A 144,179-nucleotide genomic window follows, 5' to 3' on the forward strand; every position below is an offset into this window, starting at 1 on the left:
AGTATAATAGTAAGAAGTAGAATACTGATTCAGGATTTACTGATAGATGAGATTAAATTAGAAAAGAAATATAAATAGAGGCCGAATAGTTATGGATATATGAGACATATTTGGCCACATGAGCTATTACGTGAAAGGTATTGCTTTGGACAAAGAACCGTGTGAACTCCTTTGAGTCCAAGTTTATTGTTTTAGTTGTTCGTTGATGAGTGCTTGCGGGCACTGCCCTCTACTTACCTTGTCTTAGTCAGAGCATGGTGACCTGAGTGATTACTTCATATCAAGCTCTCATTCATGGAATGTTCTGCAGCATAATCACGTTTGCAATCTCAATAGCATGGTACAGTGTGACTTTATTTCCTGGTACATGGTTTTGCTGCAGCCCCAAAATCAGGGTCATTATTTCAAGGACAACATGTTTGCTGAGTTAGGAGGCGATGGTTTCCACTAGGATGCTATCATCTCTGAACAAGGACATATTTATTCCAACATCAGAGATGCCTGTCACACACTGAGTCTAAGGATGATTTTAACTGATGGGCATCTGTAACCTTTGCTCGTTTTTGCATTGCACTGGCTAAAAGCTTTAACGACTGCAGCTCTTAACATTTGGAGGTTAAGTGTTCTAATTAACTTTCTTCAGAGTGTTACCATTCAGAAGCTTATCATTGTTGAGGCCTTCATTTTTCTTCCTGTGACTTTTGTAGAGAGAAAAATAAAGGGAAATGGTTTGACTCACAAATACTTATTGGTTACAGGGACTTGATGTCAAGTAACAATTACATTCTTGCCAAGTGTACATGTAGGGAATTTAGATGCCGTCCCTACTAAGCCTATATTTCCTGCCTTGTGTTTCTAGATGACTAAGAATGGCACAGTGGAATCTGAGGAAGCTAGCACTCTTACAGTGGATGACATTTCAGATGATGATATTGATTTAGATAACACAGAGGTAGACGAGTACTTCTTCCTACAACCCCTGCCAACAAAAAAACGGAGAGCACTGCTGCGAGCCTCTGGAGTGAAAAAGATTGATGTGGAAGAAAAGCACGAGCTGCGAGCCATCCGCCTGTCGCGGGAGGACTGTGGCTGTGACTGCAGAGTGTTCTGTGATCCAGAAACATGTACCTGCAGCCTCGCAGGCATCAAGTGTCAGGTAAGGATTTGGTTTATAGGGAACCCAAAGACAAGACATTATATGCCACCCCCTAAAGAGACAGTCGTGTTACATAGAACGAAGCTTCCAAGAGTAGAAGAAAACTTTTGGGTAAGGCAAGATGCTTAATTCAGGAAGACAGATATGCTAGTTATGGGTATATGTGACATGCTTATACATATTAGATATAATGTGAAAGGCAACCCAAGTTGCTTCTGAATTCATTGAAATTATTTCCTCTGGGATTCATTTATTATCAAGCTTATTTTGTCATTTTACAAACATGCAGGAAAATTATGACATCCCTAATACTTGAGCTTGTATTTTCTGACCCATCCATGGGATGTATGATGATGATCGATTAGAGGGTATGGGCTTGTGGAAAGATTACTAGACTAAGATTTTAGTAAATTCAGTTTTCCTCCTGACGTTGATATAAAATGGTTGACGTTGACTAGTTACGTAAACATTCGAGTCAGTTTCCTCATCTCTAAAATGAAGGGCTTTTTCATTTTCATTAGGTCCTACAAAGCTTCTTGAGAGAAGAGAACATTCATGTCATCAATGTCTCAGAATATTCAAGTGATTGGGCTCTGTAGATACAGTGATTTGGGTGCAGCAGGTGCTGGTGGACTGATCTCTCCACTGAGGTGATAAGCAGAATTCTGGTGTCAACTCTGAATCTAGTTCAGAGTTGACACACTATAACCCATGGGCCAAATCCGGCCTGTCACCTGTTTTTGTATATAAAGTTTTGTTGGAGAACAGCCATGCTCTTTTTTTTACACAGTGTCTATGGCTGCTTTCGCACTTCACAGCAGAGTTGAGTACTTGCCACAGAGAATGTATGGCCCACAAAGCCTAAAATGTCTACTAGCTACTCCTTTACAGAAAAAGTCTACAAACCCCTGAACTAACTGATTCTAAGGTTCCCATCAATCTATAATATTGGTAGTCCTCCATGATTATTTAAATGTTATTATTTTATGGCACTACTTGACTTTCACAACAGTGAGATCCATTTCAAGCAGGCAAAGGGGAGAAGACAATTATCATCTGCTGAAGAGTTGCTGGAGGTCGATTCACAGAAAATGATTCATGATTAACAAAATAACTGCGGGTTCTGGCTCTGGCATCTGTTGCTACATTTTAGGATGACCAAGATGACTGTATTAGAGTCTGCTTTTTCCTTTGTAGCATAGAAAATTCTTCATGCTTGGGTAAGGTGGCAAGCAGGGCAAGTTCTTACTCAGGTGTGCATTCAGGTTAATTTGTAGAGTCTGAGACAATTGGCAGTAGGACCCCCAGATGGCCCAGAATTCTGCTTATCACTTCAGTGGAGAGATCAGTCCACCAGCACTTGCTGCACCCAAATCACTGTATCTGCAGAGCCCAATCACTTGAATATTCTGAGACATTGATGACATGAATGTTCTCTTCTCTCAAGAAGCTTCATCATGAATGTGAATGCCCAGTGCTGTTTTGTGGTCCACACACAGGCACTCATGTACCAATGATCCAAAAGAATGAAGAGGAAAAGCAACAAGAGAGAATTTTCTGGGTACGTGATGTTAAGTGGTGTCACCCTGGAAATCTTAGGCAGAGAAGTTAATTTTACAATAGCACAGCAAAGAAAATGAAAAAGGTGTGGCTAGCCTGGACAATGTCATATAATTTAGATTAAACATAGCTGGTGGGGATGAGTTCAGTAAGTCTGCCTCCTTAAAATGGGGCAGCTTCTTTCTGATGTAAGGAAAATGTTCAGAAATAGATTGTGGTGATGAATGCATAACTATATGATTGTACTGTGAACAACTGATTGTATACCATGGATGACTGTATGGTATGTGAATATATTTCAATAAAACTGAATTTAAAAAAAATGGGGCAGCATGTGAGCTGGGATGCAGCAGAAGGAAAGTGAGATTGGGGAAAGAAAAGCATTGAAAAAAATTGGAACAAAATAAGTAGGATGAGGAGAAGAGAACAAAGGGGAATGGAGAAAGAAGTAAAGAAAGCGCTGGAGGAGTCAATGAACTAAAACACACACACACACACTGATAACTATAACCCTTTTTTAAATATAGGTTTTAAAAATTAGGTTAACTCATGTTTTAAGCCTTTACTTCCCCTTTTCTTTTCCATTTGCTGTTTGATTATTATTTGTTCTGACTTCAGTGGAATTCAGCAATGCCAGATTCAAAGAGGTTGCTGAAAGGCTTTGGATTGTTATTTGGATTGTAATAGTTCCGTGGGGCTAATCTATGTTCTTCCTTCCAAGGTGGATCGGATGTCTTTCCCATGTGGCTGCACTAAAGAAGGATGTAGTAACACAGCAGGTAGAATTGAATTTAATCCTATCCGTGTCCGGACTCACTTTTTGCACACAATAATGAAACTTGAGCTGGAGAAAAACCGTGAGCAGCAAATCCCCACGCTGAATGGCTGCCACGGTGAGATAACTGCTCACAGCAGCTCCATGGGCCCCGTCTCTCACTCCGTAGAATATTCTATCGCTGACAATTTTGAGATTGAAGCTGAACCCCAGGCTGCAGTGCTGCACCTGCAGTCTGCTGAAGAATTAGATTGCCAAGGAGAGGAAGAAGAGGAGGAGGAGGATGGGAGCAGCTTCTGCAGCGGGGTCACCGATTCCAGCACGCAGAGCTTGGCACCTAGTGAATCCGACGAGGAGGAGGATGAGGAAGAGGAGGAGGACGAGGACGAGGACGAGGACGATGAGAAAGGGGACAGCTTTGTGGAAGGACTGGGCACCCATGCCGAAGTTGTCCCACTTCCTTCGGTCCTTTGTTATTCTGATGGCACTGCCATTCACGAAAGCCACACAAAAAATGCTTCTTTTTATGCCAACTCTTCAACTCTGTATTACCAAATAGATAGCCACATTCCAGGAACCCCTAACCAGATCTCTGAGAACTATTCTGAAAGAGATACTGTCAAAAACGGTACCCTTTCGCTGGTGCCTTACACCATGACCCCGGAGCAATTCGTTGACTATGCCCGGCAAGCGGAGGAGGCCTACGGCGCCTCCCACTACCCAGCTGCCAACCCCTCCGTAATCGTTTGCTGCTCCTCTTCAGAAAGCGACAGCGGTGGGCCCTGCAATAGCTTATATCCCGAACACAGGTCCAGTCATCCTCAAATGGAATTTCACTCATACTTGAAAGGCCCCTCCCAGGAAGGGTTTGTCTCCACATTGAATGGTGACAGTCACATTTCAGAGCATCCTGCTGAAAATTCTTTGAGCCTTGCAGAAAAGAACAGATTGCACGAAGAGTGCATCAAATCACCCGTGGTTGAAACCGTTCCTGTTTAGTGGCTTAAGTTATTCTGGGACCAACTTCCCCTTATTTAAAGCACTGTATTTAATTGGATTTCCTGGGCTCATCTTTGTTTAAACTGTGGACCAAGAAAATTTTGACTGTGATTAATGTTCCAGACCATATTTTGTTTTCTCCTTTCTAGCTACATGACTGTGGCATTGCACAAATACAGTCTATATGCGGATTTTAAAAAGATTTCAGACTGTTTTGATAGAAAAATACTAATTTTAAAAAATGCGTATCTCACAGTTGCCTACCTGTCAAACTGTGTGAAACCTGCCAAGCTGTGTAGATCAGAGCTTCAAGTTTTGGATTATCGGGCCTGTGCAAGATTGTTAGCTAAGACTGGGAAATAAGATTTAGAGTCCTACTTTTCGATATATCTGAAGATCATGGTGACTTTTTAATGTAAAAGTAATTATTGTAAGAAAAAAGATTTAACTGTTCCATGTGTATTTTATTTATGGTAGTTTAGAAGCCATGTATTGATGAAAATGAACAGCAGCATGTTCATTGAAGCTGAAGATGCGTAGTTAGTATCACAGAGCATGCCCACATGGATTGCATCTGGAATCCATTCACATTTTTATGATCATGACTGATCCGATTTGCAAAGACTTTCTTAAGGGTGAAATAGGCCTATTTTTGCTATTTGGGACAAATGAGTCTATATGTGCAGGTCCTTACACAGTTTTCTCTAGAGTTAGGTGTTAGGACAATCCTCCCATGAGGGTCTAGTTCACAGCCCTCCCTCAGTTGACTCCAGAAATGGAGGTAGAAGAAATTGCCTTTCTTTATTAAGCAGCAGCATCTTGGTTCTTTGCTTGGACAGCACCTTTAAACTCTACCCCCTATATCAAAATGCACTTTAGTGCCCCTTCACAGTACTTCTTGAGGGGTGGGGACTGAGAACTCTTTCAGATGAAAATCAGAAATTGAAAGGAAGAAAAAAAAAAAAAACAGATCTGTAACTCTCATAAGGGTCATATGATCAATATAGAGGAATCATCCAGTGATACTTTTTGAAGGAAAAATGATGTATTTTCCTTTGCCACCCTGAAGACCTAACTTGGTAAAAAGCAAAGGAGGTTGAGGAAACATGGAAGAAATCCAACCTCAGCAACCAGCCTTTTCTACAGTGTGATCAATGCATCTCTACAAAATGAGTATATAATGCAATTTCCATTTAGTGACTAGCCAATTGAAGGGGGGCCTCTACCCAAGTACTCAACTAGGCCTTACTTTTCTGAAACATTTTGATTTCTCTTGTCTGGGACAATTAGCAGAACAGTCCAAAATGCATTGAATATTTTCTGATTACCTCATGTTCTCTTATTAAAGGGGACAGATAGAAACAAAACATGCACTCCCCACCTTTAGATTACCTGCATTTGGTTCATCGGAGGACTCCTAGGATCCTGTTTTTCTGTAAATTGATTTAGGCAACTAAATAGTGTGCGCTACCTTTTTTTTTTCTTGCAATGCAATAGGATTATGCTAAATCTGTTTCTCATTTTTGACCTATGTTATACCATATGTTTTATGACTATTTGAAATGTGGACATACCTTGCTATTTGGTGACTGCATTGCTAGTTATTTTTCATGTCTTTTAGATTTGAGTATTTAGAAATATGGATATAAACATACTGTGGCTCTTAATTCCTTTTTTTTTTTTTTTAAAAAAAAAAAAACCTCTCTTTTATTTCATTGAACTTAAAAATGCTTGATCTAGAGAAAGTCCTCCAATGGAAAAAGTTCTACTATAACTTGATTTGGGGAAAACAGGTTTACTGGGCAGCTCTTCCACTGTGAAGGTCCCAGCCCCTTCTCTAGCCCACCACTTATGTAGGGAGCAGCCATGAGGGCAGAGACTCTTCCTTTTGAATGAACAGCTGTTTGGGCTAATAATCAACTTGGAGTTTTGCTCAAATCTCTATAGTGTATGCTGTCTCATCTACAAAGTTACAGTTTTCAGTGCTTGGTCTCCAATTTCTTTCCCCTATGGACACAATCTAAAGAGCGCAGGCCCAAAGAGAAAATAGCATGAGGCTATTGCTCCTTCATTCAAACGCTTGAAAGAATTATGTGTACCATATTTGCTAGACCCTTACAAGGCTTTGAAGAGTTGACATGTGAGGCACTCTGAGGTTATTCTTGGAAAACAGAGTAGGGGGGAGTTGGGAAGAGACAGCCCTGGCGGAGCAGAGTTGAAGGGTAGAATGAGAATCTGATTTCTGAAAGAATAGATATTTGATTTAGTTCAACTTTATTTTCACAAGAAGATTTGAAGCCAACTTATTTATATTTGGCTGGGTCTCTGTTTTGTAGCTTTGTTTCCCAAAGGACCCTTCACCTAGAAATAGGCAAATAATAAACCAGAACTTCTTTCCCTATTTTGTCCAAGTTTGGGGTAGAAAGTTATCCTATTTAGAAGAATTAACCTTCCAACCATGAAATTTGAAGAATTAACCTTCAAATTTTCATATACATAAACTTACCCCTAAACATTTCCCACAAATTATATACACAGGCTACCTATTAAAACACCCCATATACTTCACCCATACGCACACTCACACACACACATAAAATAATGCATACCACAAACAAGAATGACAGATTTAGGTAATGGCAGTAATGGGTATTGAATTTTTCCTACCCTAGAATTCAGTTGGATTTTTATGGCCTAAAAATGTAGTCTAAGAAAGATGATACTTTTTTTTAAAGCTATAGTTTTAAAATATTGAGTCTAAGTTGCAAATAACACTAACAGTGGAATTGTTTCATTTTTATTTCCTTTCCAGAAAACCTGAGAGAGCACAGTGTTCCGTCTTTTTTTTCCATTAATAGCCCTTCTATTTAACAAAAACTGCCCACATGCCAGGAAAGCGCTACAGTTATTCTGAGCTTTTGAAAATGGGGATGCAGCCAGTCAGAATATTTAAAATCTTTATATCAAGGTACAATAACCTGACGAGCAGCTGTTGTATCGCCCCCATAGTATATACCTAACAAAATTATAGTCTTTATAAACATACAGCTTTTCAGTCATTCACTGCCAAATGCAAAGCTTCGTGCTCTAATCCCTGTTGTTTTTTAGCACGAGCCCTATACCTTTTAATGGGGCTTAATTCTCAGTTATAATCCAGGCCAAACTGATTTGCAAGTCAAGTGCCTGGAGCAGCTTGCATCTCCTTTGTCATCCTTGGTTTCCTTTGGGAGAAAGAAGTCAGTGAAAGAGATTTACTTCAGTTTTTCCCCACCCCCATCTCTTGATCATTGATTATTAAGACATAACTAAAATCAATTTCATTAATGTCTTTTAGTTATTTCAATGATATACTTTTTGACAGCCAGACTTCGCTTTGTGGTGAAACTATATTTTTTCCAAGTGTTCCAATCACACATGTGAAATTAGTATTTCTTAAAGTGATAGAATCTTTACAATCATATATCGCGCCCCCCCCAAAAAAAAAACAAAAAACAAAAAAATGCTGTAAGTATTACGAGAAAACTGGCCACAAATTAATCAAGAGGCAAAGAGATTATGTTAAGTGATTATGTTCTTTAAATTTTTACACTCAGTAACAGATGACTGTTAGGCAAAATTTTGGTTTGGATATTAAACAGGAAAATATAGCATGATTTATGTCCTTTATATTGGTATATATCATTGATTCTTTTGATTTATATTTCTGATATTACTGAATAAGTTTAAAAACCTTTGGTCTTTGTATTCAGAATGTATTAAGTATCAATTCCTTCTTTCAATGAGTATTTATTGAATGTCTGCTATGTTAGAGGAACTTAGGTGATAAAAAGAGAGGGACAAAATCTCCTACATATTCTGAGGGATGATGATGATGATGAAAGTGGCATAAAGTAATAAATCAAGCCTCATTAAAATCATTTTAATATGTGATTTTATAAAGTGATAGAAAAATTGGCAACAATTCTTGTCTAATTAAATGCAAACTGCAACTAAAAGTATGCTTCTTTTTCCCAAATTAATGGAACTCACTGGATTCTCCTTCCTCTCCTCCTATCTGAAATTTATGAATTAAATCTGGACTCAGCTGGAAAGACTGGGTCAAATGAAAAAGAGATTTTCACATAATTGCTTCTTCAGTAGTAGACCTATATAAGTGATGCTAAAGTTATTCCAGCAAACTAGAGACAAGTTTGACTCATGCACAACCGAGGAAACATTTCAGAAAACTTTTGGAACAACAATGTGGAACACAATCACTCTTACTTCTTTTTATAAACAGTCTATCAAAACAGTGAAGCCCTTGTTTCAAATTCCAAAGGCATAGGCTTGCAGCAGGTAGAAAACAGAGAAGTCATTCTACACCCACACATTTAGCTGTGGTTACAAACCATCAAATTAGCAATGAAAAACTGACATCCTTAGAGATTAACAGGAGACTGCTTTTTAAAAAGGGGCCAAGAAGCTTTCCATTTCTTCAAATATAACTTAATTTTTGTCTTTAAAATGGTGCCTGCTCCTTATTCTCTCTCACAGAACCTGCAGACCTGGTTTTCCTTGTCATTGTAATAGTCAGTAAATAAAATCCTAACCTTGAATGCAATACTGGACTGTAAATTGAAATTGGGGCAGTTGACTCCTTACAACAACCAACACCAAAAGTTTAAAGCCTGGATCACTATCGGCTCTGATATAAATTTGCAACTTCTGATTGCATTGCTTTTTCTGAGATCTGCTGCTTGTGCTGGAGCAACTTAAATGTCTAAGATAAAATGCCAGAGATTTTTACACAAACAGCACAGCTCATCAGATGTTTTCTGTAGCATTAAAGAATTGAATTGGTTTCCTGTAACCGAATACCAGCAATTTGAAAATTCAGTGGGATTATGGAAGTGACAGAGTAAGGGTAACAATGGAATATAGGCTGAATAAATAGGGTCTCCTAGGAAGGGAGTTCAGGAGAGCTGGGCTAGGTCTTGTTAAACTAGAACAACTAGCATCACAAACAAAACCTAAAAAGGGCAGTTATGGTGTGGACAATCACAGCACAATTGGTGCTCACATCTGCTGCCCAGTATCCACATCAATTACATTTTTACTATCTATAAATCATTTGATGCTTTAAAAAATAAAAATGCAGCTCTACAACATACTAAGGAAATGATCTTAAGGAAACCTTAAACATTTCATATTAAAATGACTGATAGATGACTAATATAATTGTTCAAAGTAAGGAAATAAAGGAGCGTTTCTTTAAAATATGACCTGCCAAATCTGAAATTCAATAGGACTCTTCAAAGCAGTAACTTCCTAAGTTTTACTTTAACAATTCTCATGGCTTTTCAGGCTAGTTTTGTGGAGTGCTCATTAGACCCTGAGGCCTCCCTTCCTAGCCATTTCAGGTGTATTGTTTTGTTTTGTTCTTACTTATCAGGAATTCAAACTCAAAAGCTTGATGTGACCTGGGTTTTACTAACTTGGTGCTGCCTGGATGGTAAATGACATGTCGTTGGTTTCATTTCCTGAGAGCAGTGATTCAGACAGAACAATGGGGAGCAGGACGTGCATGCAACCAGACTCAAAGCTTAAACCAACATGTCTTTTCATTTTCTTTCTTATATGCAGGGTTTTATAATCTTACTAATATATAGCCTGGACTTCTAGTAAATACCTTGGGAAATTAAGTAATTTAAAAGTCTTAAGTCACTTTGGTGACTATGTTTTCTACTTGTGATACATGTATCCACATATAGTGTAATTTGAGTGACATTTGTGAGGGCATTTAAATATTTTAAGATAATAAATGGTGATTAGAAAGAGCTAAGAGAAGACAATTTATAGTAGAAATTAGCCTCACCTTTGTCTGAGTTAATTTATGTGAAGTTACTGAATGGTTTTAGTTGAATTTTTGGAATAACTTCCTTATTTAAGTATCCCTTTCCTTTTTTTTTTTCCCTCCCAATTTTTTTCTGTCTGGCTTAGGGTTATCTTGAAAGTTAGTTATTAACGAACATTTGGAAGGAAATTGATATAGAAAATGTCTCTTTAAAAAATATCTAGGACACGCTAGATAATTTATCAAATCCTGCTGCCTCACTGGGTAAGACCACAACCCCTTTCTCAGAGACAAGGCCTCCTAATATTGTTTTGCCGCTGACTCACAAAGAACATATAAGAAATGAGTTTGAAGTTTCTAATTTTGTAGCACATTTTGTCAAACTTTATTTGGCTTCTCTTTTTCATGCCAGTCACCAATCTGTTGCCGTAGGCATTAAGAAGGCCACCCATCTTCAAAAACAAACAAATTCAAAGATCTATATGCCATTTTGCAATTTTGTTTAAATACGAAACAGAAGGAATAAAATAAAATCCAAATCTGAATTCTCCTAAAGAGGAAAAACCTAAGTCTTTAAGCCAAGGAAATAGATTGCCTGTTTTTGTTTTTTGTTGTTTTGTTTTGTTTTGTTTTGTTTTTAATATAGCGTTGCTCCTTATGTGATTTAATAGTACTCAAATGATATCTGAACTTTGTCATTGACAGTCTTTCCCTTTGTACTACAATTAAATAGGGTCTACTGTCAAAGATTATTGTCTCAATCTTGATTCATTAGACCCTCCTCATGCCAAAAGGGTGTCTCAGAATGTTTCAATCTTTTCAGAGATACTCATAATGACCAACTATGTGTGAATGATGGAAACTTGGAGATTCTTCTGTATTCTTCAAATTTTATAGTCCTGAAACTAGAAGAGATCTCCAGAGGTCATCTGGCTCATCCATCTACCTCCAGGGAGAGCTGTCACTCAGGCATGCCCAAGAGGTTTAGAGACCTATCTATTCTTAACATCTCTAGGGAAGGTGGTTTCCTTGGCAACCCAATCCAGTTCTCTTAGGTTTTTTCTCACAAGAAGAAAATATCTTCCCCATCTTTGTGGGCTAGGAACCTGGCAACATTTCTGGTGATTTGGGCCATTGTACTAGGAGACTCAAGGGAAGCTAAGTTTCCCCCTACATTTGATGATTATTACATTTGATCACTCCATGAGCCTCCCAAGAAATCAGATCTTTTAATAAAGATGTGGGTATTGATACAATGCTCAGTACCTGCTTTCAACAAATATGGTTGTGGTTCTTTTTTATTTTTACTTTTTTTTCTTTCTCACGCCTGTTGTTTTGAATGAAGGTAATATCAGGAAAAACAACTATTTCAGATCCCCAGTGACAAGTATAACATCAGAACTGGGATCAAGTGACTCGACATTCAAACTGTTCAATTCTCTGAGAAGTTACAATGACAACCTTCTTGCTTCTAAATAAGTACCTTCTCATTAATCTTTCTTTTGCCTAAAATGACAAATAAAAATCTAAAGATTTTTCTACTCCTTCTGGGGAAGATGTGACTAGTTGTGGAGAGTCTGACTTGGAATAAAAATGACTCCAGAGAATTATTCAGCCACCGTTTGATCCCAGCCTTTGTCCCGATGTTAGTTAAACAATGGCTGCTTGCCTTCTCAGGGATCAGAAAAATGATTTGAAAATTTGTCATCTTGACAAGGCCTGAAAACAAAGGGAGGAGTTCTGGAGGGTGGTGATTTTTTTCTGATTATGTCACTAGACGCAGTCCCCTCCCACCCCCGCCCCCTGCGGTTTCAGAACCTTTTCCAGTCACTCAGAGTTGACTCCAACCCAGAGTCAGAATTAACCAGAAGATGAGGAAACCCCCAAAATCAACATTTCCTTTCTCCGTGGTATTTTTTTCAATCTGGGTGCAGCTACTTATCCTCCCAACTCAAATGCTCTTGTGAAAAAAACAGCCACATAAATGTGGTTGCCCCCACAAATAACATTAGGGGAAAATGACCCTTCTAGCTTTAAAAAAAATGCTATAGAATGTCATGTAAAGAATGTTGAATAATTTGGCCCATGTTTTGATTGACTCTAGACACTTCTACAGAAATAAGTCTGAGGTGTAGTTTGTGAAACATGTTTCAAAAGTGGTTTATGTAAAATAAATTCTAGACATTTACAATGCAGAAATAGTGAAAAAAAGATTTTTTTAAATCTGTAGATTACAACTCTGTTCCTAAGAACCTCAGCCTTTATTGTGTCTTAGTAAAGTTGATCTGCTTTTTCTTTTTTCTTTTTTTTTTTCCAGTTTATTGCATTTCTGGTGTAATAGCCTCTTAAGATAGAACTATTAATACATATGTACTGGTTAATGCCTGTTAATGCAGAAAATGGCACTTTGTTATTTCAGTGTGTTTCTCTCAGTGTCACAGGGTATATCGATTTGATAGGAAAAGGTCATTTGACATTGGTCAAAACTGCATATCTCCCATTTAAAATATATATGTATAATTCATTGCTTAGACAATGTCACGTATCCTCATGATAGTTTTAGATGTCAACAGAGTCTCCACTTTCCAGCTGCTGTAGAAATTTGTTACATTTGCAAATTCTGAGGAAATCTAATGAGCTGAATGTAATGGTAGCTCCAATGATCCAAAGGACTTGTAGGTTATCCTTCAGTCTATTTTGAACCATTTGGACATTGGGAATGGTCTTTATACAAAAGAAGTGTTCTAAGAGTTGTTTTTGTTTTTGCTGGCAAAAGAAAAAAGAGTAACTTAAAAACTCAGAAAACGCTTTGTACTCTAACATTGTTTGACTTTAGGATTGGTTTTGTCATTCAGTTGACATTTATTATTTTACTCGATTTTGACAGTACTTAAATAGATATTTTATTACTGTTAAGTCTAATCTAATCACTTACAAAGGGTGAAAGGGAAGAAATTTAAACTATTTAACTACAATCCATACATACAGTCATTTTACACTAAGACGTCATATTGTATGTCATGCAGTTTCTAGACTAATTTTCTCTTGTGTATAAGTTGTAACATCAAAGATGCCAAAGGGTATATAAAATAAGCTACAATAATATTGAACAGAATTTAACCTGGATCTTCTGTTGTAATAATTTATTCATATTAGCTGTGTGTTTTCTGTATTTATATTTTCAGTATTTATTATGAATGACATGGAAATTCGTGTATTTATTGTGGCTTTTTATTGCAATGTGTATATATATATTACAAATAAGCATTTTTAAGTCTTATCCTTAAGTTTCTTTTGTTAGTGGCACTTGTATTATGCTGTAATTTTTATTATATATTGTACAATATCTTGTCCATTTGTTTGCAGCAGAGTAAAACCGGTTTCTAAGTTGTATCTGCTGTTGCGTTTCTGTTAATGTAAAATCCTTTGTTCTTTACATTCTGAACTATCATCTCTTAAACTATCACAGCATATGCAAGAATACCTCCTTCTATCTGTGTAACAGCTGCATTCTTGACAAGTTGTGTGAAGCCAAGTTCCTGTGAAATGGCTCATGGCATTGTCATTTCAAAGGTGTGTTAACTTTATTATGTTTGATTGCTAAGTGGAGATGCTTATAACAGCTGTTCGGCTCCTTCATCAAATAATGTTATGTAAACAAACATGAGGACCAAAGAAGAACTCCCTATTTAAATGAAATTTGGGAGGATACTTTTACAACGACAAATCCAACCCAATCTGTCAAGTAGTATCCTCTAAATTACCTGCTTAGTAGTATGTTTGTTTTCCTTTGCTTAAAGCAGAATCTGTGTGATTTGATGTTTAGAATATATGTGTACATGTGTACATGTATATGCCTATCTATTAAGTGATGCTGGCTCAGCACAGCCATTACTTAGTTTTACTGACAGTAGAATGACAAGAAAAGAAAACTCATCCTTCCAAAGCTCTTATTATAGAGATGATGATTTACTCTTGGGAACAAGGGAGAAATCAGATGAGTAACCTAGATTCAGATATTTCAAAACTTTGAAGACCAGTCCAAAGAATTTGAATAATATCCTTAGAGAAATAGGGAACTCCTGAGGATATTAGAAAAGGAAGTCCAACCAAATGAGAGTGACATTTTAGGATTGTCAGTGTAGTTGGAGAACACAGAAGGTTTGAGAAGATGGAAATGTCAGAATAAGAAAAATCTTCCCGATAGCTATTGCAATCATTATTTATTCAAAATTTAATTATTGAGGACCCACTCTGGGACAGTGGGCCAGAGAACGAAGAGAAAGAGAGAACAAGACAGGCAGCTCCCTCCAGACGAGCAAGGGTAGGGCTCTAGGTAATGCTGGCAAAGAAAAGGTCAGTTATTTGAGTACTTATTTAGATGAGAGAGATTAAAGGTAACAGTAAAAGCATGAGTTTAAGACACTGGAGGTGGATTATGGGGAAGAACTTAAGAGCATAGATGTATCATTAACAGAAATTAGGAAGTTACAAGGGCAGGTTGAATTGATTCTTGGGTATTTATTGAAAATAACAAATGGACAGAGGAAAGTATGAGTCTAGAGCTTAGATAAAAATTAAAATTTTGAGTGAATGAGTATTTTAAGCATAGAATATATAGAGAGAAGAGTGTAATAAAGAAGGCTGAAACTTTGGAATGGTGTTGCAGACTGAGTTCTCTGGAAGCAGATGCTGGGATGGCATTTGGTGTGCAGGATACTTATTACAGAGCAGTGACTGTGGAAGCTGGGGGGAAGAAGCAGATTAGGAAGAGGGAGAAATCAAACTGTGATGCAGGGCTGACAAATCCCCAGCCAGGCCACACCCACTAGGAAACTCTGGAGCACAAAGGGCTCATCTAAGTTGTCCCTGGTAGACGGAAATAGCTGGGTCGTTACAGCCACACCACAATTAGGCATTAGTTGCGGTCCACCCCGGGAAGAGCATACTCTTGGGCAAGTTGGCTCTCTGTAGCCGAGGAAAAGCCTGAAAAGAACTGAAAGCTGAAGGCTGTCTGCTGACAGGGGACAGAAGCTGGGACAAGTCATTCCTCAGAGGGAAATCCCTGATGGTGGTGCAGTTCTGCATCTTTCACAGTCTATTCTTTGTGTCACTCAGGTGCACGTCTCCATTTACAATTCAGGGAGCAGTCACTCCAGGATTCTGGTGGCGTCTCTTCCTGGGGAAAACTTATAAGAGGAAGGTTAGTAGAATAAATGAGAGCCTCTGCCACTCCAGCTGTTCTAAGGGCAGTAACTGATACTCATCTTCCTCTTCCACTATTAATCCTAGATTCTCCTCAGCTGCAGCAACCACCTCTGCTAGTCCTGATGACTTACTTGGTGGTGTGATCCAGACTCAAGAGGTGCCTAAGTGGGTACTTCTTCCTGCCGCCTTGCATAACAGCAGCCCCATCTTCTCCTTACTATCATCAGGGGCAATTATTCAGCCAGATGGTGACTCTTTTCCTTGTCCAAAGTGCCCAGGCATCAACCATAACTTAGAGTTCATTGAGACTCTTAAGCCCTCTGGTAAAAGTGTGCTGCCTTTAGGGACTAGGACCTTTAACCTTGGTGAGCCTATAGAGTTATGGGAACAGGAAGCACAGTTTTCCCCAGTGGGTCATGATAAGTAGAGCCACTCCGACTTCTACTCCATGATTCCTGGACCCATGTGTTTTTCCTATTGGGGACATATCACTATATAAAGATCTTTGATACAATGTATATACTGCATCCTGAAGGATGTCACTGCATGTTTGTCAAGTATCACCTCCAAACTTGCACTTCAACTGTGCCGTCTGCAGTTTCTGGGTGATGCATTCTGTGATATAATTAATGGATCCCGTGATCATGGGCCCAATCCCACACCTCCCTTGCTATAAAGTGGTTCACCTGCTCTGACATAATGTTATGTGAGATCCCATGTGGGTAGATCAGATATACTGTAAGCCCTTGAATAATGGCTGTGGATAAGAAAGGCAAACTCAAGACTCAGAATACATGTCTATTTTTATTAAAACAAATCTCTGGTCCTCCCAGTATGGAAGGAGCCCATAATATAATCAATCTTCCAACAAGTATCTGGTTAGACTCCAGAAGAATGGTGCCATATTAAGGGCTCATCATTGGTCTCTGTTGCTGGCAAGTTGTACATTTGTCAGCAGCACTGGCTTATCAGCCTTGTTAAGTAGTAAGCCATGCTCATGGGCCTATGCATAGCCTTTGTCTCTCCCACGGGGCCACCCAATTCATATACCTATCATGCCAGCACTGGGGTAGACAATGGCAGACGCTGGTTGTTATCAATTGGCCAAGTTATTCTGTCTATATTAACACTATCCAAAACAAACAAACAAAAAAGATGTGAGCCACAAATGTGAGCCACATGTATCATTTTAAAATTTTCTAGTAGTCACATTAAAAATGAAAAAAGAAACAGATAAAATTATACTATATTTTATTCAAAGCTGTTACATAATTTGTAATAAATATAAAAATCACTATTAAAATTTTACATTCTTTTTTTCACTACTAAGTCTGAAATTCAGTGTGCATTTTACTCAGCCAGAATGATGACTCTTCTCCTTGTCCAAAGTGCCCAGGCATTTCAATTTGGACTAGCCTTATTTTAATGCCACATTTTAATGTGGCTAGTGGAGACACTATTGAAAGTGCAGGGCCATATTATTGTTTAGTGCCTCTTCTGTGGTAGAAGCTCTCTGGTGAGTGTCAATGTGTGATACAAAGATCTGCACGCTTTGTGCCCACTCTTGTATGTCCATCCATATGCTTCTACCCCAGATCTCCTTGTACCCAATCTTCTCATCTCTCTTCAGACCCCTGACCAGCCAATCAGGCTAGTCACCACTGCCCCTGAGGCCATACATATTTTAACGGAGTCACTTCTCCTTCCAAACAAAGTAAATGACCAGTGAAGCTCTGCCCATTTTAAGGATTCTCTTTAGCCACTATCTTTCAAGACTACTCCGAGTGAGCCTGCAGTGTAGGTGCCACATATTTTCAGCTTGCATCCACATGCCAGAGCAGCCCATCCATAATCCAAATTCGAGTTTTTTTCTCCTCCATCATTTGGCCATAATGAATCCTCCACGTGGAGGAGGAAGGAACTGAGGGAAAGGTTCTGATTCAATATTGGTGGATGACATGGAGAATGGCACCTCCTGCTCATGCAGTGGCCTCTTGCCTTCCAGGCCTGCTCATGCTTGATACCAGTTTTTCTATTTCCATCTCACAGTGGATTGTTGTGAGGCCTGCCTGATCCCTTGACTTACCAGCTTTGTTAGAACTCAGTTCACGATATGTAGTTCTAGAGCATGGTCACTTGGTGCCCCGTAGTTGGTCACTCAGTCTCTACCAGTCCTCGGTAATATGTCAGGAATTACGTTTAAAAGGCATATAAATTACTGGTATGAATGGCAATGACTTGATCCAGAGCCCCAGCGGCCTATGTTGTGGTTCTACCGCTTGTGTTTGTCAAAAGCTACACAAAGCAGCTTTTCCCACCTATTATATCTCACTCAAAGCTACAGCCTTTCACATTTCTAAGAATACAGATCACAGCAATGTGCCCAGAGGTGACATATGCTACTTCTAGAACTTGAAGAGGCTTACCAGGCATTGTACTTCCATCTTCAAGGTGGGAGATACAATATGCAATAATTATTCTTTTATTGTGAAGCACATGTCCTGGAACTCCCCAAACTATAGGATTCCTAAAAATTATACTGATGTAGCAGGCCCCCAAATCTTCAAAGGGTTTATCTCCTTCCATCTTGAGTGCCTGTGTCTTACCAAGGCCTCCAGCACGCTGGCCACTTACTGCTCACCTGGCCTGATTAGCATTATATCAAAAATGGGATGGTATCCTGGGGGATGTGCAGATAGTACAGATTGCTTTGTACTATATTATGACAGAGTGAAAAACTAAAAATATATTCTTGCCCACTCCATATAAATGCAAACAATTTCTGATCCTCTTTTCCAATTGCAATAAAATGGAACACATTTGGCAAACCAGTGGCCTCATACCATGCACCTAAGGTTGGTTAACCTGCTCTAGCAAACATGCTGCTTTTTGCACAACTTCAACTAGGGTTTTTACTAGTTCAGTTTGCAAAAATTTACTCTCATTTTCCAGAGGGCACCTCTGTTCTGAAGGGGCTATCTACTGCATTATGGTGCCATAAGTGAAGATATGATGTGGACCACCACTCCTGCATTGTTTAGATCCTTAAGGGTAGCACTAATTTCCACTGTCCCCCTTGGGATGCAAATTTACCTTTTTTTTTTTTTTTTTTTTACTATTTTGATACAGAAGGCCAGGCAGGAACAGTTTTAGAGACTTCCACTTGGCCTTCCCTACTACTGTAGCCTTTCCCCATAAATCAAAGGTCTGAGGGGATTGAATTGCATACAAAATATGTCATCCCAGTTATGCATGGGGGACTGGGAAAATGACCACTGAATGGATTCACAGACCCAATGGACTTCCTGTAAACCAGACCTTGGCCAAGACTCCCTTTATTACCTGGTTCTTACATGCCCCCACTCTAACAGGAGGGCCATGGTGAGCCTTCAGGTCTCCAGGTATAAATGTCAGCTCAGACTCAGTGTCAAAAAGTCCTTTAAACATTAGGGTATTCCTTTCTACCCTGGTGCACAAGAGGAATCATTACAATGTATACCTACATGGTGCGTGTGGCTGGGTCCTTCCTACTAGGGATTTGGCCTCCTCTTCGGTTAGTGGGTCCTGGGTCTGAAAATCAAGTTCAGTTTGGAAAATGGACAAAGGATTTTGACATTTTGTTTGAGTGACTACCCTCAGGTTCCTGATCATTCATCCTAATTTCTTGTAATGGTACCAACTGAAAAGTACCCTTATTGGCTTTCCATCAATTTTGTCCCTACCACCAAGTTTTATTATTTATCTCCATAACGCTCTGTGAGTTTTGCCTCCTTGGCTGCCACTCTGACGCTGATGCTTATTTTGATAATTGCATCCACCTGGCCATTAGCCATTAAATACCACCACCTGCATTCAATTGGATTCATCCCTATTGGGCTTCCACCTTGTGCCAGGGGAGATGGGTGTTCCACATACCAATATGGATGGGGTCCACATCCAGCTCCAGAATTCCATCTTGGAACCAAATGCCACAGATTGGAGTTTCTAGAAGCAGGCTCTGAAATGTAGTTTGACTGACAGGATATTTATTAGGTATCAACATGTGAAAGCCAGAAGGAGGAAGCAAATGAACAGAGTGAGAAGTCAAACTTGATGCAGACCAGATAAAGCCTCAGCCTACCCCAGGGGGAGCTCTCGAGCCTCTATGACCCATTGCATTTGTACCCTATGGGCCAAAAATGTCAGGCCTTTGTAGCTCCCCAACATGATCAGTCACTGGATGTGGGTACCCCAAGTAGGCTGTGCAAGGCATCTCTCTGCAGCTAAGGCCATCCCTTAAAGAGGGATAACAAGTCAGCCTTGAAAGGAATCTGGTGGTGCATCTCCATGTCCATTAAAGCCAGGTTAGGATTCAAATGAAGGATGTGAAGATGTGATTCTATATCCAAGAGAATTCAGTGTAACAGTTAAATGTAAAGTCTTGAACTTAGGTTTAACAAATGAGTATACCTATTTAGCAGTACAAGATTTGTCCTTCTAATAGTCAGACCCCACACAGAGTACTGGGTTCAATTATGGCTACTGAAGTTTATGAGGAATATTCACTTAATAGAATGTGTTCAGAGGACAATGATCAGAATAGTCAAAGGACTAAGAACCACAACAAAAAGGGACTAGTTAAAAGAAACGAAGTTTACCTCGAATAATAATTTTCTTCAGATACCAAAAGGGATTTGAAATTATTCTCTGTGTAATCAATAGATAAAAGTCTAGGAAGGCAGATTTTTCAAAATACAAAGGGGAGAATTTCAATAATTGACAACAAGTGAAAAAGCAGGGCAGGTAGCAGTTACTCAAATAAAGAGGTAAAACACATTTCTGGGCAAATGCCTCTCTCAGGCAACTGAGCCAAATTTGGATTGCCCAAATATAAGACCCCAAGAGAGTTGCAAAAAAGGAGAGTGAACGTGAAGTCAGTGCCAGATCATATAGGTCCTTGTATGTCACCCTTAGATATTGAGTATTAAGCAACTAAGAGGCAACCTGTTTGACATTTTAAAAGGGTAAGTCTGAGAGCAAGGTAGAGAATGGATTAGAGCTGAGGTAGAAGACAGGAAGCAGATAAACTAATTAAAAGTATCCATAATCAGTGGAACCATGCCTGTCTCGTTCATCATTGTATTTATAGTACCGTCCATTGTACTGCACATGACAGACCCTCAGTAGGGAGCTATCAAATGAGTGAACGCTCAAGGAAGGTACCAGTGGTGATCTGAACTAAGGTGGCAGTGGCAATATAGAAAGGGCTGAGTGGAGTTTAGGGAGAGGAAGGAATTGAGGATAATAGATTTCTAGATTTGCACTTAGAAGTATACTTGTTCTAGACTAGAAACACTAAAGAAGGTGCAAACAGTGGGTGGGTGAAGGGAGGGAAAAACAGGGAAATCTAAGATTCATAGAAATCTAAGAATCTATGATTAAGAGCCAGATGTTGTTGAAATTGCTCCACAAAGTTTCTACTAATGTGCTTTCTGAAAGACATTTCCTATGCACAAGTTCCCCATCATTGCCATCACCCTGTCAGTAAAGAACAGTCTCTGCTTCTTTGTCAAGTTTTCACTGGTAAAGCAAAGCAGCAAGCCAATTACTGAGATCATTCAGATGAAAATTTTACTTTTGCCTGAATTAGGCAGAGAATTGAAGCATAAATGGACCTTTTCACTTGAGTGATTGAGATAATTGCCTCAGTTTTCCAGGGGAGACCTATAGCTGGGAGGCTGTATTTGGTCACCAAAACATGTTTGTAATATGCATTTTTGACTTTTCTGGAAACAGCTATGCTTGGACAGGTGCCTCCCTCAAACACTTCCCCTTATCTCCTTAGGTATCTGAAACAATGCAGAGAAATGCTATACCTCGGAAGATTCCATACTTGAATCCTTTCATTTCTGGTCAGGCCCAAACATGTCTGCTTAGGCCTCCGGAAGAGGTAAAATGGCACCTGGGGGAGTCGGGGAGGAGGCTGCAGGGCCAGAGTCTGATGCAGTGAATGAGATGCCAGGAGTGAGAATTAGCTCCAGGTGCATGGAAACAAATGGCTTTTCTTGAGAGAAGGGGTAGGTGGACTTGAAAGAAACATGTAATTTACATTTATTATGGGAAGCTTGAAGGGAGTTAATAAGGGAACTTGAGGAGGGGCAGACAATTAAAGCAGCAGCAGGACTCAGAACAGAGCCTTTGGCCCAGAACCTCCGTAATAGAAGCTTTTTCTAACAGCATGGGACAAAGGCTATCAAAAGATACCAAAGAATCGGCACAGCATCTGAGCTTTTCTGCAGCATTTACTACATGGTGGCCTGCCGCTGTTACGGCCTGGGAGGGTATAAACGAAGAATGGCCAACAGTGACCCTAAAAGTCACTGAACAGCAGGATGTACATTAGAAAAGTCCTCCCAAACTTGATTTCTATGAGGACAAGTTGTCATGTAAATGTATCTATAATCACTTTGTAATGGCTCCCCTTACTGGCCAACAGGTAGAACGACCTAGAGCCTGCCGAGAAGTGAAGACAACATTGAGGAGTCCTGCTTAATTCCTAAGTTTCCTATGTTTTAAATATATATATATATTTGTTGCAAAAGTAGATCTTATTTTCTGAATATTAGGTTAAATCTCAGCTATGGCAGTTAGAAAATCCATTAAAATTACTCTTTTATGTTTGTAATTATTTATTCTCAGTGAATGTTTTAAGGATTTTAAAGAATTAAAGGATTTTAAGGATATTAGGATTTGTTAGCATAAAATAAAATTACTGCTTTAATCTTTAATTTTTTAAAAAAATTATATCACATTTAATTAAAAACTGTTTGAGGTGATGAATGTGATACAAACACACACACACACACACACACACACACACACACACAGATCTCTGGATGGATATATCCAAATAAGCTTCATTTCTTTGGGAGACTATATGGGCTTAAGAGTAATGAGGTTGTCATTGTTCAAAGCAGTCTTGAATTTTTTTATTGTTTGTAATATCTTCAATTGTGGAAAATACTGGTACTTTAAAACTATATTTAACTTTTTGTAATATCCATAAGTCAATCAGAATCAATTATGTCAAAACATGGGTAAACTAGTGAAGTTAAACCTTTGTATCCAAAATAATGAATAAAGATAAAAGTGTATATCTGTCAAACTGTTACCCAGGATTTCCAAAAATAATCTTAAAAATGTCAAGTAATGCACACACCCCTCTCATGGGCTATGCATGCTGCTATTTATTTAACTACAAGGACTGGAAAATTTTATTTTGAGACATGTTTTTCATTGTATCTATCTATAGGCATCATCAAAAGTTTTTAATTTTTTGTCATCAAGAAGTCTAAGGAAACCAATTTTGTTGCCTGTACCGGGTTAATTCTTTTTTGCTTTAACTTAAACCATGGTTAATAAGTCTTGCTTGCAAGATGAATCATACTGGCATGGGAAAAAAATCATACCGTTTTTAATTTATGCTGATCATGCAATAGATAGAATATTCTTAAAATTAGCTATTTACATTGATATTTTTCATTTTCATCAGATTCTTCCCTCTTTTTGTTTTGTTTTTATTTTAGTACATGTATGGTATTAGGAGATTCTAAGTTATACATAGTTACAAACAACCCCCAAAATCTCAGTTGCTTAAAACGTGTTTCACTTAGGTCCATGTTACATGGGTGAGGAGCTCTGCTGCAAGTCGTTCTCACTGAGGGAGCCTCCAGCAGCTGCAACATTGCAGGCCCTGGGAGGGAACTTGGCTAACCATGCACTGATTCTGAAGTAACTCGTGCCACTTGTGCTTACATTGTGCAGGCCAACATAAGTCACATAGACAAAAATGGAATTGCATTTTACGTCCTATTGTCTTGATTTCCAGCAAGGGTGCTTTTCTTCCATGGAATAAAAGGAGGTTGGGTAATTTTATCCTCCCATGTGCCTAGAAGGAGAAGAACAGAAATATTGGTGAACAACACCAATAACTACCACATTTACAGTAAATGAGGAACTTTAACTTAATCCAGGTATAGGAGGCATTGCTTCTTAGTTGGGAATCAAATACAGCAACAGGATACAGTGAAATGCGATTTATATTTTGAGTTTGTTGTTGTTTAACAGAAAGAGTCCTAACACTATATTTGCTGATCATGTTTAAGGTCTGAACTTCTTTCCAAGTCTTACTCTTTACTGAAATGAGTTGTGTTTAAACTGGGCTCTCCAGGGATTTCGCAGTGATTGACTGATTAGACTGGTCAGGACCACTCTGGATGGATGTGGGGAGTGGGGCCATGGCACAGAGCAGCTGCTTCAGGGCTCAGGCCGCAAGCTTGAGCGTTGCCACAGTGACAGCTGCCAGCAGGAACCCACGGGGAACTCAGTAGGAGCACTGGCTGCCTTTGTATCAGACAGTGTGCCACCCCCAACCTTTCAGTAATAAGCACAATGAACTCAGTTACTGACGGTTTCCCTAATTTTTGTCCCCTGCTTCCATCTTAGAACCAATCAGAAAAAGCCAAATAATCTCCCCTAACCAATCACATAGCACCCCCCTCCTCTAGTTCGCTTGCTTTCAGCTTCCCTATGCCAACAGCCTGCAATCAGGGCACACCTGAAGTCTCCCCTTGTTTCCACTGTAAAGCTTTCCCACTGCTCTGCCTGCCTTTCAGTCTTTGCTACATGCAAGGGCTGGAGGCTAAGTTGTTTGCTCTCGCAGGCTCAGAAGAAATAACACGCTTGTTCTCACTTCAGTGGTCTTTGTTTATTTCAACACTGTTGGCCTCATTTCATATTTTTTTGTGCCACCCTTTAGCTGATATTTCCTTATTTGTTTGTTTATTATCTCCCCTCTTTGGTATGTAAATTTCATGAGGCCAAGACATTGTCTGTTTTATGGTTGTGTGATAAATGCCTACACCGTTCCTGTCATGTAGTCGTCTAGGGCTAAGTTCCAATTGCCAGAGGCCTTGCTCCTCAGGAAGTGGCACGGGTGGAAGGACACAGGTGGATGTGAGATGCAGCTAAGAACTTTCTGGAGAGGTTGCCAGGCCTTTCAATATCAGATACTCAGGGTGGCGTCTTCATTTTATTTTATGTGTTTAAGAAAGTCTGACAAACTGCAAGCATGCCCATTTTAAGAAATAATTATTAGAAATAATTCTATCCTAGAAACTAATTTAATTCAATGAATGTGGAGATCTAGTTTAAGGTTAACCAGAAAAACTCTCAGATGTCTTCAGTCTCCCTGCCATGGTAAGGAAAGCATAGTGAAAATTTTATGCTGGTATCAGAATAGCCTTAAGCTTATTATTTGAGTAACAATCTCACTGCTACCACAGAAAGAAAAAATAAGATTGTTCCCTAGGAGTCACTCATCTAAATTCAAATCCTAGCTTGGCCACCCACCTTGGAGAAACTTGGCCAAGATGTTCAACTTCTCTGAGCCCCTTTACCATTATTGGAAAAATGGGGACAGTAATACCTTACAGAGTTTTTTTTTATTGTGGTAAAATATATATACAGTGTAACATTTTCCATTTTAACAACCTTCAAGGATACAATTCATAAGATTGTGCTACCATCACCATCCATTACCAAAACTTTTCCATTAAGAAAACAAACAGAAAGTCTGTACCCATTAAGCATTGACTCGCCATTCTCCCTTGCCTTTCTGTTTCTATTCATGTGCATATTTAATTATTCCATATAAGTGAAATGATATCTGTCTTTTTGTGTCTGGCTTATTTCACTCAACATAACATCTTCAAGGTTCATCCGTATTGTAGCATGTGTCAGAACTTCATTCCTTTTTATAGCTGAATAATATTCCATTGTATGCATATATCACATTTTATTTATTCATTTGTATGTTGATGGACACTTGAGTTGTTTTCACCTTTGGCTTATTGTGAATAGTGCTGCCATGAGCATTGTGTGAGTCCCTGCTTTACATCCTTTTGCGTCTATCCCTAGCAATGGGATTGCTGGGTCACATGGTAATTCTATGTTTAACTTTTTGATGAATTGCCACACTGTTTTCCATAGCACCTGCACCATTTACACTTCCACCAACAATGTACAAGCATCTCTATTTCTATGCACCTTTGCCAAAATTTGCTAATTTCAATTTTTTAAAATAATAGCCATTCTAGTGGGTGTGGAAGGAGTCTTCTTATGATTTTGACTTGCAATTCCCTAATTGATAATGATGCCGATTAGGTTTTCATGTGCTTAGAGGCCATTTGCATATCTTCTTTGGAGAAATGTGTATTCAAGTCCATTGCCAGTTTTTTTTTTTTTGTTTTTTTTGTTTTTTTTTTTTTTAAATAATAATTTTTATTTCACTTACTAACTTTTTTTATCATCATTTTATTGAGATATATTCACATACCATGCAGTCATACAAACAAATCGTACTTTCGATTGTTTACAGTACCATTACATAGTTGTACATTCATCACCTAAATCAATCCCTGACACCTTCATTAGCACACACACAAAAATAACAAGAATAATAATTAGAGTGAAAAAGAGCAATTGAAGTAAAAAAGAACACTGGGTACCTTTGTCTGTTTGTTTCCTTCCCCTATTTTTCTACTCATCCATCCATAAACTAGACAAAGTGGAGTTTGGTCCTTATGGCTTTCCCAATCCCATTGTCACCCCTCATAAGCTACATTTTTATACAACTGTCTTCGAGATTCATGGGTTCTGGGTTGTAGTTTGATAGTTTCAGGTATCCACCACTAGCTACCCCAATTCTTTAGAACCTAAAAAGGGTTGTCTAAAGTGTGCGTAAGAGTGCCCACCAGAGTGACCTCTCGGCTCCTTTTGGAATCTCTCTGCCACTGAAGCTTATTTCATTTCCTTTCACATCCCCCTTTTGGTCAAGAAGATGTTCTCCGTCCCACGATGCCGAGTCTACATTCCTCCCCGGGAGTCATATTCTACGTTGCCAGGGAGATTCACTCCCCTGGGTGTCTGATCCCACGTAGGGGGGAGGGCAGTGATTTCACCTTTCAAGTTGGCTTAGCCAGAGAGAGAGGGCCACATCTGAGCAACAAAGAGGCATTCAGGAGGAGACTCTTAGGCACAAATATAGGGAGGCCTAGCCTCTCCTTTGCAGCAACCGTCTTCCCAAGGGTAAAACTTATGGTAGAGGGCTCAACCCATCAAACCACCAGTCCCCTATGTCTGTGGTCATGTTAGCAACCATGGAGGTGGGGTAGGCGAATACCCCTGCATTCTCCACAGGCTCCTCAAGGGGGCACTACATCTTTTTTTTTTAACTTGTTTTTCTTTCTTTTTTTTTTTTTTTAACTTTCCCTTCTTTTTTAAATCAACTGTATGAAAAAAAAAGTTAAAAAGAAAACAAACATACAATAAAAGAACATTTCAAAGAGACCATAACAAGGGAGTAAGAAAAAGACAACTAACCTAAGATAACTGCTTAACTTCCAAAATGTTCCTACTTTACCCCAAGAAAGTTACATAATATAGCAACATTTCTCTGAACTTGTTCCTACTATATCCATCAGAAATTAACAGACCATAGTCATTTCTGGGCATCCCCAGAACGTTAAATAGCTTATCTGTTCTTCTTGGATTATTGTTCCCCCTTCCTTAATTGCTCTCTATTGCTAGTTCCCCTACATTCTACATTATAAACCATTTGTTTTACATTTTTCAAAGTTCACATTAGTGGTAGCATATAATATTTCTCTTTTTGTGCCTGGCTTATTTCGCTCAGCATTATGTCTTCAAGGTTCATCCATGTTGTCATATGTTTCACGAGATCGTTCCTTCTTACTGCCGCGTAGTATTCCATCGTGTGTATATACCACATTTTATTTATCCACTCATCTGTTGAAGGACATTTGGGTTGTTTCCATCTCTTGGCAATTGTGAATAATGCTGCTATGAACATTGGCGTGCAGATATCTGTTCGTGTCACTGCTTTCCGATCTTCCGGGTATATACCGAGAAGTGCAATCGCTGGATCGAATGGTAGCTCGATATCTAGTTTTCTAAGGAACTGCCAGACTGACTTCCAGAGTGGCTGAACCATTATACAGTCCCACCAACAATGAATAAGAGTTCCAATTTCTCCACATCCCCTCCAGCATTTGTAGTTTCCTGTTTGTTTAATGGCAGCCATTCTAACCGGTGTTAGATGGTATCTCATTGTGGTTTTACTTTGCATTTCTCTAATAGCTAGTGAAGCTGAACATTTTTTCATGTGTTTCTTGGCCATTTGTATTTCCTCTTCAGAGAACTGTCTTTTCATATCTTTTGCCCATTTTATAATTGGGCCGACTGTACTATTGTCATTGAGTTGTAGGATTTCTTTGTATATGCAAGATATCAGTCTTTTGTCAGATACATGGTTTCCAAAAATTTTTTCCCATTGAGTTGGCTGCCTCTTTACCTTTTTGAGAAATCCCTTTGAGGTGCAGAAACTTCTAAGCTTGAGGAGTTCCCATTTATCTATTTTCTCTTTTGTTGCTTGTGCTTTGGGTGTAAATTCTAGGAAGTCGCCGCCTAATACAAGGTCTTGAAGATGTTTTCCTACATTATCTTCTAGGAGTTTTATGGTACTTTCTTTTATATTGAGATCTTTGGTCCATTTTGAGTTAATTTCTGTGTAGGGGGTGAGGTAGGGGTCCTCTTTCATTCTTTTGGATATGGATATCCAACTCTCCCAGCCCCATTTGTTGAAAAGACCATTATGGCTCAGTTCAGTGACTTTGGGGGCCTTATCAAAGATCAGTCGGCCATAGATCTGAGGGTCTATCTCTGAATTCTCAATTTGATTCCATTGATCTATATGTCTATCTTTGTGCCAGTACCATGCTGTTTTGGCAACTGTGGCTTTATAATAAGCTTCAAAGTCAGGGAGTGTAAGTCCTCCCACTTCGTTTTTCTTTTTTAGAGTGTCTTTAGCAATTCGAGGCATCTTCCCTTTCCAAATAAATTTGATAACTAGCTTTTCCAAGTCTGCAAAGTAGGTTGTTGGAATTTTGATCGGGATTGCATTGAATCTGTAGATGAGTTTGGGTAGAATTGACATCTTAATGACATTTAGCCTTCCTATCCATGAACATGGAATATTTTTCCATCTTTTAAGGTCCCCTTCTATTTCTTTTAGTAGAGTTATGTAGTTTTCTTTGTATAGGTTTTTTACATCTTTGGTTAAGTTTATTCCTAGGTACTTGATTTTTTTAGTTGCTATTGAAAATGGTATCTTTTTGTTGAGTGTCTCTTCAGTTTGTTCATTTCTAGCATATACAAACATTACTGACTTATGTGCATTAATCTTGTATCCCGCTACTTTGCTAAATTTGTTGATTAGCTCTAGTAGCTGTATCGTCGATTTCTCAGGGTCTTCTAGATATAAGATCATATCATCTGCAAACAATGACAGTTTTACTTCTTCTTTTCCAATTTGGATGCCTTTTATTTCTTTGTCTTGCCGGATTGCCCTGGCTAGCACTTCCAGCACAATGTTGAATAACAGTGGTGACAGCGGGCATCCTTGTCTTGTTCCTGATCTTAGAGGGAAGGCTTTCAGTCTCTCACCATTGAGTACTATGCTGGCTGTGGGTTTTTCGTATATGCTCTTTATCATGTTGAGGAAGTTTCCTTCAATTCCTATCTTTTAAAGTGTTTTTATCAAAAAGGCATGTTGGATTTTGTCAAATGCTTTTTCAGCATCTATTGAGATGATCAATTGATTTTTCCCTTTCGAGTTTTTAATATGTTGTAATACATTGATTGTTTTTCTTATGTTGAACCATCCTTGCATGCCTGGAATGAACCCCACTTGGTCATGGTGTATGATTTTTTTAATGTGTCTTTGGATTCGATTTGCAAGTATTTTGTTGAGGATTTTTGCATCTATATTCATTAGGGAGATTGGCCGGTAGTTTTCCTTTTTTGTAGCATCTTTGCCTGGTTTTGGTATTAGATTGATGTTAGCTTCATAAAATGAGTTAGGTAGTGTTCCATTTTCTTCAATGTTTTGAAAGAGTTTGAGTAAGATTGGTGTCAGTTCTTTCTGGAAAGTTTGGTAGAATTCCCCTGTGAAGCCATCTGGCCCTGGGCATTTATCTGTGGGAAGATTTTTGATGACTGATTAGAACTCTTTGCTTGTGATGGGTTGGTTGAGGTCTTCTATTTCTTCTCTGGTCAGTCTAGGTTGTTCATATGTTTCCAGGAAATTGTCCATTTCTTCTACATTGTCCAGTTTGTTGCCATACAGTTGTTCATAATATCCTCTTATAATTTTTTTAATTTCTTCAGGATCTGCAGTTATGTCACCTTTTTCATTCATTATTTTGTTTATATGGGTCTTCTCTCTTTTTGATTTTGTCAGTCTAGCTAGGGGCTTCTCAATCTTGTTGATCTTCTCAAAGAACCAACTTTTGGTGATATTTATCCTCTCTATTGTTTTTTTGTTCTCTATGTCATTTATTTCTGCTTTAATCCTTGTTATTTCTTTTCTTGTACTTGGTTTAGGATTGGTTTGCTGTTCATTTTCTAGCTTCTTCAGTTGATCCATTAGTTCTTTGATTTTGGCTCTTTCTTCCTTTTTAATATATGCATTTAGTGCTATAAATTTCCCCCTCAGCACTGCTTTTGCTGCATCCCATAGGTTTTGGTATGTTGTGTTCTCATTTTCATTTGTCTCTACATATTTAGCAATTTCTCTTGCTATTTCTTCTTTAACCCACTGATTGTTTAGGAGTGTGTTGTTTAACCTCCAGGTATTTGTGAATTTTCTAAGTCTCTGATGGTTATTGACTTCTAATTGTATTCCATTGTGGTCAGAGAATGTGCTTTGAATAATTTCAATCTTTTTAAATTTATTGAGGCTTGTTTTATGTCCCAGCATATGATCTATTCTGGAGAAAGTTCCGTGAGCACTAGAAAAGTATGTGTATCCTGGTGATTTGGGATGTAATGTCCTGTATATGTCTGTTAAATCTAATTCATTTATCAGATTGTTTAGGTTTTCAATTTCCTTATTGGTCTTCTGTCTGGTTGATCTATCTATAGGAGAGAGTGATGTGTTGAAGTCTCCCACAATTATTGTGGAAACATCAATTGCTTCCTTTAGTTTTGCCAGTGTTTCTCTCATGTATTTTGTGGCACCTTGATTGGGTGCATAGACATTTACGATTGTTATTTCTTCTTGCTGAATTGCCCCTTTTATTAGTATGTAGTGGCCTTCTTTGTCTCTCAAAACATCCCTGCATTTGAAGTCTATTTTATCTGAGATTAATATTGCTACACCTGCTTTCTTTTGGCTGTAGCTTGCATGAAATATTTTTTTCCATCCTTTCACTTTCAGTTTCTTTGTGTCCCTGTGTCTAAGATGAGTCTCTTGTATGCAACATATTGATGGTTCATTTTTTTTGATCCATTCTGCGAATCTGTATCTTTTAATTGGGGAGTTTAATCCATTTACATTCAACGTTATAATCGTGAAGGCATTTCTTGAATCGGCCATCTTATCCTTTGGTTTATGTTTGCCATATTTTTCCCTCTCTCTATTAATATCCTTTATTGTACCCATACCGAATCTCTTTAGTACTGAACCTTTCTTCAAGTCTCTCTGTCCTGTCTTTGTTTCTCTGTCTGTAGGGCTCCCTTTAGTATCTCCAGTAGGGCAGGTCTCTTGTTAGCAAATTCTCTCAGCATTTGTTTGTCTGTGAAAAATTTAAGCTCTCCCTCGAATTTGAAGGAGAGCTTTGCTGGATAAAGTATTCTTGGCTGGAAATTTTTCTCACTCAGAATTTTAAATATATCGTGCCACTGCCTTCTCGCCTCCATGGTGGCTGCTGAGTAGTCACTACTTAGTCTTATGCTGTTTCCTTTGTATGTGGTGAATTGCTTTTCTCTTGCTGCTTTCAGAACTTGCTCCTTCTCTTCTGTGTTTGACAGTGTGATCAGTATATGTCTCGGAGTGGGTTTATTTGGATTTATTCTATTTGGAGTTCGCTGAGCATTTATGATTTGTGTATTTATGTTGTTTTGAAGATTTGGGAAGTTTTCCCCAACAATTTCTTTGAATACTCTTCCTAGACCTTTACCCTTTTCTTCCCCTTCTGGGACACCAATGAGTCTTATATTTGGACGTTTCATATTATCTATCATATCCCTGAGGTCCATTTCGATTTTTTCAATTTTTTTTTCCCATTCTTTCTTTTATGCTTTCATTTTCCATTCTGTCATCTTCCAGGTCACTGATTTGTTGTTCAACTTCCTCTAGTCTTGTACTAGGAGTGTCCAGAATCTTTTTAATTTGGTCAACAGTTTCTTTAATTTCCATAAGATCATCCATTTTTTTATTTAGTCTTGCAATGTCTTCTTTATGCTCTTCTAGAGTCTTCTTGATTTCCTTTATATCCCGTACTATGGTCTCATTGTTCATCTTTAGTTCTTTGAGTAGCTGCTCTAGGTGCTGTGTCTCTTCTGGTCTTTTGATTTGGGTGCTTGGGCTTGGGTTATCCATATCGTCTGGTTTTTTCATATGCTTTATAATTTTCTGTTGTTTTTGGCCTCGTGGCATTTGCTGAAGTTGATAGGGTTCTTTTAGGGTTTGTAGACCTATTGAAGTCCTTATCTCTAATTTATCAGATCTACAGCTTCGTGGAGTACACTTTCTCTAACTAACCAGCAGGTGGCGTCCACGAGCCACCTGTCCTCCACAAGCCAGTTCTCCCCTGCTTAGCCTTTTTGGTGAGTGGGGGAGTGAGTCTTGTGGGGCCCAATTGGTGTACCAAGCTTGCGTGTGTAGTTGGTGTTGCCTGCCCTGTATGTGGGTCATGTTTCTGGGCAGTCGGGGAGGGGGGGTGGCCCTAACAATCAAATCTCCCTGGTGATCCTAGAGTTTTAAAGCTGCTGCAATAGTCTAATCCTTCAGTTCAGTCCTGCCACAGTTTGTCTCTGCCACTGACCCACAAGTCCTTGGTATTGGCGTATGGCTCCTGAGACTTGCAAGTGGGCCCCTCTTCCAGGCTGTGCACCCTGGGTCCTCTGCTGAGGGATGACTGTGCTATGTCACAGGTGAGTGCCATCCCCCCAGGGCGGTTCTGGGCTGCTGGGCTGTGTAAGGAGGCTCCCAGTCTGCTCAAATGATGGCTGAATGGGGCTTTGTTAATTCACACTGCTCCACCTTCCCAACTCTGGGACAATCAGCTGAGGTTGCAGGGAAGGCTAATGTCCACGCCCAGTTTTGTGGTGTGTGCCTGTTATTTGAAGCACTTCCGTCACACTGGGTTGTCTGGGGCAGTTCTGGGCTATGGGGCTGGCGATGGGCAGGAGTGTTTCCTGTCCTCCAGGATGGTGGCTGTGAGCGGACACCCCCCTTTTCTTGGGAAGTTGTGGTGTTTAGTGAATTTTCTCAGCCACTGGATTATTGCCTTTTGTCTCAGAGCTCTCTTAGTTCTGCTCTTGACTTGACGTGCCCAAATTGAAAGTCTTTGAAGCTTTCTGTATTGGGCTTCTTAGAGTAATTGTTTTAGAAAAAGAAAAAAGGATTAAAAAAATAAAATAAAAAATAAAATAAAAGGGCCCTCCTCAGAGATCTAATGGGTTATTGAAATGCTAATAGACAAAGCAACCAGGGCCATTAAGGAAAGGTCCACAGGGCAGAGAGATCAGCTTTTCTTCGGGATTTGCATATGCGCCTCAAGGCCTGAGCTCCGCCCTTCCCCTTTCTGTGTTCACCAGAACTCCAAAAATCCTCTGCTTTTATTTTGGAGTTTTTCGTGTTGCTTTTTTTTTTTCTATGCCTGTCTCCTCTCTTCTGGGCTGGCTGCTCTCAGATTCTCTGGTGTCTGGTCTCAGTCTATCTATGGTTGGAGTTTGGATCAGTAGAATGAGTTTCCAATAAGGGCTGCCACTGCAGTTCTCCCTTCTCCTTCCCGGAGCTGACAGCCCCTCCTCCCACGGGACTGAGCCTGGCAGGGAGGGGCGCGGGTCCCCTGGCCGCAAAAACTTACAGATTTCGCTGATCTCAGCAGTTCCACATTTTCATGAGTGTTGTATGAAGTATGCCCAAAGTCAGATTGCTCTGTGGTGTCAAGTCCACGCAGTTCCTGGCTTTCTACCTACTTTCCTGGAGGAGTAACTAAAATACACAGCTCACCAGTCTGCCATCTTGCCCCGCCTCTCCATTGCCCAGTTTTTAATTGGGTAGTTTATCTTTCTTGTTTTGAGGTATAGGAGTTCTTTACATATTTCTGGATACTAAACCCTTATCAGGTAAATGGCTTCCAAATACTTTCTCCCATTCTATAGCTTGTCTTTTCATACTTTTTTGTTGATCCCCTTTCATGCACAAAAGTTTTTAATTTTGATGAAGTCCAATTATCTATTTTTTTCTTTTCTTGCTCATGCTTTTGATGTAAAGTCTAAGTCATTGCCTAATACTTAAAGATATTTCTCTATGTTTTCTTCTAAGCGTTTGATAGTTTAAGCTATTATATTTAGGTCATTGATCTGTTTTGAGTTAATTTTAATATAGGGTATAAGTTCAGGGTCCACTTTCATTCTTTTGCATGTGGATAAATGATTTTTCCAGCACCATTTGTTGAAGAGAATATTCTTTCTCCATTGACTTAGTAGTCTTGTTGAAAATCAAAGATCAACTGACCATTGATGTGGGGGTTTATAGTTGAACTCTCAATTCTATCCCAATGGTCTATATGTCTGTCTTTGTGCCAGTATCACACTTTTGACTACATTAGCACTGTAATAAATTTTGAACATGGGATGTATGAGTCCTCCAACTTTCATCTTATTTTTCAAGATGTTTTTGGCTTTTGAGGTTTTGTTTTTGCCCTTCCTTATGAATTTTATGATTTTCTCTGCCATTTCTGAAAAGAAGGTTGTTGGAATTTTTATTGGGATTGCGTTGAATCTGTAAAACACTTTGGGTAGTATTGTCATCTTAATGATATAAAGTCTTCCGATCCATGAACACAGGGTCTCTTTCCATTTAGGTCTTCCTTAACTTCTTTTAGCAATAATTTGTTGTCTTCCATGTGCAAGTCCTTTACATCCTCAGCTAAATTTATTCCTAGATATTTTTTCTTTTAGTTTTACTGTAAATGGAAATATTTTCTTGATTTCCTTTTCAGATTGTTTATGGCTAGTGTATGGAAACACACGTGATTTTTGTGTGTTGAATTTGTACCCTGCCATCTGATGAATTCCATTTATTAGTTCTAGTAGCTTTCTTATAGATTCTTTGGATTTTTCTATATATAGGATTATGTCATCTGCAAACTTCTTCCTTTCCAATTTGGATGACTTTTATTTCTTTTTCTTGTTAATTGCACTGGCCAGAACTTCCAGTACAAAGTTGAATAACAGTGATGAAAGAGGATATCTTTGTTTTGTTCCTGATACTAGGGAGAAAGCTTTCCGTCTTTCACCACTGAGTCTTTTCAGCATTTAGCTAATTGCACTATGATATTAGCTGTGGGCTTTTTATATATGCCCATCAGGTTGAGGAAGTTTCCTCCTACTCCTGGTTTTCTGAGTGTTTTTTGAATGTGCTGGTTTTTGTCAGATGTCTTTTCTGAATCAATTGAAATGATCAAGTGTTTATTTCCTTCATTCTATTAAAGTGGTTGGTGTATTACATTGATTGATTTTCATATGTTAAACCACCTTTGCATTCCTGGATAAATCCCACTTGGTCATGTGTATAATTATTTTAATGTGCTTTTGGATTCAGTTTGCTTGTATTTTTGTTGAGGATTTTTGCATTTACATTCATAGGGGATATTGGTCTGTAACTTCTTTTCTTGTGCTCTCTTTATCTGGTTTTGGTATTAGGGCAATGCTACCCTCAGAATTTTAGGAAGTATTCCCTACTCTTCAGATTTTGGAAAGAGTTTGAGAAGGATTCGTATTCATTCTTTGAATGTTTAGTAAAATTCATCAGTGAAGCATCTGGTCCTGGACTTTTGTTTTGTTGGGAGATTTTTTGATTACTGATTCAGTCTCTTGACTGTTATTGGTCTTTTCAGTTTCTTCTCAAGTCAATTAGGTAATTTGTGTGTTTCTAGGAATTTGTCCATTCATTTTAGGTTCTTTAATTTGTTGGCACACAATTGCTCATAGTATCCTATTATAATCTTTTGATTTCTGTAAGGTGATAGCAATATCCTACTTTATTATTTTAGCTATTTTCATTCTTTCTCTTTTTTCTTTTGATTTTATTGACATTTTCAAAGAACTAACTTTTGGTTTTGTTGATTATAGAATTGTTTTCAGGATTTAAAACAATATCCTAGCCAGCACTGTATATACCAGAGGTAGTGTTCAATGTAGGTTAGTGGCTTTTCCTCTCACCAATGTGTTTCCTCTACAGCTTTGTTGTGGGTAGGTGGGAAGGACAGAGGTTGGTAAAAGGTGACCTAACAAAAGGATATTGGGGAAAGTAAGATAAGGATTTTCATGTAGTAGGGTATCAGTTCATGAAGGTATTCCACTGCATGGTGACTTGGGGATTCCGCTCCATTTGAGAGTCCTCCCAACTTCTCCCTTTCACTGGCAGTGTCTCTGACAATTAGCTAAGTAAGGTTATATGAGAATAAAGATTCTGGGCCCCACTCCAGAGCTCTAGATAGGAACCTGGGGATCTGTGCTTTAACAAGCTCCCCAGGGATCCTAGTCATTGGCCAGTGTAGAAAACTGATTCTATATCTTCATTTCTTTCCCAGAAAGACTAAAAAACCTTGAAGTTGAACAATAAAGATAGAATGTAGTTGTCTTGACTGCTGGGATAGAAATGATGCTAAATAATTTAATGGGAAATTTAGTCATGACAGTAAGAATGGGCTGCTAAAGACCTATTGTAGTGAGTATAGGACAGGTAAGGATTTGCTGAAGATAGATATTCTTAGTCAAATGCTATAGGTATATGGGAGATGAAATTCAAGATTTCCCAGCCAAGACTGGATTGTATGGCTGTACCTATTTGATTATGTGCAAAATGAAAATGGTTTTAAATCAAAAGGAAAAAATGTAGAAGCATCTCTTAAATTATAGTCTTTGTTTCTAAAGTTATTTCTAAATTAGTTGCTTAGAACCATATATCTTTTAGGAGCTATAGTAAATGGTTAAAATGATTAATAGGCTTTCAGATTATTACAGCATATCAAACATTTATTTAAAACAATATAGCAGAAGAACAGTTCAAATAGATCTATCTTAAGTTTTGGAAATAGAGGGCCATGGGGAGAAGGAAGGAAGAAGATTCAAAGAGGTGAGAAAAGAGAAAACAGGGAAAGTGATTTTCTTCGTCCTAGGTCCACCATAGAGAAACTTTTGAAATTCTGCAGGATGTGTTTGCATTATTAATTGTTTTCTGCATCGTTTTCTTCTGGCTTGTAGTGCCCTCATGGCTATACCACAAGCAGGCCAGCCCTATCCCAACCAAAGCTCTTCTCTCCTTAGTAAACAAAATCCCTGTTTCTCTAGCCCAGTGCAAAACTCTCAGCTAAGTTTTAGGAAGAAAGTCATCTACTTGATCTCATTCATAACCCTTTACCATCCCAAAATAAACTACCTTGTTTTAAGGAGGCTGTTGCCCCAGATGAATACAAACAATGTAGGGAAATTAAGCAATTAAAAAAAGGTAAAAAACAACAATGAAAAATTCAGGCTATAGACAGGCACGCCAGGGCCTCTAACATTGTCTGACTTTTCAGAAAACTTGAGGGGTACCAAGGACAACTGCTTTTACTATCTGTGGTTGTTTGAAATGTGAAATTGTCCAGCAAGTCCTAAATTACTCAAATTCCTTTCATTTATATACAGTTCCATTCTTTTAAATGGGCAGCATTTAAAATACTCAATTTACAAAAATATCTCAGTAATACCCAGCTTTTGGTAATACATCAGGAAAAGAGAGATGGACCCAGAACTTTTATCTAAATTAAGTTGGTTCACAGTATTTTCATTATACCAATGAAAAAGTGGGGTCAGAATATAGATCCACAGTGATTTCCTTAATGTTTCATTCTGTTTTTGGTTTGTTGTTGCTTTTTTTAACTTTTAATTTTTACCTCATTTCAGACCTACAGAAAAGTTGTAAGAATGGTACAGAAAATTCCCATATACCCTTCAGCAACACCCCCCGAATGTTAAATTTTACCATATTTGGTGTCTCTCTCACACAATCCCCCTCTCCTTGCTGGCTCCTTTGAGCATAATATGCAGAAATGATGCCCGTTCACCACTAAATCCTTCAGTGCTCCACAGTAATCAGGATCCATTCTGCTAGCTGGGTTAGTGTCCACACTGTCTGAGGCACATAGGACAAAGGGTCCTCAAACCCCACCCCCGAGCTTTCAGATGAACATGAGACTGAAGCCTCTGTTGGCTGGGACACCCAGTCAGGAATGGGGAGCAGCTTCCCGAGCCCCCTGGGACAAAGAACATGGTTTGGTCCATGCTGCCAGGGCCTTTGCCTTCTAATGCTTTCTGACTTCCAAGGCTGCTCCAGGACTGAAGAACCACAATTCCCACTTTTGTTGCTGATCTAATTTAGCTGAACACTCCCTACTAAATATTTATTAGACATCAGTTCATGGAAGCACTGTATCAGACGGATACATGATGGCAATGCCCACTGGGCAGGTTTCCAGCTTTCTAGCACAGTTCTGAATTAGGAGAGTAGCTGATGCTCTGAAAGGAGTACGTGTAACATGAACTTGACTACTTGGAAAAATGGTTCCACACAATAGCATCAAATATAAAAAGATGGGTTAAAAAACAGGATCAGAAACATTATAAGCACAACATGTTTCTTTTTTCACTGATCTTTCACATTCAAATGTTCATTTTCTTGAGCACCAAGAGCAGATTGAGGTGTTATGGAGTCTGAAGCTTATACAATTTGAGTATTTCTCATTAACAAAATAAAACATAAATTATGAATACAAAAACAGAGTACAAAGGTAAACATTTACTTAGTACAAAAATATAAGTCTCAGTAAATAAAAATTTTGAAAAATTTATACGTATCACAAAATTAATAAAAATAACAGAGTAGCTTTATTAATTAACTGATACACCTCTGTAACACTTTTCCTATATTTTTTAGCTGCATGCTCTCTTCATGTGAAGATTTTGTGATATTGTTTTCTACATAGAGATAGAAAGATGATTTCTTCTTATTTGTAGCACAATTGGATACAATTCACAGCAAAAAACACAAAAAAATAACTCCTTTCTTAAGGACAGTCCTAAACTTCCCCTTATGATTATGTTCATCATCCTCTTGATGGTACAGCCAAAATGTTCTTCCTGTGAGGAGCTACAGGGTGGGAGCAATACATTACTCTTCTCTTGGAGAAAGTCATCAATCTTTTCCAAACATGGGGGCATTTGCTAGAGTGAGAGTAGAAAAATAGGAGGATCATGGAACATGGGAAAGGAGGAAGAACAATGAAAAAGGACAAGAGCATTAAAAAAAATAATAAAAATACAGGAACCAGGTAATAGAAATAGGTGAGAAGATACTGAAGTGAGCTATACAGAACATTGACTCATAAAGCCTTGGGTACCTTTGCCTCTTGTATCACAAAAGGAGTTTGGATGCAAAAGGGCAAGTACACTTTGGAAAGAAGAAGGTCTAAAGGTAAGAAGGGGGGATAAACTTGCTGGGTACCATGTAGCAAGTTAACTTGCTGGTAGGTTAACTCTGAGAGCAGACGGAGGACCATAGTCTATCTTTGCTCCTGCTCTTAAAAAATAAACACCAGAAATACAAATGCCATCGAAATGTTGACTCTTCTCAAACCAAAATTTTTGTTTCATATTCAAGGCTGTGCCCATCTAGAAGGAAAACACATTCATTTGGCTTTTGTGGTTTAGGGAACTAACTGCCAGAAAGGTGGTTGAAACCACAGTAGAGCATTCCCGGACCCTCCATTGCAGGCGTGGGGCGCTCAGCATGCAGGCAGCTCCTGCTCCGTAATAGCCAAAATAGCAACATGACCACAAATAATTCAAAGCCTGGAACATTTTTTTTCCCCACCAGTTCAAACTCTCCTTCTATCAAATGGCTCCAGTGATCCTGCCTCCTCCACAAAGCCTTTTCCTACTGAAAGGGTGGCAACTCCCTCTGAACTCTACTCTGTAAATACACAGTTCCCACGGTTCCTTTATCACTCCATTAAATGTACTTGCTCTCTGGTTGGAAGATAATGCAAATCCTTTTAGGTTGCATTTGTTCAGCGCTTGTTGCTTTGGCTGTATAGCCTTGATATCCTATCGGCCCTTCTACCTTAATGTACGTTCCACATCTAATTTACAAAGCATTTTACTGATCAGAGCCTAATATACAAACAAATAGATATTTATTATTAATGCCTTATGGTAAATGTAGGGACGATAGGTCATTTTAGAGAAAACAAGGATAAAATAATAGTGAGCAGAGCAAACCATTCTTGTGTGTTGTGTATGCTGCCCCTCCTCCCCACTCCGCAACCCCCACACACAAACACAGTCTCTCTTCCTCATCCTCACTCCTCTCCCCCTCCTCTTTGGGCACCTGTGCTCAGTCACACCCAATCCACTTTTGGCTCCCCAGCTGAGCCTTGTTCTCTCTGCATGAAATGTTTTTCTTGTCTTCCTCATGTATAGTTTTTGTCTCTTTTGATTATAAAATACTTCACACATACAGAAGACTACATAAAATATAAATGTTCACTTTAAAGAAGAATAAAATGAATTTCTGTGTATCTTAGACAGTTGCATTCTTGGGTGACCCTTCCCAATAACATCCTTTTCTCCTACATCCAGAGGTGACTTTTGTGTTAATCCTGAATTTTGCTGTTCTATAGTTTTGTTACTGATGATTTATTTCTAAAAACATTTGGTTTAGTTTTTAAAACAAAGTAGCAATCACAAACCTACCTGTGTAAGAAAAAGATCAGTATAACCGCTGAGAGATGTCTTCTTCCAGGAGAAAAGCAGCTGAACAGAGGCTCTCCATCACAGCATGACTTCAATTTCCCTGAGAATTTACAAAAATCATTTATAGGGCAGTCACAGCAACCAGGGCTGGGAAGGTGGGCCCCCCACAGCCAGGGCATCCAGCAAGTCTCTGGCCTGTGGCCCTGGAGGCGGAAGCCTGGCAGCAATAGGGCCAGAAAGAGTGGACAGCTCTGTCTTCTCTGCTTCTAAATCCACCAAAGCCCACTTCTGATTCTCAAGACCCACGAAAGGAGATCACTGTCTTTTACTCCATCCAAAGAATAAACTCCAGATTACTGATGGGAAGCTGAAGGATTGTCAAACTGGCTAATTCTAAGCTGTCCTTCAAAGTACAGCTCGGGATCACATCTGCCAGTGAAACTTCTTTGATGTCCACACCCCAATGTATGTCGAGGGTCATTCCTTTAACTGCCTTTGCACCCTGCGCCTGCTGTAATTATCTGTTCATTTGTCCTGTTGTCTCATTGTCTTAGTTTCTTAGAGCTACCTTAACGAAGTACCACAAACCGGGTGGCCTACAACAAGAGGGATTTATTGTCTTGCAGTTCTGGAAGCTAGACGTCTGAAATCAAGGTGTCCGTAGGGACGGGCTTCCTCTAAGTGGGGAGCGAAGGCTGTCCCGTGCCTCCTCCCTGGATTCTGGTGGTGTCAGCAACCCACAGCAGCGTTCTCTGCTTCGGTGGTCAGATGGCGTTCTCCCCTCTCTCTCCAGAGCTGTATCCAGATTTTCTTTTTTATAAGGATACCAGTCACATTGGATGAAGAGCTCTTTCTCTACTATGACCTCGTGTTAACTCTCTTAATTCCATCTGCAACTACCCTATTTCCAAACAATGTCATATTCTGTGCTGCTAGGGATTAGAGAACCTCAATATATTTTTTGGGGGGGACACAATTCAATCTTTAATACTCCTTAAACTTGGAGCTGCCTGAGGGAATACATTATATCATATCCATTTTAATAAATTCTCTGCTGTTTGCTTTAATTTAAATGAAGTACAGACTTCACCAATGTGAAATACCAAATTTAAAAATCATATAGAAGAATATGTGGTCTTGCTAGACTTACTTAGGAATGAGGAATTTTAAGTATCTTTTCTGTTAAAAGTGCTTCCAAGAATTCTCCTTGCATCATGGTTTAGGACAGTTCACATCTCATGCAGATATTTCAATTTTTGTGTCATTTACACAAGTAAGGAAACCTTTTCACAATGATGCACATGCAAAAAAATGTGCTGTGCAAAAATGCTATTTTCACATCAGTTTGTACCTGAAACCAAACAAAAATCATTAAATATCATTTAGCCATCTCCTTTTACCATTCATAACACAAGAAATTGTTTTTACCTTTATAATTAGACTAACTGGGTGAACAAAGTATTAAGAATGCTACTACCTTTAAATAACATTTTCTAAGTATAGTTTTCTGTAGTCATAAGTACCTTTACTGCCTTAAACTAGAAAATAAAAACTAGTAAAAACAGCAAAAAGAAGATATGAAATATATTACATTATCCCACCATCCAGCATTCATCATATTATATTGATGTATATCCTTCCCTTCACAAAAATGGAATCATTCTATATATGCTGATTTTAACAAGATTCTTTTCATTTAATGTATCCAGAATGTCTTCCCATCTCAACTGATACACTTCTAAAGACATGATGTTTGAAGTCTGCATATGGATCTATACAAATATACTCAAATCATAATGAAATACAAAGGAAAATAAACACAAAATTGAGAAGAGTGTAGGGTTTGATGAGGTAATAAAGAACTGAATTTGTAAGTGTCTACCCATGATTTCAAAGATGTGAGCATTTTTCATTATTTTTATACCTTATATATTTTATACATACAATTTTATATACAAGTTTTATACTATTTGATAATATAGTACAGAAAAATGTATTTAAGCATTTGCCACCAATAAGCACGTAAATTCTCCAATCTTTCACTATTTTAAACAAAACTCTGATGATTATTCTTAGGTTTAAATGTTGCAAATACCCTTCTTTTTATCCTAGGATAAACTTCTAGAAATGGAATCGGTGGGTCAAAGACTTGTATATTTTTAAAGTCATTAATATATATTGCTAATCTACTATCCAGGAAGATTATACAAATTTCTATTCCCACCAGCTGTGTCCTTTTCTTTCAGTCCCTGCCAACAATGAACCTAATAAAAAAGAAAAAAAAATGTCTGACAATTTGATGAGAGATAACTTGTCTTCTATTTTTCTCTAATCTGAATGTCTTTAATTGCTAGCGTATTTAAACCTTTTAAAAGCTTTTAAAACTATTTTTACTTTTTTCTTCTATTAATTACTTTTGAATATTTTTTGCTTATTTTTCTGTTAAGGTGTTGTTATTCTTATTGCCTAGTAAGAGCTATTTATATAAGTAAACATATTAACCTTTTGTCTGTCTCATATTGTGATAGGAAGAATAATAACCTCCTCAAAATGTCCACATACCAATTCTTGGGATGTGTGACTATGCTATATTACATGGCAAAAGGGAATTAGGGTTGCAGATGGAATTAAGTTTGCCAATCAGCTGACCTTAAAATAGGGAGATCATCCTGAATTATTTGAGTGTGCCCAATGTAATCACAAAGGCCCCTAAAAGTGGAAGAGGTGGGGGAGGGGCATAAAAGTGACAAGTAGCAAGAGATTTGAAGATGCTCTGCTACTGGTTTTGCAGGTGGAGGAAGAGGGCCACAAGCCAAGGAATGCAGGTGGCCTCTATAAGCTGAAAAAGGCAAACAAATGGCTTCTCCCCTTGTACCTCCAGAAGGAATATAGACCTGTAGACATCTTGATCTTTTCTGTGGTGACATCCATTTTGGACTTCCAACCTCCAAAATTTTAAGATAATATATTAGTGTTGTCTAAACCACCTAATTTGTGGTAATTTGTTACAGCAGCAATAGTAAACTGATATACATACTAAAAATGCTTTCCCATTTTATTATATACAGAAACTTTCCAAAGCTATGAAAACTCCCCTTACATTTGTTTCCTGCTTTTTAAATGCATTCACTATATTTCTTCTATTTTCAACCTCAGTGAAACAGATAAAATTTCATTAAAAACACAACTGGCCTATAGATCCATTATGTAAAACTACAACTGTTCTGATAAAAACATACACACACACACAATTGGTTTAGTTTGGTTTCAAATATTTTTTTCTCTGTTTTAGGAAAAGTTTTTTTTTAAAGCAGGTATTTCCTCTTCCATTTCCTCTTCTCCTTCCCCTCTCTTGCATTCTCATCTTTTCCTTTCTCTTCCCTTGGAAGTGGCTGAGGACTGAGGAAGTTGTAAAGAGGAGGAGGAACTGGCACAGCTGGGGGCTGAGGAGATGGTGGCATGACCAGGGGCCAAGAAAGCTGATGGCATAGTGAGGGGATTGGCTATATCTAAGGAGTTTGGGCAAATAAGTAAATATATTGAAGGCAATTCAATTATCTCACTGTCAGAGAAGGGATTTATACAGATGGAAATGGAGACGGCTGAAGTATTGGGTTGCATTTGAGATTAGACAGACAAATAGACAGACAGACATAGACAGAAATAAAGATTTGTGTGTAGAAATATAGATAACATAGATTACCTATATATCTAGAGAGAGACATATCTCTGTCCACTGTAAAGTGTAAAGAGATCTCAGAAATCTAACTGATGCTCAACACTCAAACTCTGCTGAAGGGAAGGCCCTAATTCTGCCCTCCAAATATTTTTAGACAATAATGAACTGAATCCCATCAAACCTGTAACAAAATTCACATGCAGCTCAACAAAGATTGGATTGACCCAGTCCCCAATTCTAGCAGTTTGACAGAAGGAACATATCCTTTTCTGCAGGCAAATGCTAATTACTTCAGACTCAGCTGTTCTTTTACATACAATATCCAGCATAAAGCAAACAAAAATAGACAAAGAAGCAGAGAAATGATACCCATATTCAATTGAACAGACAAATAGAGGGCACAGATGTTGGAAATAACACACAAGAACTTGAAAATAACTACAATAAATATGTGGAAAGGGTGGACAATTTGAGTGAATAATTGGCAACTTTAGCAGAATGGAAACTTTAAAAAGATCCAAGTGGAAACGCTAAAAATGAAAAATTCAGTATCCAAAATGAAGAAATCATTTGCTGGGTTTAACAGCAGAATGGATCCAGGAAAAGAAAGTAGACAAAAAAATCATTGAGCTATAGAAGATTTGAACAATACTGTCAACCAACTTGACCATCACTATTTATAGAACTCTACATCATTTTCAGAAGCAAATGGAACATTTGTCAAGAAAGACCATAGACAATAAAATGTAGGGGCTTAAGTCATACAGAATATGGCCCTGACATAGTAGAATTAAACTAGATTTCAATAATAAGAAGATATTTATAATATCTCCAAATAATTGGAAATTAAGCAACACACTTAAAAAGAACCCATGGGTCACAAAAGATATTACAAGGGAAATTGGAAAATAATTTGAACTGAGTGATAATGAAAACACAACACATAATTTGTGGGAAGCAGCTACAGTTCTACTTAGAGGGAAATTTTTTATTTAAACACCTACATTAGCAAAAAAGAAAAAAAGTTTAAGCTCAATTTTTTAGCTTCCACCTAAAAAAGAACATATTAAAGCCAAAGTAAATAGAGGAAAGGAAATTATTTTTAAAAAAAGAGTAGAAATCCATGAAATAAGAAATAGACAAATGATAGAAAAAATAAAGTCAAAGTTGGTTATTTGAAAAAATTAATAAAATTGATAAACACGTAGCAAGACGAAAAGAGTGAGGAAAAGAAAAAAACTATCAATATCAGGCATATAAAAGGCACATCACTAACAATCCTAAAGACATTAAAAGTTTGATAATGGGATGTTTTAGACAAACTTATTCCAAGAAATTTGCCATTTAAATAAAATTAAAAATTGCTTGAAAAATACAACTTACTAAAATTGATTGACGAATAATCGTGACAGTTCATATCAATCAAGGATGAAATAATACTTATATTACAAAAAGTCAGAAAATAGAGGAGGAAATACTTCTCAAATAGTTTTATGAAGCCAGCATAACCCTGATAACAAAATCTGACAAAGACATTACAAGAAAATTCTAAACTAATATCCTTCGTGAACCTAGACACAAAAATCCCAAACAAAACACAGGCAAAATTAAGTACAGCAAAATGTACAAAGGATAATGCATTATGACCAAATATGATTTGTGCAGGTGTGCTAGGTTAGTTTAACAAATGGAAAGCAATGAAATTTACCACAAGAACAGAATAAAGTGTGTGTGTGGGGGGGGGGAATCATATTATCAGCTTAGATGCAGAAAACATGTTTGACAAATTCAGCACTCATTCATGATTTAAAAAAAAAAAACAACTCTCATAAAACTAGGAACAGAAGGGAATTTCCTCAACCTGATAACCACAAAAACTACAGGTAATACCATACTTAATAATAGAACACTGAATACTTAACTCCTAAGATCAGGAACAAGGCCACCTTCACTGCTCTCTTCAACATTGTATCAGAAGTATCAGCAAATGTAATAAGGGAGGGAAAAGAAATACAAAGTATAAAGATTGGGAAGAGAAAAGTAAATTGACAAATGGATTCCAAAATTTTCAGAATAATACAAAGAATCTAGAATAGTTGGAACAATCTTGAAAAATAATACTAAAGTCTGGCAACTTGTTCTACAGTTTTTCAAAGCATATTATAAAGCTACAGTAGTCAAGACAGCGTGGTACTACCTAAGGAAAGGCATGTAGATCAATAATACAGAATTGAATCCAGAAATAGACACATGAACATAGAGTTAATTAATTTCCACAAAGTCACCAACACAATTCTTTGGGGAAAGAAATTTTCACCAATTTTGCTGGAATAACTGGTTATTTTGATGGAAAATAAAATAAAATAAACCTTGATCTCTACCTCACTTCTTACAAAAAATATTTCAAGATGAATCATGAACCTAAAATAAAAGATAGAACTTTAAAGTTTCTAGAGGAAACATAAAAAATATCTTCATAACATTTAGTAAGCCAATATTTCTTGTCTAACAAAGGACTTGAATTCAGATTACATAAAGATGTACAAATCAATAATTTTAAAAAACAAGCTACCCAACAAGCATGCACAAAAGAATTAAACATTTTTCAAAAAAAGGATGTATGACCGCCTAGTAAGCACATGAAAAGATGTACAATATTATTCATCAGAGAAATGAAAATTCAAACCACAATAAGATATTATTTTATACCCACTAGAATGAGTCTAATGGAAAAATACTGAAAATGTTGACAAGGATGTGGAGACACAGGAAACTATTCATACACCGCTGGTGGGAATGTAAAATATTAGAGCCACTTTAAAAAAACTATTTGGCAGTACCTTACAAAGTTAAACATATATCAATCTATGAATACATTCCTAGGCATCTACCTAAGAAAAGTGAAATATGTATTCACAAAAACACTTGTATATGAATATTCACAGCACCCTTGTTCAAAAGAACCCAAAACTTAAAACAACCCAAATGTCCATCAATTAAAGAATGGGTAAACAAATTGTGGCATATCAATACATGGAATACTAATCAATGATAAAAATGATATAGATACACAAAACTGCATGGATGAAACTCAAAATTATTATGAACAATTTGTAATATATGATTCAATTTATATGAGATGAAAGAACAATCAGAACTGATGCATACTTAGAGATATTGGAAAATTGAAAGTTTGGAAGGAGGCACAAGAGAATATTGTGGTGTGATGGCAATATTTTATATCATGTTTTTGGTTGTGCTTATAAGGATATGTACAAGTCAAAACTCACCAAACTGAACCCTTAAGATCTGTGCATTTTATCATGAGTAAATTATACCTCAATAAAAAATTAAAAATAAAATAAAATTGCTGCTGAGAGGAAACAAATTATGATTATACTGTCTTAGTCCACAGAGTACAGAAATAAGAAATATTTCTTTAACCTAACTGAAAGGCAAAATAAGGAAAATGAGAAAGTGTTCATTATATGATTCAGTGGGTAGTGATTTTGTACCTATTATATGTACAACCATTGTAACATGTTTCCTTTACAGTTTAAAAGAAAAGATAGTGAGGAAGGAATCCAAATCATATTGTAGTTTGCAAATCCTAGAATTTACACTAAAGTGGACTTATTTTTTTTTCTGTTTGGCATATCTGAACTTCTCTTCTATACCTGTGGAATTTCCTCCTTCCACTGCAGAAGCTCCAAAGCCTTGCTTTTCTAAACTCCCTTGCCCCCAGGGCGACATGAATAGGCTCAGTCAATTGCAACCAGCCTTGATATTGACTTGGGACCTAATGAGAAAAGAAGCAGGCAATGGAGAATTCATTCTGGCACAAAAACAGTGCAGTAAGTTCGAGAATCCAGTCACAGCTATAGCAAGGGGATCGTCCAGTGGCCAATGTCAGCAGTGGGCATTGCCAATGCCAGTGGAATGAGGGCACCAGCCATTCGCCTGGTGTTGGGTGGCTGCAGAAACGGTATCCTCACCAGACGAGTTCTGCAGCATTTTAGCTTCAAAGCTGCTTGCCTTGCTTCATCCTGCCCTTTATGCCAGTGTTACAAATGATTTTGTGAACTATTCAATATCCTTTCAATGAATTCCTTTTCCACTTAAATCAGCCAGAGTCAATTTCTTATTGCTGGCAAGAAGAACTCTGATGGAAAAAGAAAATAATAAATGCACACTAACAGGATTTTTACAAAGTAGTAGAAATGCTTTGGTCTTTTTTTTTTTAATTCATAAATAAGTTATCAAAAGTAACTTTTTAGCATCCCTGAATTCCACCCATGCTTTCAAAGAAAAGTATTTTTCAAAATTAATATCATGCTTTAAAAGGGAGACATTTTCAAAAGACCCACTAGAAAAAAAAAATTAGATTTCTCCCATAATAACTTACACAGTAGATGACCGAGATTCTAAAGAAATACCTTAAAATTAAAGGAATTTTTTAATAAAAATAAATACTCTCATAGCTAATATTCAAGGGAACATTCTGTCTGTGACCCTAGTATATGGTTGGGGAAGACACTCTCATCTTTCCTGTCACTCCAAAAGCGTAAGGAATGCCTGAACACCCCACCTGGCCTTATGAATTGTTAATTTGTCACTCACCAGTTTTTCTAAGCTTACTGTAAATCTACTCAAAATTTCCACCTGCACAAACTCTTTGGGTAATGAATTCTATAGATTACTACTTGCTATATGAATTAGTACATTTATTTTCTGGTTCCATTATTTTAGTATTATAGGATATTATTAATAAATCTATGTTCTCTGTAGAATATCCTGAAAAATTTATAGACCCAAATTTTTCCTATTAAGATTTTTTTTTTAAATTTGGACCTCAAGAGAGGAGAGTTAATCATACTCTTTAATGCTATCTTTATCAGTCCAAGCAAAATCCCTCCTTTTTGCTTTTTTGTTTTTTGCCCATTTCCCCTTCATCCTCCATTTCTATGCCTATATCCCTTCCTCCACTGGTATCCACTCAGCATCTAATATAAGAATCCTTTAAAAATATAGTTGTTCTGTGTAGATGATATACTGAATTTATATAAATTGTAATGTGCTATCATTGTTTTTTAACCGGTGTTCATAAAGCCGACAGTTTAGTGGAGACAAGAAGACAAGTTCACACATAAAATAACACAATAATTTCAGGTAGTGGTAAATGTATAAAAGGAAATAAACAGCAATGGCACAGTGATTAGTTTATAAAACTTTATAAAGGGTTGTCTCTTCTGACATTGTGTTATTTGAAGTGAGAATAGAAACATGAAAAAGATTAAAGCTATGAAGAGCATTTAGACAAAGAAAATGTAGGCTCTGAAGCAAGAACAAGCTTGACATATGAGTCACATAAAAGAGGACTTATCTGGAACAAATTAAGCAAGAGAAAAAGCGGTCCCAGATGAAACAGAAGTAGGCAGGGACTGTGTCACATAGGGCCTTGCATGCAATGGTGAGGGGCATGTAAGATTTTACTGTAAGGACAACCGGAAGCCATTGGAAGATTACAAGCAGGGGAGTAATGTGCTTTTATTTAAAGAGTTAACTGTAGTTGATATGAGAAAAATCACCTAGAGGAATACCTTAAAATTAAAGGAATTTTTAAATAAAAACAAATACTCTCATAGCTAATATTCAAGGGAACATTCTGTCTGTGACCAAAGGATATGGTTTGGGAAGACACTCTCATCTTCTCTGTCAACAACAAAACCCCACATGCACACAAACAAAAAACAAACAAACAAAAAAAACAGGGAAATTAGTCATGAGTCATCTTAGTCCATGTGAGAGATGATGGTCTGGACCAAGGTGGTGAGACTGATAGAGTTCAAAATTTTAAAAAATCAAGTTGTGGCCATTTGTTTCAAATGCTACATAGCTTAATGAGGACAAAAAAAAAAAAGTACTGGGTCTGGCAATTTGGAAGTTACTGATAGCAGATAGACCGAAGGTTATTGAATAATGAATGCAGGTTCCCTACAAAGAATATCAGATTGAACATTCATTTTTTTCTGCTCCCTCCCAAAATTCTATGAAAATAACAGTGAAGAAAAGTGGGAAAAAGAGTCATAAACCTATAAAGAAAAAGAGCAGGAGAGGTTCAGTGACAAATTTTTGAGCCTAAAATGCAGATAGATTATCAGGGAGCAACAACAAAATGCTAGCTAATCCAAAACCAGCACTGGAGAAAGCAAAGCAGCGGTCCATTTTGCACTACAAGACCACCAAAAGGCTCAAGAACTGGTAGTACCAGCTACTTCTGGAAGTAAGGGAGGAGATGGTGTTGGAACGGGAGGACTAGTTAAAAATCTATTTGATAATAAGTGAGACCCCAAGATCCTCTCTCACAGCCAAGCAGAAACCTAGAGATTTACTCACTGGAGTATAAAACAGAGGGTCCCTGGAACAGGGGACAGCATGTTTGAGGATGGGAGTATTATATTGAAAACAAGGGGTTTAAAAGTGATCACATCCTCAGTGCTGCTCTCCCAACGGCAGCTAGGCTCATACCATCCAGGAAGGTGACTGTAAGATTCTTCTCTCAGGATCTCACCAGACCAGCACAAGGGCCCCTATCAGGACACCTTACAGGGAAGCCCACAATCAACAAGCCCTCCCCACAATACAGAGCTTTTCACTAAGCATTTGATGCTCCTCTGTTAAAGGTAAACAATTAAAAATTGTCAGACATTTGAGGAAAGCACCTACAATGAAATGCAGAGAGTAAAATAAATAGGAAAAAAAACACAGACTATGCAATGAGATGAAAATTCTTTTAAAAAGCACCTATCAATATACTTAGAAAAAAAAAGAAGCTGCATTACTAAAATAATAGGTTACTATAAAAGAAGCATCAGAGAACAAGAATGTGCTCTTGGAAATTATAAATGATAAAAATAAAAATAACTCAATAGGCAGCTTAGAAAAACACATTAGGAATATGTCCCAGAAAATAGTATAGGCAAAGACATGGAATATGGGTGAGAAAAACTGCCTCCTCCCCTACCAAATATATTATAGGATCAATATATTAGGGATCTCATATAATAAGATTTCCAGAAAGACAACCAAGAATACAACTGCTCAGAATTGAAAGACACGTGTATATACATTTTAAAAAGCTAAACAAAATGCATTGTAATATAACACTTCACTGTGGAATATCAGGACTTTGGGACAAATAGAAGATCTGTACATTTTCAGAGGGGGGAAAATCACTAATAAAACATCAAGAATCAAAAAGACATTGGGGAAAAAAAAGACATTGGGTTTTGCAGTACTGGAATCTAGAATAAAATGGAGCAATGCCTACAAAAAAGATTTCCAACCAAGAAATCCATATTCAGCTAATCTATCAAGTGCGTAGATAGAATAAAGGTATTTTCAGGCATGAAAGTCTAAAAAACACATGCATCCTGAACCTGTCTCAAAAAGTCACTCTACGATGTATTCTCCAAAATGAGGACATAAACCAAGAAAGAGGAAGACATAGAATCCAGAAACAGGAGACCCAACATGAGAGAGAGGTAGAAGGATATCTCCAGAATGACGGTGGAAATGTATTCCCAGAATGACAGTTGTTTGGGTGCAGGGTGAAAAATGCAAAGATTTCAGTTTATCCAGGGTTTGGGTTCACTAGAGAAATGGAGAAAAGGGCAAGTGGCTTGAGAGTGGAAGAACTACTGGAATGATAACCTATGGAAACCATTCTGGGTGAGGAGAGAAGTGTCAACTAAAGAGTGAGTAAGTAGTAAGATCAATGGTTTGGAGGTCTCAAACAAGTAGGAAAAGGTTGTAGAGAGGGAGAACTAGTGTAAATAAGCTAAAAGGATAGGAGGTGGTGGTCAAAGAATTTACCAATAAATGAGGTGTCAGAGAAGAAATAGTTACTAATGATGACAAGGAAGTGTTGGTTGAGGGTAGTAAATGATCATAGGAAATAAGGTTGTTAAGGACTGAGAGCCCAGGATAGTGGAGTTATCTGTATGGATATTGAAGTCACCCATGAGGACGACAGATCAAGTGAAAGAAAGAGAGTAAAACAAGAACGAAAGCATACAATTTGAGGGAAATGACCTGTAGATTGGTAGTCACATCAGCAAGACACGGTAAAGGATAATAAATCCAGGTGTTATGAGCACCAAATAGACTGGGGTATTTGTGAAGAAAGAACACACCTACTTCAAATCCTGACCTTGAAGCACAAGAGGAATGACAGAAAACAAGAACAAAACAATAGCCTTCACTGGAACAGTAAAGGATATCCTTAAGAGTTGTATACTTTCAGTTAAGGCAAGACAATGAATAGAACTTTAACAGACAAGGTAGTTCATATGAGGACATTTTCTTTTCAGCGTAGGAGTAGAAGTTGGTGGAACAGATGGTGAGCAAGGGTGGGGAACTGATCAAGTTAGGAATATACAGGGGATATAAGCATTGCAAGGGGACTTTAATGGCAGTAATGGATGATAAAGAAACCTTGACTTCTGGTGGTGCCTGAAGTGATCAGGGATGTGAAGCATGATGGAAGTCATTGTGCTAATCTCAGAGACTCCCAAGCAACTGGTTCAATGATTAGCCTTTTTAAGAACCAGCAGCCTTAGCATCACCTGAGCACTTGTAAGAAATACAGACGCTCCAGCTCTACCCAGCCTTAGTGAATCAGAATCTGCATTTTATTAAGATCTCGGGAGGTGGACAATAAAGTTTGAGAAGCATTACTCTTAGTTATTTGACCTCTAAAATATCGGGACTCTGTTCTCTCCTACAACTCCTGGCGATGGACTCACCAGAAGCCAAATGTATTGACTCTTTCATGGATCTGTTTCTCTATATAATTATAATCACTATGTTATGGTACTTCACTGATGATCACATTACCAGACTATAAACTTCAGAAGGTAGTGGCTATTTTGTGATCATTAGATCCCTAAAATACAAAGATATTGGTAAATATTATTGAAGACTTGAGCACAATATTGACTGTGTACAGGAAAAACCCTCTTCTCCAATGCAACTGGGCTAAGAGTTGATGATTTGAACATGTAGTTAAATGGTATGTAGCAAATATTTTAACTTAAAACACACACACAATATTCATGTATATTAGCTCCTTTACAAATATTCCTTTGTAGGGCCAAAGTCTTTTCTTTGAATATGAGTTGGTTAATGCGAGTTCTGCAACATCTTTCCTTTCCTCAGGCTTTTAAAGGACACTACCCACCCCAAAGAGCCAATTCTTAATGAAACTATTTGTTAAGCAACAGCCTGAGAGGCCCAAATTAGGTAAGAGGGACTTTCCCTTTGGATGCACTTAACTTGGCTATAATAAAATTGACCTAATCTTTGGTAGGACCATGACATGACAAGATATGAGTAATACACAGTGGGCACCTGGGTTTGTTTTATTGTTTTCAAGTGTTTTTCTTAAATTCATTTACAAAATATCTTTAAGGAATTGCTGGGGTTTCTTAGGGCTAAAACAAGCTCTAAGGTCAATATTTTCTCCTTGATGTTCACGTCTACAGTAACAATTTGAGAAACAGAAAACTGTATGTATAAATGGGGACCCGTGATTATTTCACAATACAAATTGGTATTAGGTACAATAAGAGAAATATCTTAATTTATTAAGGAAATATCAAATATGAATAGTGAGCTGTCATTTGTATCATAAAATTTTTATCACACTCACCATGTTATTTCAAAATTATTTTTCTTTCTTTCTGCTCGTTAAGACAGAAGCTCAAGGGCAACAAGTCTTATTCTGGCTACCATGTCCTCTGGCACAAAGTTAGACACACAATAAAAGCAGGTTTTTAAATGCAAGCTCAAAGTTAACAATGAGAAGACATGGCCAATAATCAAAAAATGTTTTCTTTTGTACAACTGAGACTCCACCAGTTTTAAAATATGAAGCCAATAAGATGTTGTAGTATTATGCTAAAATAATATTTCTACTTCAGAATAAATATACAAGAAATCCATGAAGTGACTCAAAAGAAAAAAAATACTAAATATCCTAAGAAAGCATCACATTTAAAAAAATTACTCTATCAGCTGCCCAAGACTAGTTATCAGAAATTGGTACAAATTCTGCTAAATATCTACCAAACAATGTTCTCCAATGTCCATTTTTTTAAAAGTCATTACTATCAAACATTCGAGTTTTTCTTAAGAAATATCTGATGGCTCTACAAACAAGTCACTTAGAAATTCAGTAAATAAAATTCATGTTTCCCCCACCTATTATCAATTATGTATTTTATCCAAATGAGAAAAATAAGAATTAAATGATTAAAATTGTGTTTAGGATTTTTATTGTGTTTTCCACATAGACAGAAATAAGGGTTTTTTGATGAAAAAAATCCATTACAAAGAAAATCTATAACTGAATCAGCAACAAATGAAATTTAGCTTTAAATGAGACAAATATTCTGCATTTGAAATTCAATTTCACAGACATTCAAGATTAGTAAATTATATTTCTTTAGGGAAAAAATAGTACATTAACAGAAGGAAAAAACGCTTTTCAACAGATAGAAATTTATAAAGGTTTGTTTTTAAATGCTTTTGGGAAAACACACAGTATAGTTATTTAAGAAAAGCCATTCAAGGAAGACATAAGTGCTTCAAGTGGAATAGGCTTTGGACTAAAAAATATTTAAAATTTGCCAAGAAATTGAAGTGTTAAAAATATTCTTCTTATTCATTTAATTTCATGTTTAAGGAAACACTTGTCAGACAAGTAAACAAAAGACACACAAAAAATGTTTACCTGCATTTTTAAATAATAAATTCTAGATTTATAAAAATTTCCTGGTTTGTAAACAAAGGTCAATATTGACCTTCATTGATCCATTTCAATGTAATGTAAAAAAATACAGTATCAAATCTTTCTTCCCTCCCCCAAAAAAGTAGGGGAAATATTATGAATTGTGAGTGTGTGAATATGCATATCTTTAAGTAAATAAAACACACAAGCATTACTTTCCTCAGCAAAGTATTTTCATCATACTGCAAACATCTCTTCCTCTACACACGGACATATTTTGAGATGTCAAAATAGTCTTTGGTATTACTAGTTATTGTGCTTTGAAATAGAAACTCAAGGGATTTCTGTAGCAGTGCTACATAGACATTTTAAGATATAAATAAGAAATATGCACTTGGAATAAATTACAATTAGCTGCTTTTGCATAATTTTCAAAAACTACAGTGTATGCCTAGTCACAGTTTTATGAGAAAGAATATCTCCGTTTTCAACTCCTTAATTTTAAGGAACACTTAATCATTTTGGATAAAAATCCATTTTTGAAGTAGATCTGATGGATTGCATGACATTAAGCTTGGATGCTCTCCATTTGCTGAAAGGCACATTTTTAAGAATGGATTATAGAGAAGTTGATCCTAGAATAAAAGGAAACACAACAGACATTAAGTTTCAAGACTCAAAACTAACTGAAAAATATGAAAACTACTTTCTGGTTGCATTGAAGTTACAAAGAGACTTGCATACCACAGGTACATAATTCTTAACTTTAAATCTTTCTAAGATCAACTATGTCTGATAGAAATTTGTCAGTGGCTTCTGTTGTAAAGAACACCATTAATGCCACTCCTGTTCAGTTCATGCAAGTATTTCATAAATGAAGAGAGGCTTACAGAGCCTGAATCATGGTTACAAACAAGAAACATTACATGCATAAGTAATAAATTCTCAAAAAATCATAAATCATCAAAGTCAGTCTTATGGTGTTCTAGCACTGCAGAAATTTTTATGCAAAAATTGCTATGTTCCAGCTAAGTCTTAAAATGTGTTCAAAAAACAGAAAAGACCTGTCATTTTATTCTCTCTCAATTCCAGATTTGTAAAACAGTGCCAAAACTTTTGGGGGAGGAAATAATCACTTAGGAGAAAAAAAAATGAATTTTTTTCTTTGCTAGGAATAAAGTAATGTGATTGTTGCAAGAAGCATCAAAAGAAACCCTAAAAAGTAAAAACGTACAACTATTAACAATTCACAGAAGCAATGACGTGCATGAACCATGCTTCTACCAAGCAACTTTATTTTTTCCCTCAGTGTATTTAACTCTTAGATGTACATAAACGACACACTAAATTAACAAAGGCAAGGAATCCTGATGGAGAGTATTAATGTACTAGTGTTTCACACATTTTCCCTGATAAGCAATTTGAGCTAAACAAAATAATTACATAAAGGGGTGAATTAATTGCACTGAGGTACCTTTCTAATCTCCCATATCTGTTCTTCAATGGAGACCGTCTTGTGACCTTTGTAGGAACACATCTTCAGCTGAACGGGACCTTGAGCAGCATGAAGACATAATTCCTTCTGGATGTTATGCCGAATTTCATGCTGAGCAGAGTATTCAAAGTACTATGAAAGAAAGAGTGCTGTTATTGACAAAAGCAGACTGCATGCTCAGTTGGAAAATAATGAACTGATTAAAAAACTTCAGCAACTCACTGAATAACCAAGTCAATTCTACTTCAACACAATAATGAAAACAGTTATCAGAAACAAACTGAGTTTTTGTGATGGAAGACACTATGACCTTCCTTCACCTATCACCAACAGCTGGTCACTTTATGAGGAAGGCACTGCCTTCCCTCCCATACCAAAAGTTGGCAGTTACCAGGCAGTCGGGAGGCTGGGACAGGCACTCCACAGAAAGGGGCCTAGAAAGTCCAAGCAAAAGCACATTAACTTCTTCTTTTCCAGGTGTTCCTCCTCCCTTATCCATCTCAATTAATGGCATTTTCATCTAACTAAGAACTATGGGATCCTTTCAATGCCTGTAAAATAGTTAATTTAATGGCTCCTACTCCATAGGATTATGAAGAGAAATAAGTTAATACACATACAGCGTGTTACAATAATGACTGGCATATGGTAAGCACGCAGTACATTTTAGCTATTCCTTACTGTTATGGATGCTTCTCTCTCCACACACATCCAATAATTGGTCCCTCAGTACTACTCATTTTTCCTCTGAAATGTTACCACCTGTCCATCCTTACTTCTGCATCCTCACTTCTTTAGTTCAGGGCCTCAGGATCTCTACTGCAATACCTCTAGGTACTTCCTATTTCTGCTCCAATAATTCATGACCCACTCGGCTGCCAGAGTTAATGTTTTATCATATTGATTTGATCCCCTACCTTCCCTGCTTAAATGAGTCCTGTTGCTAAGATCAAGTCCATCCTCCTTTATTGACACAGGAAATCTTCCATTTTCAATCGTACATCAACCACTGTCCCAATCATATACTTTGCTCCTTTTGCGCTATTCTACCAACACAGCATATGCATATCCATAACTCCAAGACTCTGCTCTTCCAGGTTCTGCCTGGAATACCCTTCTGACCCTTCCCTACCTGGCTAACTTCTTTTCAACCTTCAAGAGTTAATTCAAATATTACCTTCCTTCTTCACTTTTCCCTGAGTTTTTCTGACTGCACAAAATTATACCCTTTTCAAGGTTCCCATAATACAACAGAGATAACTTTTATGACACTCTATTAGAATTGTGTGTGTAGCTAGCTGGCTTCCCCATAGACCATATCAGGCAGTGTACCTAGTAATCACATTCATTACAAATTAAATATTTTAAAACGTTGACATTCCAAAGGCAGAATAAATAAATATAACTTATTTTAAATGATGAATTAATTAGTATTAGCACTAATATTTATTGAATCCTTATTATGTACTAGACAGAATGTGCTAAACCCTTTACATGAATTAGAGTAGGCATTCTACAGACATTAGCTCAATTGACAGAGCTACGTATCTTGAGTTTCCTTAGTCTTAGCCTCATGATTTAACCCCTCTCACAAATATATCATCAGTCATTTTTATGACTGGTTGTTCTTCTGATGGAGACATTGAAAGAAAATGGGTTTAGATCATGAAAACAGCATCCTAACTATACTACTCTGGGGCAGATAAACCTTAGCATCATAAAGATGATACGAAAGGCTGATTTTTTTGTTTTGTTTATTTTTCATTAAAAAAATTATTAAACAGAAGTTATAAGGAATAGAAAATAGTTGAAAAAACTTAGGCAACAAAAAAAGAGTATGTAATTAAGCTAAGTGAGAAAGCTTGAAAGATTTGTTTCTTAGAACCAGGACAAATATCCTGGAAGAGGAAATGGATGAAGCAAAGCATTAAATGTCATAAAGACATAATGAGTTTGCATTGTACCAGCATATGTGTCAAATTAGTCATATAATCATACATTTTTGCTGTAACAATGGAGTTTTATATTATAAAATATTATCTCGTCAAAATAGAAGAATGGAACATGAGGAATTGATCAAGTAAGAAAGATACCTCAAAAAAGCTCAGCACTCAAAGAAATTTAAATTTGCAAAGGAGCTTATATGCAGCACTTGATTAAAAAAAAAATTAAAGGAAACAAACCAAAATCAAAGCAATGACTGTTTTAGGGGGAGAAAAGCTAGAGTGATCTTAAAACATAAACTAGACAATATTATTCTGCTCAAAACCCTCCAGTGCTTTCTGTTGCACTCAAAATTAAATCTATTTTCCTTAAGAAGGCCTGCAAAGCCCTATAGGACCAGGCCACATGTCTACATTTCTGACCTCATCCTCTTCCCTCTCCCTGTTCACCTCTGCTCTGACCACAGTGGCTTTCTGCTCGTTCCATGTACCTGCCACTGGGCCTCTACTCTTGCCGCTCCTTCTACCAGGATGCTCTCCTCCTGGGCTGTGACAGTTTTCCCAACTCATGCAGGCCTCCACTCTAACGTCCTCTTGGCAGAGAGTTTTTCCATAACCTCTGACCATCCCCTCATCAGTACATACACACACAAACATATTGACACACACATACTTAAATATCTATCTCTGTCCCGTTTTAGAAGTGTGCCTTGACTATCCAGTGGTGGATCCTTTCACCAGCTCTGATTTCTTGGCTCCAGCACCATCTACCCTCAGTAGATACAATGGTTTGGATAAGTAAGGCTTAGAACTAGATTAAGATGGTGATGTCTTAAAACTGACATCATCAAAGTTCCCATCCAATTAACATAGGGAATCATGAGTATTCTTCCACACACATCTTGGACTCTCGTACACCAAAATACCGACAGCTCCCAGAAAAGACACACTCTCCTTAGTACAGTTATCCCTTCCACATTGCGACTTTCTTCATCACAGATTCGCTATATCATGGGTCAGCATAAGAAATTAAATGGGAATTTTGGGGTAGTTTTGTGGAAGCTGCAATATGGCTATTGTGGTTGGTCACCATTACAGCATTAATGAGTCAACCATAAGACATATCGAGAAAGAAGGGGGAAATCCATAAAGCTGTTGCTGCAGCTGCACCAACAACTGCAAAGGGTTGGCATAAACCATGAGATCCGCATCTCTCACACATAGAAAGTGCAACATTCTTTTGGGTGGAGGGTTGTATAAAAAAGACATTCTAGTGGACTTTGGCATCATACAGGTAAAGGCTAAGTCCTTATATGATTCCCTAAAGGAAAATGAAGGCTTAGGATCTGCCCCATGGATTTTCAGGCCAGCAAAGACTGGTTTGAAAATTTTTTAAAAAGGTTTCACCTACACAATGCAAAAGTAATGGAGAAGCAGAGCCTGCTGATCAAGAGGCAGTTATAGAGTTTCCTGAAACCCTGAAGAAACCGATTGAAGACTTCTTCTCGGGTACGAAGGGAGGGCCTAAAAATTTTACACAGACTATCCAGATCATACAGGCACTGCACCCCCTAAGCCCTGCGATGTGGAAGGGATAAATGTACACCTCTCTTCCCATTCTTCTCAGTCTGTTCTCATTTTCACCATCCACCTTACTCACTAAACATTTGAAAAATGTTTTCAAGTGCCATCTTTCCCAAGAAAATGTATGGTCCCCCAGGCTAATTCAGACACTCTCCTCCATATCCCCAGGACACTCTGACCTTATCATACTGACCATATCATACTGGACCTTATCCCAGACTTTATCATACTGACCATAACTGCTGGTTTTGAAATATAGATTTTCTGAAAGAGTTAGGACTTAAACTGCTAGAACCCAGTAGAATACCTGGCATATGGGAGTCACTCAGTGAATGTGCTGAATAAAGAAAAGACAAAAATGTCTACTCCGTCCATAAGTTAACTTGCAAAAGACAAGGAAAGGACATTAAAAACCATAAACTTAATATTTTAGTATGTTCTCTACCCAGAGTAGGACAAATAGTAACATTTGACATTTGATTGACATTTGCAAAACAGTCAAAGAGTGGTCACAAACAGGGAGATCACCTACCAAGGAGAATAAAAAACATGCCTCTAAAACATACTGAAGTAACATTGTGGCCCACAAAAATAACTTATAATTCTGCTCTTTTGGTATTAACATTTGATATACTTGATATAAAATCTATTTATTTACGGCCTTTATATATAATCTTACAACATTGCCATGCCAAGAGTTAAACAAACATCAAAGATCCACATAGAAGATCACACGTTTTATTTCAAATGTCACTATTATCTAATTTGCCTTTTTACTGAATGGGCAAGTGACTTCAAATTGTTTTCAGTAAGGGTAGAAACCAAAATACTCTACAACTTCAATATTAACTGCCAAACTTAGCTTAAACACATTTCTACACACAAGTTTACTACGTATAAAACTAATTAGGATGAAAAATCCTCCCTTGTGTTTGTAAGTCCTAATGAGAAGGATAGATTTTTAATGCCGCGCTCACCTGGTTTCCTCCAAGTCCATGACACGTATACATAATTAATGGTTTGCCACCTTGGTTATTTTCTCCAACATCCAGGCATAGGTTCTGACCAAAGCTTTTAATCTAAAGAAAAGTTTTCAAACTATAAGTCATTTTTAAAAGTCAATTAGCTTTGTAGTTTTTTCAATTAATTTCAGGAAGTAGTGTTAATAATAATGTAAAAATCTCAAAAGTAATAAACCAAAAAATATTTCAACAATTTCCTCTGAGCCACATAAATGGTGGCAAGGAATGTGCCAAGAGAAAAAGAACAGGAAAATACTCACATATCCAGATATAACAGGAATAAGGTCTGGCACATATACTTCTGGATAAATATTTTTCAGGTACCATGTAAAATTTTTACATTGAAGGCGGTGCTTGATTTCAAATCTTTTTGAAAGATCACCAAAGGATTTCTGGAGCAAAATAAGAAGACAAGCGGATGCTTAATTAAACCAACACTGATAAATTACTTTAAATGCTACTCTTTGTATTTAATTTAGGACTTTAAAAAAAAAAAAATCTGGACCAAAACGCGAGATGCAATTTAACTACATTCACCATTCATTCAGGGAACAGCATGCCTGCCTGTTCATTTCTGGCTTTAAAAGGAGTCAAGTACCACTGCAGTGGTGACATGGTGCTATTTTATTCTTCATCTGTGCTACAAGCCTCCCCTATGGGATAAAGATCTCAAGTGAAATGCTGTGGTAACAGAATGGTAGTGGGAGCATCCAAAATGTATCCAGTGATCTATAAGTGAGGTGTGAGATAGTAGGTATAGAACAGTGCTAATACATAATACAATTTATAACTCACTCTTTTCCAGTCAAAGTCACAAAAAACAATAGAGTTTGGAAGAAATTTTTTTTTCAGTTTAAGGATGCTGCTTACTCTTAACAATAGCCCCAATTGAACTTTTAGTAGAAAAAAGCAACTCTTGAGTTGAACACTTTATTTTCCTTTATTTTAAAGGACAAAGAAAACAATTAAATAAAAACAGCACTATTAAACTGAAAACGTATGTAGTCTCCAGAAAATCTATATTATATTCGATGCCTAAATTTATAAAAAGATAAATACTCAAGCTTATCAGTTCAAATAAGGAAAATATTTTCTTATGCCAATTTCAGTGTCTTGAACTCAGGTGTTTTAGCGAAAAGCATGATGCTCTTAATCTTAAGACTCTTGGCTAGCTTATGCATTTTGCTAGGCAGGCCTATTTGCCCTGGGGTTAAAACAGGGGCTTGCTGGCCCACCACCCTTTGTAGGTGGACAAGCAGAGCACAGGTTACCATTAGCACCAACTTTTTGCCCACTTAGCCGGATACTTTGTCAAGTACAAAATCTGCCCAATTTGCCTTATGTACTTGGTTAAAAAGAAGGCAATCTAACCTGAGTGCTCCGAGTTTGCATCCTACTGACAATGTACAGGGAGATCAAACAACACAGGTGGAACCATGTAACCTGATCTTTCTTTACCACCACAGTCAAATGTTCTCTGACTCCCCAAATTAGCACTACCTGTTTCCTACAAAAAGTTGGGTGCTCTTCAGTGAAGCATGTTGTTCAACTTTCTAGTTCTTTTACCACATTGAATATTAAGATGGTTGATATCAGGTCTCATGTATTAGGCATCAAGATTCTGCAGAGATTTTTATCTATAACAGGTCAATGACAACAACAGTACCATACCTTTGAGAGCACTTATCACTTCCTGAGTTCACAGCTACCCTGAGAGATAGACAGGGTGTGAACTTCATCACCCAAGACAAGGAGGAAGAGAGAAGGAACTTGTTGACCATACACGCCATGTTGGACAACCTCTCAACCACCCTGTGAAATGTTATCCCCATTTTACAATCTCAAAGGAGCTTTGCCAAGGTAATACCTCCAGCGAGTATGGGAACCATAACTCAAAAAAAAAAGCCTTGATACTCCTGGCTCCTTCTCATGCCACACCATGACACTGTCTCAGACTCCACATACCAAAAGCCACACAGTCCCTTGACCAACTCCTACAACCAATATAAAGTGGTTCCACCTAATCCTATTTTCTCTGAGTAAAATAATGAACCAAGGCAGTTTAGGAAACTAAATAAATATCTTCCATACTAAAAAGGATAACATCAAGGAGAATGCCGAAGTTTGTTTAAAGCAACTTAATTTTTCCTTTAAAAGAGAGAAAGAGGACTGACATCAATAAGTTATAAATTTCAAAAGAGTTAAAATAAAAAAACACCCAGCTTCAAAAATAATAATTTTTCTGCTTCATACTTAAAGAGATCCAAAATAAGCAAAAGGGCATGTGAATATGGTGTGGATTTTAAATGTAATTTGATTATTTAGCTCTAACTTACTTGTTTAACAATTTTTGCTGCGTCTGAGTTTCTCCTATAAAATATTTCCTTGTATTCATCCATCCAGACTTCCGCAAGGCGAACTTGGTTGCGAGCAATCACCTGAGTACCTTTTGGGAAGGTATGAGGACTTCTGCTGCGAAAAACATGTCCAACAACAGAGCAAGGCATAATCTCCAACTGCCCACCACATTGCCATACCTGATAATTAATGATATTTGTTTAAATTTACAGTATTTTAGAAAAATCAAAAGGTTGCTTTTAAATTCACCTTTAAGATTTTAACAAAAACAAAATGTAGAGAAGAGACTAATTACAAATTGTATTTGTTCCCTGCAAGATCAACTTTGGTTCTTAAATAAAAAGAACTAGTCTATTAAATTGTACAAACACTGGAAATAATAAAAGCACATTTTTAGAAAAGAAGTTAACAAAACAGTAATTTCAGATCTTTTATAAAAATGAATTCTAAAATTTTTTTTTTTTTTTTTTTTTGCAAATGATAATGTAAGCTCTTTAATGTGTAAAGGAAGACCAAAATCCCTTCTGCATTTTAACTTCCATCTTCTTATTCAACCTACAGGGTTCACTTCCTTTGAACAATAGGGTCTTTCTTCTGTGGCATATACTAGCAGTCTGGGAAGGACCCAGACTCTATATATCCCTTGAATAGTCTATTTTATAATTAAGAAAACAATTCCAGATAGGTGTTATTACCAAAGTATAATCTAGTAAACTTGTGAAATAGTTGGTTACTTCTAAAATGTCTACTATTTAGAATAAAGTGTCAAAAAGCTTATTTGCATTAACATTAAATAAAATGGGAAATCATGAAATCAATACCTTTTCCCGTAAATGTCTTATAATTAGTCTTGCCATAAATAATTACTAAGCAAAAAATCTGAAATGAATCATGTATAATAGTGTATGCTAGTACTAGGGCAGGTGATCCTATCCTCTTTTTCCACCCCACCCCGCACTTTTTAAACAAATGAGGAAACTTAGTGTATGTTCAATTTAACAGACTGTGCTTGAGATCCAACATGGGCTAGGTGTTGGGAATATCAAAATGAATAAAACAAGACCCCTTCCCTTAAGGGGTTCAAACTTAGCTAAGGTCATCACTGACAGTATATAATGGAGCCAGAGCCAAAATTTAAATCTTCTAACTCCTAATGCACACACACACGCAAACCTCCTTTTTCCTCCACATTCCAGCCTAAGGAATTAAAAACGAAGTGAAAAATCACTGCAGAAAATGAACACATGAAGTCAAATAAGTGAGGTACATGTGGAGACTATCCAAAGTCTTTGCTTTCTTTCTCTTATTAGCTTTTAATATTATAAAAAAAAAAAAAAAAAAAAAAACACAGCCCATTTAATCCAAAGAGTTAAGTCTAATGTCCTTTAAAATTGTACATAAATGTTTTTCCATTCTGACTTCCTTGATAATCAACTCATTTCCTGAATCACTAGATTTAATTATATTTATCTTGGCTGGAATTCAGTAGCTACAAGTGCATTAATTGGTGTTATTGCCTGGTCACAGGAGTTTAACTGATTCTTCTTTTTCATATCAGCAATAACAAACAAATCTATTGTACATTTTAAAAGGAAATACTCTTAATCCAAAACTCTCAGCAATTTTAGAAAGCTGAGTAAAGACTGCTCACATATATAATAATCTGTATCAACCAATCAGAACACAATACATTCTGTTGTTTAATGTGTGCTATATTTAATCTCCATAAACTTACTCTGAAAGACATTTCTATATTTTCACCTCCCCAAATTTCCATTTCTTCATCATAAGTTCCAATATATTCAAAATATTCTTTTGATATGGAAAAAAGGCCTCCCGCAAAAGTGGGTGTTCTGAAAAATGGAAAAATAATCCATTGTCAGACTTTATTATTTCAAGATGAAATAACATATTTTAAGAGCAGTTGAATCAAATTCACAAACAAATTAAAGACATACCACTATTTCAAAGTTTACTATAAATAAATAAAACTAACTTTTATTTCCTAAGTTTCAGGGGAAATTACAAAGATACTTTAAGCATCCTCTCCTAGCAAAGCATTATTTAGTGTCTTCTCTTAAACAAACTTAAATATTCTTATGTAATGATTAAGAGGAAAACATAAGAACTTCTTACTCAGTCACATCCGTGTGTAAGTACATAAAGGACTTTTCTATTCCTTACGAATAGAATGACTGTTGTTTCTTTAGTGTGAATTATCTCGGAGCAAGTACAGTAAAAGGAAAGAGTAAATACATATTTAAGTAACCAAACTATAGTGTATATATAAGATTTTGAGAGCAATCATCTTACTTAATTGGGTAAGTTTCATCTTTTCTTCTTTGCTTCTCATGATCAGGAAGTGATTCCCAGCCAAATGAAAGGCTCCAGTCAAAGTTTCCACGGTTATGGTTACTTCCATAAGGAGAAGGTTTGTTGAATTCAAAAGTATTAAGATCTATTGATGCAATATCTGGACTCACGACAGCAGTGTAGTTCTCAGCTATTCTAGCCAGCAAAGGTTCTAACCAACCATAGAAACATTCACCTAGATGGAACGCAATTTTAGTTAATTCAAAGGAGAAAACGTAGGGATTTTTCTTCAGTTTTTTTTTTTTTTTTAAAGAGGTTTACAAAGAAATAAGAACAAGAAAGTCATTTTTATTTTGAGCTTTTACATATGGGAGATTTCTAGAGTATTTGTGTATGTGTGTAATGAGATGAAGTGGCATGAAAAAGTTAAGCAAGATAGTTATATATTAAGGAAATTGATTGACAGAATGATTTTTTTACTTCTTTAGAAAGGAAACAAAGTGATACTGTCATATGTAGGATTTAGAGGATGTGTTTCACTTTAAAATGGGCCACAAATCACTGTTAACTTTGTGCTGGTAAATACCACCTCACCCAAAAGGTGTTCTGATTCATTAAACCTGACTCCTTGAGTAAGGTACAGTAATTGCAACTTTCATTTCTCTGATTGGATTGTAGGAGAAATAAGTCAAGAAGTTGGAATATTCTGATTTTGGCAGTTGTAGAAGGACCACTCAAGGTTGCCACAGCCCTAATGGTAAGGAATGAGGGCCAGGAGCCCAGAGAAGGGTCTGCACCCTGGTCACGGGCCAGGCTGTCCGACATAACCCACAGTGCGTTCAGATGATGCTGCTGTGTACACTGTAGTCCGTTCCAGGGTCCCCGCTGAGTGGAGTGGGCATTCAAGATCCAGGAGGATCGTTACCTACTGTCAGACACATTCACCAGGAGGGAAAGGATATCCAGTCTGAAACTGTGGAACAGAAGTGGGAATACTGGAAAACGGGCCCCTTCCCTTTTGAAACACCTCTTTTGAATTACTTTGAGACTTCTCTTCACTTTTGAAATGCCTGATATTAAGACAGTACTTGATGTGATGACTCTAAATTACTCAAGCAAATCCAAAAGCCCTTCCGTAACATTAGTGTATACTCAGTACCAGCTTTTGGATCAAATGTAACCTAAGGTTTGGCCAATTGAAAGCTATACATTCCTACAAATAGTAAAATCCACTAAACTTACAGCTCAAGGGAGTAAGTAATATTTTAGTAGCATCTAACATGTACACTGATTCTAAAAATACTTTCTGCATATTTTATTTTAAAACACTAACACTGAAAATAGAATACAATAAATAAATAAATTTAAATAACCCAACAGCATTAAAAACAAACAAAAATAGACAAGGCTCATGGAAGCTGGCAGGAGCAACTGGGAGGGAGCACCCCTAACCTGGCATAGGAGAGCCCACAGATCTTTGAAAAAAAAGAAATAGAAAAATTAAAATTATCAGTAATGGAATAAAGTTTAATAGTAGACTTGATTACATTTAAATAAAACAAAATTTTAACGAATTTTAAAGTGTAGGAACTAGAATAATTAGGAATTAGAGTATTTTTTTTTTTTTGATAGAATGAGCAACTGAAAAAAATAAAACAGGTAAGGGTAACTCGTTGTGGAAGCTGGTCACTGGAGAACACTAAAGTCGAGGCATCTCAAACAAACGAGGCAAAAACTGTTTAAGTGAAAGGAAGTTCATATGCAGGGTTGTTTTCTGCTTGGGCTGTCACTGCTATAATCGCTAGTTGAAAACGATACTGAAGAAATGCAATTAGTCATTTAAAGAAAAGGCTTCTTTACCTTTTAAATTACAAAGAGGGGAGGAAAAATATTACAACTATGCCTATGCATGTATACTTACAGTGAGCATCTAAAAATGTGAGCGTTTCAGCCGTTGCCACTGTGGCTCCTAGCAACCGTGCCGTGATCAGCCCTTTTCTTTCTTTCTGTCTGACTATTTTTACTATAGAAAATTGTTTTACATATTCCTCTAGTTTTCCATGTAAGTATTCTGCGAGAGAAAAAAAAAAAAAATCAGTATTAACTCTTCCTAAATTTTTTTTCTGATGTAAGATATGAAAGAAATCACAGGGCAATAATTCCTCCACATTTCTAACCTTTACAGTTGCAGAAGTTCTTCCAATAAGAACTTCTTTACTGGAAAAATAAAAGGCTGTATATGCAAGTCTTAACTTCTGAACCACCGTAGCATATAACATATTTATCTAGTACCTTCATATCAATAAATATAATGTATTGGGGGTAAGAGAGAAGATTCAAATGGAGTATACCCCAAGTGTTAAGAATTTGTGACTCTTAGAGAGCTGAGAAGATTGACTAGGGAGGTGAAAGAAACCTAATTTGGCCAAAAGATAGTCATTAAAATTTTAAATTTTGGTATTTAAATCTGGAAATCATAGAGAAAAATGTCAAGTATCAAAAGGATTCTCTGATATTTAGGCAGCGATCAAATACAGCAGTTTGGGAATATTTCTACAGTCAGTAGAAAAATTTCAAAGGGTTGGAGACTTCTGAAACAGAATTTTTTCCAGTAAAAATATGAAAGAAGAAAGGAACATGTAAATCAGGAATGAAGTTAAAAACAGGCAAAATTTTAGTAAAGACTGTATAATTTAAGACATTCTATATTCCAATTTAGATGGGACATATAATAAGCAAAAGTTGAGACAGTAGGTGAAAGAAAAACATATTAAGTCAGTCAAGTGTTGCTCATATTTTTAAATAACTCCTCAAGCCTGGTTTTTCACCTTTAAATTCTTGCTTCCTCATTGAAAACATAATCCACTTATTCAAGTAGACTTCTTGGGCTCATATCACAGCCTCAAGAAGATTTGGGAATACTGAAAAGGCCATTAAGTGCCTGGAATAGATGTTTTCTTCTGCCAGATTTCAGAAGCAAATGCAGTTGACTTTGGTTTTATCTGTGATTACTTAGGCTTTTTCAATTCTCCAATGGTGCTGATAAAGAGAGTTTCTTATTTAAAGTAAATATTGATAGAGGAGGTGAGAAACCAAGAACAACCATAGTGGAAAAATAAATCTATCTACCCTGTTGTCTCAGAGTAATAGATTAACTTTTTTTTTTTTTTTAATATTTCCAAGTACCTCTGAATTAATTCGCTGAAATAAAAGCAGGATAGTAACTATTCTCATTAATCATAGATATTTTCTGCTTTAAGAAGCTTGTAAAACAGAAACTTACAAAATAGAAACATTCTGAAGTTTAATGGGGAGTGATTTTTTTTTTTAAATAGAGTCACTACAGAGTCCTTCAGTAAACCCTCCTACTCTTTAAAGCTAAGAAGTTTCTTTATTTACCTACAACTTTTGAACTTCCTATAATATTAATCAGCCCTCTAAATTTAGCCCCCATCCACCCCCCTCCTTTGGGAGGTTAAGAGCACAAAGCTGTGAAATCAGACCTCTTGAGTTCAATTTACTGTTCCATTACTTACTTCAGTGAGAACCTAGGGCAAGTGACTTTACCTTTTTGTAGGACAGTTTCTTTATCTAATGGGAGACTGTTGGAAGGATAAAATGAGAGGTTACTATACAAATGAAAGCATTTAAGACAGGGCCTAGCACATGTCTATGCTCTGAGAATGTTGATTATCTTTTATTTTGCAATTATTGGAATTTAACTAGTCTCATTGTTGCTTGAAGATCCAGATATTTATGCTGCTTATTCCTAACTGTACCAGTTTGTATATACTATGTCCCCCAGTAAAAGCCATATTCTTTGATGCAATCTTATGGGGCAGACGTTTTCGTGCTGATTAGATTGGAATCCTTTGAGTGCTTCCATGGAGATATGACCCACCCAACTTTAGGTAATAACTCTGATTGGATAATTTCCATGGCGTGTGGCCACGCCCATTCAGCATGGGCCTTAATGAGTTTACTAGAGTACTATATAAGTTCAGACAGAAGGAGCAAGCTTGCTACAGCCAAGAGGGACACTTTGAAGAATGCATAGGAGCTGAGAGAGGAACTGCAGTTTACAGAGACATTTTGGAGATGGCCTTTGAAAGCAGACTTCTGCTCCGGAGAAGCTAAGAGAGGACAAACGTCCCAAGAGCAACTGAGAGTGACATTTTGGAGAGAAGCTGAAGCCTAGAGAGGAACGTCCCAGGAGAAAGCCATTTTGAAACCAGAACTCTGGAGCAGACACCAGCCACGTGCCTTCCCAGCTAACAGAGGTTTTCCAGATGCCATTGGCCATCCTCCAGTGAAGGTACCCGATTACTGATGTGTTACCTTGGACACTTTATGGCCTTAAGACTGTAACTGTGTAACCAAATAAGCCCCCTTTATAAAAGCCAATCCATTTCTGGTGTTTTGCATTCTGGCAGCATTAGCAAACTAGAACACTAACCAAGCAAACTGAAATCAGGAACTATGGTTTCTACTTCACAGGCCCTTTTACTGCAACTATGGATGCATGTTCCACAGTAGATACTCATTATATTACTTTTTGTCTGATTCAATAAGACAAATTACACTAGCATGCAAAGATAGCCCTCTCTATGAAAACTGTTCCAGCTCTATTACTGATTGCTACAAAGAATTATATAAATATTCAAATCCTTTGACCAAGAAGTCCTACTACTCCTAAAGTATCCAAAGTTGTAAGAGCAAGAAAATAACAAATACAAGGATATTCATTGCAGTATCACATATACTAAAAAGTGAATGATTAACTAAAATGCATCTAGTCCATCAATGCCCCAAAAACAAAGCTTTGAAAGTAAAAGAAATGAGCTAATAAAAATATTATGTGAAAATGTCAAGATTTCAAAGCTGGATTTCTGACATGTATGTAATTAAATAAACATTACATATTTATTTAGACACTGATTAGGATAGAAAAGAGAAACAATTTCTGAAACAGGAAGATTATGGATGGATATTACTTTTCATTCTGATTTTCTTTAAGGCTATAATTTTGTTTGTACAACTAAATAATAGAAATTACTGCCAACTGAAGCCTTATTAGAAGTAGCCTTACCATGCCCTTGAGAGGAAAGTTTCAAGAAACCAAAGTGGGGGAGATTTCCAAGATGAAGCTTTTTTTTTTTTTTAAGGCAAAGCATACAAGAAGCATGCAGAATCTAACCAGATATCACTTAAAACTGTGATCTAAATGGAGAGAATATGAAAAAATTCATAACAGAATCAAGCAGTAAATAAATCAGTTGGTTACAATAGAGGTGAAGTAACCTGGGTAAGGGGATTGGAGATTCAAATCAGAGATCTGTAGTGTGTAACTTGAATCCAGGGGACTTGGGCTATAAAATTTCCCCATTTGGAGGAGAGGTTTCACAGGTCAAAAGTCTCTGATGATAAGCAACCTTCTTCCACCAAGACGTCTTTTACCTTGAGACCATAACCTCAATTCACCAGGCTGTTTTAATTTAAAACCATGGGAGTGTTTATATTGTATGCAGAGATGGTGAAATTAACCATACTAATAATTTTGTGATTTATTCACTTATTACTGTTTCCACAATAACAAAAGAATTGATGACTTGTTACCTAGTAGGCAGTGTTTGGGTTTTTTTCTTTTCTTTTCTTGTGGTAAATAAATTCATGGTATTTCTTACAATAGTTGGTGACTTGAATTTAATATAATAAAGTATTATCTTTTTACAGATGAGATAACTAGTTAGTGCTAGAGTTGAATTCAACATTCAGCAAAATAACTCCAAATCTGGGCTCATTCAGGAGAAAATTTTATAATCACTGAAAGAATCTGTATATGTCTGGTATTTAAAATACCTGTAATGTTTGAAAAGTTAGCAGATTAGAATTATCTGTCAGATTATTCTTATGATTCCAGTTTAAAATGTGTAATTTAGTAGCTGAGTTTTGATTTGTAATTTTAAATGGAAATGCATAAAAGAATTGGACTAATTTTGTACAGTACTGGAATATTTAAAAGCACCACAATAAAACAGAATATGGTGATAAATTCTAGAGATTTTAAGTAATTTATATTAACTTATGAAATCCTCTGACCAATCCTAAGATTTATATACTATTTCTGTATTTCCCACAGAATCTAAGATGCACAACTGGATCCTTTTTATATCAATTATTTAATTAGTCCTATGTTTCTTTTTCTTTCTAGTGGTTAAGCTAATGCCATATCTTATAATAAATTTGATGAAATGTAGCATTATCCCTACTTTACAGATAAAGAAACTGAGACAGAGAGGTTAAGTAACTTGCCCAAGTTACACAGCTAGTTAGGACTGGAGCAGGGATTTGAACCATGGCAGCCTGTGTCAAGGCACAAGCCTGTGCTCTTAAATACTCTGCTGCAAAACAAAAGTCTCACACTGAGAACCATAAAGTTATGAATTACAGTGTTTTATACATTTCTGTACCCAAAAATATTTGAATATGGACACCCCTGAAATACCCACCATACCAACCAGCCAAGCCATTATGTTCAGTCTCTGAGATGGAATACAGAGAGCACAATCTAACCAAGCAGACTTTGGACAACTCCACATGGCTTTACTCAGGAAGCAATCTAAAGTGCATGTGCTTCTTACCATCTACACTAGCATCATCCACTAAAATGATTTCCTTCAGCAGTATGGCAGGTGAAGAATAGAGCACACTATGGACAGTTCTAAGCAGCGTGGACCATGCTTCATTATGAAACACTATTATGACACTGGTGGTAGGCAGGGACGGGCAGCGCTTAAATTTTTGTTCAATACATCTAGAGGAAGGCAAAGGAGTAGAGAAAAAATTAAGAATTTTGTTATTTTATTTCTCAGCTATACCATCAGTAAAATTATCATTATTTACACTTTATCACCTTGGGAACGATAGTGGATAGTTTGTTTGCGAGACATCTTAGTGCTATATAAATGTAAACAGATTAAAGTAAGTATTTTAAAAGCTGGCCACTCACCCAAGAGCTCATGTCCACTGATATGAATGATGTAAATGATTATAACATGCTATGTTTTCTCAACAATATAATTTTAAATATAAATGACACTTTAAATAATAAAAATAATCTATAAGTGAGACACGTGAAAATGATAAATACTTGTAATTTCTCAAATAAAACCAAGTTTTTCTCCTTCCTTGCAGAAATCATCCATTTTTCTTATTTCCAGCTTTAAAAACTATGCAAATTTATTAAATGAATACTCATATTTGTAAAGATTATTTTAAATTATATGCTTTCTAGGTATATGTAATATTTCCCAGATTTATTTAATCAATTTACTTAATCTATACATAAACCAAAAGGAGGAAAAATAGCTTACCATAAAATTTACGTTAAGGTTTTTATTCATTCGGCAAATACTTATTAAGTACTTACCATTTGCCAGGTGCTGTATTAAAGATTTTTGCCCCAATAATCCAACCTACTGCTTAGTTATATAAGACCTTGCATTAAAAATTTTCCTTTTAAAAATCGTATTTAGAATTTAAATAAATTATCTAAATTCATGCCAATGTTCACAAATAGGCTTTTTGAAAGTCATCATGGAATGAAAAAAAACAAACTAAAACAAGTTAAATCCTGTGTCCCTGTCTGCTCAAGATGCAAAATATCCAATATTACAAGCCTCTGTCACCATCTGAAATGTTGATGGGCACAGAGAGGGATCCTAAGTAGTTCTAGACTGATTACTGTTTCTATCCATTAGCTAAAAACTGATCAGTTACAAATTGATCTTGAACTCATTTTCATAACAATGTCTTCCTCAATGAAAATAATCTTCCTGTTAGGCCACTGAGGGATGGATGGTCTATCCAGTCTCCAGTCTTTGAGACTGGAGATGACCACAATTCCTAACCCACTGAGTATGCTGTGAGGATAAAATGATATCATATCTAGATAAGGGCTTCAAAGCACTCCAAACCTCACAGTGAATCTGGGACAAATACAACACGTGCGGCCCATGGAAAAGATAAACATATAAAGCAACTCCGTCTTCTAAGTTCACTTGAAAACCATAAATGGTTGTAGTTTTAGACAACAGACTATGAAATCCTTCCACACAGTCAAAAGGCATTATAAATACAGTGTGTAAATGATCAAACAGTGCTGCTCAAACCCAAAGATAAGGAAGTAAATCATTCACTCCTGGAGCTATGTGCCCAGCACACTTAGTTGCACGGCCTGGGTGAATGGGGAAACTGCAGTCCCCTGTATGATATTAGGAGCCAGGGAAAGCCACGCTATAAAAGATAGCCTGCAAATTCTCATTAATTATTTTTATGACAATATCTCAGTAAGAATGGGTTTCAGATCCTTTCTAAAAGGAGGTCTTCAGTGTGGAATAGCTGTAGTGATAAAAAGAGAATTAGATTGGGGATAAGGTATTAGAAGAGGGTGTCAACAACACTGAGCAGCAAAGGAGAGTGGTTCTGGGTTAGGGTTAGGGTTATTATTCTCCAAAATTGAATTTTGGATAAATTACCAATTAAAAATAAAGTCCAAACACAAACTATCTATTTATATATACACTTGAATCATAATTATATAGGAAAAAATAACTAAAAGCATGCATTTTTAAGACATAAATGTTATAAACCAACCTAAACTATAAGTAAACATTATGAAAAAGCACAATAAAATGGTATTTTCATTTTTAAGGAAGAAAAGAGGAACCTTATAATTTGTTGTCTTACAAGCATTTTGGGGAGGGAGTGGAATTTGGTGATTAAAAAAAAATTTACCCTACATTTATTTGCCATGCAGTTAAATAATATATTAATCAAGAAACGCAAAAAAGTTTTCAAGATCTAAAGTACAAAACTTCACAAAAATTCACACTAATACAGTGTTATCAATTTTATCTTACAAGGCTTTCCCTCAGTTTAATCTAGGATTTGCTTAACTGATAAACTACTAATATCAGGTAAAAGTGCCACATTATATCATTAATGCAAGTATTAATAAAATTCCACATATGATTTGGTAAACCCCATTTATTTTGAAACATTTAAACTTATGTTTTAAAATAGTTTTACATGTTATTTAAAATAGTGCAATAAAAATAACGTTCCAAAGTGATTTCATATTCCAGTCCAACCATTTGAAAAGTTTGGCATACAGAAACATGCTTAAATTATCAGTCACATGACCATCCGGCTTTTCAAGAAACTAAATCTATATTTCTAATGGGCATAGAAAAGATAAACAATTCTTCAGAAAACTTATTCCTTGCAGATATTGGTTAAGTTCAATGTAAAAAACTATGAAATCCTCACCAATTCTACACAGTTCTGTTACCCATTCCTTTCCTACTCTTAATGTGCTTAGTTGTTTTTCAGTTCCTTAATGACTAATGTTAATGAAAATCATTGCAGCCTCTTAATACTGTATTGTAAAAGAAGGTCATCTTGATCTGATACTGTCATGTCAAAGAATAAAAATCATGCTTCTTGATTTGTGATGTTGATTGCTTTCAGTCAAGACTTCTCCCCAAATCAGTAAAGTGCCATACTGCATTCAATCTATTAATATAAAAGAGGCATTGCACTGTCTCCTGTTATAACATCTGGAATATTTTATAGACATTCATTTGTTTCTTCACATTTATCTAAAAATGATGAGCAACTTAATCTTAGAATAAAGCAAGAGAAATCTAACCTAAACAACTTCAACATTGAAGGACCCCTATGGCTGCTGCAGGTATTCATGATCATAAATCTAAAAAAAACTGAGAGAAGCAATAGACCTGAATCTACAGAAGCCTTTTTTTCAGGTTCACTGCCAAATGCTATTCTGTTACAACTAGAAAGCAAAAATATGTGGGCTTTGTTTGCTTACAGTTTCCCTATCTTATAACCTAAAAAATCTACAGATGGTTTGAAACTGCTGGAATTCATTGCAACCATTTCAGTTCAAACAGATCATTTTAACACCACTTCACAGATAACAAAACAATTAACCAAGAACAAAGAGACAGCATAGTAGAATCTGAGGGAAAATATTAATCAAAATATCACAGATTGAAACAAATATGTATAAAAAGGAACACTGGCCTCTCAATAACTAAAGGGTCACAACTCTATTGAGACGAGAACTTAAATTTCAACAAAACTCTAGACAAAGACTCATAGTTAAAATAGTAGTTACAGCAGTATTATCCCTCAAATGTAAGCTTGTAAAACATGGCATTCTGAAATATAATTATAGCACTGAAAGTAGCCATAAAGTCTGTGCCTTAGTTCATAAACCCATTAAATGTTGTTATCTAATAGGTGACATACACCTTAGCATTTCTATTCCATCGTAATACACAGAATAACAGAAACAACTCCTCCACCTCCTACATTTCTCAGAACTGCCTCATATTTCCTCCTTAATAGATGAGGAAACTAAACTATTTAAGAGTTAACTATTTCCTTGTGTTTCTACAGTCAGATCTAGAATCCAGTTTTCTAATTTCTAAGCAAATAATTTCCCACATCTGCACTACCTCAGACATGGATAAATAGCCTCAAAAATCATAAGCAAAAAATAAACAAAACAGATTAAATAGATATTTGCTGAGTTCCCTCAAAAGAGTGGCTAAAGAAACAAGCAACTTCCTTAGCTGATGCCTCAGCCCTGAAAAACCTGGTGAGAAACAGTAAAATATGAATATTCTTCAACATACTCAGGAGGTCGAGTGTCCGGTCCAAGATCGCGGTGTAAAGAAATCCTGTCACTTGCAAAAGCATTAAAACAGTGTTTTGCTTCCCCACGTTCTTTTTCCTTTTGCTCTTCAGCACTCAAATTGGTTGGATTGAATGCTCTACCAGAAGCACCAGGTGCATTAGAATCCTGAGGTGGGCGGTCAAGAACAGGTTTCAGTTCTGCTGCTGTGTAATATCCTTGCAAACAGGGTCTCTCACCAGCATCAATGTTTTGCCGGACAGGTGCTCCTATCTGCATTTTTGGCATTGCATCCTTAATATTGTTTACAGCCTCTAGCATTAAATCCAACATCTTGTTTTTATTTTTCATGTTTCTTTCCATATTTGATTCCTCTTTGGAATACTGAAGACTTACTTCTCTTTGCATTAAAATCAAAAATATTATGAAGAAAAAAATTACTGCACCAAGCTTCCAGAACTTTTTATGATAATATCTTTTAAGATGCAATTTTACTAGTCGCCTTAGGTAAGCCATTCTGACATTAAAAGCTTGTCACTTGAGAAAAAGCAGTTATGGTTTCCTCTGTTGCTTATATGTTCTATCATAGATTTGCTGACAAGAAGGTTTCTTTAAATGGTAATACCTACAAACAGAGACGACAGACGGCATTAATACTTATTCATTCCTATAGGCATGGTTCAATTCATTCATTCAACTGACAACTGAACAGAAGCTAAAAACAATGTACTCTTACAGTTAGCAAGAATACAAACATGTTTTGCCCTCAAGGAAATTACACTTTTGGAAGAACACAAACAGTATAATTAACTACAATCTATTGAGGTTGTAAAATATTAAGGGTTTCTCCTCAACAACACAAAATACATGTTTTGTTAATTCTGACTGATATCTACTATATGACAAAAAATATATTTTTTCTAAGTATATTTTGAGTTTTTAGAAAAAAAAAAAGGATACCTTAAATTGGTAACCAAAGGATCAAAGGACTTCATTAAACTGATTAAAAAGAAAAAAGATACCCATAAGAAACCAAGGGCATACCAAAGGGCATTAATCTAAAATAGTGGCCTTCATTTTCTATAGTTTGCCTTCAATCTATGAACAGTTAAACTAATCAAACCAATTAAGAATTATAAAGCAGCTTCACCAATATGTAAACTAGCATTCTCCCCAAAACAAAGCTGAATGTATCCTCACCTGACAGTACTTGCAAATCCTGACAGAGCCCATAAAGACAAGGAAACCAAGAGCATCTAATACGCAGTTATATCATGGTATTTTCAACAGTTCATTCAAACAAAAAACCCAAGAGCAAAAAGAAAATGACACTAAGCTTTACTTGAAGTGTCTGTAGGGAGGCTGTAGAGATCATTGACCTATAAAAGCAGTATTTGGTTTGATAAAGTACTTCTTGCAGTTGACCTTAAAAACAGAGCAACAAGTTTACTGAACCCTATTTTGGGTCACCAGAGCAAAAGAAAGAAAAAGGAAAAGGGGATGCTGATGACAGATGAATCACAGTGAAGGCTGATTTTTCTTCATGGTGCTTTTAAAAAAGGTAATGTGAAGGAGTTGCAGTACACAATTACATACCATCACCTTTGTAGGCAGTCAAGTTATTTGCAGGATAAAGGAAAGGGAAAATGTCACTCCTCCCTAAAACCTAAACATTAAGAAAAATATCATGTATAGAAGCAAAATTTACTATGAAATCAGACAAGGCAACAGGAAACCCACAAGGACCTACCAGAGGCTGCAACAACATGATTTACACTATGAGATCCTCAACTCTGCCTGTGACCCCAGTGATGAATGGATCTTAGTGGGATTGAGAACTAATGATACAATAATCCTACACACTCATCAGGAGGAGAAGGATAAGGCTGTCATGCTGAAGGAACACATCCACTACAACCTCAAGTTTGACTCCTGTGGGAGCTATTTTGTCCATTTGTTTATCTACTGCTTGGTGGCGCCTTCTCAAAAAAATGTTATTTCAGGTAGAGGAGTCTTTAGAAATCCTGTGCTGTGATGTGTCCTCTGATAAGCAGTGCCTGATCACAGGCTCCAAGTCTACGGTTTACCAGCTCTTATACAGACGGTTTCATGCCATGGTTCTGCCAGTGAAAGCCCAAAGAAGGCCAGAAATGCCCTGCACCACCAACCCCACCCCCAACCCCCAGGCTAGCTGCCTTATCCACGCTGGCCAGTTGTCTCCCTCCCACTGATTTCTGGCTTCTGGCTTGAAACTTTGTGAGATCCTTCCTTTGTAACTAATAAAATAGCAAAGTAAAACAAAACAAAAGAGTTATCACCAAGAAATCAGAAAAGCAAGTTCTTAGACAGATTCTTTGGCCTTTAGCAGGAAAAATTTAAGCTGGATAAAAAAAAAATTAGCAGAACTTGAATAGTTTCTGTTCTATTTCTAATTGGATTGCTCCATATTCTTTTCAGTATGGAATGACCACTTTGGCTCCAAAAAAATACCTCAATCATTATGTACATTGCCTACAAAAGTGGGAGTTTCCAGAACTTTGGTTGCTTTATCAACTTCATGTAAAGACTAAAATGATCTGTTAAGCTTTTTTGTTTGTCTGACAGCTTACTATGAGGTATTGCATAACCACAAAATTGTAACTGTGTAATACCTTGCATTTCAAGTCTTGCGCTAAACTGCAGCTACAAAAATAAAAGACAGCCCTTATCTTCAAGGAACAGAGACTACTATGAAATCAGACAAGCCAACAGGAAACCACAAAGCAGTGTGATGTGTACTATTAAAAGATTATGAAAACAACACGGGAGAGTAAGGAGACATGTCAGGAGAAATGTTAGGGGAAATTTCCCAGATAATTGAGAGGTAAGTAATTTTTAGGCAGGTGGACAAGACAGGGACGAGACACAGAATGGTAGAGGCAAAGACATAAAAGCAAGAAAACAGCAGAAGTAGAAAGAATAGGTACAGAGTTGCAGGAGATTAAGCTAGAAGGTCAGTTAAAGACCAGTTAACAACAGACCTTATATATCATCCAGGGAATTTGGAATTTACTAATTTTATCCTGAATGCATGGAATAGAAAGAACTGAATGATTTTAAGGAAGAACAGATCATAATCAAATTTATGCTTTAGAAAGATCCTAGGTTCCTCAGCACCAGTAAAGATGATGGATACTAAAGAGATGAGGGGAGCTGGAAGGATGAAGAAGACTGATTTTTTCAAGAGAGTCCAGAAAGTGGAATCAAACAATGGGATGGGGCTTGATGATTGAAAGGGAGGAATTTGAAATGGAAGCATATAGTCACGATATTAAAAAATACAAGGAATACAGGAAAAGGACAGACTTGAGATGGGAATTAGGGAGATAACTTGGTCAATTTTGGACACAGCAAATTTAAGATGCTGGTGGGAATTCAAAGGCAAATTCCAATGGGCAAAAAGATAATGGAGATGGAAATTAGAGAAAACCTCTATGCTAGAGAAGAAACTTGGAAGTCAGTCTTGGGGTACAGAACAGTTCCTACAGAGGGTGTAAAGTGAAGAGGTTGGAGAAATACCTAAATTTAAGGAGAAGGAGGGGAAAAGAGAGACTGGGAAGACCAGGGGAAATAAGAAAACATGACAAAGGAAAGTCAAGGGAAAAGAGAGTCAAAGAAAAAGTATCAATGTCAGGTTCAGAAGAGAAAAGGGTCCACTGCACTGTAATTAGCAGTTTATTGACGACCTTTATAAGAGCAATGTTGCTAGAAGATGTGTGTGAAAGCCAGATATTATGGGCTGAGAAGTGAATAGCAGGTGAGGAAAGGGAGATGTTACTGGAGACCAAACACTTCCCCAACTGTTTTCCACTATCAAATAAATTTTGGAAATGGTAGAATAAATAAAGCTAACCATGTTTCTTAACTGCAGGACTGCTTGGTAACAAACATTTTAAATCTTGATGACAATCTAATTGCCCATGATTCCCAAAATAATTTTTGCCATAGAAACATGTGTTTATTCCTCTAAGTATACATGTATGCGCATGTGTAATCCATGATTACTAATGATGTCATTAGTATAGAGACCAATTTTTGAAATGCTAGAGACTGTTCCTTTCAGAAGCTTGGCTACATAAAGGAGAAAGTAAGAGCTATGGGAAGACCCAGAGTTAAAGGAGAACATTTTCTTACATTATTTAAATATTTTTATATACAGTAGTGGACGAAACATGGCCACAAATTATCTGATATTTCTCCCACTGAGGGAGTCTATTTTCCCTAGTCTTAAACTGGGCCAGCCTATGATTGCACTGACCGATAATAGAACACTGTAGAAATGCTGCATCGTGTCTTCACCTAGTTTTAAGGGATGGACAGTTTCTGCCATGATCTCTTGGAGCTCTGAGCTGCCATGGGCAAGTCTGCACAGGGTAGCTTCTGTTTTCACTGAAGTAGGCTTTACAATCTGAATCTTATCCCTGACAGCTAACCTTTAAAAGTAAAACTAGAGAGAGGCAGGGCAAGATGGCAGACTGGTGAGCTGTATGTTTTAGTTACTCCTCCAGGAAAGTAGGTAGAAAGCCAGGAACTGTGTGGACTGGACACCACAGAGCAATCTGACTTTGGGCATACTTCATACAACACTCATGAAAACGTGGAACTGCTGAGATCAGCGAAATCTGTAAGTTTTTGTGGCCAGGGGACCCGCGCCCCTCCCTGCCAGGCTCAGTCCCGTGGGAGGAGGGGCTGTCAGCTCCGGGAAGGAGAAGGGAGAACTGCAGTGGCAGCCCTTATCGGAAACTCATTCTACTGATCCAAACTCCAACCATAGATAGACTGAGACCAGACACCAGAGAATCTGAGAGCAGCCAGCCCAGCAGAGAGGAGACAGGCATAGAAAAAAACAACACGAAAAACTCCAAAATAAAAGCGGAGGACTTTTGGAGTTCTGGTGAACAATAGAAAGGGGAAGGGGAGAGCTCAGGCCCTGAGGCTCATATGCAAATCCTGAAGGAAAGCTGATCTCTCTGCCCTGTGGACCTTTCATTACTGGCCCTAATTGCTTTGTCTCTTAGCATTTCAATAACCCATTAGATCTCTGAGGAGGGCCCTTTTTTTTAATCCTTTTTTCTTTTTCTAAAACAATTACTCTAAGAAGCCCAATACAGAAAGCTTCAAAGACTTGCAATTTGGGCAGGTCAAGACAAGAGCAGAACTAAGAGAGCTCTGAGACAAAAGGCAATAATCCAGTGGCTGAGAAAATTCACTAAACACCACAACTTCCCAAGAAAAGGGGGGTGTCCGCTCACAGCCATCATCCAGGTGGACAGGAAACACTGCTGCCCATCGCCAGCCCCAGAGCCCAGAGCTGCCCCAGACAACCCAGTGTGACAGAAGTGCTTCAAATAACAGGCACACACCACAAAACTGGGCGTGGACATTAGCCTTCCCTGCAACCTCAGCTGATTGTCCCAGAGTTGGGAAGATGAAGCAGTGTGAATTAACAAAGCCCCATTCAGCCATCATTTCAGCAGACTGGGAGCCTCCCTACACAGCCCAGCAGCCCAGAACTGCCCTGGGGGGATGGAACTCACCTGTGACATAGCACAGTCATCCCTCAACAGAGGACCCGGGGTGCACGGCCTGAAAGAGGGGCCCACTTACAAGTATCAGGAGCCATACGCCAATACCAAGGACTTGTGGGTCAGTGGCAGAGACAAACTGTGGCAGGACTGAACTGAAGGATTAGACTATTGCAGCAGCTTTAAAACTCTAGGATCACCAGGGAGATTTGATTGTTAGAGCCACCCCCCCCTCCCTGACTGCCCAGAAACATGCCCCATATACAGGGCAGGCAACACCAACTACACACGCAAGCTTGGTACACCAATTGGACCCCACAAGACTCACTCCCCCACTCACCAAAAAGGCTAAGCAGGGGAGAACTGGCTTGTGGAGAACAGGAGGCTCGTGGACGCCACCTGCTGGTTAGTTAGAGAAAGTGTACTCCACGAAGCTGTAGATCTGATAAATTAGAAATAAGGACTTCAATCGGTCTACAAATCCTAAAAGAACCCTATCAACTTCAGCAAATGCCACGAGGCCAAAAACAACAGAAAATTATAAAGCATATGAAAAAACCAGATGATATGGATAACCCAAGCCCAAGCACCCAAATCAAAAGACCAGAAGACACACAGCACCTAGAGCAGCTACTCAAAGAACTAAAGATGAACAATGAGACCATAGTACGGGATACAAAGGATATCAAGAAGACCCTAGAAGAGCATAAAGAAGACACTGCAAGACTAAATAAAAAAATGGATGATCTTATGGAAATTAAAGAAACTGTTGACCAAATAAAAAAGATTCTAGACACTCATAGTACAAGACTAGAGGAAGTTGAACAACGAATCAGTGACCTGGAAGATGACAGAATGGAAAATGAAAGCATAAAAGAAAGAATGGGGAAAAAAATTGAAAAAATCGAAATGGACCTCAGGGATACGATAGATAATATGAAACGTCCGAATATAAGACTCATTGGTGTTCCAGAAGGGGAAGAAAAGGGTAAAGGTCTAGGAAGAGTATTCAAAGAAATTGCTGGGGAAAACTTCCCAAATCTTCTAAACAACATAAATACACAAATCATAAATGCTCAGTGAACTCCAAATAGAATAAATCCAAATAAACCCACTCCGAGACATATTCTGATCATACTGTGAAACACGGAAGAGAAAGAGCAAGTTCTGAAAGCAGCAAGAGAAAAGCAATTCACCACATACAAAGGAAACAGCATAAGACTAAGTAGTGACTACTCAGCAGCCACCATGGAGGCAAGAAGGCAGTGGCACGATATATTTAAAATTCTGAGTGAGAAAAATTTCCAGCCAAGAATACTTTATCCAGCAAAGCTTTCCTTCAAATTTGAGGGAGAGCTTAAATTTTTCACAGACAAACAAATGCTGAGAGAATTTGCTAACAAGAGACCTGCCCTACTGGAGATACTAAAGGGAGCCCTACAGACAGAGAAACAAAGAAAGGACAGAGAGACTTGGAGAAAGGTTCAGTACTAAAGAGATTCAGTATGGGTACAATAAAGGATATTAATAGAGAGAGGGGAAAAATATGACAAACATAAACCAAAGGATAAGATGGCTGATTCAAGAAATGCCTTCACGGTTATAACGTTGAATGTAAATGGATTAAACTCCCCAATTAAAAGATATAGATTCGCAGAATGGATCAAAAAAAATGAACCATCAATATGTTGCATACAAGAGACTCATCTTAGACATAGGGACACAAAGAAACTCAAAGTGAAAGGATGGAAAAAAATATTTCATGCAAGCTACAGCCAAAAGAAAGCAGGTGTAGCAGTATTAATCTCAGATAAAATAGACTTTAAATGCAGGGATGTTTTGAGAGACAAAGAAGGCCACTACATACTAATAAAAGGGGCAATTCAACAAGAAGAAATAACAATCGTAAATGTCTATGCACCCAATCAAGGTGCCACAAAATACATGAGAGAAACACTGGCAAAACTAAAAGAAGCAATTGACGTTTCCACAATAATTGTGGGAGACTTCAACACATCACTCTCTCCTATAGATAGATCAACCAGACAGAAGACCAATAAGGAAATTGAAAACCTAAACAATCTGAAAAATGAATTAGATTTAACAGACATATACAGAACATTACTTCCCAAATCACCAGGACACACATACTTTTCTAGTGCTCACGGAACTTTCTCCAGAATAGATCATATGCTGGGACATAAATCAAGCCTCAATAAATTTAAAAAGATTGACATAATTCAAAGCACATTCTCTGACCACAATGGAATACAATTAGAAGTCAATAACCATCAGAGACTTAGAAAATTCACAAATACCTGGAGGTTAAACAACACACTCCTAAACAATCAGTGGGTTAAAGAAGAAATAGCAAGAGAAATTGCTAAATATGTAGAGACAAATGAAAATGAGAACACAACATACCAAAACCTATGGGATGCAGCAAAAGCAGTGCTGAGGGGGAAATTTATAGCACTAAACGCATATATTAAAAAGGAAGAAAGAGCCAAAATCAAAGAACTAATGGATCAACTGAAGAAGCTAGAAAACGAACAGCAAACCAATCCTAAACCAAGCAGAAGAAAAGAAATAACAAGGATTAAAGCAGAAATAAATGACATAGAGAACAAAAAAACAATAGAGAGGATAAATATCACCAAAAGTTGGTTCTTTGAGAAGATCAACAAGATTGACAAGCCCCTAGCTAGACTGACAAAATCAAAAAGAGAGAAGACCCATATAAACAAAATAATGAATGAAAAAGGTGACATAACTGCAGATCCTGAAGAAATTAAAAAAATTATAAGAGGATACTATGAACAACTGTATGGCAACAAACTGGATAATGTTCCTGGAAACATATGAACAACCTAGACTGATCAGAGAAGAAATAGAAGACCTCAACCAACACATCACAAGCAAAGAGATCCAATCAGTCACCAAAAATCTTCCCACAAATAAATGCCCAGGGCCAGATGGCCTCACAGGGGAATTCTACCAAACTTTCCAGAAAGAACTGACACCAATCTTACTCAAACTCTTTCAAAACATTGAAGAAAATGGAACACTACCTAACTCATTTTATGAAGCTAACATCAATCTAATACCAAAACCAGGCAAAGATGCTACAAAAAAGGAAAACTACTGGCCAATCTCCCTAATGAATATAGATGCAAAAATCCTCAACAAAATACTTGCAAATCGAATCCAAAGACACATTAAAAAAATCATACACCATGACCAAGTGGGGTTCATTCCAGGCATGCAAGGATGGTTCAACATAAGAAAAACAATCAATGTATTACAACACATTAAAAACTCGAAAGGGAAAAATCAATTGATCATCTCAATAGATGCTGAAAAAGCATTTGACAAAATCCAACATCCCTTTTTGATAAAAACACTTCAAAAGGTAGGAATTGAAGGAAACTTCCTCAACATGATAAAGAGCATATATGAAAAACCCACAGCCAGCATAGTACTCAATGGTGAGAGACTGAAAGCCTTCCCTCTAAGATCAGGAACAAGACAAGGATGCCCGCTGTCACCACTGTTATTCAACATTGTGCTGGAAGTGCTAGCCAGGGCAATCCGGCAAGACAAAGAAATAAAAGGCATCCAAATTGGAAAAGAAGAAGTAAAACTGTCATTGTTTGCAGATGATATGATCTTATATCTAGAAAACCCTGAGAAATTGACGATCCAGCTACTAGAGCTAATAAACAATTTTAGCAAAGTAGTGGGATACAAGATTAATGCACATAAGTCAGTAATGTTTCTATATGTTAGAAATGAACAAACTGAAGAGACACTCAAGAAAAAGATACCATTTTCAATAGCAACTAAAAAAATCAAGTACCTAGGAATCAACTTAACCAAAGATGTAAAAGACCTATACAAAGAAAACTACATAACTCTACTAAAAGAAATAGAAGGGGACCTTAAAAGATGGAAAAATATTCCATGTTCATGGATAGGAAGGTTAAATGTCATTAAGATGTCAATTCTACCCAAAGTCATCTACAGATTCAATGCAATCCAATCAAAATTCCAACAACCTACTTTGCAGACTTGGAAAAGCTAGTTATCAAATTTATTTGGAAAGGGAAGATGCCTCGAATTGCTAAAGACACTCTAAAAAAGAAAAACGAAGTGGGAGGACTTACACTCCCTGACTTTGAAGCTTATTATAAAGCCACAGTTGCCAAAACAGCATGGTACTGGCACAAAGATAGACATATAGATCAATGGAATCGAATTGAGAATTCGGAGACAGACCCTCAGATCTATGGCCGACTGATCTTTGATAAGGCCCCCAAAGTCACTGAACTGAGTCATAATGGTCTTTTCAACAAATGAGGCTGGGAGAGTTGGATATCCATATCCAAAAGAATGAAAGAGGACCCCTACCTCACCCCCTACACAAAAATTAACTCAAAATGGATGAAAGATCTCAATATAAAAGAAAGTACCATAAAACTCCTAGAAGATAATGTAGGAAAACATCTTCAAGACCTTGTATTAGGCGGCCACTTCCTAGACTTTACACCCAAAGCACAAGCAACAAAAGAAAAAATAGATAAATGGGAACTCCTCAAGCTTAGAAGTTTCTGCACCTCAAAGGAATTTCTCAAAAAGGTAAAGAGGCAGCCAACTCAATGGGAAAAAATTTTTGGAAACCATGTATCTGACAAAAGACTGATATCTTGCATATATAAAGAAATCCTATAACTCAATGACAATAGTACAGACAGCCCAATTATAAAATGGGCAAAAGATATGAAAAGACAGTTCTCTAAAGAGGAAATACAAATGGCCAAGAAACACATGAAAAAATGTTCAGCTTCACTAGGTATTAGAGAGATGCAAATTAAGACCACAATGAGATACCATCTAACACCGGTTAGAATGGCTGCCATTAAACAAACAGGAAACTACAAATGCTGGAGGGGATGTGGAGAAATTGGAACTCTTATTCTTTGTTGGTGGGGCTGTATAATGGTTCAGCCACTCTGGAAGTCAGTCTGGCAGTTCCTTAAAAAACTAGATATAGAGTTACCGTTCGATCCAGCGATTGCACTTCTCGGTATATACCCGGAAGATCGGAAAGCAGTGACACGAACAGATATCTGCACGCCAATGTTCATAGCAGCATTATTCACAATTGCCAAGAGATGGAAACAACCCAAATGTCCTTCAACAGATGAGTGGATAAATAAAATGTGGTATATACACACAATGGAATACTACGCGGCAGTAAGAAGGAACGATCTCGTGAAACATAGGACAACATGGATGAACCTTGAAGACATAATGCTGAGCGAAATAAGCCAGGCACAAAAAGAGAAATATTATATGCTACCACTAATGTGAACTATGAAAAATGTAAAACAAATGGTTCATAGTGTAGAATGTAGGGGAACTAGCGACAGAGAGCAATTAAGGAAGGGGGAACAATAATCCAATAAGAATAGATAAGCTATTTAACGTTCTGGGGATGCCCAGGAATGACTATGGTCTGTTAATTTCTGATGGATATAGTAGGAACAAGTTCACAGAAATGTTGCTATATTAGGTAACTTTCTTGGGGTAAAGTAGGAACATGTTGGAAGTTAAGCAGTTATCTTAGGTTAGTTGTCTTTTTCTTACTCCCTTGTTATGGTCTCTTTGAAATGTTCTTTTATTGTATGTTTGTTTTCTTTTTAACTTTTCTTTTTCATACAGTTGATTTGAAAAAGAAGGGAAAGTTAAAAAAAAAAAGTAAAACTAACTGAACCTAATCCAGTGGGTTTCAGTGCAAAACCAGTAGTGAAGGTTGGCAGGGCTGTAGTCATGCCCCCAAGATCCTAGGGCTCAGGATCCAGGGCAATTTCAGACTAACAAGGTAGCCACCTCATGGAAGAGATCCCAGGAACATTAGAATGGGCAACATGCTGGGCTCTCAGAGGACAGTGTCATCAACCTGTGAATTACAACTCTAACCACAGTGTAATAATAAATAGTTGTAATTCCACCTGTGCTCATATTCCTTTCTACCTCTGAAAGAGTCACCAAAGTACCTCTTTCTCAATGCTATCTGGTGATACTAGATTCTTCAGGAGTCAGAGATATGCTAGACTAGGAATTTGAGAAGGATTGGGCCAGTATCTAAATTTCCTTAAGATATTTTAATTCAACACAGAACAAGAAAGTGTCCAGAGAAAGCACAGGAGTAGGGAGGATATGATGGAACTAGATTCTTCTACGTACTGGGGATTTTCCCAAAACATTTTATGTCAGAAACCATACTTGTGGGTAGGGCAAAATGAGATAGAAGGAAGCAATTAATAAGGCAGGGGAAAAAGCACTCTTTTTCTTTTTTTTTAGGAAGAAGTTATGTATGTTCTTTATCAATAGGGCAGTAATTTTATCATTGTATGTTGTGTCTATAAGGGCCACTCACTGAGTAGGTTTTAGTTTAGGATGCCTCTAATGAGGGAAGCTCATGAAGGACATGGACAGTTTCTCCTTTACTCATGGTTAGTTTTCTAACACTTACCACAATGTTGGTGACATAGTGGGCCCTCAATAAATGCTTGTTGACTTGAAAAGGGAGAGGGAGGACAAAGATTTCATTTATTATTAGAAACAACAATAAAAACAAGAGTTAACTTTTGTTAAATTGTTGATTAGGTCCCTGGTACTATAACACAAGTTCTCACTTAGTGTTCCAACAACCTTGAGAAGTGCTATATTATTTCCATTTTACTAACAAAGACAGAGAGTCAAATAGATGAAGCGGCTTGTCTACAGTCCGTCTTAAGGGGCAGAGTAGGCATTCAGACTCCAGTCTCATTTAAAAACTCTGTGCCTTTAACTGAAGGTATCTGAAATAAGGTCTTCAAGAATTGATACCCTAAATGTAAGGGGATTAGAAAAACAGCCTGGGGATATATACGGGTCCCAATCCTTTATTCAGAACTGTTGGGGCCAGATGTACTTTTGGAATTCAGATTGTTTTTGGCTTTTAGGAAGGTATATTAGATGATGCTTCCAAGATAGAGATATGAGGCAGCACCTCAAAATTAAATCCATTGATACTTCTACAGTGAAACAGATGAACACACAGACCCTGTTAAGAAACAAAAAAACAAAAAATATATAACTTTTGGTAAGGTTTTGTAGACAAATGAGTTTGTGGTTTTTTAAACTGATTTCAGAGCATTTTCTTTGGAAATAAATATTGAGGATGATATTGTGGATCTTGACAATGGAAGATTAACAGATTGAGAGCCTTTCGTGGCAAAGTCTAGAAGCAGGAAGATGATGTTTGCTCTTTCTAGACTATTTCTGAAGGGAAAAGTGTTCTATTATCAATTTCTGATCACTTAAAGACTCCACTATTGTATACCCAGGGGTTTTCATGGGACTTTTCTGTCCTTTGATGCTAATGTGCAACATCAGGCTTCCACTAATGCTAAGTTACAGTTGACATTAAGCATCTCCATCAGTGGTCCTCAAGTCTGGATACACGTTAGTGGAGAGCTCTTTAAAAACACAATGCCTTGAAGTCCTACCTGTAGGGAGTGAAATTAAAGTGGTCTGGGGTGGGGCCCAGGCACTGTTTTGCTGCTGTTGTTTAAAGCTCTCCAGATAATGCTAATGGGCACAAGCATTAAGAATAGCTAGTCTAATGTAAGGAAACATCTCAAAGATCTAGCAATAGGTGGTAGTTTCTTAGACTTTATATCCAAAGCACAAATAGCAAAAGAAAAAATAGATAAATGGGAGCTTCTCAAAATTGAATACTTCAGTGCTTCAAAGGACTTTGTCAAAAGGGTGAAAAGGCAACCAATATAGTGGGACAAAATATTTGGAAACCACATATCTGATATGCGTTTGATATGAAGAATATATACAGAAATCCTACAACTCAACAATAAAAAGACAATCAACCCAATCTAAAAAATAGGCAAAAGACATGAATAGACATTTTTACAAAGAGGAAATACATATGGCTAAAAAGCACATGAAAAGATGTTCGGCTTCACTAGCTATTAGGGAAATGAAAACCAAAACCACAATGAGATATCGATATCATCTCACAACTATTAGAATGGCCACTATTAAACAAACAGGTAACTACAAGTGTTGGAGAGGATGTGGAGAAACTGGAACACTTATTGACTGCTGGTGGGAATGTAAAATGGTGTAGCTGCTATGGAGGATGGTTTGGCGGTTCCTCAGGAAGCTAAGTGTAGCATTGCCTTATGACCCGGCGATCCCACAGGAATGTGAACAGACATCTGCACACTGATGTTCTATGATTACATTATTCACAGTTGCCAAAAGATGGAAACAACCCAAGTGTCCATCAACAGATAAACAAAATGTGGTACATGCGTATGATGGAACATTATTCAGCAGTAAGAAGGAATGAAGTACTGAAGCACTCGACAACATGGATGAAACTTGAGGGCATTACATTAAGTGCAATAAGTCAGACACAAAATGACAAATATTGCTTGATGTCATTGATATGAACAAATTATAATACGTAAACTCACAGACATAAAATATAGAATATAGATTACCAGGACAGAATGAGTCTAAAGAATGGGGAGTAGTTGCTTTAATATGTGAAGAATGTTTAGGTTGAACTTAAACATTTGGAAATGGACAGAGGTGATGGTAGCATGTTATTGTGAGAATAATTAACAGTGCTCACAATGGTGTGTGAATGTGGTGGAAAGGGGAAGTTTAGAATCATGTATGCCACCAGAGGAAAGCTAGAGTCAAAACATGGTAATGTATAACACAGTGAATTTTGTGGTAGCTAATTTCTGTGATTAACTGTACAAATATAAAAAAGTTTTTTTCCACAAACTAGAACAAATGTAGGACACTATTAGAAGTTAATAATAGTGGGGTTTATGGTGAAAAAATGTACCTATTGCAAATGGACTATAGCTAACAATAATATTTTAATATTAAAATATATTTAATATCTTTCATCAACAGTATCAAACGTACTACAACAATACTATGGGTCAATAATGGGGTGGAGGATAAAGGGTAGGGAGGATTTGGGTTTTCTTTTTTATTTCTTTTCTGGAGTATTGAAAATATTCTAAAATTGATCATGGGGTTGTATGCACAACTATGTTATGATACTGTGAGCCAGTGCTTCAGACAGTTTGTACGGTGTGTGAATATATCTCAATAAAACTGCATTAAAAAAAAAAAAAACAAGAATGTTCTATATGACAAGACTTCAGGCAAATCAAAATGAACTCCTGATAAGAAAAGGGTATGCTATCTGTCCAAGACCCGACCACATTATTAATTTCTAATACCCCCAAGGCAGGTTTTCAAAATAGATTATTGCTGTAAATTGAGCAGAAGTTATGTGGACAATGGAGAGAGAAGATAAAATCCAAGGCAAGGATGATCCAAAGTTCCCTGAAAAGGCTCAGGTATTAGTGATGTTATAGTCATGGTGGAAAAGTGCCTTTGCAGGAATGTTAGTTGTTTAAGTTAAACATGAGCAATTTTCTAAAGTACTGAAAAGCAGTACTTTTTACTGCAAGTGAAATAAACATTTAATAAAATAAAAGAATAGTGGTTCCTCTATTTCTTGTTTCTATATTTGTGACAATGAATCTCCACAGTTCCAGGGATTTAAGGTCTGGTTCCAGTTGAATTTAACTGGCACAAAGCCTAACTGGTATCTGAGACCTGCCTGCACTTGCATTAAGAGTAACCACACTAAGCAAGGAAGTACACAATTACACCTCCACGTCCCAGTACATATCGTAGATTAAGAAAAGTACGCTATTGTGAATTACTCATTGGACCTTTGCCATGCATTATCATCTGGATTTCCTAATTGAATTTTAAAAACCTTGCCCTGATAATAACCCTTAAATACTTCTGCAGAAATTTTATTAGGTGCCCCTCATCTGGTGGTAAAAGTACTAGAGAACGGAGGAGTGGCAGGAAGTAATTTCTGTTTGTATTTATTGGGGGAATCTAATTTCATGGTACTTTGCTGCTGTAGTTTGTTAGTTTTGATTATAAGTCCATGTTCACATCCACGCCAGCAATTCATCTGAGCAGGAAGTGACTTGAGAATGTATGAACAAGAGACAAACACTGACGCAAGGCAAACTGCACTGAATCAACCATATGCCGAGGGAGCAGCAAACATACAGCAAACAGCCTATCTAAAGGCAAAGTTGCTCTGGATGGCTAGAAAATACCAAGAGTGGAAAACTAACTCATGCAACTGTCATAAAGCAGAATGACCTTTGAACAAAGGCGTCTGTAGGTTAAGAGACAAAACCTGTGGGGCACAGGTTTCAATAGGGAGAAGTCCGTGGTGGTCAGACCTAGGGTGTCTCCACTAAACCTGGCCAGAAAACATCTGCCATTAACGTTATCTTTGAATATGAAAGGATGTAGACAGGATCTTGATCTGAGGGCTAGCCAATGCTACCTGTTAGGATTTGGAGCAAACAAGTAATTACAGAGCTGTACTACATCAGGGGGGCACAAACTAGGGGGCTCACATACTCGCTTCTGCCACTTCTGCATCTGTGAATGAATTTCAATAACACATGAAAGACACAAATTGATTATTTATGGCACACTAAAGAGCAGAGAAATTTGGAGAAGCGATTCATGTTACCACAGACTTCCCACTTAACTGATATTTCTCCCAAGCAGGGGCACTGCATTTTAAAAGATTTATCCATTTATCTATTTACCCTGTAAATAGTTGATGGATTTTTTTTTTATTTTGAAATAAATTCAAAATTATATGAACAGTTGCGAAAACAATACGAGCCCCAAACACAGAATTCCATCATACCCTGACCCCCCCTCCCCCGATAGCTCAATCCACCAACTTTAACATGCTGTCACATCACTATTTCTTTCCCTCCCTTCTTCCCTCCCTCCCTATCTATCATCCATCATCTATTGCTCTGTCTTCTGAACATATGAAAGTTAGCTGCACACATCCTTGAACATACACTATAATTCATGTATACACTTCCCATGAACAAGGACATTCTTTTATGCAATTCCATTAAGCACAGCTAAAAAGTACAAGAGATTCAACAATGATACAAAGGTTACATTCTATATTTCCTTTTACTTATGTCTCAACTGTGTCTCTTTGAGCCACCTGTCCTCTATCCTCCTGTCCCATCCAAGTTCATCCTTAGCATTCAATTGTCATCTAGTTAGACTTTTTTTTTTTTTTCAGTTGTGGAAACATATATACAGCCTAAATCTTCCCATTCCACCCCCTCCCTAGCCTTCCATTAGTGTGATTAATCACACTTAGAATGTTGTAATGCTCTTTCCCACCATCAATTACTAGAAATTTCCCTTCACCTCAAACAGCAAACCTACACTCATTTCTTAACTCCATTGGCCCTTCCCCCATTTCTCTTAACCCAAACTCTACTTTTCATCTCTATGGTTATATTCTCTGATAATTTCTTTGTGTTTACTGTGGGGCTTAAAATTAACCTCTTAAACTCATATCAATCTTGTTTTTCTTTGATACCACCTTCACTTCAATAGGACACATAAACTATGTTCCTATACTCCTTCATTCCCCCACCTTTATATAGTTGTCTAAAATTACATATTTTACACTGAGTTCAAAACCACTGATTTGTCCTTAGAGTTTGTGTATTTTATATCATGTAGGAAGGAAATAGTGGAGTTACAGTTCAAAAGTTACTGACTTCTATTTGTATTCCATTGTGGTTGGAGAATGTGCTTTGAGTACATTCATTTTTTTTTTTTTTTTTAATTTCTTGAGGTTTGTTTTATGTCACAGCTTATGGTTCCTTCTGGAGAAAGATCTGTGATCACTAGAGAAAAATGAGTGTCCTGGTGACTTGGGATGTAAGGTACTATATATGTCTGTTAAAATTCTATATATCTCTTTCTCCTTTCTTTGTTTCTCTGTTGGTAGGGTTCCCTTTAGAATCTGAAGTAGGGCAGGTCTTTTATTGGCAAACTCTCTCAGCATTTGTTTGTCTGTGAAAAATTTAAGCTCTCCCTCAAATTTGAAGGAGAGTTTTGCTGGATAAAGTATTCTTGGTTGGAAATTTTTCTCTCTCAGAATTTTAAATATGTCATGCCACTGCCTTCTCGCCTCCATGGTGGCCACTGAGTAGTCACTACTTAGTCTTACGTGTTTTCTTTGTATGTGGTGAATTGCTTTTCTCTTGCTGCTTTCAGAACTTGCTCCTTCTCTTCAGTATTTGAGAGTCTGATCAGAATATGTCTCGGAGTGGGTTTATTTGGATTTATTCTATTTGGAGTTCGCTGGGCATTTATGCTTTGTGTATTTATATTGTGTAGAAGGTTGGGGAAGTTTTCCCCAACAATTTCAGTTGATGGATTTTTAATTAGTTGGAAGACAGAAACTAAATACTGATTTGAACAAGGAAACTTTAAAGTAAATAATTTTAAAGAGGGTATTGGAAACAGGGAATTGGCTAGTGGGAGTTAAAGAGAGTTCTCAAGAATATAGCAGCAGCAGATTTAATAAGCAACCACTATTCTTAGGGTTGAGATCAGCTGCCAATAAAAAGCCCTCACTTCCCCCTCACCAGGGACGAGATCCAGATATTGTTTGAGAGGGTATAACCTTGATCCACATGTGTGGGGCTCAGGAGAGAGTGTGGGGAGCAGTAACCTCAGCTAGTGTGCAAGTCTATGCTGTCCATGGCTCCTGGGTACGCCACTGTTGCCTGAGACAAGCTCTGGAGAAAGTATAGGAGATGGGGGTGGGGGAAAGCTGTGCCCTGAAGGAACCTAGCACTTATTAATGGAGAACAGTAATCTGCTGAAGAGGGCTGTGACTCTCTTACAGGTAGCCACAGACACTTAGAGAATAATTGGATATCAATGAAATCAGGAAGCCAATCTCAATGGTCTACAAAGGGGAACAACTAAAGGTATTCTCAGGAGTGCAGAGGCTCCCCTCACTAAAGTATTTTTCAATTCCTTAGTGACAAGAGTATATTATGAAACTCTATGGAATACAGTTAGAGGGTGGGTATGCAGGTTGCACACAGTAAGTCCAGTCAAACATTCCTTCACTGAAAAATTCCAAAGACTCCAAAGGAGTGGACAATCTCTGTTGGAATTTTCTCATTTTCCCTTTGAGGCCACATAATTTTAAAGAATAGGTGGAGGGGAGGAGTGGGGGCTACGACTGCTTTCTCAATTCCTATTATTTTGCATTCAACTTTCCACTGGTGTATTCAAAACATTTAGTAGATACTCATCCTCTAGCTCTCAACTTCCATTATCCTCTAGAAAAAGTGTCAGCAAACTTTCTGTAATGGTCCAGATAGTAAATACTTTTAGGTTTGTGGGCAATACAGTTTCCATTGCAACTACTCAACCCTGTTGTTGTAGGACAAAAGTAAAGTCATAATGGATGGGCATGGTTGTGTTCCTGTAAAACTTGATTCATAAAGGAGGTGGTGGACTAAATTTGACCCAAGGGACACAGTTTGACAACCCTTGCTCTAGAAATTCAAAGGGACTTCAATCTCAACATGTAAAATCTCACCTACTTATCCTGTCTCCATTATCTGCCACCTCCCATATGTAAAAGAAATCCCTGCATTTCCTTTGGATTAAGGTATGAAAACCTTCCTTTAATATTCAAGTTTCAGTTGGAAATAAACCAGTGTCAGCCTAGCAACTTTAATTCTTTCAACAGCTGCACCTAAGCAGGGCAATTTTCCTCACGACCATACATAGACAATTACCTTACAATGAAGCTTTGCAGCATATGATGAATGCTAAACTCCACATAGGAAAGGGAGGTGTACCTAGCTCTGTGAGATTTGTACTAAATTGTTTAGGCAAAGTGTAGAGGCCCTGAAGGATTTTAAGCAGGATGATGACCTAATCATAACTGAAATGTCGAATGATTATTCTTGAAGCTGTGCTGAATATGGATTTTTGGGGAGAGTGAGGAAATCAGATAGGAAGCTGGCGACAATTAGAAGACTATTAAAAATAATCCAGAGAGATGAGTAGAAGGGGCGTGGAGGCTTGGAAAGAGATTTAGGAGGTAGAGGTAGCTGAACTCAGCAAATAAATCAATGTGGGGAGGTGGCTAAGTTCCCATGTGCATTAAGGACGGATTCTAGATTTGTTGAAAAGGACCAGCCAAAGGACTCCTTTCTTTTCTGGATTCTCTGCAGAGGTAAACATGGAACTGAAAAGATGGGACAATAGGCCAGTGAATACTAAACAGGGGGGGGGATAGAGGGAAAAGAAGATAAGAGGGAGGCTGAAGTAACAATGGAAATAAGCCATATCCAGAAAAATGGGTCATACCTGAAAAAGCAAAAGCCATAGTCAAAACCCCAAATAAAACAAAGAAAGCAATAATTTTCATTGGAAATCTTGTTTGCATTATTAATTGTCTGCAAATGAACTCAGCTTTACTTACTCTGCCCTCAGGTATTTACTGTCAGGTTTACCCATTTGACTTAGAAATCATCAAACTTGCAAGGTCTCACACTATTGTAATTCTCCTTCAACAGATGAATCAGGTGTAAAAACAATTTCTAGGAATTAATCCCACAGATCTGGTAGTACACAAGTGAAACAACACACCTACACCGACAAACAATGTTTTAATATTAAGGGTTTAAAACCACCTACACGCTACAACTATGGAACTTGTTTAACTATGATAGCATCATACAATGGCACACTATGCAGAGTAAAAAACAAAGAAGCTACTTTAGATGCTAATATGGAATGATCTCCAAAATATAGTTAATGGAAAAAGACCAAGATTTACTTGAATTTTAAAAAGTGAGAAAATATATACATACTGCTTTTACATAAGAAAATGGTAGCACTGGTTTCCACTAGGGAGGAAAATGTGTCAGATGGCAACGGTGAAAGGAAGACGTTTACTCCTTCTCACTTTTTAAATTTTTGAACCATGTGAAGAGAGTAAATACAAAATAATAATAATAAGAGTTACAATAAAACAGGAAAAAATGTGAAGGTAGAATAAGGATTTTCAGACATGCAATGTCAGAAATTTCTTACTTCTATGAACCATTTCTCAGCTACTGGAGGACATAGTATATCCAAATAAGGTATTAAATAAAGAAAGAAAAGGGAATCTATCAGCTATATTAGCAAAAGATTGATCCATAAATAAAATCCTCCCAACAAAGAAAAGCCCAGGACCAGATGGCTTCACAAAGGAATTTTACCAAACATTCCAAGAAGAATTAATAAACAATCTGGCTCAAACTGTTTGAAAAAATTAAACAGGAGGGAACACTCTCTAATTCATTCTATAGGGCCAACATCACTTTTATACCAAAGCCAGATAAAGACACCACAAGAAAAAAAAAAATTACAGACCAACTGATCTTAAGAATATAGATGCAAAAATCATCAACAAAATACTAACAAACCAAAACCAACAGCATATTAAATGAACTATACACCATGATCAAGTGGGATTTATTCCAAGTATGCAAGGGTGGCTCAACATAAGAAAACCAATTAATGTAATACATCACATTAACAGAATGAAGGAAAAAAAATTACATGATCATCTTGATTGATGCAGAAAAGGCAATTGACAAAATCTAGTAACCCTTCTTATGAAAACACTTACAACACTAGGAATAGAAGGAAACTTCCTCAGTGTGATAAACACACATGAAAAACCCACTGGAGCATTATACTTGGTGTTGAAAAACTAAAAGCTTTCCCTCTAAGATCAGGAGCAAGTCAAAGATAACCCACTGTCATCACTGTTACTCAAATCGTACCGAAAGTCCTTGTCAGAGCAAAACGGCAAGAAAAAGAAATAAAAGGCAACAAAATTGGAAAGGAAGAAGTAAAACCTTCCCTATTTGCAGATAACATGATCCTAACACAGAAAATCCTGAAAAAACAAAGAAGCAAGCAAACAAACAAAAAAACACAACAAAGCTCCTAGAGCTAATAAATGAATTCAGCAAACTGGTGGGGTACAAGGTCAACACCCCAAAATCAGTAGTGTTTCTATACACTAGTAATGAACAATCAGAAGAAGAAATAAAGAAAAAAAAATCCATTAACAATAGCAACTAAAAGAATTAAATATCTAAGAATAGATCTCACCAAGGATATGAAGGACTTATACACAGACAACTATGTAACATTGCTAAAAGAAATCAAAGAAGACCTAAATAAATGGAAGTGCATTCTGTGTTCATGGATTGGAACACTAAATATTGTTAAGATGTCAATTCTACCCAAAGAGATGTATAGATTCAATGCAAACTCAATCAAACTTCCAACAACGTTCTCTGCAGAAATGGAAAAGCCAATCATCAAATTGATATGGAAGGGTAATGGATCCCAAATTGTCAAAGTCATCTTGAAAAAGAACAAAGTCGAAGGACTCACACTTCCCAATCTTAAAACTTATTACAAGGCAGCTATGAATGTCTGTTGTTACAGCAACTGTTAAAAAAAAAACTAAAAGAGTTCAGACCTCAGTTAGAGAGGATCTGATTAGGACTAAAGCAAATCAGGCCAAAGGGTAAAAGACAATATTGACTGTGTTTTAAAACTTAAACTTCTGTGTAATACCAAGGAAAGAGATGTTTATTTGGTGCAGGATCTATATTTTCTATAGCACACTAAATAATTTAACTTGTACAGTTTATTCAAATAGTATAATTACATGGACTTTGAATAGGAAGTGAGATCTGGTAGGTTTGTACAGGTTAGTGTGAAATCCTGATACATCCCAAAGCAATTAGGGCAGAGAATAAGCTTGCCTTTATGAAGCTTGTTACTGCAAAGGAGAGGCTAAGCCTACTTATAATAGTGCCTAAGAGACTCCCCCAGAAAACCTCTTTTTTTGCTCAGAAGTGGTCTCTCTTCTCTCTAAGCCCACTTGGTAGGTAAACCCACTGCACTCCCCCCTACCTGGGATATGACTCCCAGGAGTATAAATCTCCCTGGCAACATGTGACTTGACTCCTAGGGATGAGCCTGGGCCCAGCATCATGAGATTGAGAAAATCTTCTCAACCAAAAGGGGGAAGCAAAATGAAACAAAATAAAGTTTCAGTGGCTGAGAAACTTCAAATAGAGCTGAGAAGTCACTCTGGAGGGTATTCTTATGAGCTATACAGATATCCCTTTTAAGTCTTGAGAGTATTGGAATAGCTAGAAGGAAATAACTGAAACTGTAGAACTGCAACCCAGTAGCCTTGATTATTGAAAACGATTGTTTAATTATGTAGTTTACATGCAGGACTTTGTGATTGTGAAAACCTTGTGGCTCACACTCCCTTTAGCCAATGTATGGACAGATGAGTAGAAAAATGAGGACAAAAATTAAATGAAAAATAGGGTGGAATGGGGGATGGAATGTTTTGGGTGCTCTTTTATACTTTTATTTTTATTCTTATTTTTAACTTTTTTTTTTTTGGAGTAACGAAAATGTTCAAAAATTGATTGTGGTGGTGAACGCACAACCACATGATGGTACCTGCAAACGACTGTACACTGTGGATGATTGTATGGTATGTGAATATATCTCAATAAAACTGAATTTTAAAAAAAAATTATTACAAAGCCACAGTAATGAAAGGAGCTTGGTCAGGCAATGGTTTCTTAGACCATACATTCAAAGCACAAGGAACAAAAGAAAAAGGGGAGCTCATCAAAATCAACATCTTTTCTCTCTTAAAGGATTTTATCAAGAAAGTAAAATGACAACCAACACAATGGGAGAAAATATTTGGAAACCACATATCCAATATGGGTTTAATATCCAGAATCTATAAAGAAACTCTACAACTCAGCAAAGCAACAACCCAATTAAAAAGTGGACAAAAAACTTCAATAGACATTTCTTGAAAGAGGATATACAAATGACCAGAAAATACATGAAAAGGAGTTCAACATCATTAGCCATTAGGGAAATGCAAATCAAAACCACAATAAGATACCATTTCATGCCCACTAGAATGGCTACTAATCAAAACCCAGAAAATTACAAGCGTTGGAGAGGATGTAGAGAAATAGGAACACTCATTCATGGTTGGTGAATATAAAATGGTACAGCTGCTGTGGAAGACAGTTTGGCAGTTCCTCAAAAAGTTAAGTATAGAATTACCGTATGACCTAAAAATCCAACTTCTAGGTATATACCCCAAAGAATTGAAAGCCGGGACTTGGACAGATACTTTCATACTGATGTTCATAGGCATTATTCACAATTGCCAAAAGAAGGAAGCAACCCTAGTGTCCATCAACCAATGAACAGATAAACAAAATGTGGTACATACACACAATGGAATATTATTCAGCTCTAAAAAGGAATGAAATTCTCATACATGTGACAACACGGATGAACCCTGAAGATATCATGTTGAGTGAAATAAGCCAGACACAAAAGGACAAATATACAATCTCACTGATATGAAATAATTAGGATAAGCAAACTCAGAGTCAGAATCTATAATATAGGTTACCAGAGGATAGAGTTGAGATAAGGAATATGGAGTAAGGCTTAAAATGTACAGTTTCTAACTGGGGCAATGGAAATGTTTTGGTAATGGATGATTGTGATGGTAGCACAACATTGTGAACATAATTAACAGGACTGAATTATATATTTGAATGTGGTTAAAAGGAGAAATTTTTGTTTGTATATATATTAGTATAATAAAAATTAAAAAAAAAATTCCAGGTAACTGCAACAACATAGTGAACCCTAAGTTAAACCATGCACTACAGTTCATAGTACAATTATTAAAATGTGCTTTTATCAGTTGTAACAAATGTACCACACCAATGCAAAGTATTAATAACATGGTGGTACATGGAAATATTGTATTTTATGCATTATTGTTCTGTAAACCCACAACTTTTCTAATAGTAATAATTTTTTCCTTAAACTTTTTATTTTGAAATAATTTCAAACCTATAGGACCATTGCAAATATAATACAACCCCATACAGAGACCCCAATACACCACCCTGATCCCATATATACCCCTCTGTCTCCCAACCTTTATGTAGTTCTTGTCAGAAATTACATATTTATACGGGATTATATTTTAACAGCTCAAATACTGTTAAAGAAAATAGACTGGTAAATCCCAGCCATAATTTCACATCTGCCTAAAATGGGGCTAAATTTTAAAAGTGAGTTGTGTTCAAGGTAAAGAATAAGTAAACTACTGTCATGCAGTTTGTAGACACGGCAAAACTGTAAAGGAGGCACACAGATAATTCAGAAGTTTGGAAATTCTGGTACCTATAAAAGATGAATCCAGAAAGTGAGACACCTGCTCAGCACTTAGGACAAGCCCACCTGGTGGCTGGCAGAGGAAAGCAGAGGCTCTGGGGCTATGCTTCTCCATTTTGGCTGCACATTAGAACCATCTGGGGGAGCATTTCCACTCACCGCATCCAGACTGCATCCCAGATCATTCCAAGCATCAGAATTCTTTAAAGTTCCACCCAGGTCGGGTGATTTGGTTCTCAGGAAGACCCTGAGCCTCTCAGAAGACAAGTGTTGGGTGCCCCCTGCTGGTGGGGAGGAGCCGCATGTACTTTCCCACTGTTGGGATTTGCTCAGAGCAAAGTTGTGGGGAGAGGTAGGCCCTGTTTATGTAAGCTTTGCTCCAAGCTTCCTTTTTTTAAAACCATATTTTTAATTATGGAATATAACATACATACATAGAAGTGATAACTTTTCAAGTGCAATTTAACAAGTAGTTAGAGAGCAAATTTCAAAGAATGTTATGAGTTATGGTTCCACAATTTCAGTTATTTCCTTATTGTGAAATATAACATATATGCAAAAAGATAGTATCTTTCCAAGCATGATTTAACAAGTAGTCAGAGGAAATTTCCAAAGTTGTTATGAGTTACATTATCATAGTTTCAGTTATTTCCTTATTGTGAAATATAACATATATACAAAAAGGTAATAGCTTTCAAATTACAATTTAACAAGTAGCCAAAGAACAAATTTCAAAGGATGCTGTGGGTTACAGTTCCACCATTTCAATTCTTTCCTTCTAGCTACTTGTGCCGGTTTGGATGTATTATGGCCCCCAAAATGCCATTATCTTTGATGCAATCTTGTGGGGGCAGATTGGTTAATCTTTTTGATTAAGGTGTGACCTTTTGATTGGATGTTTCCATGGAGATAAGACCCACCTAATTGTGGGTGATGACTTTGACTGGATAATTTCCATGGAGGTGTGGCCCCACCCATTCAGCTCAGGCTTTGATTAGTTCACTGGAGCACTACATAAACTCAGACAGGAGCGAGCTTGCTACAGCCAAGAGAGACACTTTGAAGAATGCACACAAGCTGAGAGAAGAACTGCAGTTTACAGAGACATTTTGGAAATGGCCTTTGAAAGCAGACTTTTGCTCCGGAGAAGCTAAGAGAGGACAAATGCCCCAAGAGCAACTGAGAGTGACATTCTGGAGAGAAGCTGAAGCCTAGAGAGGAACATCCCAGGAGAAAGCCATTTTGAAACCAGAACTCCAGAGCAGACTCCAACCACAGGCCTTCCCAGCTAACAGAGGTTTTCTGGACACCACTGGCCATCCTCCAGTGAAGGTACCCAATTGTTGATGCATTACCTTGGACACTTTATGGCCTTAAGACTGTAACTGTGTAACCAAATAAGCCCCCTTTATAAAAGCCAGTCCATTTCTGGTGTTTTGCGAAAAGGCAGCATTAGCAAATCAGAACACTATTCTAATATCCTAGCAACTAAGAAATAGAAAATTATATAGAGATTCAGTATTCATAATCCTTTGTTAAATTCCATCTTGTCTGTTGCTACCCCTTCCTCTGGTTTAATCATTTCCCAATTTTCAGGGATGTCTAGGTAGTGACCACCCTAACTTGTCCATGTTGAAGAGGGGTGTCAACTTTATGCAAAAAGGGTACACATCCGGTTGATGTTCTTGAAGAGGATATTGCCTCTGGGTTTTGGGGCTTAGCTGGCATAGGAGTTCTCTGAAGGATGTAAGTTTCTGAAGAATAAACTTAGTGAGTGAAACTTTTAAAGAGTCTCAGGAATCTGGGTATTTAGGGTTTTCGGGACTACTTTGACTTGGGCTTATCATACTGTGGTCATTTGGCATATCTAGGTGAAGCTTGCACAGGAGTAACCTCCAGGACAGCCTCTTGACTCTATTTGAATTCTCTTAGCCACTGAAACCTTCTTTTGTTGCCTTTCTTTTCTCCCTTTGGGTCAAAGAGGCATTCTCAATCCCTCGATGCCAGAGTCAGACTCATTCCTGCTGGGGGCGTCCTCCCACATCGCTGGGAGGGTGAAGAATTTATTTGCAGGCTGTCTCAGAGAAGGAAAGTCCACATTTGAGCAACAAAAGAGGTTCTCTGGAGATGACTCGTAGGCATAAATATAGGTGGGCTTAGCCTCCCCTTTACAGCTATAAGTTTCACCAGTGCAAGCCTCATGATCAAGGGCTTGACTTACAAAGTAGGGGGTTCCTAAGTTCATACAGCATAACAATAATTTTAAAAGGCAGTTTCAAACAACTACTGTTGGAGCAGGCCTAGAGCGCAATAGTCTAAATTGGAACAAGAGGACAGATAGTTCCAGGAAAGGACAGATAAATCTGGTATGTGTGACTAGACAGAAAATCACATTGAGAAGATGTTGGAGTACAGAGAAATAGAAAGTGATATATTGGGAAAACTTTTTTTTTTTTCCTTAAATAAGTTAGTAACTTCAGGATAAATTAAGCAACTCTACAAGTAAGGAATCATATTCATAGTACACTTGCTTGGCTCTGTAATGAACAATATTTACATAATCATAATAAATAAAAATAAATAAATGTACTTTAAAATTAAATTTAAAGTTTCCTCACAAAGGCAGCACACTGTCTTTGTAAATATTATGTAAATATTAAATAAATAAAAAAACTAGTAAAGCTAAAATGTACACAATACAATGCAAGATTATATTGGGAGGTCAAGGAAAGGAGAGCAGGCTGTGTGTGTGGAAGAGGTAAATCTCCATCTACCATAGAGAGAAATCAGTAGATAATCACAAGAATAGATACTTTAAGAAACAGCAGTATATTGTTTTAAAAGGTAAATTATAGGAGAAATAACTAGTAGAAGTGAAGGTGGGTGTCTTTAGGCAGCAAGACTGGGGGATTTGGGGGAGGAGGGAAAGGGTTGACTGGGTTTTTATTGCTGCTGTTAAAAGACTTTTAATAGTATTTAATTTTATTTACATATAAGTAGGTTGCAGCACAGGATTTGCAATCAAACTGCTTGAATTTGAATCTTGGCCCAGACATGTCACTAGGCTCATAGATGGAGGAAATTACTTAATCTCTCAGCTTTCTTATCTCCAAAATAGGGATAAAAAATAATTTTGTACCTCATAGGGTTGTCTTAGAGATTAGGTGAGTTGATTCTTGTAAATTGCTTAAAATATGCCAGGCACTTAAGTGCTCAATTGGAAAATAATAAACAAGGACCAACACTTGTTATGACAATAAAGATAAACTACTATACCTTGGAAAAATATAAAGGCATTAACAACTAAAATCTAATTTTTAAGGATGTAAAATATGAGCCATATATTAAAGTGTGCTGCCTTTGTGAGGAAACTTTAAATTTAATTTTTGAGAAGTTAATATTCCCAGGTACTAAGTAGGATCTTATTACTTTAGGCTACAGTCTTCATCCTAACCCAGAATTGGAAAAAAGGAAAAAAGACGGCTGAAAAATTCCGACTACAATAAGTGCCGAAAAAAAGGGGAGCTCCAACTGCAAACTGAAAGATGACTAGTAGCCATACAGGCCAAAAGGGAGGGAAAAGCAGCAGTTAGTAAGACTTGCCAAGGCCTAGAGGCAGGAGGAACATGGTGATTAAAAAAAAAAAAAAAAAAAAAAAAAAACTAGTAAAGCTAGAGCAGTGAGCAATGAAGAGAGGTGTCTGGCAGGAGCTGAATCATGCCAGGCCTCCAGGCCATGTTAAGGTGTTTGAACTATCATAAGGGTAATGGAGAACTTCAAGCAGGTAGTTTACATGAACAAATGTTTCAAAAGATCACTCAGAGCAGTGTGGGAAACCAACTAGAAAGAACTTAGAAAGAATTTATATAGACAAATAGAGAGGCCATTGCAAAAGTCAAGGCAAGTAAGGAGAGGCTAAACCTGCTTATAATTGTGCCCAAGAGTCTCCCCGGAGTCCTCTTTGTTGCTCAGATGTGGCCCTCTCTCTCTAACTAGGCGACCTCGGCAGGTGATCTCGCTGCCCTCCCCCCATGTGGGACCTGACTCCCAGGGGCATAAATCTCCCTGGCAACACAGGATATAACTCCCGGGGGTGAATCGGGTGAATCTAGACCCAGCATCGTGGGATTGAGAACATCTTCTTGACCAAAAGGGGGATGCAAAATGAAATGTAATGGAGCTTCAGTGGCTGAGAGATTTCAAATGGAATCAAGAGGTTACTCTGGTGGACATTCTTATGCACTATATAGATAGCACTTTTTAGGTTTTAATATATTGGAATAGCTAGAAGAAAATACCTGAAACTAGTAAACTCCAACCCAGTAGCCTTGACTCTTAAAGACGATTGTGTAATAATGTAGCTTACAAGGGATGACAGTGTGATTGTGAAAACCCTGTGGCTCGCACTCCCTTTATCCAGTGTATGGATGGATGAGTACAAAAATGGGGACAAAACGTAAATGAAAAATAGGGTGGGATGGGGGGGGTGATTTGGGTGTTCTTTTTTTATTTTTATTTTTATTTTTCATTCTGATTCTGATTCTTCCTGGTGTAAGGAAAATGTTCAAAAATAGATTGGGGTGATGAATGCATAACTATAGGATGGTACTGTGAACAGCTGATTGTACACCATAGATGACTGTATGGTATGAGAATATATCTCAATAAAACTGAATTAAAAAAAAAAAAGCTCACTAGAATCAGGTGTACAGCTGATCCCGTGGGCTGCAGAAGCATCCCCATACAGCTACTTCTGACTGCTGTTGCCCCTATTCCTCCTAACAATGCCTGCCCATGTGGGGTGTCCTTTAAATTTTCAGAACCCAGAAGAAGCCATTGTATTTGGTAAGCTTTAGCTTACCAACCTTGTGCTCATCATTATGAGGGCGGGTGGCTCCATGCTTGCGCATGTGCCTTCCAAGGAACCACCTGAAATCTAGGCCACTTTAAGGTACTGGTCTGAGGCTGTCTTTTCCCCAGTTTCTAGCTGAAATGAGATTTCTTTCCCTAGGTTTATTAGCACTGGGATTTCTTGCTGTATATTGGGCACCTCTTGGGACAGGAATTACTATCTGGATTGATGGGAAAGATTCATTAACTGTTGATGTTGGTTGTAGCAATTTCTGCACATAATGTTTGAAAGAGAAATATATATTTGGATATGGGTAAGTGGCACATGAAGTAGTGTATATGTAACTAGAAGGAAAGACAGGAAAATTAGAAACATGGGAGTGTATAGCAACACACATGACCCATAATAATACATGGACTGATTTAACAGAACAGTTTATAATATAAGAAATATAATTTTAATCATCTGCATTGAAGATACAACATTAATGCAAGCTAGGAACATAATGCTGAGGAAGAGTAATAATGTTAGGTTATTTTTTTTCTTAATCCTTTGCTTTGTTTTGTTAGAAATGTGGTGTTTTTTGGCTGTTTATGTGTCATTTTTAATTTCTGATAAAGTTAATAATAAAATAAACAAAAGAAAAAAGAAAAAACAACAACAAAAACAAAAAAAGTCACGGCAAGAGATGATGACGATAGGAGAAAAAGGTGAATGGATTTGGGAAGCATTGATTTAGGAGGCAAAATTGACCGAGTGCGGAAAAGGACTAGCTGTGGGGTTGAGGGGAAGATGGATGATGATTAGGAATCTTTTGCCTTTTTTTTTTTCCTTATCAAATTAAATTACATTCTTAAAGTTTAAGTAAAAGCTGCCCATCATAGCTGTCCACCAATTGTATTGTATTCAGTTATGGAATATTTATAAAAAAAGCTGCAAGGCATTTCAAGCACAAAGTTAATTTACACTTCTAAATGGGAAAACTAAGATCTTGGAACAAAACCAAAAGGCACAGAAATAACGTGGAACTGAAAGGAATGAGATGGAAATAACAGCAATCCAAATGCAATAGAGTAATTAAGTACAGTGAAACAATTTTCCTACTCCTCAATTTCTGAGGTTGCTTCTGATAAAAAGGACATTTACTTATACTACCTGCCCAAAGCCTTTCTCCCTCCTGGGTCACTTTTAAGCCAACATTTTTACTTGACAATAGGCTTAAAAGAAAGAGAAATTGTGCACAATTTGCAAATCATCTAAAAGCTATATATACATGTAGAGGTATATAATTTCCCTAATTGGTTAAATTTTTATAAGCCCGTAATCCTCAAAAAAGAAGATGCTAAGAACTGACATGTCTTTAAACTACTGCTACATGCAGCATTGGTTCTGCCAGCCACGTAGTCCTCAAGGATACAGGAAAGACAATGAACTATGAATGAATGAGTGAATGAATGAATGAAAGGAGGGAGGGAGGAGAAGGGTGGAAAGATAGAAAGAAAGAGAAAAGAAAAAGAATGCTTGAAATTTATTAGTTATGTAATTTAGTTCTGTAACTCAATACATAGGTGATCATGTAGGGTAAATGGAACACGTGAAATGTCCACCTTGTTTGTAGTCACAGGAATTGGTATTTCTCACCAAATTAAATATAAACTGGATCCTCTGAACCTGGCAGATACATGCAGGCAACTATATAAGTACACTTTAGGAAAAACTTCAATGGTTATAAAAATTATACAAATAACTGCTAGGAAACCTAAATTTATTCTGGAACTCCTCCCTTTTCACTTATAATTGGACCCCAAGCCATGTCCATTCTACCTTCACAATGCTTCCTTATCTATATTCTTCCTCTCCATCTCCATTGCCAATGTCTCAGCTCAATCCCTCACCATTTTTCACTTGAATTTCTCCAGCAGCCTCCCATGCCATCTCTACCTTGTTACCCAACTGATCTTTTAAAACTTCAACTGCATGCGTCAATCCTTTCCTTAAAACTCTGGTGAGCCCCCATCAAAGTTAGGATAAAATGCATAAATCCTTCAGCCTTCATAATGTAGTATCTGCCCATGGTTCCTTTACCAATTCCCAACCATATTTTCTATTTTCAGTTCTATTTTCAAATATATTCAAATTTTCATCACAAAAAAATTCCCATTGAGGTTATTATACTCCTCTCTCAGTTCTCCTGGCACCCTATGCATTCTCTATCACATCATTTAGCATAGCATCCTGTAGTCATCAACTTACTTGAAAGACAGAATTGAAAGAAAAGCAAGAGAAAATAAAAGCAAAATAAACATTCTTTCCAGGAGAACCTAAAATTCTTCTGCTAACCTTATGTGAGAGAGCCCAATACAGCAGATAATAGATCTTTCTCGCAGTTTTGGAAGTTTTATGCTAAATGAACTTGAACAAATCAACCTGCATCAGCTTGTTTACTCATGTGTAAAAGGGGAAAGGGGGATAATATCACTTATATCATAGCTACTCTAAGAATTAAAAAAGATATATATGAAAATGCTTTGTAAACTGAAAGGTGCTATGTAAAGTCTCAGTAGTAATAATTTCTACAACCTCAATTATCTATAAACATCCTATTCCTTTTCTCTCTCATCTCATTTAAGTATGCATCAGGACAAAAATAATTCATTTAACATTTATTGCTTATATTCAGGGTACACTAGGCAAGGATAATGAGGATGAGCGGGAAAGACAGGCGAAAAGCAGATTATATTTATATATTTTTATCACCATGTATAAGGCTCATGGTAGAATTATGCACATGGGACCTCATCCAGCCCAGGTGTATACGGAGGAATGGGCAGGGGTGCTGTTTCTTACAGGAGGCAAGACCTCAGTTGATCTTAAGAACCAGAAAGAGTTTTAAAGATAAGAAGGAAGGCCCAGTCAAGACAGTGGAGTGAGATGCTTCATAGCTCCATACCCCCACAAAGCCTTGAACGACCAGCAAGAACTAGCAGAAACATCTTTCTCAAAGCCCCAGAAAACAGAAAAAGTACTGCAGTAACCAAATAAGAGCGGAATCAAGAAAAGGCCACTTAAAAGCAGTAGGCTCTCCTGGTGTCCTGACTGGCCCCTCGTCAGCACTGAAGATCCCACACTCCCAGTGCAGATCCCTGGCCCGAGTTCCAGATGGAGCAGAGTAACTGTCATGTATGGTACTGGGAGCATGCATGTCTGGCCTAATCTGTCTGGACTCACCATCCTAGAACTTACCCTGCATGTAGAAGGCAGCTCACAGAGCTCTCTTACACAGTGCTGCCCGGGACAATGGATTTCTGGCTGTTGGACATACAGAGTAGTGCCAAGACCATGAGGAAACTGTTTATTGAAGAGGGGACATTTATACCACGTCCAAGGGCCAAGACCATGCCCAAGATAAGAAGCATGGCAGAAAGGACTCTACTCTTTGGGTTGGAGCTATTCTCTAAACTGATTTATGGATAAGCCCTGCAGGAGACACTTGCACAGGTCAATCCACAAAGACTGGGAAAGGTGTTTTCTTTTTTTCCTTTTTTTTTGGTTAAGCTCCTAGCATTCAACGAAAGCTCTGTCATAACACTAGCTGGATGCAAGTTTAAGGAACAGATGCCTCAGTGTCTCAGTTCCAATGATTTACACATTAAAATATCAAAATGGTCATGTTTCAACCAAAATTTACAAAACATACAGGAGGAAAAAAACATGAAGTGGTAGGCCAGGGAAAGGAGAGTATTAATGCCTTAGAAACCATTAATTAGGATGCTCAAACTGGGGACATTCCAGACAAAGACTTTTAAAAAATGGTCCTACCTGACTCCCAGGGGATAAATCTTCCTGGCAACTCAGGGTATGACTCCTGGGGATGAACCCAGACCCAGCATTGTGGGATTGAGAACATCTTCTTGACCAAAAAGGGGAAGTGGAATGAAACAAAATAAAGTTTCAATCGCTGAGAGATTTCAAATGGAGTTGAGAGGTCACTCCGGTGGGCATTCTTATGCACTATGTAGATATTCCTTTCTAGGTTTTAGTGAATTAGAATAGCTAGAAGTAAATAACTGAAATTATAAAACTCCAACCAAGTGGCCTTGACTCTTGGAGACGATTATACAACTATGTAGCTTACGAGGGGTGACAGTGTGATGCTGAAAACCCTGCGGATTATACTCCCTTTATCCAGTGTATGGATGGATGAGTAGAAAAATGGGGACAGAGACTAAATGAAGATTGGGGTGGGATGGGGGGGGAATAATTCAGGTGTTCTTTTTTACTTTTGTTTTTTATTCTTATTTTTATTCTTTATGGTGTAAAGAAAATGTTCAAAAATGGATTGAGGTGATGAAGGCACAACTATACGATGGTACTGTGAACAGCTGATTATGCACCATGGATGACTGTACAGTATGTGAATATATTTCAATATAACTGGATTTAAAAAAAAAAAAAATGGTCCTAAATATTCTCAAATACCTAAAGGAAAACATGGACAAAGAACTAAAGGAAATCAGGAAAAGGAACAAAATAAAGTTAAAGACCACAGAAATAGAAATTTAAAATTCCCGGGAGAGTTTCATCAGCATAATGGAGCTGGCAGAGAAATAATTCTTGAAATTGAATATAAGACAAAATGAAATCACCCAGTTTGAAGAGCAGAAAGAGAAAAGAATGAAGAAAAGTGAACAGAGGGAACCTGTGGGACACCATCAAGTGAACCAATATATGCATTGTTGGAAGCCCAGAAGGTGAAGAAAGAAAGGAACAGAGAAAACATTCAAAGAAATAATAGCTGAAAACTCCTCAAATTTAAGAAAAGACATGAATATACACATCCAAGACACTCAACGAACTCCAAACAGAATAAACCCAAATAGCCCCAAGCTGTGCCATGTTATAATCAACCTGTCAAATGCCAGAGATAAGGAGAACTTTTTTTTTCAATTCAGTTTTATTGAGAAATATTCACATACCATACAATTATCCATGGTGTAAAATCAACTGTTCACAGTATCATCATATAGTTGTGCATTCATCACCTCAATCTATTTTTGAACAATTTCCTTACACCAGAAAGAATCAGAATCAGAAAAAAAAATTAAAATTAAAAAATTAAAATTGAAAACTTAAAAAAAACACCCAGATCACCACCACCCCCCCACATCCCACCCTATTTTTCATTTAGGTTTTGTCTCCCCATTTTTCTACTCATCCATCCATACACTGGATAAAGGGAGAGCGAACCACAGGGTTTTCACAATCACACTGTCACCATTGTAAGCTACACTGTTATACAATCATCTTTAAGAGTCAAGGCTACTGGGTTGGAGTTTGGTAGTTTCAGGTATTTACTTCTAGCTATTCCAATATATTAAAACCTAAAAAGTGCGTAAGAATGCCCACCAGAGTGACCTCTCAACTCCATTTGAAATCTCTCAGCCACTGAAGCTCCGTTTCGTTTCATTTCGCATTCCCCTTTTGGTCAAGATGTTCTCAATTCCATGATGCCGGGTCTAAATTCATCCCCAGGAGTCATATCCTGCGTTGCCAGGGAGATTTATAGCCCTGGGAGTCAGGTCCCATGTAGTGGAAAGGGCAGCGAGGTCACCTGCCAAGGTGGCTTAGTTAGAGAGAGAGGGCCACATATGAGCAACAAAGAGGCACTCAGGGGGAGACTCTTAGGCACAATTATAAGCAGGGTTAGCCTCAAGAAGAACATTTTGAAAGCCCCAAGAGAGAAGCAATGTGTTACATGCAAGGGAGCCTCAAAAAACTTAAGTGCCAATTTCTCATAAGAAACCATGCAGGCACAGAGGCAGTAGGATGACATATTTAAAATGCTAAAAGCAAAAAACTGCCAACCAAGAATTCTATATCTAGCAAAACTGTCTTTCAAAAATGAGGAAGACATTAAGACATTCCCAGATAAACAAAAGTTGAAGAGTGTCAACACTAGACTGGTCCTACAAGAAATGCTAAGGAGTTTTGCAGATCAAACAGAAAGGACAGTAGATGATTGACGTAGTAGATTTCTAGTAAAGATAATGACATGGGTAAATATAATACCAGTACTATTGTATTTTTTATTCTTAATTCCACTTATAAAAGGCAAATGTATAAAATATGATAAATCAATGGTTTTGGACTCATAATGTATAAATATGTAATTTGTGACAAGAACTAAATAAGGGTGGGGGGTCAAAGGCTATAGGAACATAGTTTGTGAATACTATTGAAGTTAAGCTGGTATCAAAGCAAACAAAATTTTTATAGATTTAGGATGTTAAATTTAGTCCCCATGTTTACTACAAAGAAATACTGGAAAAGATGCACATTGACAGAGACAGAAATTAGAATACAGGTTGCCAGGGGTGGGAGGCAAGGGAAACCAGAGGCTAATGTACAATGGGTGCAAGGTTTCTGTTGGAGAGATGGGAAAGTTTTACAAGTGGAAGGTAGTGAGGTACTGCAATATTGTGAATGTGATTAATCCCATTGAATGGTATGCTTGGGAGTGGCTGAGATGGGAAAGTTTATGTTGTACATATGTTCCGAGAAGTAAAAAAAAAAAAAAAAAAAAAAAAAAAGCAACTGAAGAGACAATGACAATTAAATGCAATATATGATCCTGGATGGGAACTAGCAAGGGAGCAAAAAAGGCTCAAAGGAACATTATTGTGACAAATGAAAAATTGGAATAAAAACTGGACGCTTCATATCAGTGTTAAATTCTTGAACTTGATAACTGCACTTAAGGTGGTTACATAAGTGAATATCCTTGTTTTTAGGTAATGTACATGGCAGTATTGTGTTCAAGGAGCATGCAGTATATAACCCACAACAACTGTTCAGAAAATGGATTGATAGATAGAGAGACAGATAGACGGACAGAAAGATATGGCAAATATGGCAAAAGTTTAAAATTTGTGGATCTATGTATCACGAGCAGAGGATAGGGGTATGTTGGAGTTCTCTTTATGGTGTTGTATTATTTTTGTCACTCTCTTATAAACTTGAAATTATTTCAAAATAAAATTTTTTTAAAAAAAGATAAAAAGGAAGGTACTCTCAGCAATGGGGAAAAAAATTAAAAGGCACAAGGAAAAAAACAATGAGGTCTGTTGCTGGAATATAAAATTCTGTTTTACAGTATATACCCTAGAGTTAAGTAAGGTTCAGATCCTGTGGAACTATGCTGAGGGCTGTGACTTTTATCCTACAAGCTACAGAAAGTTAATGAAAGGATTTTAAGCAGAGGAGAATGAAGTTGAGATTCATATTTTTAAAGAGATCATTACCTCAGGGGCTCTGCTGAAGATGGATTTAAGGATAAGAACTTCCACTGAGATATCAGGTAGGAGGCAGCTATAGTACCCCAGTCAAAAGTTGGTAAGAGCCTGAACTAATGCAATGAAGAGGGGAGAGGAATATGAAAAAATAAGTAGGTGTAAAACATTAAGAGGGTTCAGTGATCTGATGACTGTGAAGGCTAAGAACAAAAAGTAAAAAGTGACCTCTGGATTTCTCTCATGACCCTAGATAGTGGTACAGTTCTATGACATCTTTCCCATAAACCCTCCTGGGGTCCAAATGTGTTTCAAAATTCAGAACCTTTTGATTTTAGAAAGGTGACATGGCTCATATACCCTGTATCGCAAGCACCCCCAGGCCCTGCTGGGGTATCACATAAGCAAGCACATGACTCTTTCTGCAGGGTGACACATCAATAACCCCACCAAGTGTAAGAGACAATAGCCTCCTGACAGTCCACTCAGGTTGCTGGGGATTGAATCATGCCCCCCACAAGAGGTATGCTCAGGTCCCAGCCCTGGTCCTGTGGGGGTGAACCCTTTGAAGATGTGATTAGTTAAGGTGTGCCCAAACTGAATGAGGGTGGACCTTAACCCAATATGACTGAAGTCCTCCTAAACAAAGGAGCTCCGCAGGGCCCAGCCAGAGCTGGAAGTCAACAGCACCCAGAAGAGAAAGGAGAAGACACAGTCATGTGCTTTGCCATGTGACGGAAAAGTCAAGGAATGACAATTGCCAGCCTGCCAGAAGACACTTACCCCAGGAGGAAGCAAACCTTCTAGTCTCTGAAATCTGAAACCATGAACCAATAAATTCCTCTTGTTAAGCCAACCACTTGTATAGTATTTGTTTCAGCAGCCGAGAAACTAAAACAGTTTTTGGTACTGCAAAGTGGAGTGCTGCTATTGCAAATACCTGAAAATGTAGAAATGGCTTTGGAAATGGGTAAAGGGTAGAGGCTGGAAGAACTGTGAGGGCTCAAGAATGAGAGATGTAGAGAAAGTTTGTATTGTCTTAGAAAATACATATTTCATCATGATCAGAATGTTGGTAGAAATATGGATGGTAAAGGTACTTCAGTGAGGCCTTAGAAGGAAGTGACGAATGTGTAATTGGAAATTGGAAAAAAGATGATCCTTGTAACAAAGTAGCAGAGAACTGGGTGAAACTGAGTTCTGATGTCAGATGGAAGACAGAACTTGCTAGCAATGAACTTGGATATTTAGCTAAGGAGACTTCCCAGCCAAGCAAGGAAGGTCCAGCCTGGTTTCTCCTTGAAGCTTATTCTGAAATGAGAGGAAAGAGATAAACTCAGGATTGGACTGTTAAGCACAAGGAAACCAGCAAATAATAATTTGGAAAGTTCTTGGTCTATCCAAATAGAGGGCTCTGAGACTAGGGCCAGAAGTGGCTCTATCAGGGACATCCCTGAGCTTCTGGGAAGTGAGTCCCGGTGAAGAGAGCTCCATGTGAGGGTTTAACTAAACAACTGTTTGCTAATGAAGATGTGGCTGAATATGGATCCAATCAGCCATTTTAGTGGAAGTCAAGATTGGAAATATAGTTATCCAAGAAGGATCTGTGGAAAGTTCTATGATCTGATGGTTTGGATCCACTTGTACTGCATGCAAATTCCTCTGTTTAGAGAGAGTGCCACCACTGCAATGCAGAGGGCAGGGCCTTCTGTCCAGTGTTCGGGGAGATCATGGCTGCTGTGTATGTGCTTGAAAAGGATGGGACTGCAGCTCCATCCATCCCAAATGACTTTTGACCTTGATATCTAATGGAGTCTACCCTGCTGGTTTTTTAACCCCTGTTATCCTTCCAATTTCTCTCCTCTGGAATGGGAATGTCCCACCATTGTATACTGGAAGCAGCTAACTTATTTTCTAGATTTCACAGGTCCACCAGATGGAGGAATTTTGCCCTAGGGTGGACAACACCCATAACTGATTTTGATGAGACTTTGTACTTGGCATTGCTACTGAAATGACTTAAAGCTTGTAGGATGATGTGATGGAATGAATGTATTTTGCATGTGGGAAGAACATGGCTCTCGGAGGTCCAGAGGGCAGACTGTTGGGGAATGAATCACATCTCTCACAAAAGACATGTTCAAGTTCCAACCCCTGGTCCTAAGGGTATGAACCCATTTGTAAATAGGATCTTTGAAGATATTATTAGTCAAGGTGCACCCAAACTGAATGTGAATGGGCCTTAATCCAATATGGCTGAAGTCCTTATAAGCAAAGAAAACTGCATGCAGAAAGAGAAGTCATAAGTAGCAGCATGAAACTGGAAGTCAATGGAACTCAGAAGAGAAAGAAAACACCACCATGTACATTGCCATATGACGGAAAAGCCAAGGAACCCCAAAGATTGCTGGCCAGCCAGAGGATACCAATCCTGGAAGAAAGCAAGCCTTCTAGCCTCTGAAACAGTGAACCATTAAATTCCTCTTGTTAAGCCAACTCTTATGGTATTTGTTTTAGCAACCAATTAAATAAAACACATGTCTTGCTCCAAATGAATTCAAGTCAAGTTTTGTTGAAAAATGAGTTACCAAAATTATCATTTTCAGAGGTTTTTGGACTTTGGAATTGTGAATAAGAAATGGTAAAGCTGTACTAATATCTGAAGATAGAATACAAGAAACAAAGCAAGTTTTCTTGATGAGACAAAGGTTCTGGTTTAAACATGTATAATCTCAGATGTTTATGACATCTTAAAGATGTCCAGCAAGCAATGGTATAGATGAACAACTAGTTGGGACACACTGAAATGGAAACAATTACAGGGAGAATGTGCATTGAGGCAAATAAATTCTATTTAGTGCCAAAAATATGAGCTCAACTCAGAGGATGGCTCAAGATGGTTCCATCTATTTGTCAATAGTCACTAATAACCTCGAATTCAGAGTGCCAATTTTTTTTGCTTTGCCATAAATTAATGTACTTTTGGTGTCTTGCCATTGCTGAAGCTGAATTAACATTGAATTAAATGTTGCCACTGACAGTACATGAACTGTGTTTAAATTACCCAAATTACATACAGCTCATTCTGGTACTAACTAGATGCATAATTGAACAGGTAATTGAAACTACTTCCTTCTCAATCCACTTTTTATATCCATAAAAGATCTGTCATTCCTAATGTATTTTTTTGCACTTTATGAACCAGAGAACTGAATTTGTCTGAAGATGATTCAGGCAGTGATCATTTTCAAAATATTAAATACAGTAATATTTTCTTTAGGAGAAAAATTCTTTCCACCAGGAATGTGAAGGCAATTTAAAAATTGAAAGGCTTAATCATCCAATCAGAGCTCCAAGACTACATTCTTACAGGATACTCAGAGGGATATTTTGTTCATTTCCTTAAGCCTCTCTACTAGAGATGCATAAACAGATCTAACACACATGTGTGAGTGCTTCTTCTTTGATTGAGGGAGAAGGAGGACCAGAAACCTTCTTGAGGAAGGTTCTGACAGGCTGAAAACCCTGCAGAAGCGTGAATGGGCTTAGGCCTCTCCTAGTATATGGGAACCAACACAGAAATTGGCTTTCCCAGTTTCTTAGTTGTTCTCAAGGTCTCTGACCAAAAAGTTCCAGAATGTCGGAGACCAACGGATCTCTGTTGCTTCTAGCATCAGAGAAGCACCAGGAGAAACCACATATTTTACTCTGAGCTTTCTATGGAAGGTCTGACAGGGCTCTACCAATCACTTTGGGTTTGGGGAAGTCAAACTAAGGATGTTTCCCAATCATTATAACAGGTTCAACAGCAAAAAAAGGGAGCGGAGGGGGTAATTATGCTTTTGAAAATAATGTGATAGCAACTATTTACAACATAGTATATTTTGATGTTCTGAATACTTTATGTGTCAATTCACATCATCAGAATTAAATAAAGTGAAACCACTGGCTATTATTATTCTTTTGCAATACAGGTTTTAAAAATTTACTCCATATACTGTATTAGCATGGATTGAACCTCTCAACCTAGTCTTTTTTGGAAAGATGGGGTGTGATTCCTACATCTTTTATACCTATTTCATAATAAAAAGGAAAAATTTTAAATATTAATAGAATACAAACCAAATAATAAACTGTCCTGTGTTTCCTTTAATAACTTTTTCAGATTCCCCCTAGCACTATAACTCAAGACATAAAACATAGCTTAGAACTAAACTAGACAAAATTCTTTTTATCTCTCAAACATTCACTTGATAATTGTTACCATCAGCATCCTCTCAAGAAAACCTTTCCCGTTTTTCCTGTCCCCAAACACACTAGAGCATGCTGAGAACCCATTTAAAATACAATAATGTACAAGGAAGTTTCATGCAGTTTCTAATATTTGAGAAATTTAATCTACCACCAAGGTCCTAAAGCCTCATGCCCTCCAACAAGTGTTTAACGAGGTTTGCAGTATGATTTTATGAAAAAAGAACAGTTTGTGTGTGTGTGAACACACACGCCACAGTACACTGATAGAAAAATCAGCCATTTAAAAAAAAAAAAGTAAATCCAATAGGATAGAACTAATTTCTCATTATAGAACTCAGCCCATTAGTAGTCATAAAATCATTCCAGTGTGCTCATATCAATTTTTAAAAAATAAAATAGAGAACATTCATGTAATAAAGTTAAGTATTGTTCTGTGAAAACTGTTTCATTTATACGACATGCACACAACTCACTAGAGTGTACTGACTTGAGGCACAGAAAGCATTTGTTACTGAGGAGACTGCCATCAAAAAAAGCTTATAATATTTGGTGTTGAGGAAGTAAGCGTGCTTGCCAACCAAAAATCTAGAGTTGCAAATGGATGGATGACCCTGAGACTATGCCTCATAAAATGTTTTAAGCCAATACAATAAAAGTTCAAAAGACTTTAAATTTGCATTATCTATGTTGAGTCAAAAATTGAGCTGTGGCTCTGAAATACTTAGAAAGGATTAAAGATATGAATCCATGTGGCATCTTCAATCTATATGTGATCCCCAATGAGAGGAAGAGCATAATGTCCTCACTGACATCTGGACAAGCAAAAATTAGGATAAATCAGAGCTGGACAAATGGCTGCTACTCTGTAATCGCAAAGGCTTTACAAGCTATCTAAAAGAAAAAGCATAAACATCTTATGATCAGAGAGAATGTGGGTGGTGAAAAGTGAAGATAATATGAGCCATGAGTCAGGTCACTGCAATAATGATGCCATTTCTACCAACAAATTGCTGGGTAAACTGAAGTTAAATTACCTCTCTCAACTTCAGTTTATCACAAACTGGGTCTGCAAAGCGACAAGGAGGAATCTCAGAATACCAGAGCTAGAGGAGATTCCTAATGTTTTAAAGGCTTCATTACCTTAATCTAGGGAAGTTATTATTTTTCCTGTTTTAGAGAAAGACTTATTGAGGCACACTGCCACACTAGATAATGAAAACACATTACATTTCTCTCTAGAGGTAAGACTAAAGATAGTCTAATAACATCTGGTCCAATAACCAAGGGAGATTAAATTAATATTCCAAACTCAGAGAGCAACACCTGTATCTAATTTGTAAACAGTCTTTAGCACACATATTTTTCTATATGGATTCAGGATTAAGAGGGTAAGAAAGGCTCTGTTGAGAGAAGCAGAAGTGCACTGGTTGAAAATATCATTATTAATTATGTCCTCTTAGTCTGTGGTTGGTTTTTTATTTTTTAATTGCATCTCTTTAACTGTATATGCTGCCTAGGGCATTTTAAATTAAATGAGCAATTTTAAATATTAAAAAATAGCAAAGATAGAATTAAACACAATCTAGGGAATGAGATTGCCATTTATTATCAAAAATTTCTATGTAAAAGTGCTGGTTAAAGCTAAATATAAATAAACTGCTCTGAATGTTTAAACTATCATGATTCGACTTCAAATATTATTAAAAGTAAAAGTTAAAGAAATCGAATTGTAGGATATGACTTTAACCTCCTGTATTTTAGCCCCAAACTCAAAGAAAAATTTATACGATAGAGGAAGAAACAGATATTCCCACAATAGAAATTCGCAAATTAAAATGCAAGAAATTTCTAATTTATAAATATAATTTATGAGTTTAAACGAATGTCTCCATTATACAGTATAACTTCAATAGCTAGTTATGTTCCTTTAACAACGTTTTAAAAAATCAGAAAAATTGGTAACTCGATGGGATTCTAAAAACAGAAATAGTTCTTTGAAGAGAGAGAAGGAAAAAAAGACCAAGGTAAGCACCAGTTTCACCCTTAATTCTCAGGCTTCAAACAAGCCTAATTAGGCAGGGAGAGGAATTTGGGTCTGGCACACCCAGGTTCAGACGTGGCAAGATCCTGAAACAAAGTTTTTTCGAACCTGTGAGTCATGCCACAGGAAAACCGTAGCCGCGATATACAGGTCCTTAAATCAACAGGTCCTTTAACGAGATAGAGTGCGGTTGGTGCGTGGCAGTTGGATTTCTTCTACCATGAAGAAAATAACTCCTCCAAATCAAACCAGAAAGTGGGCGCAGCTCTGGCTTAGGGAACGCACCCGGAAAAATGTAGAGCAAAGAGAGGGATGTCCGCGTCCCGACCACAGAGCTCTTTCCAAACCACTCGGAAACCATTTAAATGGCTCTGGCGGCAGCGGTTTCCAGCCTAGGACCGTCTGGGGTCCGGCTGGGAAAGTTGCCCGGCAAAGTCATGCCCTTCCCTGTCGTGGGTTTGGCTCTCCCGGACACAGGGGCGAGAGGCGACCAACAAGCTGTCAGCCCGAGGGGAAACGGGGCCGCCTCGAGCCTGGCCCACCCCTACCGGCCCCCACTCTGCGACCCGCCCGGGGACCGCCCGGGGCCACCAGGACTTCGGCCGGATCCGGATCTTCTGGAGCCTCCCTGCAGGCACTGACTGGGAGCACTGGCCAAGAGGGCAGACGGGGCTATCCCCGGGTCGCCACATCCCGCGCACCCCGGACACCCCTTCCGGCGTCCCCCGAGGTGCAGCTGGAACGCAGCTCTCGAGACCGTCCCAACCGGCCACCGAGACCCTAGCCCTCTCCCCAACACGTGAACCTCCGCCGCCGTCCCACCAGCCCCTTCGGTGCTGTTCAGGGGCCACCGGCCCCCCGCCCCCAGCCCCAGCGCCCGCCCGTCGGCTTACCTGGAGGGCTGGGTAGGGCAGGGCAGCGGGAAGCGGCGGCCGGGCGGGCGCTGGACGTGGGCCGGGCGCCAGGTGCAGGTGGCGGCGGCGGCTCCGGTTGCTGTCGCTACAGTTGCCGCTCAGTGGAGCTCCTCCTCCGCCACCGCCTCCTGCCTTCCCGCTGGGCCTCCCGCGTTGCCAGGAGAGGCTGAACCAAGTCTCCGCTTCCTCCTCAAGTCTCCCAGGTGAGCTCCAGTCTGCGACGTCGGCAGGGGCGAGGCCCCCGTCCCGCGCCTGCGCGCCAGCCTCCCGCCCCGCCTAAACTCTACCTGAGTGCTCCAGGTGAAGACCAAAAGCGCGCGGCGCGGGCGGGCGCCGTCCCGGCCAAGCGCGGCCTCCGCGCGGCTTCTCTTTCTGCGCAGTACCGGCGGCTGGTTCACCGCGCGAGCCGCGCTTCCCAGTCCGTCTGCAGTTGAGGAATACTGTACTAACCTGGTGATAGTGATCACCTTGTAACCAGAACACACAGGTCAGCGTCCTTGGGGGTACCCGAAGCTCTAGAATTCCCCACACACTCTTTTCCCTTCCCCTTCAGTTCTCCAAATTGAAGGGGTGAGCTGGCTGGAGACCCGGGAGCTCCGTGCCTCGGAAGACCGTAAGAGAAGCAAGCGTTGGCTCATGTGGTTTCCTTGGGCAGGGTTCAGCAGCTTCTGTCACCAGTTAGTTTCGTGAACTATTGGGTGAGCTTCCTTCTCATGTCTTGATTTCATCACTTGACTCACTTCAGCGCAGCTAGTGGTTTCCGTTTCGGTAAGTGGGCGCTCTCGTAGGAGCGCCCCACGTCCAAAGGAGGAGCCTCCCTCTGGTATTTAGCAGAGCCGCGCCAATTTGAGGCGCACCTCCCCTTCCTGGGTTGCTATCGAAAGGCAAACCGGTCCCAGATGAGGTGGAAAGCAGAGATAATAGAGAGGAGCCCGCTGTTCTTGTTTAGAAAGAGATTGTGGTTTCCTGGGGAGGGTTAGCTTCTACTGTAGGTTTGTTTAAAAGCTCATAATCTAATTCTGGAAGGTGAAAACACATTCACTAGCAAATGTTGGGTTTTTTTAAATGTTTTTTTAAAAACAAATATTTTTTAGACTATATATATTTCCTTTTGTGATATTTACAACTTTCTGTTTCAGCCTTTCTTCTGGTATGACGAATACTGACACACCTTAAACTAACACTTAAAATGGCCTTTATTATCTTCCTATGAACTCATCTAATTGACTGTACCTGGAATAAACATAGGAATATAAGTAGAAAAATAGCTGAAAACATTTCAGTTGTGTGCTTAGTTACATGGTGGCAGAATTTCCTAGAAAATTTAGTTGTGATTTCTCCTGCATTTTGACACACTCTTGTAGTACTTATTTCTTGGTAAATGAGTGTTATGTGTGATTTAAAAATAGGTCCTGGAAATACTATTTAGTCAGTATCAATAGGTGTAGCCTTAGTACCTGGCTAGTCTAAGACATTATTTTAGCATTCACAGTACTATTTATACCACAACACCTATGAATTGGGTCTAAAACTTTTAGTTAGTTGTTTGTGTGTTTTTTTATTTTGTGGTGACTTTGCAAGCATCAAGGAACCTTTAACGGTCTGTGTCATTTTAATATCAGTAACTTAAAGTGATTTTTTAAGCCCCCCTTCTCTCTCCAAAAATTTCAGGATATACATATGTATATTAGCATACTAACTTGGTAATGTTTGTCATTATGTCCAGAGCTGAAAATACTGACTCCCTAAGCAACCTTTTCTTGGACATTCTGCAAGTTCCTTTAATGTTTTACCTTTAAAAGGAAGTTAGAGTTAGTCTTTGGGAAATTTTGGAGAAATCCTAGATGCATAACCAAGAAGTCTTGTCTTACACTACCTGATCCTGAATGAGGAAGGAGGCAAAGATTATCAGAGTTTTGATGATCCACCAAGTAGAGAGCAACAATTTTCGTTGACAAGCAGGACAGAGCAGATAGATATAGAGTAGCAATCTGGAACCTAAGGACTGAGGTGCATTGACAGCAAGTCTACTAAAGTTAACTAGAACTGAAAAAGAAAAGCTAGGGCAAGGATAAAGAGAAAGGGTGAGCAAATAGGACAAAAATGCTGTATGAGGAGCAAGTAAAGAATAGAAAAATATATAAAAATGATCAAGGGTTACTAAATATTGACTGTGTTTACAATGGAGACAGATAATTTAAACAAGGGGAGCAGTATTTCTGAGTCTGACATACCTACTAACATGATTTTTACTATTTTGTATCATTCAGAAAGCAAAGTCTTAAAATTAATGAAAGTTTTTCTATTTTACAAAATAACCTAAATGCTGCAGATCCAGAGAAAATATTATAGGCTGAAATGTTTAATGCCCTTAATCTAATCAGCTGGAGGGTTTTTGCAAGTACCATCCTATTCAAAATTATGAAATAAGTATTTTCTTTATTAAGGTAAGAGTAGCATTTCTTCATAAAATAAAACCCAGGAGCCTTAGTGTACACATGCATCTCAGAAACAAACATATTTTAATAGTGCATGTTCAGCATATATGGCAGTTAAGATAGAAAATTGAGCAGATTTTACATAGGAAGAAGAGAGACAAACATTCTCTCTCTCTCTCACTGGTCTCTCTCTATATATATACAAATATATATATGTATATATAAGAACAATGCAGGAATCACCATAAAATGCTCATTTATATAGATTTGAAACAAAACTCATTGTTTAGTAGTTGCTGTTGACATTTAAATAAATGCCAAGAACATACCTGGCACTTAGTAGTATTCAATAAATATTTGTTAAATAAATGAATTTCTCAATCAAATACTGTTTTAAAAAATCAATATGTATAGTACATTGAGAAAATTACAGGTCCAAAGAATGGTTTCAGCAAACAGTATGGAAAATTATTTGGACCAATTAAGAGTAATGAACAGGGAATGTAAAGGACAAGGTTCTGATAACAATAGCTACCAGTTATCAGATACCTTTGTTTCATAACATGCTACACAAAGAACCTCACACTTCTATGTTACTTTATCTTTCTGAGCTTAAATTTTCTCTTCCACAAAATAAATTAATAGCACAAATTGATCTGGAAGTTCCTTTACACTCTGATTCATGTAAACTCCATGCCAAGGGAATTGCCATGCAAAACAAACAAAAATTTTCTAGAAATAGTAAGAATGAGAAACAAAGATGAAGAAATTGAAATTACTTAAATGGAGATGAAATTTTTGATTTGTAAAATTATAGTATATAATGCATCAAGTAAAATTGCTTAGATTCACTAAGCCCAATTTAAATGTTTTTAGTTTGTTTGTTGACTTTTCCAGGGCCTAGTCTTATTTTGAAACATACTGCCTGATTTACCTTTTAAAATCAGTTTTGCCTTGTGTGAGAACTGGAGTCTTGAGTCAGGATCTCAAAGTTAAACTGAGAGTTTTGGCTCAAACACTAAACAGATTGTAATATTATCTACCAAAAGAAGTAAAAGAATTGAAAGGCTATTGATTCAAAAGGAGAGAAGGGCCAGTGTCATATTGCACAGCCACAAATATGTGACTATTTTTATAACAATGTAACATAATCCTACATTACTTTTAAAATATTATAAGAGTTAAAACAGTGAAAATATTAATAGATTATTTAGCATGAACTTTTTTGGGACATTCTCTTATATGAGAATCGCTTTTATATATTTTTTTCCCTGAAGAAGATCATCAGAACAACAAGCTGGGATTTTTAAAAAGGTATGCATTTCTATGAGAGCACTTATTGACTAAATTGCAACAGAACTCAGTCTTGTTAATCATCTGTCTTTAATGCTTGGCACATAGTAGGTGCTCAATAAATATTTGATGAAATGGATCGAATAGAGTGCAGCGTTTCAAGCTTTTAAGCATTCGCATAAAAGGAAAAAGGAGATGCCATGCTGAGTCAGACTAATATTCAATCTAGCTAGCTCTCAATTCTGGCAGAGGCACCAAAGGATACTTTTTGTGGGAAAATATGGTGATAGTACTGTTCAATGTTGACCTCAGAGATGTATTCCAGGTTTCTCTGACTCTTTTCTTGAATTGATCTCTCTTTTTTCTGTAAAATTATTTTTTCTTATTACAAAGCAATTCACATTCATTACAGAAAAGACAGACAAGCAAAAAAAAAAAATTTATTAAGCCACCCATATTTCCCCATATTGAGAGGAATCAGTGCTAACTACCAGACCCTTTTCTATTGTATGTTTCCGGACCCTTTTTATTTAAAAAGTTGGAAGAGTGGGCGGGGTATGCGAAAGCACACGCATGCACATGTGTGTTTTCAAAAATAATTAGAAAATTTTTGTGACTTGTTATTTAGCCAGTGTTTCCGCTTTTTATATCTTTCTCTATCAATAAATTCATTTTTACAGCATTATTTTAAATGACCACACGGTATTGATTTTTTTGAGTGTATTTATTCAGTGACTTGTTGGACAATGAAGACTGCGTACAAATTTTGCTATTACAAACAATGCTTTAATGATCAGAATCTACCTTCACTGGCTGGAACATTTATAATAATTTCTTCTAACTGGCTTTTTTCTTTCTTTCTTTATGAGAGAAGTTATGGATTTACAGAACAATCATGCATAAAATACAGGATTCCCATATACCACCCTATTATTAACAACTTGCATTACTGTGGAATATTTGTTACAAATGATGATAGCACATTTTTATAATTGTACTATTAACTATAGTCCATGCATTAACGTAGGGTTCACTGTATAGCATAGTTCCATGGACTTTTTTAAAAAATTTTATTCTGTTACAATATAAACAATCTAATAGTTCCCCTTTTAATCACATTCAGATATATATATTTCTTTGTGCTACCATCACCAGCATCCATAACCAAAACATTTCCATCATTTCAAATACAAACCCTGTACCTTTAAAGCCTTAACTTCCCATTCTCTATCCACACCCCAGCCCCTGGTAACCTATATTCTAGATTCTGACTCTGAGTTTTCTTATTCTAATTATTCATATCAATGAGATCATACAATATTTGTCCTTTTGTATCTGGCTTATTTCACTCCACAAAGTTTCACTCTTCAAGGTTCATCCATGTTGTCACATCTATCAGAATTTCATTCCTTTTTTAGAGCTGAATATTCCATTGTATGTATATACCACATTTATTTATCCATTCTTCAGCTGATGGACACTTGGGTTGCTTTCATCTTTTGGAAATTGGAAATAATGTTGCTATGAGCATCTGTGTGCAAATTTCTATTGAAAACCCTGCTTTCAATTCTTTTGAGTATATATCTAATAGTGGGATTCCCAGATCGTATGGTAGTTCTGTACTTAGCTTTCTGAGAAACTGCCAAACTGTCTTCTATAGCAGCTATATCATTTTACATTGCCACCAGCAATGAATGAGTGTTCCTGTTTCTCCACATCCTCTCCAACACTTGTTATTTTCCACTTTTTTAATAGCAGCCACTCTTAACAGTTGTGAAATGGTACCTTATTGTGGGGCTCCCCCTGCCTCCAGCAAAACAAAATCAAATTTAATGGTCTTAAATGCAAAAGTAAAAACCAACAAAAAATTGAAAAGCAAAAAAAAAAAAACAAACAGATCAGAACAACCCAAAATGTCAAGGCAGTTATGAAGAGAACTCTGAGGGTTAATCTTTAAAACTACAAACCACAGGTTTCTGTTAATAGACAATTGGCAAAAAGTAAGTACTTTTCTGCTGAGTGTTCACCCAAAAGCAAAATTTCAAAACAAAATCTGACTAAAATAGAAAAAAAAAATCTGGTGCTCACCAGAAGGGATATGAGAAATACAATGATCAAATGTTTATATATTATTTAAAAATAGAGCTATCTTACATGTTCACGCTATGTTAAATGATCTTGGAAACTGGAACAACTGTATCATGAACTACTATATCTGATGTGTGGGGCACTGTGCATGCAATGTTTGGACAGAAATCTGGGGTGTCAGAGTAGCAACCAATCTTTAGGCGTGTCTGGAACTTAGAGTTGACTCTGGAATATACTGAAGTTTCCCTGAAACTCTTTGGTTCATTCCCATTGGCTCCTGGGCTCACAAAACATACTTGAGTCCTTCTCTGAAAGGCCCAGCCCAATGTGTGGCCTGTCCCCTGTGGTGACATACATTGATGGGACGCTGCTGCTCCCAAGGTTGTTTGGCAGAGCCCAGGACATGGGAAAGCAATCTCCTGTCAACCAAAGCCCAAATCATTTAAAACGTTGAAGCATTTGAGAAAATGCCATCTTCTATAACTTTTTTTTTAATCCAGTTTGTGGAGACGTGAAATCAAACAAATCTTAGACAGTCGTATAAGTTGAAGAATGCTTCCATTTTACCGTCATCCAGAGAGACTGGTTAGTTAATGCAGTCTACTTAGATTTCTGTTTAATATATGTTTTCAAGGAAATAACTTAACAAACTTAAAATTGTTCTAATATTGTGGATTTCAAACATTTGAACATGTTGGTTGCATCCCAGAGTATAAAAAACCTTGTCACTTCTCATTTAGACTAAGACAAGCATTTGTGAAAACTGATGCAAAACAAGTTGTACAATAACAAAAAAGTTACAATGTCTGTCACTCTTAATGATCTATTCCGTACAAAAAAGCATGAGTGGGTTATTTGTGGAACTTGTTGGTCTTGAAGGAAGCCTGTAAGATTTTGTCCCCCAGGCGGTAGCTGTTCAGACTTGCTATGGCCAGCACAGGTTCTTCATAGTTTGCCATCGTCACAAAACCAAACCTTTTGCAGTTGTTGGTGTTGAAATCTCAAATCACTTTCACTTTGGTCACTGCACCAAAGGGGCTAAACATCTGCCAGAGGATTCCCTCATCAGCATCCTGACCCAGAAGAAGATGCACCAGCCCGAAGAAGCGTTTCCTGGAACATTTACACCAGAAAGCCCACTCATGTGATCAATACCCGTAGGGGAGAACCTAAATCTCTGTGCCTGGTAATGAACTGGCCCTGAGAACCGTCTAAATGGTGAGTGGTATCACTGGGAGAACAAGGCCACATTTTTGTTCTGGTGGGGATTGACGGCAAACTTCATTGTAATGGGCTCAGACTTCATTGTAATGGGCTCAGAGAAACCTGTGGAATTATGACCATTGAAACTGGTAATTGCCTCTTCTGCTCTGATCATTTGTCAAACTGGATAAACACAACCCCTCTGGACAAACCTGTGGTCGATCCATGGGGACAGAGGAGTTGATGATTCATCCAAACCAAGGGAACATGTCCTCCGTGTCCTTCTGGGTCGTCAGAAGTCCACTGATGTACAAGTTGGTATCTTTGATGACCTCTAAGCTCAGGCATGCATACAACACCTTCATGGTTTTTAACTGGAGTCTCAGGCCATTCAGCATGCTTATTGCTCTTTCTGTGTCTTCCACAGTCACATAGTTCACAAAGCCATGGCCCAAGCCATGTCCTGCTACTTTATCATAAATAAATTTTGCAGATTCAACTTCACCAAAAACCTGAACAGACTTTGAAGCTCATCCTGTCATGTTCTGAGAGAGGTACTTGACAATTAAATTTGTTGTCCCAATATCATCCCTGCAGTCTTCTGTCTCTGGTCTTCATAATCATTAGACACTGTATTTTTTTTTTTTCAGTATGAATGTGGATGGGTAGGTGCACTAGGGTGGGCAGTAGGATCTCGGCACTTTTGGCTCTGCTCAGCCTCCTTAGTGGAGGCCCTCATTGTGGTTTTGATTTCTATTTCCCTGATGGCTAATGATAGTGAGTACCTTTTCTTGTTCTTTCTGGCCATTTATATATATCTTCTTTGTAGAAATGTCTAGTCAAGTATTTTGCTCATTTTTAAATTAGTTTGTCTTTTCATTAAGTTGAAGAATTTCTTTATACATTCTGGATATTAAACTTTTATTGGATATATGATTTCCAAATATTTCCTCCAATTGTGTAGGTCATCACTTGGCTTTCATGATTAAATCCTCTGAGGCCCAAAAGTTTTTAATTTCGATGAGGTCCCATTTAACTATTTTTTCTTCTGCTGCTTGTGCTTTGGGTGTAAAGTCTAATAAACTACTGACTAAAGCAAGGGCCTGAAGATACTTCCCAAGGTTTTTGTCTAGGAGTTTGATATTTCTGGCTCTTACATTTTGTATAAGTTATGAGGAAGGGGTCCTCCTCCTTTTTTTTTTTCCACATGGAGATCCAGTTTTCCTAGCACCATTTGTTGAAGAGACTCTTCTTTCCCAATTGAGTGGTCTTTGCCCCCTTCTCATAAATGAGTTAACCATAAATGTGAGTGTTGATTTCTGAGCTTTCAACTCAGTTCCGTTTGTCTATATGTCTGTCCATGTGCGAGTACCATGCTGATTTGATTACCGTGGCTTCGTAATAAGTTTTGAGACGAAGAAGTGTGAATCTTCCAACTTCATTCTTCCTTTACAGAATGCCTTTGGCTGTTTGGGTCCCCTTACCTGTCCATGTAAATTTGATGATTGGCTCTTCCATTTCTGCAAAGAAGATTGTTGGAATTTTGATTGGGATTTGTTGAATCTATAAATTGCTTTGGGTAGTATTAACATCTTAATGAAATTTAGTCTTTCAATCCATGAACATGGAGTGCCCTTCCATTTATTTAGGTCTTCTTTGATTTCCTTCAGAAATGTTTTGTAGTTTTCCTTCACATCCTTCATTAGATTTATTCCAAGATATTTGATTTTCTTAGTTGTTATTGTAAATAGAATTTTTTTCTTGATTTCCTCTTCTGATTGCTCATTGCTGATATATATAAACACTAGTGATTTGGGGGTCTTGATCATGTTCCCTGGCATTTTACTGAATTTATTTATTAGCTCTAGGAGCTTTGCTGTGGATTTTTTAGGATTTTCTCCTGCAAACAAGGAGAGGTTTACCTCTTCCTTTCTAATTTATATGGCTTTTTGTTTCTTTTCTTTTTTTTTTTTTCCTAATTGCTCTGGCAAGAACTTCCAGTACAATGTTGAATAACAGTGGTAACAGTGGAGATCATTACCTTGTTCCTGATCTTAGAGGGAAAGCTTTTCGTCTTTCACCATTAAGTAGAATGATAGCTGTGGGTTTTCATAGATGCCCTTTATCATGTTGAGGAAGTTTCCTTCTATTCCTAGTATTCTAAGTGTTTTTATAATAAAGGTGCTGCATTTTATCAGTTGTTTTTTTCTGCATTAGTTGAGAGGATCATGTGTTGTTGTTGTTTTCCTTTGTTGTGTTAATGTGGTATATTACATTAATTGATACTCTTATTCAACCAACCTTGCATACCAGGGATAAATCCCAGTTGACCATGGTGTATGATTCTTTTAATATGCTGTTGGATTCAGTTTGCTAGTGTTTTGTTGATGATTTTTGCATTTATATTTTTAGGAGTAGTTGGTCTGTAATTTCCTTTTCTTGTGGTATCTTTTTCTGGCTGTGGTATTAGGGTGATGTTGGTCTCATGGAATGAATTAGGGAGTGTTCCCTCCTCTTCAATTTTTTGGAAGAGTTTGAGCAGAACTAGAGTTAGTATTCTGGGAATGTTTGGTAGAATTTCCTTGTGAGGCCACCTGGTCCTGGTCTTTTCTTCGTTGTGAGGTTATTTGATTACTGATTCAATCTCTTTTTAGTAATTGGTTTGTTAAGATCTGGTATTTCTTAGTCAATATAAGTAGTTTGTGCATTTCTAAGAATTTGTCCACTGCATCCAGGTTATCCAATTTATCTGTGTACAGTTGTCCATAGTATCCTCTAATAGTCCTTTTTATTTCAGCAGAATCAGTAGTAATGACCCCTCTTTTCAGTTTTGATTTTCATTATTTGTATCCTCTCTCTTTTTTTCTTCATCAGTCTAGCTAAAGATTCGTCAATTTTATTGATCTTTTCAAGGAATCAACTTTTGATTTTCTTCATTCTATTTTTTTTTTTCCTATTTCATTTATCTCTACTCTAATCTTTATTTCCTTCCATCTGCTCACTTTGGGTTTAGTTTGCCCTTCTTTTTCTAGTTCTTCCAGTTTTGAGGTTAGGTTGCTGCTTTGAAGCATTTTCTTTTTTTAATGTAAGCATTTAGAGCTATAAACTTCCCTCTCAGCACTGTCTTCGTTCCATCCTATGAGTTTTGGTATGTTGTATTTTCATTTTCATTCACCTCAAGATTATTTCCTAATTTCATTGTGATTTCCTCTTTAACCCATTGGTTGTTTAAGAGTATGTTGTTTAATTTCCACGTATTTTTGAATTTTCCATTTATCCCTCTCTTATTGATTTCTAGCTTCATTCCATTGCGGTCAGAGAAGTTACATTGTATGATTTAAATAGTTTTAATTTATTGAGATATGTTTTGTGATCTAACATATGGTCTATCCTGAGAATGATCCACATGCACTTGAGAAGAATGTGTATTCTGTTGTTGTCGGGTAAAGTGTTCTATATATATCTATTAGGTCTACTTGGTTTAGAGTATCATTCAGGTCTTGTATTTCCTTATTGATCTTCTGACTGGATGTTCTATTTGTTACTGAAAGTGTAGAACTGTCAATTTCTCCCTTCAAATCTATCAGTATTTGCTTCATATGTTTTTGGGCTCTGCTATTAGGTGTATTTTAATTTATAATTGTTACATCTTCTTATTAAATTGTCCCCCTTGTCAGTACATAATGACCATCTTGGTCCCTTGTAACTATTTTTGACTTAAAGTCCATTTTATCTGCTTTTATCTGGTATTTACCCCAGCTCTTCTTTGTTACTACCTGCATGGTGTATGTTTTTCCATCCTTTCACTTTCAACCTACTTGTGTCTTTGAATTTAACGTGAGTCTCTTGCAGAGAGTATATATTTAGGCTATGCTTTTTTATCCATTCGTCCAATCTCAGCCTTTTGACTGGGAAGTTAAGTCACATACATTTAAAATCACTATTGATAATGCAAGAGTTTCTTCTGCTATTTTGCTGTTTAGCATTTGTATATATTATACCTTTTTGTCCCTCAATTCTTCCATTAATACCTATTTTTATTTTTATTTGATATTGTTGTACCATATTGAATGCCTTCTCTTTTCTATCTGAATGTATTTTTCCTCTGTTTTCTTTGTGGTTGCCATGGGGTTAAAATTTCACATCCTAAATTTATAACAATCATATTTGGTTTCATACAAACTTAACTTCAATAGCACACACATATATTTTTCCTATACCCCTCTGTCCCTGTAGCCCCATACCACCTTTTTTTTTTTTTTGGTACTTGTTACCACTTGTATCTTTGTACAATGTACATCTAAAACCATAGATTTAACATTACTTTTTATGCATTTGCAGTTTAGCACCTGTTCAGTTTGCTAATGCCGCCTTTTCACAAAACACCAGAAATGAATCGGCTTTTAGAAAGGGATTTTGTTTCTTTACAAAGTTACAGTCTTAAGCCCATAAAGTGTCCAAGGTAAGGCATCAACAATCAGGTACCTTCACTGGAGGATGGCCAATGGCATCCAGAAAACCTGTTAGCTGGGAAGGCACATGGCTGGCATCTGCTTCAGAGTTCTGGTTTCAAAATGGCTTTCTCCTAGGACATTCCTCTCTAGGCTGCAGCTCCTCAAAAATGTCACTCTTAGTTGCTCTTGGGGCATTTGTCCTCTCTTAGCTTCTCCAGAGCAAAAGTCTGCTTTCAAAGGCTGTCTCCAAAATGTCTCTGTAAGCTGCAGCTCCACTCTCAGCTCCTGTGCATTCTTCTAAGTGTCCTTCTTGGCTGTAACAAGCTGGCTTCTTCTGTCTGAGCTTATATAGTGCTCCAGTAACCTAATCAAGGCCCATGCTGAATGGGTGGGGCCACACCTCCATGGAAACCATCCAATCAGAGTTATTACCTACAGATAGGTGGGTCGCATCTCCATGGAAACACTCAAAGAATTACAATCTAATCAACACTAATACGTCTGCCCACACAAGATTACATCAAAGATAATGGCATTTTGGGCGACCTAATACTATCAAACTGGCACAGCACCTGTAGGAAGTAAGATGTCGAGTTATAAATCAAACAATACATTACAATAATATGGCATTGATAATTATCCAAATTCTTACCTTTATCACAGATCTTTATTTCTTTATGCCTTTTTTAATCACTATCTAGTGTCCTTTCCTTTCAGTCTAAAGAATTCCCTTTAGCATTGCTTGTAGGGCAGGTCTAGTGGTGATGAACTCCCTCATATTTTTTTTGTTTATCTGAGAATGTCTTAATATTTCCCTCATTTTTCAAAAAGAGTCTTGCCAGATATAAAATTCTTGGTTGGCAGTTGTTTTCTTTCAGCATTTTAAGTATTTAAGTATGCCTTCTTGCTTCCATAACTTCTGATGAGAAATTGGCATTCAATCTAATTCGATTCCCTTATACGTAACACATTGTTTTTCTCTTGCAACTTTCAGATCTCTCTCCTTGCCCTTTGCCTTTTATAGTGTTATTGATATATCATGGGGTATATTTTTCCTCATGTTTATCCTATTTTTTGTTCTCTAGGCTTCTTGGATGTGCATATTCATGTCTTCTGCTAAGTTTGGGAAGTTCTATGTAATTGTTTCTTAGAATATTCCTTCTGTCTCTTTCTGTCTGACTTCTCCTTCTGAGACTCCCCTAACGTGTATACTGGTATGCTTGATGGTGGCCTAGACCTAGGCTATTTTCACTTTTTATAGTTCTTTTTCCTTTCTGCTCCTCACCCTAACTCATTTCAAGGGTCTTGTCCTTGAGTTTGCTGATTCTTCTGGCAGCTCCAATCTGCTCTAAAACCCACTTGGGCATTTTTCTTTTCAGTTACTGTGGTCTTCAATTCCAGTGGTTCTGTTTAGTTCCTTTTTAAAATTTCTATCTCTTTACTAAGATTCTTATTTTGCTCATTCATTGTTTTCCTGATATTCTTTAGTATTCTCTGTCATCTCCTTGAGCATTTTTAAGGTCATTTTTTGAAAGGCTTTGTTAGGTATGTCCATACTCTGGTCTTGGTCTTCTTTGTTGCTGTTTCTGGATTTTTATCCTCTTCCTTTGGATGAGCCATCATTTCCTGTTTCTTTGTTGGTCTTGTACTCTTTTTTTTTTCACAGTGTACATTTTAATAGTTTAGAATGTTAACTCTGAGTTTTATTTCCTGAGATGTCTGTTTCTTGATTTTGTCACATTGTAACAAGCTGGTGATAAGACAGAGATTGTTGAGCTCCAGCCCTCTTATCAGAAAGGTCTGCCCAAGGCAAATGCTGTGTGCAGGGTTTTCCCTGTCTTTCTGGGCCTGTGTCTTCCTGGGCTTTTGCTTTTTCATTGTTGTGGAGTTCCCCCTGTTTATAGAAGTGTGGTTGTCCCCTCTATTTTGGAAGAGACAAACCTCCCTCTCCCACATGTTTGAAGTAGGCAAGTCTTTGTCCCAGACTGTCCACTTCTATAGTTTCTTACACTCTTTGGTTGTCTGAAGCTACTTTTGCCTGGAGGGCAAATTCTGGGGGGAGGGGCACCCTGGAAATGACTTTCCCAAGTCAGTCTTTCCCAACCAAAACAGGGCCAGGTTAAAACTTCAGCTTCCATGTGAGATGTTTATTTGGTGGAGGATCTATATTTTCTAAACAATAAAACTTCTATAGTCGGTTTGTTCGGACATCATAATTACATGGAACTTTGAATAGGAAGTGAGATATGCTAGGTTTGTATAGGTTAGAGTAAAATAGCGACACATCCCAAAGTAATTTGTACAGAGAATAAAAATATATATGCAGGGCCCCCCTGAGGAGCTGGGGGAAAGTGCAGAAGTGTTGGACTGCCTCACCTGGATTGTTGCTGATGTTCTTACAAACATCGAGGACTGACAGATTAGTATCCTGAGCCCTCTATCTTGGGGCTTCCCCTTATGAAGCTCATCACTGCAAAGGAGAGAGGCTAAACCTGCTTATAATTGTGGCTTAGAGTCTCCCCCTGAGTATCTCTTTGTTGCTCAGATGTGGCCCTCTCTCTCTAGCTAAGCCAGCTAAGGAGGTGATCTCACTGCTCTCCCCACTATATGGGACCTGACTCCCAGGGGTGTAAATCTCCCTGGCAATGCAAGATATGATTCCTGGGGATGAATCTGAACCCAGCATCATGGGATTGAGAATATCTTGACCAAAAAGGGGATGTGAAATAAAACAAAATAAAGTTTCATTGGCTGAGAGATTTCAAATGGAGTCAAGAGGCCACACTGGTGGACATTCTTAATGCACTATATTGATAACCCATTTTAGGATTTAATGTATTGGAATAGCTAGAAGTAAATACCTAGAACTCCAACCCAGTAGCCTTGACTCTTGAAGACAATTGTATAACAATGTAGCTTACAATGGGTAACAGTGTGATTGTGAAAACCTTGTGGATCACACTCCCTTTATCCAGTGTGTGGATGAATGGGTAGAAAAATGGGGAAAAAAACTATGTGAAAAATAGGGTGGGATGGGGGGGATGATTTGGGTGTTCTTTTTTACTTTTACTTTTTATTCTGATTCTTTCTGGTGTAAGGAAGATATTCAAAAATGTATTGGGGTGATGAATGCATAACTACATGATGGTACTGTGAACAGTTGATTGTACACCATGGATGATTGTATGGTATGTGAATATATCTCAAAAAACCTGAATTTCATTAAAAACAAAAACAAAAACAAAACAAAACAAAAAAACAGGAAGGGGGCACTAAAGGGCCCTGGGGAGCAGATCATGAAGGGTGCCAAGAGCTTATTCCATGGGTACCCAAAGCTAAACTTTCTTGGCCTGCCCAGTAAATGCAACCCTTCAACTAATTGTCCCCCATATCCCTGGGGAAGTGCAGCATCTTTAAGTCTCCTTTGCTGGGGCCTTTGCCAGGGGCAGTCAAAACAATGGCTGCCCCCAGTGCTGGGCCCCATGATCCAAAGTTGCTAACTGAAAGTCGTGATCAGTGATTGGCTGAGCCCACCCCTGGCTGTGAGGAAGAGGATTTTTACATCCCTTTCTGTCACTAGTGAGCTAGCCAGGGCCTGGACCCCACTGCTGCAAGAGTTGGGGATGGTCACCAGTAGCTGCCACACAGGGAGAGCAATTTACTATTCTTTACCTTATTTTATCAGCCTCTTCTTCACAGTATCTCCTGGATGCTGTACACTGTTCTTCTGGCCTCTGAAGTTTCAAAATAGTTGTTTCAGACAGTTCCTGCCTGTTTAACAGTTGTTCTGGTATTCAGACTGATTCCTGGAGCTCCCTACTCTGCTGTCTTCCCACAATTCTCCCTCTTCTAACTGGCTTTTAATAAGCACCTTGTATCAGTCATTCAAGATCCTAAACCATGGCTATATCATTAGAGGTATCGTACTGTAGAGACAGAGAGTAGAAAACATTTTAAAATTTTAGCATTTTCTATTTGTAGGAATATTAATTCTAGTTACCAGAGTTTCATGTAAAGGATGCTTATTATGATAAAAACCATATAACTTTAGAAATATGCACTTATAATGCCCCCAAAATTAGTAGTCTTATTTTCCACTAATCATACCACACTCGTCTGGCATGATTTTCTTCACCTTTCCAAATCTCCTCCAGCCCACCTGAAGGCCCTAGTCTCCCACAAGGCCTTTTGGATCAATCCCAATCACCTTAATATTTCTTATTTTCAGCGCCTTGGTTCTCACCTCTCTCCCAAATCCAACACCATAAAGGGAAAATTGTAGAAGAAACTTTCTCAGCATGATGTTATTCATTGACAGATAATTTAAAATAATTTGTTATATCACTCAAGGCATAAATGGTGGATATAGGGAGTAGAGGAACTAAATCAGGAACAATATTCAGTGGATGGGAAAGCATTGATGAAGTGAGTGGGGGAGACAGTGGGACAATTAATCTTGAGGGCTGTGGTTTATTGCACAAAAAACACTGGGAAGTGCTTTGGATGTAAGTAAGTAGCTTGTAAACCATTGCACTGACTTGATGTTCTTCCACTGAGAAAATTTTACTTTCAACTTGAAGCTGGAGTGTGGGGACAGGAAGAACATTTACTGAATAATAATTATGTGCCAAGAATTATTCATACATCATCTTGTTTAGTCTCCACAAAACAACCTGTATAATCTTTCAGGTGAGGAACTTAAGCTGCAGAAAAGCTTCATGACAAGCTCAAGGTGCATGGCTAGTAAGTAGGAGGTGAAAGTGGAAAGTGAAAGTGTGTCTGTTAGACCACAAAGTCACGCCCTATAAACTACATTGTAGATCTTATAAAATAATTTTGCCTCTAATCCAAGGCTAATCTTTAGCTTGGCTTCATACATTCATTGACAATTTCTACTTTCCCAGTCTATTCCATTGATATAATGATAACGTATGGAAAAGATGAGCAATAATGTTTTCACGTATTAATTTTGCAATATCTTCAAATAAAAAACCAAAATTCTTAATTAGAATATAGAGATTCCCTTAAATAAAAGATGCTCTGAAACAGGATGTCATACCAAAAAGCAAGTACACTGATTTCTATAATTAAAACAGTGAAGATCGCAGGAATTCTCTACATTACTCAGGGGAATAAAAGGAGACACAAAATTATCTCAATGCAGTGCTCCATTTAGCAATAGGAACATTTGTTTTTGGCTACTTGTAACTTTAATAAAGAGTTCAAAAAGTGGATTATTGCAATTTTGGCATAATTGTACAGTAACTGGGTATGTGGTATTTAAAAACCTAAAACAAAATGTTCCAAAGTAATGTTTGATAGTGTTTGATAGTATAATTTTGTCCATTTAAATTATAAATAGGACAATGTAAATAAAATTTCTCTGAATTGATATTTTGGTATAAAAAATAAGGATCTCTTATTTTTAAGTAACACATAAATTTTAGTTAAGAGTAAAATACTTGGACCAATGATTCTTTAATCAATTTCTTGGCATATGCAAAAGAATTGCAAGAAATGCAGAGGGTGGATTGTATTTAAGGAAGCATTTACAATTATGTAATACAATACTATTCAGTGAAACAGTAGACCAAAACAAAAAAAAAGCATTGTCAGGTGTAAATACATTTTACAATATCTCAGTAGGAGAGTTTTCAATGTAGCTTTTCACTGCCAAAGATTGTTAAACACAAAGGACCTGGGGGCAGGCTGTCAGTCTGTTTCAATGGAATTTGACCTTTTGTAGCATCATAGACCATAGTGAACTGGACTGACCAGTTCTGTCTTCTTATCATTGTTTTTATTTTCAGCAGCCAATTAAATCCTGCTATATTCTCGTAGAAATCAGGAAATAAAGTCCCAGACCACACACAAGTGAATGACTTATGAAGGATTAAAGGACTGTATTAGTTTTGAAATACTGTACTTAGATACAATAATGGTAATGTGTCACACTCTTTGTTTTTTACTGTATTTACCAAACATTCAGCAGATTCAAAAGAATGTTCATTAAATAAATGCAAAGTATACAGAATCATGATGCAATGAGCATCTGTATACCCACCACCTACTTTAAGAAAAAGAACATCAACTTTGAAATCCCCGTGAGACCCTTCTTTTCCTCATTTAAGAATTTTGGGTTTACGGTTCCCTGGCTTTTCTTTAGAATTTTACCATGTACGTCTGCATTAAGGCATACAAAAATAATGGTACATTTTACAACTTTATATATAATGGAAATATATGTGTAATGTCCTGCTACTTGATTTTTTTCTTCACTTAACATTATGTATGTGAGATTTATCCATGTTGTTGCATGTTACATACTTTTCATAATGCATTGTGTTTACCCATTCTGCTGTTGATGGACATTTGAAAAATCTTCAGACGTGTTTGTGTGAGAGATTAAAATTGCTACTACGAATATTGTTATACTTGCCTCCTGGTACATGTGAAAGAGCTTCTCTTGGATAAATAGCCAGGAGTCAAATTGTTGGGGTATAGCAAATTTACCAGATAGTGCCCAGTTGTTTTTCAAAGTGGTTACATAACACATCCTTATGGTTTTAACGTCATGCTCCTTTACTAAACTGTGATATATATATATATATATATGTATGTATGTATTTACTACTTCTCTGAAAATAGTTTTTTATATGGGAAATCTAAATAACACTATTTTCCCTGCTTTTTCAGAGAACCAAGAATTATGAAAGATGTGGTTGATTGAGAATTTTTGCCATGTGTTGCCAGGAAACAGAATATTAAGGAAAAAATGGGAAGAATGTTGTAGTTGTGCCTTAACAGATGGAAAAACAAATGTATTTATCTTCTCCTTGCCTTCTGTTGATGTCTTCATTTCTAGGACTGAAATAAGCATTCACTCCATTTTTAATCTTGGTTTTTGGTCTTGTAAAGGCGGCCAAGGGCCAATTAGTGACACTCAGAGTGTTATGTAAGAAACCAATTTCAGGGATGGGGACAAAGCCGCACTTCTTCATCTATAACTCCTAAAAATCATCGTAATGGGAACAGTGGAAAAGATTTCAATATGTTCTTTTTTCCTCCATAACTTTTTTGTACATTTTTTTTCTCTTGTAACAATGCTCCACTTTAACTTGAAGAGGGCCCATTAACTGCCCAACTGGGTATATTTCAAATACTCTAAAATTTTAGACTTTACTTAACAAAATCCTCTGGGTACAATACCACCAGAAGCACATGCTTCTCATTTATATCTAAGGTTTCTTTAATCAGTGCAGGCCTATAAAAGTATGTTGTTCTTTAAAAGGAACATTTTACAAAAGGCCAAAAATGGTTTCTTTTTCACTCCCTTTGTATAAACATTCCTACTTTTAAAAACTTCCCAGTATTATATGAACTCCAAATTATTTAAATTAGAATCAAGCAAATGCTAATATTATCTTGAAGGTTCCTTGAGTTCTCAGTTCAACTGATTAATGTGTCTGTCCCTAATGGTCTCCTGCACCAGGACCAGAAAGCTGCAAAAACATACCTTGCAATTAAATTTCATGGCTTAGGTGCAAGTTTTGGGATGTGTCTATTTCACTGGGGCAGTGCATTCACTAATATACTTTATAAATAATAAATGAGTAGGGGTATTTTTAGGCAGTTATTGCCATTAGTCTAATGGGGAATGTATAGGACATTAAATCCTATGGTAAGAACCAAATCTCAGGTCTCTACTGACAAATTTAAATGGATAATTGCAGGAATTTTCTGAGCATTCAAGGCAAAGAAGATCTGGGCTCTAGATTACATGATTGTTATAGATTTCCCCTTTGCTTTACTGTTGGAGAGCTACTCAGTGCAAGAATGCTTTCTATCTGTGATCCAATATTGCAAATGATCATAGCAAGGACATCAGCAATAAAAACACAAACGTTTGAGCTCATAATGATAATAATTATACTAATACTGAATACCAATGAATTTTTATTGTGTGCTAAGCATGCTACCTCTCTCATCTCATTTAGCTTTCATGAAAGCCCTATGAGGTAGGTATTAAGTTATGACCAAGTGTTTTGGTTTGTTAAAGCTGCTGGAATGCAATATATCAGAAATGGGTTGGCTTTTACAAAGGGTATTTATTAAGTTACAAATTTACAGTTCTAAGGCCATGAAAATGTCCAAATTCAGGCATCAAGAGGAGGATATCTTATCTCAGGAAAGGCCGCTGGCATCCGGGGCTCCTCTGTCACATGGGAATGCACATGACCAAAGTCTGCTGGCCCTTCTCTCCCAGCTTCTGGTTTCAAAATGGCTCTGTCTCTCCAAATTGACTCTGGGAATTTTCTCTTCTAAGCATCTCTGTGCTCTTTCAGCTTCATCTGTCTTTTGTCCTCTCAGAGAGGACTCCAGCAAGGGGATTAAGACCCAGCTTGAATGGGCAGGATCACATCTCCATGGAAACAGCCTAACCAGAGGTCCCACCCACAGTTGGTCTCCCCCCACAAGATTGGATTAAAAGGACATGGCTTTTCTGGGGTACATAACAGATTCAAGCCAGCACACCATGTTACAGATGAGGAGACAGAGGCTTAGAAGATTATGTCAATTACCCAAGGTGTTCTGAATTGATTAAGTAGGATTTCAAATTTGGGTTCCGGTGGAGGTCAGGTAAGGCACAAATGGGTAGCCAGAAGCAATAAGGCATGAAACAAAATAGTTTATTATTTACAGGTCCTGGAGAGAGAGAGGGGCACGAGGACGGGACTGCAGGAAGCCTGGGAGTAGCTGGGGGGCTCAACCAGCAGATGGGGAGCAAACAAGCAGATAAGAAGGGCCCATGAGCTTTGCCTTTATAGTGGTCGGAGGGTAGCAGTTAGTAGGTTTCCTGCAGGAGTCAAGGACTGGTTCGTTTAAAGAAAAAGCATGTAAAAAGAAAAAGGGACTGGGTGTCTGAGGGCAGTGGGGATAGTTAGCCTAAACTTTGGGGCCAGCAGTGGGTTCTGGGTGAGGCATGTGGGTAGATGGAACTTGTTGGGCAGAGGTGACTGATATCCACTGAGGCTGGCGTAGAAGTGGGTTAACAACTACAGCAAAGGCCAAGAGGCCCTGGCAGAACAGATGCCGAGGCAGCACACACGTCATGGAAGCTCGGGACACAAAGCTTCTGCAGCTCTCTTGATACAAGTGCAGTGATTGGTTGCACTGCTGAGTAGCTGAGTTAAGAGCACCTGCCACTTACTTCTAGACTGGTTATATGAAAAAGTAAACCTCTATTTGTTTAAGCTATTAGATTTTTTTTTTTTTTGTATGCCACAGCCAAATACATTCCTAACAGGTATAAGACAAAGGGATAATGTATAGCAGAGTTTCAGCTCTTGTGAAATTTTAGGACAAGTAAACACTAGAGTGAAATATTGATATGGAAACAATGGAAAAAGGAATGTTTCCTCAGAGAGTTCCTTCTCTCATAGAAAATCATTAATTTTATTTTCTCGTTAAGTACCAGCATAGCAAGTAACCAATAACTTCCTTCTCTTTTCTTGGCTTTCCACTTTCTTTAGCCTTTTGGTTTCCTTCCCCATGGTTGTCATATCACAAAGAATAGTTGTCATGGGGCCAGCAGTGTGTGCTCAATCCAGGATGGGAGGGACTGCCAGTCATGTCTGTTTCTTCTGTCAAAAAAGCAAAAGCTGTCCCAGAAGCCCCCTACACAGACTTCTCCTTACATCTCATGGCACCACTAACTGCAAAGAAGGTTGGGAAAGCAGGAGCCAGGATTCTCATAATTGGCTCAGATCAATGGTGAGACATTGCCTAGGGATGGACACATTGACAGTCCAAACAAAATCTTAGAAGCTGTTAGCAAAGAAGATGAGGGGATGGATATTTGGTAGGGAGCTAACAGGCTCTCCTAAATGCTCTAGTTCATTAGGAATGTAAATTTCCAAATTGTGTCTAATCCCTTCCATATGCATAGGATTTAGGACTCAAAAAAAACTTATTGACACTATGAATCTTATTTACTAACACACTATCTCCAAATTTCACTCAGTGCACTCATGTGAGAGGTGCTAAACAAACTGAGGGTAAAATCATATAGATTATGCGTGGGAGTAGCGTTGGTTCCAAATATTAGAGTACTTATATATTCCAGTTGACCGCAAAATTCCAGACACTGAAAAGTACGAACAAAAGATGGTCCCAGATTTTAAGGCATTTAAATTGATATGATGAAGTTGTAAATACAATTGTATACTAAAATGATATATTATGTATATAGTATCAACCTTTTATCTGTTGCCAATTATATATTAGGAATATAACATATTTTGTTTTATTTAATCATCACAACAACTGGCTAAGTAATTATTAATCTCATTTTAAGGATTAGAACACTGAGAGGTTTAAGTAACTTACTCAAGTTCACCCAGATAGTAAGCAGTGGAGCTGAGGTTTCAACTAGAACTCTTTTTCTCCCAAGCCCCGCTTGCCCATCGCACATACACTGCTACCCTTTTTGACCCTGCTAGCTTTCTCATTGGTAATTATAGTAAATGGGGGAGATGAAAGCAAGATCAGACTATTGAGGAAGGGAGATGAAGAGTAGGAGATGAATTGAAAAGGGTGAGTAAAAGAAGAGAAGAAAGAAAAGCTGGGAATTAGGAAGGGAGCAAGCAGGAAAGGGGAGAGAGAAGAAGGGAATGAATACTGATTGGGTATTTCTCTTGGCACCATGGACCAGTGGGATGGTGGTATCCCACCCCATGCCCCTGCCTTCTCTGGTCTCTGGCCAAGCACCTGGCTTGGCCCTGCACATCTCACAGTTAGGAAGGCTCTGGGAGAGGCTCATGGTGGAGACTGAATTACACTTTCCCTAGCTATTCTTGTGTTCTTATTCTCCCCTGAAGGTCTTTTATGGTTAATCTCAAACTATATAAATATTTAACTCTCCTTTTAGTTACATTCCAGAAGCCTGTTCCCAAACAAACATAAGTTAACACTCAAAGTTTTAGTAACCACGAACGGAGATTAATCTATCCTAATGTCACTATGTTCCTCACCTTCAAGTGAGTTTATAGCATGAATGTGCAAATTTGGCCTTGCTCACTCTGCACCTACTTTTGCCTCACAATTAATGTAGCAGAGAATCTCAGCTATGGAAAAGGAGCTTAAGACTCTAATCTCTCAGCCAATATTTGAATCTGCACCATTTTTCCCCCTCTGTCTCCCCTAGTGGTCTTTTAGCTGTGTTTGAACACTTCGAATCCAGGAAACTCACCACCACCTCTGCATTCCATCGTTGGACAAGTCTGACTTTTTACAGAGTGCTTTCTCATTTTATCACTCAGGACAAGTAAGGCTTCCACAGTAACAAATGACTCTAAAATAGCAGGCTTACAACAGCAGAGGCTTATTTCTTGCTCACAGTATGTACCTAGCACAGGTCAGCGTGGTTCTGCCCCGCGTTGATTTCGCTCCTGAGGGAGCAGCCCCTCTCTGGGACGTCGCAGGTCTCATGGCAGACAGAAAGGGATGTTGTGGCCAACACAAGTCTCTCCCACTGGGAGACACAAGACAGAGGGAGGGAAAACCCAGAGAAAGGCAGCTAAAGTTTAGAATAATGTATTCATTTTCTAAGGGCTGCTGTAACAAAGTACCAAAGATTGGGTGGCATAAAACATCAGGCATTTATTTTCTCACAGTTAAGGAGGCCAGAAGTCTGAAACCAAAGAGACCATCGTGTCACGCTCCCTCTGAGGGCTCTAAGGGAGAATCCTTCCTTGCCTCTTGCTAGCTCCTGGCGGTCGCTGACAACGCTCAGCCTTCCTGGGTCTCGTTCCAATCTCTGCCTCTGCCATCACATGACACTCTTCCCTGTGTGTCCGTGTGTCGGTGTACTCGTGTCTGTATTCAACTCTCCCTTTCCTTATAAAGACACCCGCCATTGGATTTAGGGCCCACTTAACTCATCCTCACTTGATTACATTTGCAAGGACGCCGTTCCCGAGCACGATCACATTCACAGGTACCTGGGGTCAGGACTTCAACATATCTTTTGGGGGGACACAATTAACTCATAACAAAGAGGAACACAATCTACCATATATCTATTGAGTCAAAATCCTC

The 144,179-nt window shown here is 37.5% G+C and overlaps 2 protein-coding genes and 1 pseudogene across 5 annotated transcripts in view; 1 reads left to right on the top strand and 2 right to left on the bottom strand.

Annotated features, from left to right (window-relative positions):
• CSRNP3 (cysteine and serine rich nuclear protein 3) overlaps positions 1 to 13,708 on the top strand; it is a 245,313-nt gene extending 231,605 nt beyond the window's left edge. For all 4 annotated transcript variants that reach the window (XM_037850037.1, XM_037850038.1, XM_037850040.1 and 1 more), the window contains 2 exons: positions 860 to 1,156; positions 3,438 to 13,708. In XM_037850037.1, the coding sequence (XP_037705965.1) occupies positions 860 to 1,156; positions 3,438 to 4,490 (1,350 nt within the window). In that variant the 3' untranslated portion in view covers positions 4,491 to 13,708. The remainder of the gene's footprint in view (positions 1 to 859; positions 1,157 to 3,437) is intronic.
• A 39,071-nt stretch (positions 13,709 to 52,779) lies between these two features.
• Positions 52,780 to 120,714, bottom strand: GALNT3 (polypeptide N-acetylgalactosaminyltransferase 3). Its single transcript, XM_037849300.1, has 11 exons — positions 120,584 to 120,714; positions 76,372 to 76,995; positions 72,289 to 72,461; positions 67,569 to 67,718; positions 65,648 to 65,882; positions 65,070 to 65,187; positions 63,313 to 63,513; positions 61,237 to 61,368; positions 60,932 to 61,033; positions 56,407 to 56,559; positions 52,780 to 55,567 (listed from the first exon to the last, which is right to left on the bottom strand). Exons 2-11 carry the CDS (start codon positions 76,884 to 76,886, stop codon positions 55,445 to 55,447), a joined length of 1,902 nt encoding a protein of 633 aa, XP_037705228.1. The 5' UTR covers positions 76,887 to 76,995; positions 120,584 to 120,714; the 3' UTR covers positions 52,780 to 55,444.
• Positions 120,715 to 127,274: 6,560 nt separating this feature from the next.
• On the bottom strand, positions 127,275 to 129,068 carry LOC119543735 (annotated as a pseudogene).
• Between the last annotated feature and the right edge of the window lie 15,111 nt (positions 129,069 to 144,179).

The sequence above is a fragment of the Choloepus didactylus genome, chromosome 9 (assembly GCF_015220235.1).
Source record: "Choloepus didactylus isolate mChoDid1 chromosome 9, mChoDid1.pri, whole genome shotgun sequence".
Lineage (NCBI taxonomy): Eukaryota > Metazoa > Chordata > Mammalia > Pilosa > Megalonychidae > Choloepus > Choloepus didactylus.

Bases quoted from the DNA above. Each gene is read 5' to 3' on its own strand.
- GALNT3 (XM_037849300.1), bottom strand. From the start codon at position 76,886: ATGGCTTACCTAAGGCGACTAGTAAAATTGCATCTTAAAAGATATTAT. The intron at 63,514-65,069 runs GTAAGTTTATGG...ATTAATTATCAG, and splicing joins ATATAGAAATGTCTTTCAGA to GTATGGCAATGTGGTGGGCA. The intron at 61,369-63,312 runs GTAAGTTAGAGC...ATTTTGCTCCAG, and splicing joins CAGCAAAAATTGTTAAACAA to AAATCCTTTGGTGATCTTTC.